General features: G+C 36.7%; 1 pseudogene; it reads right to left on the reverse strand.

The window, feature by feature from the left end:
* Positions 1 to 39,641: 39,641 nt before the first annotated feature.
* LOC140628474 (large ribosomal subunit protein uL11-like) lies at positions 39,642 to 105,565 on the reverse strand (annotated as a pseudogene).
* Positions 105,566 to 144,179: the final 38,614 nt, after the last annotated feature.

The following is a 144,179-nucleotide window of genomic DNA, read 5'->3' on the forward strand; positions in this document are numbered from 1 at the left end:
TCTAGTGCCACTGCACTTGGACCATAGTAAGCATTTCTTAAATGCTTGTCGAATGAACAAATAATAAATGTGTTTAGTTGATCACTAATGGAAAACAAGTCCAGTCATTTCCCCATCCATCCTCCTAAACATTGGTTTTAAGTCATATTGATGGCCCTTAAAAATTAAGCTGAAGTATTTTTTAGAAAGGAAAGTTGAGGATTTTTGACTTGTACTTTTCTAAAACAGACAATATCTCAAAAGCAATCTTGTAGTTACCATTCTATATACCAGAAGCATCATAAAACACCAAAGTTTAACACTTTCTCAACATTACTATTGATGTTTCCTTTATCACTGACCTCAATTTATATGTCTAATTCTTTTTTAGAAACATGGGTCTTCCAGAACATGAGAGACACCTAACTCTGGGAAAAGAACAAGGGGTGGTGGAAAGGAAGATGTGCAGGGTGTTGGGGTGACTGGGTGACAGGCACTGAGGGGGGCACTTGATGGGATGAACATGAACACTGGGTGTTATGCTATATGTTGGTAAATCAAACTCCAATAAAAATATATATACAAAAAAAGAGAAAGAAACACGGGTCTTCTTTAATAATTACATGATTGTTTTTAATTTACTGAGTAATTGCTGATGGGATGGAAATGATCCTATACACAGGCCATAGAGGACATTTAATATATGAATGGATATTCTGCATCCCCTGTTCTCCTACTATTTCTTTTGCACTTCTGTCTTTTTCCTTTTGTCATGTGTTTTAGGTACCATATAATTGGCTATCTTTAAAAATGAAGTGAAAATATAAAACAGTAACAGAGACTTCCAAATACTTACATAATCAGAAGCTTACTTTCTGGCCTAATGACCATGAGTCTCTTAGCCCTTCCTTAGGATAGGAGTTACCATTTCTCTGAGTAATTGGGCAAATTGGTACTTTGCCAATCCTGCTCAACAATTTCATTTCTTCAAAAGTCATGTAAGTGAGTGCTTCCAAAAGTAGTACAAGTCCAGAATTATAATAGTACAATTTTTGAAATTGATAATATACCTTAAAACAAAATGCAGTTTAATAAAATTTCAAAAAACATTATTACACTTGGTAGCTTATTTTTGTTCAGTGTGAATGTTTACTAACAATTTTAAAGAAGTATTTCATGAGAGATAAGAGCCTATCATCTTCTGGTCTTCTTTCATTTATATACTTACATTGATAGGTCTATTTCTTATCCCTCGATTATACTTCACAGTGTCCCATCTTTATGGCATTGCTTATACTGTTCCACCATTATCTTCAGACCATCTCACATCTCTTTCAAACACTATGTACTCTTCAAGGGATGGATTAATTTCTTTCCCCTGACTTAACAGAACTTATTAATTATAGCCTTATTTTGGCCAATTTAAATATCTTTGGGACTAGGCAGGGTAAAATTTATGAATGTTTAAAAGCACCTTAAATGACTAAACAATCACGTGCCTTAGTCTGTTCAGGCTGCCATAACAAAATATCATAGGTTGGATAACAACAGACATTTATTTTCTCACACATCTAGACTCTAGAAGTCCAAGATCAGGGTGCCAGTGTGATTGGATTCTGGTGAGATGTCTTTCATATTTGCAGATGGCTACCTTCTCATTGTGTGCTCATATATAGCCTTTCATCCATGAGAGCACGTGATGAGAGAGAGAGAGATCTCTTCCTCTTCTTATAAGGCCACCAGTCCCATGGGATTAGAATCCCACTATTATGATTTCATTTAATCTTAATCATCTCCTAAAAGTCCCATCTCCAAGTACAGTCACATTGGGAATTAAGACTTCAACATATGAATTTGGTGGGGGCAGGGGGAGCATAACTCAACCCATAGTGGTATGTCTCCGGCTTGAAAAGTAATTATGTACTGCCTAGTAATATCTTTTTTTTTCTTAAGTACATTTAAAAAACATAACTCTCATTATTTTCTCATAACAAGAAAACTTGTGTTCTTATAACTTATTAAAAATTATGTAAAATGAAGGTAAGCCAAGAAGAAAACAGTAACAATAATCCTCCTACCCAAATATATTAAGTGCTACCCATTGCTGTGTATATTTTATAAGCATTTTCAACGTATACATTTATACTTTGAAAAATAGAATTATATTTTGTGTGCTATGCATGTATTTTTTAAAAGATTTTATTTATTAATTCATAACAGACACGGGGCGGGGGGCAGCAGAGACATAGGCAGAGGGAGAAGCAGGCTCCATGGAGGGAGCCCAATGTGGGACTCGATCCCAGGTCTCCAGGATCACGCCCCAGGCCAAAGGCAGGGGCTAAACCGCTGAACCATCCAGGGATCCCTATGCATGTATTTTTAACCTGACTTTTAATTGTTTAATATTCATATACAACTTTTAAAGGGTGCATAGTATTCTGTTGCATTAATAAACCTACCTTATTGAGCAACTTACTTACATTTTATGTGAATTTATAATTATTATAAATACGAACATCCTTCTACATAGACAGAAATCCCAAAGATATTTAAATTGGCCAAAAGGTGAAGCCACTAATAAAATGTTTGCATTTCTTCTGTGACCTGAAAGATCATGTCATTTTATCTTGTTTATCCAGAAGCAAGTTCATCTTTGCTCATTTATTCAATAATATCCTTAAGATAAATTCCTAGGAATTGAATTATTGGGATAAAGGGGATGCTTTTCTCTCCAAAACTTTTCATTAGTTTACCAAATTGATCTACAGAAAGAAATGGCCAATATCTACTAACACCAGTAGTATAGAAAGTGTATATCCCACCAATTCTAAAATTATTATTTAAAATATTTGGCAATTTAGTAGGCAAAAATATATTTTCTTATTTTAATTTTCATGTATTGATTACTAATATATTTAATACTTTTTTTCTATCCTTTTGGGAGTTCATATATATCGTTTGGAATTTCCCTGCTCATATCCTTTGCTTATTCTTTTAAAAATTGGCATGTTTCTCCTTTACTTTTTGCTTTGTTGTACATCAAATAATTTTTTGACTTGCTACTGGTATTTTTACTGAGCATTTTTGGGGAACTAAAGACTTCCGTTCCTAAATAAAAGGTGAAGCCACTAATAAAATGTTTGCATTTCTTCTGTGACCTGAAAGATCATGTCATTTTATCTTGTTTATGCAGAAGCAAGTTCATCTACAGAGATTCTAGTTTAAAAAAGGTGAATATTGAGAGTCTCACTGCACCATGTCTTCAATTATGTAACAAACTCAAATTATTTAATTATAAATCCTACTTCTTATCATAAAAAATATTTTCCACTGAATTTGCTAGCATTGTTTAGAAACTGATTAATGACAGCATCTCACTGGAAGCCTTTAGGTATTCCTAGTGGAGAAAAATGCAAATTCTTACAAAAAACACATCTTAATAGTACTGAATTTGTGAGGTAAGAAAATGTGAATTTATTTTGTATTTAAACTAATAGATATTTTTATTAAAATGGAATTACAAATTGCAGGTAAAACAAAAGTAACTTAGTGGTCTTTAGTCACTCAATTTATAAAACAGCTCAATAATATTTCCATATGTTCAAACATTTTAGTCTGGCACTTAAGACTGATAACAGTATTTAGTTGATCCATGTAATATAGCCTTTAATAAGTTGTCCTTAACACACTGAGGATAATCTTCCCAGGTTAATCACAAACATAAAAATATTCCGTGATTGACAAGTACTTAGGAACTATTATAATCTGTCCACAAAAATAATGGTACACACTAAAGTTTGTGATTGGTAAGAACTCTAAATCTGCTATAAATAGATTTGAATACTTATTCTAGTATGCCCATAACCTTATTAGCTATATGATTACACATCTTCCTTCTCTCTGCAGGCCTCAGGTTTCTCAGGTATAAAATTAGTTGAGTTTAGTGATCACTATGGTGGTTAGTTTGATGTGTCAACTTACCTAGGCTATAGTACCTATTTAATAAAAAATTAGTCTCAATGTTGCTCTGAATTTTTTTTGTAGATGTGGCTAACATCTATAATTAATTGATTTTAAATAAAAAATTATCCTCAATAATGTAAGTAGGCCTCATCTAAATCAGTTGAAGTCCTTAAAAATAAAAGCTAGATTTCTCAGAGAAGAAGAAATTCTCCTTCAAGACTGCAGCATCAACTTCAGCCTGAATTTTTAAACTCAGGCCTGACTTACAGAGTTTGGATGTGCAAAACCCTACAATCACATGAGCCAATTTCTTTTAGAGAAATCATTTAAATAAAGTGCTCGCCTTCCTTCCTTCTCTATCCTATATATATATATATCCTATATCCTACATATATCATATATCATGTATATAAACATATATGTGTATATATCATATGTATCACATACATCTATATGTATATATACATATATAATCTGAACATATATATGATGTATCTTATTTGTTCTGTTTCTCTTTGTATATAGATATCCTACATATATTCAATATAAACACACACACATATACCCATATATGCATGTGTGTTTGTATCTTATTGGTTCCATTTCTTAGGAGAACCTTGAATAATATAATCACTAGTATCACTTTTAGTTCAAGTATTCCATGATTCTATCAAAATAAATTAAGAAGCCCATCATAGCTACTTGCTTATGGGAGATACATAATTAAAAAGTCACTTCTCATTAGTCCACCAAGCTAGAAAATATATACTAAATGGGGTTACTTTTCTAGAGAGAAAAAATGTCTGTGTATAAAAAGAGAATTTTTATGTGTATGGAGAGATAGAGACAGAAACAGAGACAGAGACTATGTTACATAACTTAAAAAATTATTTATTGCATTTTTATTTTTTAATGTAAATTTGGTTCTGAAGGGAGATGTCAAAGTGACAGTGCTGGATACTAAAGTTCTCTATCAGTGGCTATCTAGTGAGGTAAGGGAAGATAGTGCCCATTTCTCATGCAAGGCACTGCACAGTTATAGATCTCTAAATACTTAAACTGCTTCTGAAAAATGATGCATGAGTCACTGTTGAGTACAGAGTATCTGATTCAATATTCATATACTAATAATGTTATTGAATGTGGCCAAATTCACATTCTCATAAAAGATGTATTAACTATGTTAATTTGGATCATGTACACAAACATATAATCATCAATTTAGCAATGAAATCAGCAACATAGAATAGTACAATAGTCAATATGAGAGTACATAATGCACTCAGATAATAAGTAAATTCCTCTCTGCAGCCTTTACACATAATTGAAGAGAATGACTGGGAGACTCCTCTGTTAGAGGACTTCTTATTTTTTGTTAACGAAGTTGTTAAAGATAGCCAAAGACTACCAAGAACACAACAGTGGCCTAAATTAGGTTTATTGGGTTTGCTGCAAGACGGGAAAATGCACACCAGGAGGACATTGGGTGTCTCTATAAAGGAGGGAGTTATGGAAGATGACTTAGGGGATTTTGAAGGCTGAAGTTAGTAATAGGGTGGTCTTGGCAGGAATTGGACCAAATCTGTAAACTGAGAAGTACTTGAAACAGCAAACTTATCTAGAACACACACATCTGTGCATAATTACAGTTCTTCATGTTAAATCAATTTATCTGCTGTCTTAGAAAATATGGGTCTGAAGGAGCTGGTGTTAAAACTCCACTAGTTTGTGATTTTGATTTGGTTTGGCACAGTTTTTTGAGTCAATGTGTGTTTTTTCAGGAGTGGTTTCTCTTTTATTTCTCAGTTCCCTCTCACTGCCTAACTGTCAGCAATACTATTTTTCATTTTAATGCCACCCCCTTCCACATACACCTTCTGGTCATTCTTCTACCTAAGGTGAAAGATAGACCATTATCTTCTGGGGACTTGATCAATCCAGATCTCTAACACTATTTGATGAGTTTTGATGCTGTAGTATGTTTTTGATGGTAGTTGTTTTGAACTCTATAGGTGCAAGGCCTTCTTATTCTTTGTGTTGGATGATCAATTGTTATATCATCAGGCATGACAGCAGCAGCAAAACAGCATTAAAACTCCAGAGTTCATTGCATCTCAGTGAACTGAGTCACTGCAACACAGACAAACACTAAGATAAGAAGTATTATATGGGAGAGGAGGGGGAAATGAGTGGGAAAAATTAGGGTGACAAAACATGAGAGACTCCTGACTCTGGGAAATGAATAAGGGGTAGTCAAAGGAGAGGTGGGGGGGGGAATGGAGTGACTGGGTGATGGGCACTGAGGGGGCACTTGATGGGATGAGTATTAGTATTAGGTGTTATACTATAGGCTGACAAATTGAACTTCAATTAAAATATATATTTTAAAGCTACAATCCTAGACCTCCAAATATAGGCCCTGAAAATATGTCCAGAATCAATTTGAATAGATAAAAAAGTAGCTTTCCCCCCCCTTTTATTTGGATATATATTGCTCAAATCTCCCATCCAAATCTCCAGAATTACTACGTCTGAATAAAATCTGTTAAGCTGAAATGGGTGACGGGCATAGTGAGATAAAGTCTTCAGTTATGGAATGAATAAGTCATGGGAATAAAAGGCACAGCATAGGGAATATAATCAATGATATTATAATAGTGTTGTATGGAGACAGATGATAGCTATAGTTGTGGTGAGCATAGCATAACGTACAGAATTATTGACTTACTGTGTTGTACACCTGACATTAATGTAACATTGTGTATAAACTATACTTCAATTTAAAACAAAAATCTGTAGGCTTGTAGGAAGGGGAAGATGGCAGTGGAGTAGCAGGACCCTAGGCTCGTCTCATCCCAGGAACACAACTAGATAACTATAAAATCATTCTAAATACCCTAGAAACCAACTTGAAGACTGACAAAACAAACTCCACAACTAAAGGAAAAGAAGAGGCCATATGGAAGAAGGTAGATTGTGTGGAGTTGGAGTTTAGGAGAGAAACAGATTGTGGATGCTGTGAAGTGGAGGAAGCAGTGGTCCCAGGAAAAGGCAAAAGAGAGTAGAATACACACAGAGGAACACACAAGAACATTTCCCCAAATACATCGGCTTGGAAAATGAGAGGAGTTGATTTTCCTGAATTCTTGCAACCAGCAGGGCTTAAAACCTGGACTTTTAAGGACATCAAAGCACTGCTTTGCTCCTGGAGAGAAGGTAAGCAAACAATTCTGGGGAAAACAGCATGAGAATATCAATCTGAAGAATGCTTGGGGCACAACAGATGGAAGATTATTCACTCTTATCAGAGTGCTTCCTTGAAGGCAGCATTTATGAAGACAACTCTCCAAAGACTAAAGAGTTGGCTGGTGCCATTTCTCTCCTCTGACCTGCAGCATAAACACAAAACCACCTGTGGGAAACAACACAGCACTTACATTGGCTGTCTAACTTGATATACTAAGCTCTATACCCTGCACTCTGGTGAGCCTGCCCTACTCAGTCAAGCTTGTCTCAGTTCCAATGTAATGGGTATCTCCCCTAGAAGACCAGCAGAAATCTCTGCCAACCAGAGAGTTCTGCTGGCTTTAGTTTAAGTGGAAGTAGTATCATGACTGATTTACAAGCAAATAAGAGTACACCAAGTTAAAACTAGCCACATTCTGGCCAAGAACCAAACACTGCCAAGAGGAAGCAAGTGGATCCTCTTCAGATGACTGACCTGAAGGATAGAACAGCCAAAACACAACAGCAGAGCACACACAGCAGACATCAGAGATAGTCCCTAAAAAGTCTAGCCCTCAGCACTACATGACTTCATCTTCATAAAGCTATTACTTTCAGGTACAGGAAACATAACAGGATTCTCTAACACAGAGAAATAGAGACTTAGACAAAATTCCAAGATGTAGGTATCATCCCAAATGAAAAAACACAATGAAGCCACCACGAGAGATCTAAGTGAAACAGATGTAAGTAACATGCCTGATGGAGAATTTAAAGCAACAGTCATAAGGTTGTTCACTGGGCTTGAGAAAAGGATAGAAAAAAACATCAGGGATATCTTACCACAGACATAAAAGACAAGAGAAAATCAATCAGAAATAATGTTATAAATGAGAGAGGAAACAGGATTGATGCAATGAACGGAAAGCTGGAAGAAACGGGGAAGAATAAGTGACCTAGAAGACAAAAAGAAAGGAAAATAATAAAGCTAAACAAAAGACAGAAAGAAGAATGATAGAATATGATAATAGACTTAGGGAATTAAGTGGCTCCATCAAACATAATAGCATTCATATTATAGGAGTGCTCAGAAGGAGAAGAGAGACCAAAGGGAAAAAAAAACGTATTTGAAGAAATAACAGCTGAAAGCTTCCCTAATCTGGGGAAGGAAACAGATATCCAGATCCAAGAGACACAGAGAACCCCCATCAAAATCAATAAAAGCAGGTCAACACCAAGACATATTGTAATTAAATTTATAAAATAAAATGATAAAGAACAAATCTTGAAAGCAGCAAAACAAAACAAATCCTTAACTTAGAAGGGAAAACCCATAATAAGGGAGCTGCAAATCTGTCACAGAAATGTGGCAAGCCAAGAGAGAGTGGCATGATATATTCCAAGTGCTGAATGGGAAAATCTGCAGCCAATAATACTCTATCCAGCAGGACTATCATTGAAAATAAAAAAAAAAAGATAAAGAGTTTCCCAGACAAACAAAAACTAAACGAGTTCCTGAGCACTAACCCAGCCATACATGAAATATTAAAGAGGACTTTTTGAATGCAAAAGAAAGTGTAAAAGTGACAAAGGCAAGAAAGGATCAGAGAAAATCTCCAGAAACAATGACAAAAGAAGTAAAAGATGGCACTAAATTCATATCTATCAATAATTACTCTGAATACAAATGGGTTGAATACTCTAATCAAAAGACAGAGTGACAGAATGGATAAAAAATAAGACCCATCTCTGTGCTGCCTACAAGAGACAAACTTTACCTAAACACATCTATAGATTGAAAGTTTGGGGATGGAGAAACATTCATCAAACAAATGGATGTCAAAAGAAAGCCAAGGTAGCAATATTTTATCAGACAAACTAGATTTTAAATCAAAGACTATAACAAGAAGTGAAAAAGAGCACTATAATATAATAAAGGGGTGTATCCAACAAGAAGATCTAACAATTATAAATATTTATGTCCTCGACCTGAGAGCATCCAAATACATAAACCAAAAAGAAACATAAAGGAACTCATTGATAATAATACAATAATGGTAGGAGACATTAACAACCCACTTACAGCAATGGACAGATAATTTAAGCAGAAAATTAGCAATGAAAAATCACTTTGAATGACACATTGGACCAAATAGTTGTAACAGATATATTCAGAATATTCCACCCAAAAACAGCAGAATGCACATGCTGTTCAAGTGCACATGGAACATTCTCCACTATAGATCACATATTATTTCACAAATCAGGCCTCATCAAATCCAAAATGATGGAAATCATACCATGTACTTTTTCTGATGACAGCACTATGAAACTAGGAGTCAACCACAAGAAAAAATTTGGTAAGACCATAAATTCAGGGAGGTTAAATAACATGTTACTAAACAATAAATGGGTCACCCAGGAAATTAAAGAAGAAATAAAAAATACAAGGAAACAAAAGAAAATGAAAACATGATGGTCCAAAAATTTGGGGATGAAGCAAAAGCAGCATTAAGAGAAGTATATAACCACATAGACCTACGCTAAGAGGCATGAAAAATTAAAAATAAACAACCTAACTTTATACCAGAAGGAGCTAGAAAAAGAACAACAAACAAAGCCTAAAGCCAAGCAGAGAAATAGTAAAGATTAGAACAGAAAGAAGTAATATCAAAACAAACAAACAAAAACAATAGAACGGATCAAAGAAATCAGGACCTGCTTCTTTGAAAAAATTAATAAAACTGATTCAGCCCTAAGTAGATTTATCAAAAAGAAGACAGAAAGGATCCAAATAAATGAAACCACAAATGAGAGAGGATAAATAACAATCAATACCACAGAAATACAAATAATTATATGAATATTATGAAAAAGTATCTGCCAATAAATGGGACAACCTGGAAGAGATGGATTAATTCCTAGAAATATATAAACTACAAAAACTGAGACAGGAAAAAACAGAAAACTTGAACAGACCAATAACCAGCAAAGAAATTGAATCAGTAATTTAAACACTCCCCAAATGACAGAAGTCCATGGGCACATGGCTTCCCAGGGGAATTCTACCAAACATTTATAGAAGAATTAATACTTATTCTCGAACTATTACAAAAAATAGAAAACGAAAGAAAATATACAAGTCATTCTATGAAGTTAGTATTACCCCGATACCAAAACAAGATAAAGACTCCACTAAAAAAAGGAGAACATAGGCCAATATTCCTGATGAACATGGATACAGAAGTTCTCAATAAAATACCAACATACTGAATCCATCAACACAGTAAAAAACATTCATCACAGTCAAGTAGGATTTATTCCTGAGTTGCAAGGGAGGTTCAATATTCACAAATTAATCAGTGTGATACACCACATTAACAAAAGAAAGGATAAGAACCATATAATCCTCTCAATGATTAAAAAAAAACACATTTGACAATGTACAACATCCATTCATTATAGAAACCCTCAAAGCAGGCTTAAAAGGAACATACCTCAACATAATAAAGGCCATATAGGAAAAACCTACAGCTAATATTATCCTCAAGAAGGGGAAAATTGAGATATTTTCCTCTAAGACAGAGATATCCACTCTCACTGCTGTTATTTCACATAGTCCTGAAAGTCCTCACACCACCAATCAGACAATAAAAAGAAATGAAAGACATCCAAATAGGCAAGGAAGAAAGTCAAACTTTCACTATTTGCAGATGACATGATATTCTAGATAGAAAACCCAAAAGACTACCAATAAACTGAAAGAACTGATAACTGAATTCGGTAAAATCACATGATACAAAATCAACATACAGAAATCTTTTGCATTACTATGTGCCAATAATGAAGCAGCAGAAAGAGAAATTAAGGAATTAATTCCATTTACAATTGCACCAAAAACCATATGGTACCTAGGAATGAACCAATGAAATGAAAGACCTGTGCTCTGAAGACTATAAAACACTAATGAATTTGAAGATGTCATAAAGAAATGAAATGACAGTCTATGCTTATGGATTGGAAGAATGAATATCATTAAAATGTCTATACTATTCAGAGTAATATATGCATCTAATGCAATCCTAATCAAAATATCAACAGTATTTTTCATGGAACTAGAACAAAGTTTCCTAAAACTTGTTAGGAACCACAAAAGGCCCTGAAATGCAAAAGCAACCTTGAAAAACAAAACAAAACACAAAGCCTGGAGGCATCACAATTCTGGACTTCTAGTTATATTACATAGCTGTATTGATCAAAACAGTATGGTAGTGGCACAAAAACAGACCGATAGATCACTGGAACAGAATAGAAAATCCAGAAATGAGCCTACAACTACATAGTCAATTAATATTCCACAAAGTAGGAAAGAATATTCAATGAAAAAAAATCTCTTCAACAAAGGATGTTGTGCTAACTGGACAGTAACATGCAAAAGAATGATACTGGCCTACTTTCTTAAACCATACACAAAAATAAATTCAAAGTGGATGAAAGACCTAAATGTGAGACAAGAAATCATTAAAATTCTAGCAGAGAATACAGGCAGTAACCTCTTTGACACTGGGCAAGGCAACTCCTTTCTAGATATATCCCCTGAGGCAAAAATAAACTATTGAGATTTCATCAAATAAAAAGCTTATTCACAGCAAAGGAAATGATTAACAAAACTAAATGGCAGTATTCAGAATGAGACAATATATTTGCGAATGACATATGATAAAGGGTTAGTCTCCAAAATATATTTTAAAAATTGTCAAACAACACCCAAAAAACAAATAGTCCAGTTAAAAATAGGAAGAAGACTGAATAGACATTTCCCCAAAGAAGACATCCAGATGACCAACATACACATGAAGAGATGCTCCAGATCACTTATTCTCATGGAAATGCAAGTCAAAATTGCAATTAGATATCACCTCTCATGTGTCAGAATGGCTAAAATCAACAACACAAGAAAGTTCAGGTGTTGATGAAGATGTGGAGAAAGAGGAACACGCTTGCACTGTCAGTGGGAATGTAAAGTGATGCAGCCCCACTGTAAGATAGATAGTATGGAGGTTCCCTAGCAAGTTAAAAATAGAACTACCTTACAATCCAGCAATTGCACTCCTAGGTATGTAGCCAAATAATATAAAAAATGCTAATTCAAAGGGATATATGCACCCTGATGTTTATAGAACCATCATCTGTATTATCCAAATTATGAAAACAGCCCAAGTGTCCATTGACTAATGAATGGATAAAGAAGTGGCATATAAATACAATGGAATATTATTCAGCCATAAAAAATGGATCTTGCTATTTGGAACAATATGGATGGAGCTAGTATTATGCTAAGTGAAATAAGTCAGAAACTGATGGTTACCAGAAGGGATGTGGGTGGAGTTTGGATTAAATAGGTGATGAAGATTAAGGAGTGCACTTATTGTGATGACCACCGGGTGTGGTATGGAAGTATTGGATCACTATATTGTATGCTGAAACTAATATTACACTGTACGTTAAGTAATCAAAACTTAAAACTTTTTTTTAAAGATTTTATTTATTTGTTCATGAGAGATACACAGAGAGAGAGAGGCAGAGACACAGGCAGAGGGAGAAGCAGGCTCCATGCAGGGAGCCCTACGTGGGACTCGATCCCCGGTCTCCAGGATCACACCCTGGGCTGCAGGCGGCGCTAAACCGCTACGCCACCAGGGCTGCCCCCCACCTTTTTTTTTAACTTAAAACTTTTTTTAAAAAATTAAAAATCTGTGTTGCTAAATTAAGAAATATCATATTTGAAAAGAGGAAAACCAACTATGGAATTTAAGAAATTTCTGGGTGGGGCCGCCTGGGTGGCTCAGCAGTTGAGCCTCTGCCTTTGGCTCAGGGCATGATCCTGGAGTCCCGGGATCGAGTCCCACATCTGGCTTCCTGCATAGAGCCTGCTTCTCCCTCTGCCTCTCCCTCTGCCTGTCTCTCTGCCTCTCTCTCTCTCTCTCTGTCTCTCATGAATAAATAATCCTTTTTTTAAAAAACCAGAAATTTCTGGGTGAAAATTCTGGAGCATCCAGTATTTATTTCAATACCAGTTTTCATTTTTTGTTTTTGTTGTTTTTCTGTATGTGTGTGATCCAAGTGTCACCCAGTATTATATTAGAGGGTCTAACAATATTGGAACAATTTAAATGTTATAAAACAAAATTTGTAGAAGAAAACAGTAAATGCAGACTCTGGGGTTTTCTAGACCTTGCTTACTAGCTATGTGAACTTGGGCAAGTTTTTCTAGTTCTTTAGAAACCATGTCTATGTCTCAGTTTCCTCATCTATACAATGGAAAGATACACTGTGCCTACCTTAAAGCATTGTTATGGGGTTAAAAGAGTTTGTAAAGTACTTTGTTCTGTGAGTGGTACAAGTAAGCACATTAGGAATACTTGTTAGTTTTTTTAAAGAATACACTAAATATGTTGTTTTGTTATAAATCTTTTCCATCAGATATCTAAGGATAAAAAAAATAATTGAGAACCAGTGGTTCCCAATTTTAATGACTATTATAATTACTCAAGAAGATTTTTAAATCTTACTAAACATCAAATCAGACCTACTAAATAAGAATCTCTGGGAGTGGAGCTTAACAATCTACATTTTAAACAAGCATCTCAGTTGGTCCCATCATCTGCAAGCATTATAGTACAGCCTTGTTTGGAAAAAGGTATCCATATTAAGATTATATCACAAATACCTAGATTTCTGAATATCATGATAGGTTCCCTCATTAATTAAAGATGAACTCAAAGTTATATAAGCAAAAAGATATAAACAAAGTTATTTATAAAACTAAAAGCAAAAATGGTGCCTTTAAAAGAAAAGGTACATACTATGTTATATCATAAGCATAACACTAACTTAATTTTCACACATTCATTCCATAGATATTTATTAAGTGCTTACTATGTGTTAGGAATTGTGTTAATCTCAACAAATTCATTGGAGATTAAGATAGAACATAGTTCCAGCCTCACAGAACTCACCCACAGTGATAGCTATGAATAATGATGATTCCTACCTGTTATGGTTCATTTTATGTGTCAGTATGAATGGACTAAGGAATGCCCAGAAAATGGGTAAAACATTATTTTGGGGTATGTCTGTGAGGATGCCTCCAGAAGAAACTAATTAGCCTTTCAATCTGTAGACCGAGAATATCACTTTCACCAATAAGAGTGGGCATCATCCAATGTTTTCAGGACCTGAATAGAACAAAAATGTAGAAGAAGGGAGAATTTCTTCTTTTGCTTTAGCTGGACCATCCATCTCTTGTCCTCAGAAATTAGAGCTTCTGCTTCTCAGGCCTTCTGGTTTAAACTGTGACTTACACCATCAGCCCCCTGTTCTTGGGCTTCCAGACTCATATTTGGATTTACATCATTGGCTCTCTTGGTTTTCAGGCCTTTAGGATTGGATTGGAACTGCACCATTGACTTTCCTGGGCCTCCAGCTTGCAGATGACGAATCATGGGGCTTCTCAGCCTCCATAATCATGTGAGCCGATCTCTCATAATAAATCTGTCTGTATATCTGTATATATCCTATTAGTTCTGTTTCTCTGGAGAGCCCTAATATATTACCATCTAGTAGGAATATCATGAATAAATATGATTAAAAGTATTATATGAAAGCATTTTCAACATTTGTATAAGCTGTATCTTGCTCAGTAAGCACATTTTTCTTTTCCTGAAGTATTCCCTAAAACCTCATAATCTACATGTCATTGATTTCAGCCACTCCTAAGTTAAACAATAAAATGCTATAAAAGGTATATATTTAAAACAAACAAACAAAATGTTGTCCTTTACTTATCTGATCTCTTCCACATTCCTTTCTTGAGTCCTTTCAAGGGTATTATATACATATACTTGCATTTATATTTCTGTGCATATATTCCTCTGACATAAGAGTAATATACATATTATTCTGTACTCCTTTTATTCCACTAATACTACATCTTGGCAATTCTGTCTTTCAGTTCTGACAGATATGCTTTGTTTTTTTACTGATATTGTCATAGTATCATATTATATGAATGCACAAAAATTCAGTAAACAATTTTCTAATAAAAACATTTAATTTTTTTCTATTTTATTTTTACTTTTTTTTTTTAAAGATTTTATTTATTTATTCATAAGGGACACAGAGGGAGGGAGAGGCAGAGACACAGGCAGAGGGAGAAGCAAGCTCCATGGAGGAAGCCTGACGTGGGACTCCATTCCGGGTCTCTAGGATCATGCCCCGGGATGATGGTGGTGCTAAACTGCTGAGCCACCGGGGCTGCCCAATTTTTTTTCTATTTTAAATAATGATACAAGGAGGAGAGGAGGGGCAAGATGGCGGAAGAGTAGGGTCCCCAAATCACCTGTCCCCACCAAATTACCTAGATAACCTTCAAATCATCCTGAAAATCTACGAATTCGGCCTGAGATTTAAAGAGAGAACAGCACAAATGCTACAGTGAAGAGTTCGCGCTTTTATCAAGGTAGGAAGATGGAGAAAAAAAGAAATAAAGAAACAAAAGGCATCTGAGGGGGAGGGGCCCCCGAGGAGCCGGGCTGAGGCTGGGGCGAGTGTCCCCAGGACAGGAGAGCCCCGTCCCGGAGACGCAGGAGCTGCACCAATTTTCCCGGACGGAAAGGCGCCCACAGGGAGTTAGAGCAGGACCCCAGGAAGGCGGGGGATGTCCTCAGGCTCCCTGGGACACTAACAGACACCTGCACGCCGGGAGAGTGCGCCGAGCTCCCTAAGGGCTGCAGCGTGCACGGCGGGACCCGGGAGCAGCTCGGAGGGGCTCGGGCGGCGGCTCCACGGAGGGGGCTGTGCAGCCGGGAGTGCAAGTCCAACAGCGCAGGCCCCGGAGCACAGGGCACTGGGACACAGCCCAGGATCCAGCCTCCCCCCGGAACAGGCAGAGGCCAGGAGGGCCCAGGACAGCAAGGACCTCCTGCCCCGAGCTGAGCAGATCAGCGGCCCTGCCCCGGAGCCTCCAGATCCTGCAGACTGAGAGCTCCTTAGTTACTGCGTGGGCTGAATCCAGGTTTCCAGAGCTGCCACAGCCACTGGGGTTGTTCCTCCTACGGCCTCACTGGGTAAACAACCCCCACTGAGCCCTGCACAGGCAGGGGGCAGAGCAGCTCCCCCAAGTGCTAACACCTGAAAATCAGCACAACAGGCCCCTCCCCCAGAAGACCAGCTAGACCGACAAGTTCCACGGGAAGTCAAGGGACTTAAAGTACACAGAATCAGAAGATACTCCACCGTGTTCTTTTTTTTTTTTTTTGATTTCTGATTGCTTCCCCCACCCTTTTTTGTCACCTTTCTTTCTTTTTCTTTCTCTTTTTCTTCTCTTTTTTCCCTTTATTCTTCATTTTTTCTTTTTCTCTTTTCTTTCCTTTTCTTTCTCTCTTTTTATCCTTTTCCCAATACAACTTGTTTTTGGCCACTCTGCACTGAGCAAAATGACTAGAAGGGAAACCTCACCTCAAAAGAAAGAATCAGAAACAGTCCTCTCACCCACAGAGTTACAAAATCTGGATTACAATTCAATGTCAGAAAGCCAATTCAGAAGCATATTATACAGCTACTGGTGGCTCTAGAAAAAAGCATAAAGGACTCAAGAGACTTCATGACTGCAGAATTTAGATCCAATCAGGCATAAATTAAAAATCAATTGAATGAGATGCAATCCAAACTAGAAGTCCTAACGACGAGGGTTAATGAGGTGGAAGAACCAGTGAGTGACATAGAAGACAAGTTGATAGCAAAGAGGGAAACTGAGGAAAAAAGAGACAATTAAAAGACCATGAAGACAGATTAAGGGAAATAAACGACGGCCTGAGGAAGAAAAACCTACGTTTAATTGGGGTTCCCGAGGGTGCCAAAGGGATAGAGGGCCAGAATATGTATTTGAACAAATCCTAGCTGAAAACTTTCCTAATCTGGGAAGGGAAACAGGCATTCAGATCCAGGAAATAGAGAGATCCCCCCCAAAATCAATAAAAACCGTTCAACACGTCGACATTTAATAGTGAAGCTTGCAAATTCCAAAGATAAATAGAAGATCCTTAAAGCAGCAAGAGACAAGAAATCCCTGACTTTTATGGGGAGGAGTATTAGGGTAACAGCAGACCTCTCCACAGAGACATGGCAGGCCAGAAAGGGCTGGAAGGATATATTCAGGGTCCTAAATGAGAAGAACATGCAAACAAGAATACTTTATCCAGCAAGACTCTCATTCAAAATGGAAATAGAGATAAAAAGCTTCCAAGACAGGCAGGAACTGAAAGAATATGTGACCTCCAAACCAGCTCTGCAAGAAATTTTAAGGGGGGCTCTTAAAATTCCCCTTTAAGAAGTTCAATGCAACAATCCACAAAAACAGAGACTGAATAGATATCATGATGACACTAAACTCATATCTGTCAATAGTAACTCTGAACGTTAACGGACTTAATGACCCCATCAAAAGGCGCAGGGTATCAGACTGGATAAAAAAGCAGGACCCATCTATATGCTGTCTACAAGAGACTCATTTTAGACAGAAGGACACCTACAACCTGAAAATAAAAGGTTGGAGGACCATTTACCATTCAAATGGTCCTCAAAAGAAAGCATGGGTAGCCATCCTTATATCAGATAAACTAAAATTTACCCCGAAGACTGTAGTGAGAGATGAAGAGGGACACTATATCATACTTAAAGGATCTATCAAACAAGAGGACTTAACAATCTTCAATAGATATGCCCCGAATGTGGGAGCTGCCAAATATTTAAACCAATTAATAACCAAAGTGAATAAATACTTAGATAATAATACACTTATACTTGGTGACTTCAATCTAGTTCTTTCTACCCTCAATAGGTCTTCTAAGCACAACATCTCCAAAGAAATGAGAGCTTTAAATGATACCCTGGACCAGATGGATTTCACAGATATCTACAGAACTTTACATCCAAACTCAACTGAATACACATTCTTCTCAAGTGCACATGGAACTTTCTCCAGAATAGACCACATACTGGATCACAAATCGGGTCTGAACCGATACCAAAGATTGGGATCGTCCCCTGCATATTCTCAGACCATAATGCCTTGAAATTAGAACTAAATCACAACAAGAAGTTTGGAAGGACCTCAAACACGTGGAGGTTTAGGACCATCCTGCTAAAAGATGAAAGGGTCAACCAGGAAATTAAGGAAGAATTAAAAAGATTCATGGAAACTAATGAGAATGAAGACACAACCATTCAAAATCTTTGGGCTGCAGCAAAAGCAGTCCTAAGGGGGAAATACATCGCAATACAAGCATCCATTCAAAAACTGGAAAGAACTCAAATACAAAAGCTAACCTTACACCTAAAGGAGCTAGAGAAAAAACAGCAGATGGACCCCACGCCCAGCAGAAGAAGAGAGTTAATTAAAATTCGAGCAGAACTCAATGAAATCGAGACCAGAAGAACTGTGGAACAGATCAACAAAACCAGAAGTTGGTTCTTTGAAAGAAATAATAAGATAGATAAACCATTAGCCAGCCTTAATAAAAAGAAGAGAGAGGAGACTCAAATTAATAAAATCATGAATGAGAAAGGAGAGATCACTACCAACACCATGGAAATACAAACGATTTTAAAAACATATTATGAACAGCTATATGCCAATAAATTAGGTAATCTATAAGAAATGGATGCATTCCTGGAAAGCCACAAACTACCAAAACTGGAATTGGAAGAAAGAGAAAACCTGAACGGGCCAATAACCAGGGAGGAAATTGAAGCAGTCATCAAAAACCTCCCAAGGCACAAAAGTCCAGAGCCAGATGGCTTCCCTGGGGAATTCTATCAAACGTTTAAAGAAGAAATCGTACCTATTCTACTAAAGCTGTTTGTAAAGATAGAAAGAGATGGAGTACTTCCAAATTCGTTCTATGAGGCCAGCATCACCTTAATTCCAAAACCAGACAAAGACCCCACCAAAAAGGAGAATTATAGACCAATATCCCTGATGAACATGGATGCAAAAATTCTCAACAAGATACTAGCCAATAGGATCCAACAGCACATTAAGAAAATTATTCACCATGACCAAGTAGGATTTACCCCGGGACACAAGGCTGGTTCAACACTCGTAAAACACTCAGTGTGATTCATCATATCAGCAAGAGAAAAACCAAGAACCATATGATCCTCTCACTAGATGCAGAGAAAGCATTTGACAAAATACAGCATCCATTCCTGATCAAAACTCTTCAGAGTGTAGGGATAGAGTGAACATTCCTCGACATCTTAAAAGCCATCTACGAACAGCCCACAGCAAATATCATTCTCAATGGGGTAGCACTGGGAGCCTTTCCCCTAAGATCAGGAACAAGACAGGGATGTCCACTCTCACCACTGCTATTTAACATAGTACTGGAAGTCCTAGTCTCAGCAATCAGACAACAAAAAGACATTAAAGGCATTCAAATTGGCAAAGAAGACGTCAAACTCTCCCTCTTCACCGATGACATGATACTCTACATAGAAAACCCAAAAGCCTCCACCCAAAGATTGCTAGAACTCATACAGCAATTTGTTTGCATGGCAGGATACAAAATCTATGCCCAGAAATCAATGGCATTTCTATACACTAACAATGAGACTGAAGAAAGAGAAATTAAGTAGTCAATCCCATTTACAATTGCACCCAAAAGCATAAGATACCTAGGAATAAACCTAACCAAAGAGGTAAAGGATCTATACCCTAAAAACTACAGAACACTTCTGAAAGAAATTGAGGAAGACACAAAGAGATGGAAAAATATTCCATGCTCATGGATTGGCAGAATTAATATTGTGGAAATGTCAATGTTACCCAGGGCAATTTACACGTTTAATGCAATCCCTATCAAAATACCATGGACTTTCTTCAGAGAGTTAGAACAAATTATTTTAACATTTGTGTGGAATCAGAAAAGATCTTGAATAGCCAGGGGAATTTTAAAAAGAAAACCATATCTGGGGGCATCACAATGCCAAATTTCAAGTTGTACTACAAAGCTGTGGTCATCAAGACAGTGTGGTACTGGCACAAAAAAAGACTCACAGATCAATGGAACAGAATTGAGAACCCAGAAGTGGACCCTGACCTTTATGGTCAACTAATATTTGATAAAGGAGGAAGGACTATCCATTGGAAGAAAGACAGTCTCTTCAATAAATGGTGCTGGGAAAATTGGACATCCACATGCAGAAGAATGAAACTAGACCACTCTCTTTCACCATACACAAAGATAAACTCAAAATGGATGAAAGATCTAAATGTGAGACAAGATTCCATCAAAATCCTAGAGGAGAACACAGGCAACACCCTTTTTGAACTCGGCCACAGTAACTTCTTGCAAGATACATCCATGAAGGCAAAAGAAACAAAAGCAAAAATGAACTATTGGGACTTCATCAAGATAAGAAGCTTTTGCACAGCAAAGGATACAGTCAACAAAACTAAAAGATCACCTACAGAATGGGAGAAGATATTTCCAAATGACATATCAGATAAAGGGCTAGTTTCCAAGATCTATAAAGAACTTATTCAACTCAACACCAAAGAAACAAACAATCCAATCACGAAATGGGTAAAAGACATGAACAGAAATCTCACAGAGGAAGATATAGACATGGCCAACAAGCACATGAGAAAATGCTCTGCATCACTTGCCATCAGGGAAATACAAATCAAAACCACAATGAGATACCACCTCATACCAGTGAGAATGGGGAAAATTAACAAGCAGGAAACCACAAATGTTGGAGAGGATGCGCAGTAAAGGGAACCCTCTTACACTGTTGGTGGGAATGTGAAGTGATGCAGCCACTCTGGAAAACTGTGTGGAGGTTCCTCAAAGAGTTAAAAATAGACCTGCCCTACGACCCAGCAATTGCACTCTTGGGGATTTACCGCAAAGATTCAGATGCAATGAAATGCCAGGACACCTGCACCCCGATGTTTCTAGCAGCAATGTCCACAATAGCCAAACTGTGGAAGGAGCCTCAGTGTCCATCGAAAGATGAATGGATAAAGAAGATGTGGTTTATGTATACAATGGAATATTACTCAGCCATTAGAAACGACAAATACCCACCATTTGCTTCAACGTGGTTGGAACTGGAGGGTATTATGCTGAGTGAAGTAAGTCAATTCGGAGAAGGGCAAACAGTGTATGTTCTCATTCATTTTGGGAATATAAATAATAGTGAAAGGAAAATAAGGGAAGGGAGAAGAAATGTGTGGGAAATATCAGAAAGGGAGACAGAACATAAAGACTCCTAACTCTGGGAATGGAACTAGGGAAGGTGGAAGGGGAGGAGGGCGGGGGTGGGGGTGAGTGTGTGACGGGCACTGAGGGGGACACTTGACCAGATGAGCACTGGTTGTTATTCTGTATGTTGGTAAATTGAACACCAATAAAAAATTATTTTATTAAAAAATAATGATACAAGGAATATCTTAGTGTATATATGTACAAATATGCATGAGGAACAAATTCTTCAAAGTAGAATTACTGTTTTAAAGGATATCTGCCTTTGAAATTAGGATACAAATTGTAAAATGACTTTTAAAAAATTCATACCAATTTATCCTTCTATGACATATGTGAGTGTCATACACTGTTGCTATGATAATCTGAAGGTGAAAGTTTCTCTTTGAAGTTTGAATTTGCATTTATTTGTAATGAATGAAGTTGAGCATATTTTCACATCTTTATTTTCTTTTTTAATTGTTTTATGGTTTTAGCTTTTTAATTTTTTTGTGTATTTTTTATTGGAGTTAGATTTGCCAACATATAGTATAACACCCAGTGCTCATCCCATCAAGTGTCCCCCTCAGTACCCATTACCCATTCAACCTAACCCCCGGCCAACTCCCCTTCCACTCCCCCTTGTTCTTTTCCCAGAGTTAGGAGTCTCTCATGTTTTGTCTCCCTCTCTGATATTTCCCACTCATTTTTGCTCCTTTCCCTTATAATCCCTTCACTATTTTTTATATTTCCTGTATGATGAAACCATGTAATGTTTGTCCTTCTCCTATCGACTTACTTCACTCAGCGTAATACCCTCCAGCTCGGGATCCCTGGGTGACGCAGCGGTTTGGCACCTGCCTTTGGCCCAGGGCGCGATCCTGGAAACCCGGGATCGAATCCCACATTGGGCTCCCAGTGCATGGAGCTTGCTTCTCCCTCTGCCTATGTCTCTGCCTCTCTCTCTTTCTCTCTCTGTGACTATCATAAATAAATAAAAATTAAAAAAAATTAAAAAAATACCCTCCAGCTCTATCCACATCAAAACAAATGGGGGTTATTCATCCTTTCTAATGGTTGAGTAATCTTCCATTGTATATATAGACCACATCTTCTTTACCCATTCATCTTTCGATGGACACCACGGCTCCTTCCATAGTTTGGCTATTGTGGACATTGTGGCTATAAACATTGGGGTGCAGTTGTCTTGGTCTTTCACTGCATCTGTATCTTTATGTAAATCCCCAGCAGTGCAATTGCTGGGTCATAGGGCAGTTCTATTTTTAACTCTTTGAGGAACCTCCACACAGTATTCCAGAGGGGCTGCACCAGTTCACATTCCCACCAACAAAGCAAGAGGGTTCCCCTTTTTCCACATCCTCTCCAACATTTGTTGTTTCTTGTCTTGTTAATTTTCCCCATTCTCACTGGTGTGAGGTGGTATCCCATTGTGGTTTTGATTTATACTTCCCTGATGGCAAGTGATGCAGAGAGCATTTCCTCATGTGCTTGTTGACCATGTGTATGCCTTCTTTGGTTAAATTTCTGCTCATGTCTTTTGCCCATTTCATGATTGGATTGTTTGTTTCTTGGGTGTTGAGTTTAATAAGTTCTGCATAGATCTTGGATACTAGCCCTTTGTCTATATGTCATTTGCAAATATCTTCTCCCATTCTGTAGGTTGTCCTTTACTTTTGTTGACGGTTTCTTTTGCTGTGCAGAAGCTTTTTATCTTGATGAAGTCCCAAGAGTTCATTTTTGCTTTTCTTTCCCTTGCCTTCACAGATGTATCTTGCAAGAAGTTGCTGTGGCCAAGTTCAAAAGCCTGTGTTCTTCTCTAGGATTTTGATAGTTTCTTGTCTCACATCTTTAAAAGACATTTTTATCCTTTTCTGTGGAGTGTGCCTTCATGATTTTTACCTATTTTCTATCAGATTGTTGTTCTTTTTCGTACTGATTTGTTCTGTATATATTACTGAAAAATTCCCTTTTTCATATGTCACACATATTTCATTGCCAGTACATTATTTACATTATAGTTTATTTTGATGTTTTATCTTATAGAAAAAAATTATTGTATCCATTCAAATATGCATGTTTCATTTCCTGTAGTTTCTGTATTCCTTGTCAGGTTTTCCAAGTCCTTCCCTGTACCAAGACTATTTTTTGAACTATGTCATACTTTCTCCTCGTGCTTTTATGGCTTCATTTTAATGTTTAATTTTTTAATCTATCAATTTGCAATTTCACCTTTATTGCATATTAAATTTCCATATGTACTTGGGTCTATTTCTGGCTTCTCTATTCTGTTCCATTAATCTGTCTCTTGAGATTTATGTGTATCTCATTCTATAATTACCATAACTATGTAATACATGCTAGTATCTGGTAGTGCTAAGCTCCCTTCATTCTCTTTTTGAGAATTTTCTTAGCTCTTCTTACACATTTAATTCAACATATATAATTTTGAGTCAGCACATCTCATTTCAAAAAACTCTTGATAGAGTGTTGACATTTTTAAAATATTGAGTTTAATTAGCCAAGAATATGTGTCCTCCCCTTAACTCTTCTATTAAATCTGTCTATGGCAAAGTGACTAACAAAGCTTTATTGAGATGCAGATCTAGGCTCTTGAGTAGGCTCCGTCACTAGGTAAATGACTGATTCTCAGACAGAAACCAGTGCAGTGCTATGTGTATTTCTTATTTGGACTATAACAACATTTTATCTATTTTTTTAAAGATTATATTTATTTATTCATGAGAGAAAAACAGAGAGAGAAGTAGAGACACAGGCAGAGGGAGAAGCAGACTCCATAAAGGTAGCCTGATGTGGGACTTGATCCTGTATCATGGGATCATGCCCTGAGCCAAAGGCAGACACTCAACCGCTGAGCCACCCAGGCATTCCACTATAGCAAAATTTTAAATCATAGACTTGTTAAATTTGTGTATTTTGTCCATAGAAAACTTAGTTATACATTTTCCTTTTTATCTAGGAAAGCTACTGAATCATACATACGGTAAATCATAATCATGCAATATATCCAGTGAAACTATATATATATATATATCCAGTGAAACAACCCACATTGCTTGTGATGTATAACATTATTTCAAATTTGATTGTCAAATACCACCAATACAGGCCCCTCACATTAGCTTTATAGGTGTCTCTACTATTAATTAGTATTAATTACTATTAATTGTTAATGTATTGTATACAGTTAATGAATTACATTCACAATAGGTGAACAAATGATGTGTTGGCTGGCTTTTTCTTTGGCCTTAATGCTCAAATTGACATTGTAGTCATTGCAACACATGGCTCCATTTTTATGGCTATTGTCGTACAGGTAGCAGCATATGAAACAGTTGCCATAATCTATTTTACCTTCCTTGTCCATCTGTTAGAGCACACACTATCACAATATGCTGTGGGAATAAATCTGCCCCAAATGTACTCTTGTCATATTGAGAATGTTTTTTCTATATTTTTCAAATCACATGATGTCCTTTGACTTGTTTCTGAGAAAACACACATGGTATTTGTCCAGAATGTTCTCCATACTTCTGTCACATTTTGCATTTTAAAATGCAAACAGAATCAAGACTTTCCCTCTTTAAAACTCTTCATTTCTTTCGCTTTCTCATCCTGACAAATTCCAAATTTCTTATTATGGATTACCAGGTCCTTCAAGATGGGGCCTCTACTTGCTATTCTAGCCTCATTTTTTTTTTTACCACTCCAGCTATGCAGACTACTTTCAGTTCCTTAATTTACTGTGACCTTACTCACTTCCAGTGTAGTGTTAGTAGGTGGGGATGGGTATGTAGGAGAGGAAGGCCCTGATTTGTTGCATTTGATAATTTCTGCATACTACTCCCACAACAGCCTATTTCAAGCTACTAATGGTTTAATATTTGGCTTGCAATATTCTTCCAGTGCAATATTGTTTCTCTGCTTAGAATATTCCTCTTAGCCCCAGGGCACGTGGGTGGCTCAGTTAAGCATCTGACTCTTGATTTCCACGTAGGTCAGGATCTCAGTGTTGTGAGATAGAGCCCCATCATTCAGATTTCAGTTTTGATATCATTTATATTCCTTCAGGAAGTCATCTCTACTGTTTCAGGGGTGGGTGAGAGGCCTATTCTATGGTTTCTTATAATACCTTCACTCCTGTTCATGGCCTTTATGATCTCATGCAGCAACTCTGTACTTATTCTTCTGTGTCCCTCAGTTGCTGGAAAGCTTAGTGGAGGCAGGAATTACTAATATTGCTAGCATCTTATACAGAGCTCCTATTATATATTTGGTCAGTAAATACTTGTTCAATTAACTGGTGAGGATTTGTTCTTATTTCTTTTTATTTTCTTAAATTTGTGCCATTTCATTATACTATAACAGAAATCTGTAATAGTCATGAAATGGAATCTAATATTTTAATTGTTAAAAAGTTAATATAACAATCATATTATCAAAAAATAAGTATGTTTTCATTACAAATAAAAAACATGGTCAAAGGTGCATTAAAACTTATTTTAGGATGGCAGCCCGGGTGGCTCAGCAGTTTAGCGCCACCTTCAGCCCAGGGCACGATCCTGGAGAACTGGGATCGAGTCCCACATTGGCTCCCTGCATGGAGCCTGCTTTTCGCTCTGCCTGTCTCTGTCTCTACCCCCCCACCCCCGCCGTCTCTCATGAATAAATAAATTAAATCTTAAAAAAAAAAAAAACTTATTTTAGGAGTAAGTGTATCTCAGGTGCTAAATATTCTAGTTAATGTTAACAGGTTATCCTGACGTTTCTGTTCAATATGAGTACTAAGTACATAATTGGTGCTTGAGAAATCTGTGGTGAATTGAATTAAATTACTAAAACTGCAGAACCATACCTCTCATTGCTTCTTTGTTTTTCTTGCCAGCATCCTCACTTTCATTATTGTGCACCACCCATTTTATTGCTATTGCACGAGCCTATCTGCTAGATAAAAAATATATAGCAACTATGGAGCTTAAGGAATCAGGTGCAGAATACAGGAAGTCAGGTCCTTGCAACCTCCAGAAGGCCCTGTATAGGGCCAGCATGGTTGCCAAAGTGCTGGAGACCCTGTGGGAGAAGTTAACCCTGAACCCTCTGTTCATCTGTTTAAGGAGCATTGGAGAGTATTGGGACCCTTGTAGGTGGAGAAGTGAAGGTCTCAAGCATTTTTATTCTTCTATGAGTTTTTTTTTTTAATCTTCAGCCCATTTTTTTTTATATTTTTATTTATTTATGATAGTCACAGAGAGAGAGAGAGAGAGAGGGGCAGAGACACAGGCAGAGGGAGAAGCAGGCTCCATGCCAGGAGCCCGACGTGGGATTCGATCCCGGGTCTCCAGGATCACGCCCCGGGCCAAAGGCAGGCGCCAAACCGCTGGGCCACCCAGGGATCCCTTTCTATGAGTTTTTAAGTCCCTTGGTCAAGTGTGGCCAGTAGCGAGGTCTGCTTTGTATAGATCTGCTTCCAAGTCCCTGAGGCAGCCACAAGCCAGCATTGAATAGGAATTAGTATTCAATTATCATATTGTTTCACTTACATGGGAATATAAGAAATAATGAAAGGTATCATAAGAGAAAGGAGGGGAACTGAGTGAGAAAAATTAGAGAGGAAAACAAACTAAGAGAGACTGGGAAATGAACAAAGGGTTGTGGAAGGGGAGGGGGGCAGGGTGTTGGGGTAACTGGGTGACGGGCACTGAGGGGGGCACTTGATGGGATGAGCACTGGGTGTTATACTATATGTTGGCAAATCAAACTTCAATAAAAACAATTAAAAAAAACAAAGAATTAATATTCAGTGACTTAAATCTTTTAAGCTTACTGTTACCTGGTGTGTGGCCCCAAGCAGGAATTCTAATGGCACTGATTCTAAGGGCAGATCACAGCTATTCAACTGAACCTCATTTTCTACCCTCTTTTGCTGTCTCAAGAAATCTAATAACAGGAAAAAATAAATCTAATAGCAAGATGCCATAAAAAACAACACAAGGTTCTGAGCTTGCCCCTTTACTTACCATAAACCTATTGTGTGGTGCATTAATATAATTGGGCTTTCTTACACTGTACTCACTTCTCCTATTCTAAGGGACATAGAATACATAAAGTAGCAAAGACAAAAAACAATATGGGGGTTAGATGGAAGGAAATAAAAGAAAAAAAACAAGCACTGGAGAGTTAAATAGTAGGTTCATGAAAATAATAATCATTTATATAATTAATCTTTATTTTTTAAAGAAAAGTAAAACCTTCATTTTACATAGGTAATCTTAGTAACTTCAGTGAAGGGGAAAAAGGCGATTAATGGTTCAGTATTCTAGGTATAAGTACCTGGTAGTAAAAGTTGTTTTTCTTTGTTTGTTTTTTCTTTTTGCTTTAAGAATGAAGCAGAGAAAAGAAAACCAAAATGAAGATATAAAAAAAATAAAAGATGGGTTTTATTTGGCCTTTAAAGGCAACATTCCATGTCCAACTTTCCTGAAGCCTCAGCTTCAGAGTCAGTTATATCTGATGAAAAATAGATACCTTGGTCCCTAATAAAATTCTCAATCATTAGAATCACAGAAAACCTAACTAGATTAGAAATTTATTGTCAGAAAAAGCTAGCCTTTTTTAAAGTGACTTTATGTCTACTTTTGAGTCAATTATTCCAAAATGCAAGAATATTTTGTGCCAAAACAAACAGCCTGTGAAAGAGAAGAAAACATCTTAATTATTTTGAAATAAAAAATTTCAAATTAATTGGAAAGAAAGTGCTACTTCTTTCAGGTTATTTTTATTTAAGATTATTTCTTTATGTAGCAGATAGAATTTTGAAGGCTAGGTTTTAAAGTGCTACCGTCTTCGAACCTGAAAATCTGCTTTTAGGAACTGACGTAACTTTACATCTTTATTTTATACAAATCTTCCTTCTCTAATCTCAAGCAGAAGTTGCTTGGATTTCTTTTTTCTTTTGAAAAAGCTCATAATCACTGACATTTAGCTACCATGCTATTTGAAGGAAGTAATATTTCCCAAATTACCTTGGAAAATTCTATGGTTATAATTTTAAAAATGTAATAACTTTATACAGGGTTTGAGTTAATGCTTGACTTTGAGGTTTAAATACACTGTTCCGGTTTGTAATTCCCTGATGGCAAGTGATGCAGAGCATTTTCTCATGTACTTGTTGGCCATGTCTAGGTCATCCTCTGTGAAATTTCTGTACATGTCTTTTGCCCATTTCATGATTGGATTGTTTGTTTCTTTACTGTTGAAATTAATAAGTTATTTGTAGATCTTGGGTACTAGCTCTTTATCTGATAGATCATTTGCAAATATCTTCTCCCATTCTGTAGGTTGTCTTTTAGGCTTGTGGAATGTTTCTTTTGTCCTGCAGAAGCTTTTTATCTTTTTTTTTCTTAGATGAGCCATTTCTTCTTATTTTAATTTTTTAAATTTTTTCATGGAGTTCAATTAGCGAACATATAGCATGACACCCAGTGCTCATCCCATCAAGTGCCCCCCTCAGTGCCTGTCAGTCAGTCACCCCCACCCGCCACCCACCTCCCTTTCCACCACCCCTTGTTCGGTTCCCAGAGTTAGGAGCCTCTCATGTTCTGTCTCCCTTTCTGATATTTCCTACTCAATTTTACTCCTTTCCCCTTTATTCCCTTTCACTATTTTTTATATTCCCCAAAGGAATGAGACCATATAATGTTTGTCCTTCTCTGATTGACTTATTTCACTCAGCATAATACCCTACAGTTCCATCCACATCGAAGAAAATGGTGGGCATTTGTCGTTTCTAATGGATGAGTAATATTCCATTGTATACATAGACCACATCTTCTTCATCCATTTATCGATATCGATGGACACCGAGGCTCCTTCCATAGTTTGGCTATTGTGGACAATGCTGCTAGAAACATCGGGGTGCAGGTGTCCCCGATGTTTCAAAGCATCTGTATCTTTGGGGTAAATCCCCAGCAGTGCAATTGCTGGGTCATAGGGTAGATCAATTTTTAACTCTTTAAGGAACCTCCACACAATTTTCCAGAGTGGCTGCACCAGTTCACATTCTCACCAACAGCGTAAGAGCATTCCCCTTTCTCCACATCCTCTCCAACATTTGTGGTTTCCTGTCTTGTGAATTTTTCCCATTCTCACTGGTGTGAGGTGGTATCTCATTGTGGGTTTGATTTGTATTTCCCTGACAGCAAGTGATGCAGAGCATTTTCTCATGTGCTTGTTGGCCATGTCTATGTCTTCCTTTGTGAGATTTCTGTTCATGACTTTTGACCATTACATGATTGGATTGTTTGTTTCTTTGCTGTTGAGTTTAATAAGTTCTTTATAGATCTTGGATGCTAGGCCTTTATCTGATACATCATTTGTAAATATCTTCTCCCATTCTGTAGGTTCTCTTTGAGTTTTGTTGACTATTACTTTTGCTGTGCAGAAGCTTTTTATCTCGATGAAATCCCAATAGTACATTTTTGCTTTTGTTTCTCTTGCCTTCATGGATGTATCTTGCAAGAAGTTGCTGTGGCCAAGTTCCAAAAGGGTGTTGCCTGTGTTCTCCTCTGGAATTTTGATGGAATCTTGTCTCACATTTAGATCTTTCATCCATTTTGAATTTATCTTTGTGTATGGTGTAAGAGAATGGTCCAGTTTCATTCTTCTGCATGTGGATGTCCACTTTCCCAGCATCATTTATTGAAAAGACTGTCTTTCTTCCAGTGGATAGTCTTTCCTGCTTTGTCAAATATTAGTTGATCATAAAGTTGAGGGTCCACTTCTGGATTCTCTATTCTATTCCATTGACCTATGTGTCTGTTTTTCTGCCAGTACCACAGTGTCTTGATGACCACAGCTTTGTAGTACAACCTGAAATCTGGCATTGTATGCCCCCAGTTATGGTTTTCCTTTTTAATATTCCCCTGGCTATTCAGTGTCTTTTCGGATTCCACACAATTTTTAAGATAATTTGTTCCAAATCACTGAAGAAAGTCCATGGTATGTTGATAGGGATTGCATTAAATGTGTATATTGCCCTAGGTAGCATTGACATTTTCACAGTATTAATTCTTGCAGTCCATGAGCAAGGAATATTTTTCCATCTCTTTGTGTCTTCCTCAATTTCTTTCAGAGGCGTTCTGAAGTTTTTAGGGTATAGATCATTTACCTCTTTGGTTAGGTTTATTGCTAGGTATCTTCTGCTTTTGGGTGCAATTGTAAATGGGATTGACTCCTTAATTTATCTTTCTTCAGTCTCATTGTTAGTGTATAGAAATGCCACTGATTTCTGGGCACTGATTTTGTATCCTGCCACGCTGCCGAATTGCTGTATGAGTTCTAGCAATCTTTGGGTGGAATCTTTTGGGTTTTCTATGTAGAGTATCATGTCATCGGTGAAGAGGGAGAGTTTGACTTCTTCTTTGCCAATTTGAATGCCTTTTATTTCTTTTTGTTGTCTGATTGCTGAGGCTAGGACTTCTAGTACTATGTTGAATAGCAGTGGTGAGAGTGGACATCCCTGTCTTGTTCCTGATCTTAGGGGAAAGGCTCTCAGTGTTTCCCCGTTGAGAATGATATTTGCTGAGGTGTTTTCATAGATTGTTTTTAAGATGCTGAAGAATGTTCCCTCTATCCCTACACTCTGAAGAGTTTTGATCAGGAATGGATGCTGTATTTTGTCAAATGCTTCCTCTGCATCTATTGAGAGGATCCTATGGTTTTTGTTTTTTCCCTTGCTGATATGATGAATCACATTGATTGCTTTATGAGTGTTGAACCAGCCTTGCCTCCCAGGGATAAATTCCACTTGGTCATGGAGAATAATCTTCTTAATGTATTGTTGGATCCTATTGGCTCCTATCTTGTTGAAAATTTCTGCATCCATATTCACCAGGGATATTGGTCTATAATTCTCCTTTTTGGTGGGGTCTTTGGTTTAGGAATTTAGGTGATGCTGGCCTCATAGAACGAGTTTGGAAATATTCCATCTCTTTCTATCTTCCTGAACAGCTTTAGTAGAACAGGTATGTTTTCTTCTTTAAACATTTGATAGCATTCCCCTGGGAAGCCATCTGGCCCTGGACTTTTGTGTCTTGGGAGGTTTTGGATGACTGCTTCAATTTCCTCCCTGGTTGTTGGCCTGTTCAGGTTTTCTATTTCTTCCTGTTCCAGTTTGGGTAGTTTGTGGTTTTCCAGAAATGGGTCCGCTTCTTCTAGATTGCCTAATTTATTGGCGTATAACTGTTCATAATATGTTTTTAAAATCGTTTGTATTTCCTTGGTGTTGGTGGTGATCTCTCCTTTCTCATTCATGATTGTATTCATTTGAGTATTTTCTCTCTTCTTTTTATCAAGGCTGGCTAATGGTTTATCTATCTTATTAATTCTTTCAAAGAACCAACACCTGGTTTTGTTAATCAGTTCCACCGTTCTTCTGGTCTCGATTTCATTGAGTTCTGCTCAAATCTTTATTAGTTCTCTTCTTCTGCTGGGTGTAGGATCTATTTGCTGTTTTTTTTCTCCAGCTGCTTTAGATGAAAGGTTAGCTTTATATTTGAATCCTTTCCAGTTTTTGGATGGATGCTTGTATTACAATACATTTCCCCCTCAGGACTGCTTTTGCTGTATCCCAAAGATTTTGAATAGTTGTATCTTAATTCTCATTAGTTTCCATGAATCTTTTTAATTCTTCCTTAATTTCTTGGTTGACCCTTTCATCTTTTAGCAGGATGGTCCTTAACCTCCACGTGTTTGAGGTCCTTCCAAACTTTTTGTTGTGATTTAGTTCTAATTTCAAGGCATTATGGTCTGAGAATATGCAGGGGACGATCCCAATCTTTTGGTATTGGTTAAGACCTGATTTGTGACCCAGCATGTGGTCTAATCTGGGGAAAGTTCCATGTGCACTTGAGAGGAATGTGTATTCAGTAGCATTTGTATGTAAAGTTCTGTAAATATCTGTGAAATCCATCTGGTCCAGTGTATATTTAAAGCTCTTGTTTCTTTGGAGATGTTGTGCTTAGAAGACCTGTTGATTGTAGATAGTGCTATATTCAAGTCACTAAGTATAAGTGTATTATTATCTAAGTATTTCTTCACTTTGGTTATTAATTGATTGATATACTTGGTAGCTCCCACATTCAGGGCATAAATATTCATGATTGTTAGGTCCTCTTTTTGGATAGATCCTTTAAGTATGATATAGTGTTCCTCTTCATCTCTTACTACAGTCTTTGGTATAAACTTTAGTTTATCTGATAAAGGATGGCTACCCCTGCTTTCTTATGAGGGCCATTTGAATGGTAAATGGTTCTCCAACCTTTTATTTTCAGGCTGTAGGTGTCCTTCTGTCTAAAATGAGTCTCTTGTAGACAGCAAATAGATGGGTCTTGCTTTTTTATCCAGTCTGAAACCCTGTCCCTTTGGTGGGGTCATTAAGCCCATTCACGGTCAGAGTTACTATTCAAAGATGTGAATTTGGTGTCATGATACCTATTTAGTCTCTGTTTTTGTGGATTGTTTCCTTGGACTTCCTCCTTCTTTTATAGGGTCCCCTTTAATATTTCTTCCAAATCTGGTTTTGTGGTCACATAGTCTTTCAGTTTCTGCCTATCTTAGAAGTTTTTTATCTCTCTTTCTATTCTGAATGAGAGCCTTGCTGGTAGAGTATTCTTGCCTGCGGGTTTTTCTCATTTAGAACCCTGAATATATCCTGCCAGTTTTTCTGGCTGCCAGGTCTCTGTGGAGAGGTCTGCTGTTAATCTAATATTTCTCCCCATAAAAGTTAGAGATTTCTTGTCTCTTGGGGCTTTAAGGATCTTCTCTTTATCTTTGAAATTTGCAAGCTTCACTATTAAATGTCGAGGTGTTCAGCGGTTTTTATTGATTGGGGGGTGGGTCTCTGTATTTCCTGGATCTGAATGCCTGTTTCCTTTCCCAGATTAGGAAAGTTTTCAGCTATGATTTGTTCAAATACATATTCTGGACCTCTGTCCCTTTTGGTGCCCTCGGGAACTCCAATTAAATGTAGATTTTTCTTTCTGAGGCTGTTATTTATTTCCCTTATCCTATCCTCATGATCTTTTAATTGTTTTTCTCTTTTTTCATCGGTTTCCCTCTTTCTCATCAACTTGACTTCTATGTCACATGCTTGTTCTTCTACCTCATTAACCCTTGTCGTTGGGACCTCTAGTTTGGATTGCATCTCATTTAATTGATTTTTAATTTCTGCCTGTTTAGATCTAAATTCTGCAGTTATGAAGTCTCTTGAGTCCTTTATGTTTTTTTCTAGAGCCACCTGAAGCTTTATAATTGTGCTTCTGAATTGGCTTTCTGACATTGAATTGTAATCCAAATTTTGTAACTCCGTGGGAGAGAGGACTGTGCCTTTCTTTTGTGGTGAGTTTTTCCTCCTAGTTTTTGCTCAATGCAGAGTGGCCAAAAACAAGTTGTACTGGAAAAAGGGGAAAAAGAGAGTAGAGAAAAAAGAAAAGAAAAAAACATAGAAGAAAAAAATAAAAAGGGGTGGAATCAAACAGAAAGCAAAAAGCAAGAGGGAGTATCCTCTGATTCTATATTCTGTAAATCCCTGACTTCCCCTGGAACTTTCCAGTGCTGCTTGGTCAGTAACTTGCTTTTCCCCTGTCCATCTAGCTGGTCTTATGGGGGAAGGGCCTGCTGTGCTGATTCTCAGGTGTATTCACCTGGGGGAGCTGCTCAGCCCTCTGCCTGGGCACGGTTCAGTGGGAGTTGCTTATCCTGTTTATCCTGTGAGGCCACTGTGAGGCTCAGTGGGTGTTGTTTATCCTGTGAGGCCCCAGAAGGAACAACAACAGTGGCGGCGCCAGCTCTCCAACCCTGGAGTCAGCTTCTGCAGTAACTATTGCAGCTGTCTTCAGGGCCTGGATGCTCCGGGGGCAGGGGGCGCAGATCTTCACACCTCGGGCAGCCCAGCGGTAGGAGCGTCCTCGCTGTCTGTGCCTTCCCAGCCTCCGCCTGTCCCAGTGGGAGTGCCGGCTCCTGGGCTGTGTCCCCTTGCGCCCTGGGCTCTGGGGCCTAGGCTGCTGGAATCTCGCTCCCGGGGAGGTGCAGTCCCCTCCCTCGGAGCTGCACCCGAGCTGCCGCCTGAGCTGCCCCCTGTGCCCCATAGGGCGCACGCTGCAGCCCTTTAGAGAGCTCCACCGTGGTGTGTGGAGCGCTCTCCCCGGGGTGCAGGTCCTGAGTTAGTGCCCCTGGGAGCCTGAGGGCATCCCTGCCCCTCCTGGGATCCTGCTCCAACTCCTTGTGAGCGCCTTCCCATCTGGGAATATTGATGAAGCTCCTGCTTCTCTGGGCCAGGGTTTTCCTGTCCTGGGGGCACTCGCCGCCTGGCCTTAGCCCGTGTCCTCACGGGTCCCCTCCCCCTTGGATGCTTTTTATTTCTTTTATTTTTTTTTTGCGTCTTCCTACCTTGATGGAAGTGCCAACTTTTCTCACTGTAGCATTCCAGCTGTTCTTTCTTTAAATCTCAGGCCGAATTCGTAGGTTTTCAGGATGATTTGAAAGTTATCTGGGTAATTTGGTGGGGACAGGTGACTCGGGGGCCCTACTCTTCCGCCATCTTGCCCCTCCCCCCCAGAATCTTTTTATCTTGATGAAGTCCCAAGAGTTCACTTTTGTTTTTGTTTCCCTTGCCTTCATAGATGTATCTTGGAAGAAGTTACTGTGGCCAAGTTCAAAAAGGATGTTGCCTGTGTTCTCTTCTAGGATTTTGATGGAATCTTGTCTCCCATTTAGATCTTTCATCCATTTTGACTTTATCTTTGTGTGTGGTGTAAGAGAATGGTATAGTTTCATTCTTCTGCACATGGCTGTCCAATTTTCCCAGCACCATTTATTGAAGAGACTGTCGTTTTTCCTGTGGATAGTCTCTCATGCTTTGCCGGATATTTTTGACCATAGAGTTGAGGGCCGATTTCTGGGTTTTCCATTCTGCTCCATTGATCTATGAGTCTGTTTTTGTGCCAGTACCACACTATCTTGTTGATCACAGCTTTGTAGTACAACTTGAAATCCGACATTGTCATGCCCCTGGCTTTGGTTTTCTTTTGCAATACTCCCCTGGCTATTTGAGGTCTTTTCTGATTCCACAGAAATCAAAACTACAATGGGATACCACCTCACACCAGTAAGAATGGTGAAAATTAACAAAGACAGGAAACAACACATGTTGGAGAGGATGTGGAGAAAGGGGAACCCTCTTGCACTGTTGGTGGGAAAGTGAATTGGTATAGCCACTCTAGAAAACTGTGTGGAGCTTCCTCAAAGGGTTAAAAATAGAGCCATCCTACAACCCAGCAATTTCATTACTGGGTATTTACCCCAAAGATACAGAGGCAGTGAAAGACCAAGATAAGTGTACCCCAATGTTTATAGCAGCAATGTCCATAATAGCGGAACTGTGAAAGAAGGCTTGGTTTCCATCAAAAGATGAATTGATAATGGAATATTAATCAACCACTAGAAAGGATGAATACCCACCATTTGCTTCAATGTGGATGGAACTGGAGGGTATTATGCTGAGTGAAGTATGTCAATCAGAGAAGGACAAACATTACATGGTTTCATTCATCCAGGGAATATAAAAAATACTGAAAGGTATTAAAGGGGAAAGGAGATAAAATGAGTGGGAAATATCAGAGAGGGTGACAGAACATGAGAGCCTCCTAACTCTGGGTAATGAACAGAGTGTAGTGGAAGGCGAGGTGGGTGGGATGAATGGGTGATGGGAACTGAGGGGGGCACTTGATGGGATAAGCACTGGGTTTTATATGTTGGCAAACCAAACTCCAATACAAAAATAAACAAAAAAATCAAAATAAAAACACACTGTTCCATTCCATTGTTCATTTCTTTTGGAGTAATCACCTGGAAGTTTGAAGAAATTTAATTTGTAAGTCAGTGGTAATAAAATAAATGCCAGCTAACAAGGGGGGCTCTTTTTTTCTTTGGGAGATAAGGAATAGGTGAAACACAGGTGAAGGAATGTAATGTAAGGAACAATTGACAATCACCAAAACTTAAAAATTTGCAAATATAAGCTCCCTGTCCCTAAAAGATACAAGGTTGGGTGGAGTAAGAAATGAGATTTCTTAGTAATTCCAAGGGCCCTGTGTGTTAGTGCAGTTGGTGTGGGTGATTTAATCCTTACAAAGACTAGACAGATAACTGATGTTCAGTTCCTTGACCAGCATTTTAAGAGCACCACAGGCAGATAATTGCTTAAGCACTGATGGTGACCAAGAAACATTGCACTTTTTCTAATCTGTGTATTCAAATCAGTTTGGCCTATTTCGATGGTACCTAACCAAACAATAATTTTAGTCTCATTTAGTTTTTAGAAAAATAGTCACTTGGTGTAGTTACAAAATGAAATTAACAATCCATTTTAAAAGGGAAATAGATCATTTGGGGGGTTGATAATGGGATTTGCCATTGGTTGATCCCAATAAACATGGTCTGTGTGCCATCATTGAAGAACTATGAATTGATGACCCTGAATGAATCCTTGGTCTCAAGTCTAGAACCTAAAGGACAGGTGTTCGTTTCAGTGTAATAGAAGATGAATTAGAGTTTCAATTCAAATTCTACGAGTTAGTATTGTCACAGATACTAAATAATACTATCAGTCATATTAAGCTAGAGACTAACATTAGGGCAAAATGTACTAGGGCATGGTAAGAGAATATGCATTAAGGAGAAGTTCTAATTTTGAAATGAGATTGGGAGAATTATGAAAGGGCCATGAATGTCTTTTCAAAATTACTGGAAGAAAATTATTTTGCAATACCAGTGTGAATTGGGACAAGATAATTATCCTAATATTTTAAAAACTCACATTTGGCCCACCTTTATATTATATATGGAAAATTAGTACCTTGATAATTAAAAAACGTAAATATTATAATTTGAAAAGACGTTATAAAAATCTTTTGTAAGCAGAAAATTACTTATTTGTTACATTTATATGCTAGAATTTACCACTTAATAAATTACCAAACTATTTTGTTGTTTATTATCACTACAGTACTTTTTTTTTTCAAAAGTGCTGTATTATCAGGGCAGTTGTGATGTCTATACGAGGGATGACATCGAATAATTTATTATTTTTAGTAATAGTTAATCATTTTCATTATGAATCTATTTGATACACATTTTAACTTCCTACCTACTTTTCAGCTGTTAAACATAAAGAATCACAATTTGGGTACTGATATAGAAAATATAAATGATTTTCATTCATATAAAGTTTTAAGTTATGTCCAAATTCAGGATATTCTGAAAGTCACATAAAATACAATTTTTGATTCCTTCAAATGATCTGCTTAACTCAAAGCAAAAGAATTTTGCGGTAACGGTAAGATTTATTCTACATCAAGAACTACAATGCCAGCAGAATGTGAGGCAATCATATGGTTTTAATGTTTCCCTCCAATAACAGTGTTCCCAACACAGAGATATAATGTCCCTTGTGAGTATATCTATATACTCACATACATATAGAATGACAGCTGTATTTGATGGAAACTGTCCCATATCAAGATACAGTTTTCTGTTCTCAAAACTACCATAAGTGATTTTTCAGGTAAGACCCTTTGTTGCTACTTTCAGGTTATTTCAGTTTGCTTATATGTGTGAGCACATAGAATAGCAAATATTATTTAGTTACCATCCTTTGAAGAGTTGTTACTTGAATTTCATTCCCTGTAATGTTGAATTTCAACATGAGTCTAGAAGCACACTTCTGTGTGTGGGTCAACAAAAACTTGGATCCTGCTTTCTCAATAAGAAAATTTATCTAATCTGCCTAGTGCGAGAGTTCAGGGACTAATTTACAGATTTAAAAGGTCATTGCATTTACTGCATTGCATGAGGTGACAATCACAGTTTGTTTTGTCCTATCTAAATTTGATTTTATATTATCTTCACATATGGCACTTCAGCATTATCACCACTGGGCTTTTCCCATAAGAACTGTGTACTCATGTTCTACAGGTCCTGATGTGACAAGGTAGACAGAGAATGGCACTGGATAACTGATCCTGTCAAGAAAGGATGGATAGATATTAAAATGGATGCATCAATTCTTTGTTATTCAGCTGCACTCTAAAGCTACTTTCAAAATGTGGCCAGTTATTTGGTGATTTTTAGGGTAAATCTCTATGAATGGAGTAGTTTTACCTCCATCTTATATAAATATGAGTATGTGCTTCATTCTTAGTAAAATTCCATTGGCTTATCTAGATTTCTAGCAGAGTCCTGGGCTACCAACAATCATATGATGAGACAAAAAGCTCAAGGCTGAGCCAGGAGAAATTAAGTATATGTTAATAATAATCATTATTCTAATTATAGCATGGCTATTTATTATCATTGATACTTTCTATTGACAGGTGTTCTATGTGCCAAGCATTGATCTAAATCCTGTTCCAAATATAATCTCATTTAATCTTGCAATAGCTCTGTGAGTTACACTCTTATTAGCCTCATTTTACATGATAAGGAAAATGAGGATTAGTGAAGTAATTTTCCCAATGTATCTGTTTAAATGACAGAGCCAGAATTAGAACCAGACTCCAGACCCCAACTATATAGTGCTATTACCCATGGATATCCATTTTATTTCTCAGGTATCTTTTGATTATATTCCAAAGACAGAAATATTTTTAAGCTTATCTAAGTGCCTTTTTTTTTTCTTTCCATAAGCATAGATAGCTATTTCAGGAGTTGACTTTGTCTTGAAGACAGTGAGTCAAATTTTATATTCAGATAAAGGTCACTGAAGTAGTGGACATGTGCTTATGTGATAAGTTTGTCTATTGTGAATTATATACCATCCCAGACTGGTTAGGATGAGTATATTTGTTTTACGAACTGGGATGACAATGAGCAGGGGATAATTGTGCTCCAGCACTAAAAATCGATTACAGAATTTACCTGAGAATTCATGATGAAGTTTCTAAAAGATTCTATAGCATGGAGTTACATTCATATTTCCTAAATATTTTTTATTTCTTTATTTAATTGAGTATTTTATTTTATTTTTTGTCAAATGATCCTTTATTGGAATATTCTCCTTTGTGGTTCTTAACTAGCTGAACATTCCACTGCACCACTATTGATGTCATGAGGGTGGCAGCCACCAACATAGCAGCCCACAGACTGGGCAGTCTCCAGGATCTCTTTAATGATTCCAAAGAGTTCTCTGGCTAAACACTGGTGCCACATATGTTGGGCAATATTGACAATATCATAAAAAGTGACATTTCCACTGTGCTTAATATTTTTCTGCTCTTTTCTGTCTCTTGGCAGTTCCTTGAGGGATTTCATAATCATAGTAGAGGCAGAAAGTACCACTTCAATCTGGGCCTATCTATTCTGAATGATCAGTTTCACTGTAATCTTTAGACCCTTCCAATCACTGGTTGCCTTGGCAATGTCATCACCAATCTATTTTGGAGACAGACCCAACAGGCCAATCTTTGGGGCCAGGGCAGATGTGGCACCAACTTCCCCAAGGGTACACCTCAGGTATGTGACTTTGATCTTGTTTGGATTGATTTTAGGTGATAGGATGGAGATGGCTGGTGTCAGAATATCCTAAAATTGGGATGATGGAAGACAGTTGCACCTTTGCCTCTTCTAAGCCAAAAGCCAAAAGGAAAACTCTTATTTTAAAGCCATATAAAATGCATTATGCTTTATGTAATCTTTTGACATTTGGCCAACTATGTACAATACTCTCAGATCTGCCAGCTGTGTTGAAGGAGCAAAAACATTTTGTTTTCAGACAGCTTGATAAAAATTCTGAAGTTTGTGAAAAAACTGAACTTAAAAATGTAATTTTGTGAACCGTCAGAAACTGAGGTGATATTCAAAAGGGAAGAGTCCTTGATTTTACCATAATGATATCCTTCTTGTTTTTCAATAATAGATTGCCAAATTGAATTGAACATATTTTCCACTATGACTTCTAGTTAGTCTCTTTACTTTTTGCTTTAGGATCTGACAGAATAAAGAATGCTTCTCCAGTCTGGGCCAGATGATGATTTGCTGTGTGAATCACAAAAAGAAAGTTTTAGTCTCCACAGAGACTGGTTAAAGGAATTTAAACACTAAGAAATGTAATGTCTAAAACATAATTAAATGTTATGTTTAGTGTTTTATTCCCTCTACTTTACAGACAAAATCTTCACTTGCCCAAATTGCTTAGAGCTGGTGACTGAGGCAGACAGTAGGCAAGGAAGAGGTGGAAGGGTGAGGGTGGGGCTGTTGCCCTTACTCTAGGTCTTGGAACTCAGGCTCTTCAGGCTCCACCTATAGATGGAGAGTGTTCTGCCCTCTTTTATTACCTCTACCAAGGGAGAGGCTTGGAACTTAAGATGGCATGAACTTCCAATCTCTGCCAAGGGCATAATCCTATTAGACTTGTGTTTTGTGAACTGTGGATCATAACACATTGATGCCTTGTGAAATCAATTTGATGGGTTTAACCAGTATTTTAAAAACAATTTGGAATGAATTATATGGCACATTTGCAAACATCTGTTTCAATTGTGTGTCTGTGTGTCTGTGTGTATGGGGTCACAATATAAAAAGTATTTCTTACTGTTGGTAAAATGACAAGTGTGTGTTGGAGAGGATGTGGAGAAAGGGGAACCCTCCTGCACTGTTGGTGGGAATATGAACTGGTGCAGCCACTCTGGAAAACTGTGTGGAGGTTCCTCAAAGAGTTAAAAATAGATCTGCCCTACGACCTAGCAATTGCACTGCTGGGGATTTACCCCAAAGATACAGATACAGTGAAACGCCGGGATACCTGCACCCCGATGTTTATAGCAGCAATGTCCACAAGAGCCAAACTGTGGAAGGAGCCTCGGTGTCCATAGAAAGAAGAATGGATAAAGAAGATGTGGTTTATGTATACAATGGAATATTACTCAGCCATTAGAAACGACAGATACCCACCATTTGCTTTGACGTGGATGGAACTGGAGGATATTATGCTGAGTGAAGTAAGTCAATCAGAGAAGGACAAACATTATATGGTCTCATTCATTTGGGGAATATTAAAAATAGTGAAAGGGAATAAAGGGGAAAGGAGAAAAAATGAGTGGGAAATATCAGAAAGGGAGACAGAACATGAGAGACTCCTAACTCTGGGAAACGAACAAGGGGTGGTGGAAGGGGAGGTGGGTGGGGAGTGGAGGTGACTGGGTGATGGGCACTGAGGGGGGCACTTGATGGGATGAGCACTGGGTGCTATGCTATATGTTGGCAAATTGAACTCCAATAAAAAAAAAGAATTTTTTTTTTAAAAATGACAAGTGTGAAAACTACTGCATTTGATTTCTATACTAGACATACCAGTTATGTTATTCTTTTGCTTTATTTCAGAAGTAAAGGAGCCTTCCCCCACCCCCTGAGTAAATTAGAGAATTCAACAAATAAGTAGGATTTCTAAACACAGGGCTTCAAGCAGCTGGTCTGCATATATTGCTAATTCTTAATCAGTGCAGACATGCAGCTATGGTATTATGCAGTCAGCTTTGCATCTCCATAAAAAGGCATATCTTGCATAAGAAAAGCAGACATAATTGATAAATATCCTCTGTTCACATAGGAAAAAAGTAACCATGTACTAGAAGTTAAGAGATTCATATCTATGTGAAAAATTTTCACCAGTACTTACAAACAAACACCTGTAATGTGCAAAGCACAATATTGACAGGAGAAGGGGGTCAGGAGCACAAAAAAGAATGAAACCCAGACTGTATTGTCAAAGATATTTATAGTCTAGTGAGAGAGACTTGTAGAGTAATAATTCAAGGAAACAACCAATGTGGGATTGTACAAGTCCTTGGTCTATTGGCTCTCAAATCCATTTCTCATACTTCCCCTGCTCTACTCTGTATCGTGAGATGCTGACCCCTATAGGTGGCATTTCCAAGTTTCTTTTGTAAACTAGCTTTTAAATGGGTTTGAACAATGGAAGTCACTGATTAGATAATGGAGAACAGCAAGGCAAAGCCATAGTATTTATTTCCCTCTTTTTTGGTGTCCATGATTCCAGTTTCCTTTGTAGAAACCTGCCATGGTTCTAGATTCCCCTAAGTGGCTCTGACCTCTAGATTCTAGTTCTAGTTACATCTGCTTCTACCTTTAACTTTAGAGTCCAATCCTGTAGCAAAATTCTGCTTTTGTTATTTACTCAATTGCTTCATCATTCCTTGTTAGCCTCTTAGAAATCTTTCATAACCTGTGTAAAAATTTTCTACATTAAATTCCCTTTGCTTTAGGTACTTATAGTTGTTTCTGTTTTCTGGTTAGACTCTGATTAATAAAAGAGTTTAGAATGAAATATGTATTCATTATTATCATAACAATAACTGATATCAATTTAATGATTACATATGTCAGATATTATTTTAAGAACCTTTCATGTATAGACAGCTTTATTTCAAAGATGAGAAAGCTGAGGCACAAAGAGGTTACTTAACTTGGCCAAGATCATTTAACTATTAAAGCATTGCCTTGTCCTAATTTTCAATTTGGATTTCTTTTTAAACTACCCCATACTTTATCTGTAGAATTCTTCTGTTAGATGTAACCATTTTTCAAATTTATCATGCATTTTGTAAATCCCAGACTCTTTTGACACTGATGTAGTCATTCATCAATAAAAATGAACATTTACTGGGCACCAACTATATACCAAACACTGTGATAGGTGCTATAGTTGTAAAAGGTATGATAACTCTGCTCTGTTAAGCCACCCCTCTTCCAACCTGCTTTTATAAGTGTAATGTTACTGCTAAAATCAAGAATTAAAATTAAGTAAAATAGAATTCTAAATTACAATCAAGTGAAATCTAAATGACAGCTCAGAAATGATATCAGTTCACTTTTGAACTAAACTTGCATTTGGAAATATTCCTCTCTGATCCTCAAAGAAATAATTTGCAGTCTTATCCTGAAAACCAGTACTCCTTAATTTGTCCATTTGAAATAAACATACATTTTAGTACCAGGGCAAATCAGGTTTGGGAAGTAATATTTCCTTTGTAGCTAAATAATCAGTGATGCGCAACATTATGGTTGTTTCTCATTACTGTAGTTTGGGGAGCTACTTCTCAAACTTTCTCAATTAATATAAATCTATCAGCTACCAACCAAAATACCCTTTGGGTATGGATTATTCAGCTTGCATACAAGGCTACTCATATTATGAACTGAAATGTACAATCAAGCAGAATGATGTGCACACAGCTGTTTTATATTTAGTTGGCTTTCTAATGTGAGCTAATTTGTTGTAGGGATGGAGGGTATTACTAAGATTTATTTCAAGTTTAAGATGAGATAAAAATTCTATTTGAAGGTGAAACTTCAGTCTCAACTCAACTTTAACAGATATTACTTTTGTATTTCTTATTGCTAGATGGAGGAAAGTGTTTGCTATATTAGCACATATAAAGGTAATAAGACTTCACAACACCTCCTGCCTCTCTGAAACCAACATCTTAAAACCTTTACTTTCCTTTTATAATGATAAATGTGAATAAAAGCAAAAGGGATACGAATATCACTTAGACTTGAAAGTCTATGTGAAAATTAGATGGTAATTGCATAACAAAATACAGTATTCACCTTGTTCTTTGGTTTATAAGATATAAACCTAAATGCTCTGACAGAAGGTAGGGCTGTTCAATAGATATATAATGCATGGGAAGTGTTTCCATTTATGCAGGTTTTCCCCTTGGGCAAAGATGAAGCACAGAAGGGAGGAAAAAAGACCTCAAGGAGAGTAAGATGTCATCCTCTGGTTTTAGAATAAACTAGTGCTATCTCCTGAAACTATACCTCAGCAGAAAACCTTGTAAGAAGCCAATTAGCAACCAAACCATCATGCAGAACACCACACTACAACTATTAAAAGGTATGAAGTTAGTGATCCTGAATGGAACAGTACTGTATTGGTTGTAAAACCTAAGTCTACTTTGTGAGGAGTGTAACAGGGTACAGAATGTTAATTGTAACAACCACGGAAAATAGAAATGCTTAATTTTATTAATGAACATTGTTAATTTCTTGAGAAATCTAAACTTCAGAGGAATGTTGGTTTCATTTTAGAAAAATTCTAGTTGTTCTTGTTGGCTCATTATGAAGACCTGGATATTCTATTTAACTCAAAATACTAGCAGGTAGAACACATACCTATTTTCTGCTTCTAAATAGTCAAGAAGAAATGTACATTATCTGTGTTATAGAACAAGATTATATTTAAGCACTCTGCTATATTAGTGACACATTAACTAATAATATAAATATTATAATTGAGCAACTTCAAAGATAATGTTGTTTAATAATAGGAAATCATCCATACAAGTTTAAATATTAGTATAGGGCCTGAAAAAATCAAAATGCAAACAAGCTAAAGTTATAACCTCAAATTAATATTTTAAGTTCCATCATTATTATTTGATTTCTTTACTCACTTATGTTCACTGCCATCTTCACAAGGATCCTAATGGTTCTTATCTATTGAATATATATATATATATTCAATTTGTATATCTCCTTCATCTCATAGCCTGTACACTGGATCAAGCCACCTCTTGCATAGACCATCATAATATGATTCTAAACAGTACTACTGCCTTCACACTTGTTCTTGAATTTATTCTAATTCATTCTCCATTCTTTAGTCAATGTGATATTTCTAACACATACATTTAATCATATCAATTTCTCCACTCAAAACCTTCCAGTATTTCCCCTTTCACCTCAGGGTAAAGTTTAAGTTTCTTAATATAACATTTCAATTCCTGCCTGATCTGATTTTAAGTTATTATCTCTGATGTCTAAGAAGTAGATATCTTTCATAGATTAACATGGCCAATGTTTTTAGCTCTTCTCTTTAAAAGGTGGAGTCTATTTCCCCACCTTATGAATATAAGTTGGCCTTGTGACTTGCTCTGATCACAACGTCACAGAAGTCAAAGTGTGTGAGTTCTGAGCCTAGTCCTCAAGAAAATTTGCATCTTCCACTCTTGTTCTCTAAGAACCCTACCACTGCTATGTGAAGAAGCCTAGGCAAGCCATATTGAGGATGAATGACCACATGAGGAGAAATAACAAAATGTAGTATTCACCTTCTCCTTCAATTTATATCTTACCTAAATGCTCTGACAGAAGGTTGGGCTGTTCAATAGATACTTAACGCTTGGAAGGAATGTCTTTCAATGCATTAGGTGTATGTATTTTTGACCCACAAAAGTGTGAGCCAATAAATAATTTTTGTTCTAAGTCACTAAGTTTCAGGATGACTTGGTATACAGCAAAAGATAAAACTATCTTTTAATTTTGTTTTCCTTTATACACTTCAATGAGAAACATGATTTTTTGTTTCATCACAATTGTTTATCCCAACAAACAAAATCATGACTCATGTTCCACAAATTAAGTATCTCTGTAATAGTCCATGTATTTCTGAGAGTTCTATCACGTTTATTAGAGCTCACCAACACCCTTTGCTCAGAAAGGTTGTGGAGATGATTGTGACATTGGAATGTTGTTGGAGATTGCATGAAAATCCTTGATTGGGCAGGACCATTAAATAGGGAAAGAACAACACTGGCTCCCACAGCTATAACATAATTTGAGTGGGCCCAATCTCATGAAGTCACATTTAACAATAAATCACAAAATAACAGTGGGTACAGACATGAAGTGATACCTATTTCCATGGAAAAGTATTCTAACTTGTCAAGTCTTAAAGAACTTCAAGTTCTATTAGGGGTGTGCTGAGAACTCCTTTCCCTGAAAGATAGATCTTGGCATGATACCCTAGGTCTGAATTCTATTTGGAACTTCAAGAAATTGCTTTGAGCCAGTGTCTCAACTTTCAGTTACCACAAAGAATTTAATTAAGGCAGAACAGGGTCAAGTAAAGCTCCTATTCAAGGATTTCTGAGGCATTGCCTCCTTTCTGGACCCTCCAAATTTCTAAGCAGTGGTTAGTGAATCTAAATAAGTTGTAGCTATAGTCACCACTCTGAAAATCTATCAGGATCTCTTTCCTCTACCTTGACAACTGTTTTCCCCTTCAGGGGTTTTTACTTCTGATTAACATAGAATCTTAGGTACCAGGTCATATCACCTCATCTGGTTTTTCTTTACAGATAAACTTTATCTTGAGTAACTTTCTTCTAGCACCATCTGACATGAAACCATCTGACCTGGAGTCCTACTGACATATGTGAAAATTCAGCTCTGGCACTATTAACTGTGTGACCTCAGACAAACATTCAATCTCTGAGTCATTCTGTAAAATGAGTATACTACACACCTTACAGGTGTGTTGTGATCCAATGGCTTCATGTTTTCTCAGAACCTTCCTCGTATCACACAGATTTACCATCTCCATCAGCATCATCTACCTTTCCCTTCAGTCAGCCATTCAACATTTGTTGAGTGCTTACTCTTTGGTAGATACTGTTTGAGGTAAAACGGAGTAAGATTGTTGTCCTTGAGGTGGTTATGTTCTAGTAGGGGGAGACAAAAAAAATAAAATAAATGAGGAAAATATATAGTATATAGAAAATGATAAGCACTGTCAAGAAAAAAGTAAAGTAGAATAAGAAAGTTTACAAGAACCAAGGCAGGGTGGGGTTTGCAGCAATCAAGTAATGTTTCACAGAGAAGTAACATTGAGCAAAGATTTGATGAAAGTGAATGAATTAGACAAATAGATATTGAGAGAAGAAAACTCTGGGCAGAAGAAACAAGCCCCTAAGGAGATATAACATGCCTGGCATGTTCAAAGGATAGCAAAGAGGCCAGTGTGACTGGAGCTGCAATAATAAGTTGGGGAATAATATAATAGGTCAGAGAGATCATGAGGGTGATCCCTGGGTGGCGCAGTGGTTTGGCGCCTGCCTTTGGCCCAGGGCGCGATTCTGGAGACCCGGGATCGAATCCCACATCGGGCTCCCGGTGCATGGAGCCTGCTTCTCCCTCTGCCTATGTCTCTGCCTCTCTCTCTTTCTCTGTGACTATCATAAATTAAAAAAAAAGAGAGATCATGAGGACTAAATTATATAGGACCTCATTGGCTGTTGTGAACACTTTGACTTTACAGAAGACTGGTATGATCTGATTTTCACTTTTAAAAGATCATTTTTGGTTTCTTAATTTAAAACCCATCATTTGCTTCAACATGGATGGAACTGGAGGGTATTATGCTAAATGAAATCAATCAATCAGAGAAGGACAATCATCATATGGTTTCACTCATACGGGGAATTTAAAAAAGAATGAAAGGGATTATAGGGGAAAGGAGAGAAAATGAGTAGGAAAAATCAGAGAGGGTGACAGAACATGAGAGACTCCTAACTCTGGGAAATGAACAAGGGGTAGTGGAAGGGGAGGTGGGTGGGGCGATGGGGTGGCTGGGTGATGGGCACTGAGGGGGGCACTTGAAGAGATGAGCACTGGGTGTTATACTATATGTTGGCGAATCGAACTCCAATAAAAAATATAAAACTATAAAATAGACTACAGAGAAATAAGAAGGGAAGCAGCAATACCAGTTGGGAGGCTATTGCTGGTGGGGATGGTGAGGGCAAGGAGCAGGGTAGTTAAGCTGTGGATGTGATAAAAGTGGTCAAATGCCAGGTATATTTTGAATATGGAACAACAGTGTTTCCCGATGAATAAGCCGTGGAATGTGAGGGAGATGGAGGAGAAAAGATGACTCTAATGTCTCCAGACTTTTATGTAACACATCCCTCTTACATCTTCCCATTAAATCTTACTGGTTTTATGTTCTATTCAATACAAGTCTCAACATTACCAACTAACAAACGGATTAAGGAATAAATGTTATTTTAGTGTAGTTTCTGCTTTTATTATTTTAGATTGACCTTAGTTTAAGCAGCCAGAGGGTGTAAAGATGATTTACTGAACTGAGGTTTAATCGAGGATTAGAGCCTATTAAGTTACTTCCCCGGAAATCTTTTTTTTTTTTTTTTTAATGTTGCAAACCCAAGTTCTTGTGACAAGCCTGACTTCATGCCCCACCATGACAGCTTGCATTTGTTTGGACTCAGAATTATTTTGGATCTAAATTCCCTGAGGTATATAATTAGAGATTAAATCTAGATTCTTAAAAAGAGCTCAAAAGGCAAGGCCTGCTACAAGTGGTAGGAAGAGTTTATTCTCATTCACCTTATTGACTCATCTTATTGGCTTTCCAAATTAAGTAGTTTAACCTGACTTTTAAAACAGAAGCTTCCTAATTTCTTTTCCACCCCTCAGTCCAAGAAGTTGATGTTTGAAGCTCCAAAGGTTTCTAGGTATTCCGATGAAGAAAATAAAATGCTTTATACTTCAAATGCAAGAGTCAGTTATTCTTCACTGTATCAGTCCAGAAGCATGATAATAGATTTAGACCCCAAAGTTATCATTTGAGGAAATGCGTGGAAGAGTGGGATCCCTAAAGATCATAATGTTTTCAGTATTTGAAATAACACAGATAATTTGGTTTTCAGGCTTCATATTTTGACTTCAGAAAAAAATCTAGTATTTGATTAACATCTTGTTTAGGAACATGGTAGGACTAAGAAGGATTTGGCCATTGATATTTAAGATAAACCAATTAAACAGTATTCACCAGAGTCTGTGATTCCTTGATTTAAAATTTTCTATTTTAGACTCAGTCTAAAAAGATCACAACAGTATTTGAAAACTGTTTCCAAAATCACCTAAGAGAAGGTGTAGATCAACAGAAACACACCTTTTTACCTTTTATGAATCAAAATAAGATATTTTGTCTATTTACTATCTGACTACTCTTTACCTTCAGAATGTGTTTATTTTTTGTTCAGAAAACTACCTGAACCTTCATGTTTATTTGACATCAGACCTTTGGAGCACCTTTATCCTTTCTATAACAATAATTTAACAGAAGGAAATCTAACAAATAGTTATTGTTATTATGTATTATAGGGGAATTAAATTAGTATAAATATAAAGCACTTTTTCTGAAATTGACATGACCAAGCTTAGCCAGCTAAAGGCTCCAACTTCACCTTCATCTAATTTAATAAAAATTAGAAAATGATATAGTTTTTTGGCTTTTAGTGTGTAAAATCAGGAATTTTATTTTTTTTTCATTATATATAAGCTTTTTGTCCTCTTACATTTTTTATCTACTTACTTCAGACACTAGAGTATCACTATCACACAACTTTATAATAAGGTTCTTTTGGTGTATGCAGTTCTGTACCAAATTCTATGAGTATCCAAAAAAGACCCATCTAATTCCTTAAAATCTTAATATACTGCCATGAGTTGCCAGTGTATTAGCCATCTGCTAGATTATTTATTGTAGATATAACTCCATGGGAATAAACAGTTTAATAGATTTGTCTTGGTTGAGAAGAAATAAGTTGATAATTTCCTGTAGAAATATTAACATTTTGAGAACTTTGGAGCCCTTATTAAGGAACTATTGACCTAAAAAACAAACAAAAAAAGATTCTTACTTCAAGAAACATTCCCTGATACATATGGTACATGTCTTTTTTTTTTCCCCCTCAAGTCACTTCAACACTTGTGATTATAATTTATTCTGCTACTTTGTCATTGTACATCGCCTTTTGTTATCTTTCCATTTATCTTTGTGGCCATTAAAAATTGAGCAAGTTATTCACAATTTAAATTATATTTTATGATTTTCATACATTGTTCATTTGTCTTGTAACCCTACTCCATCTTTTGTGTCATGACGCGTTATAAGCTGAAGAATATCTTTCCCCTTCTAAATTTATATGTTGAAATCTTAACTCTCAGTGTCTCAGAATGTGACTACATTTGGATATATGGCCTTTAAATAGATAATTAAGTTAAAATAAAGGCATTAACGAGTTCCCTAATCTAATATGATTGATGTCCTTATAAGAAGAGGAAATTAGGACAGAAGCATGTATGGACAGATAACCATGTGAAGACACAGGAAGAAGACAATCAACAAGGCAAGGAGAGAGGCTTAGGAGAAACCAACCCTACTGACACCTTGATCTTGGACTTTTAGCCTCCAGAACTTTGATAAAATAAGTTTCTGTTGTTTAAGCCACCTAGTTTGTTGTACTTTGTTATAGAAGACTTAGCAAACTAATACAGACAACCATCTTTTTAGTAGTTTGTGTATAAAGCATAAGTATCTTATAAATATGGGTTTGGAAATCTAGTTCTTTGTGAAGTATTGAAGTATTGTAAAATCACAATGATTTTCATTCAGTTTATTCAAAGTATTTCCTTTTACACTGATCTGTTTCAGAGTTCAGTCATAAGACATTTAATTTGGTTATCAACTCTATATGTATGCCTTAATTCAGCACATATTGGTTGTGTGCTTCTGGTAGGCCAGGTTCTCTCCTAGATATTGAGGATACAGTGGTAAATGCACTAAGGCCCTCTCCTGGTGGAGGTTGCGTTCAAGTAGTGGCAATAGTTAATGGATGCCAAGTACTTCATTTCTTGTCTTTACAGAAGTAGATTTTCTACCTTAATTGCTTTAAAATAATAGGTATTTTATAATTGGTTTATATTGTTACTTTAATGTATTTTAAAATTGGAAAATTTGTAAAACCCTAAGGACTTTGAACTACTACATTTTAATGACATTTAACGGTGTATAGTATATTGTATGCAACAGTTCAGCAAATGCTTGGAAAATTATTATAATTTCTCCTTAAATTTTCTTTGGTGGGAAATGTTTGGTAGCACCATACATTTAATTTTCTATAATGTTAGCTATAATAATCACCATTTTTTACCACATTGAGTTATTACTTTATTTGGCTATTAATTATCATCTATACAAATTTCTGCCTCATATTTTTTTGTATTTACTTTATAAAACATTCAAATTCAGAGTTGATTTTAGAAATTTAAAATAAGTATTTCAGACTCTGTTGTTAACCTGCTTTCCATACAGTATGGACATCACTGGCTAAATATAGTCTGATAACATATTGTTGAAATGGAAATCTCTTGATGATATGGCAAATGTTTAGGAAACTGTCTTCTGATTTGGTGCCAAAACATGATTAATACAGTACCTGAGCTCTTCTTATGGGGAAAAAATAACCATCCTAGTAACTGACATTATTTTTATATGTTAGTTACAACTTTTTTTTTGCCACTGTCTATAGATTCCTTGTGGTTCTCCTTTGTTTAAATTCTTTTGGCTTTTATTTATTTGTTTTAGAGTGAAGTAGGCAAGGAGTTCAATGTTTGCTAAATTGATTTCCATCTGATAAACAGATATAGCAAAAATTTCATTGCATTATTTCATGCATTAATTTTTAACCATACTCGTTCTGACATAGGTCTGAATATAAAGAGAGATAATGAAGACTACATGTTCGTTGCTTTACACCTGCGTTTTAATGCTGAAAATTTTTGAAGATGATATAGACACACACTGAAAATTCAATGGATGACTTTAAAGTGCACTAACATTTCAACTGACATTTTCCTACATGATTTATACCTTGTCCAGTGGTCAGACAGTGAATCAGTCAAGCTGACTTATCCTGATTCACAAAAAGGTGAAAAGATGTGTTCTCTGTGACTCAACACCTTTCCTGGGGTGATTTTGAAAACAGTTTTAAAAGACTTACTCTAACTTTTTAAAGCTGATTCTAATGTTCAAAGCCCTGAAAACAAATAAATCAAAACAACAAAATGATAAATAATATTTGTAATATTTGGTTATTATATTTATAAAACATGATTCCCTCAAGATTGGATGCTATTTTTAAAATTCTTTACTCTTTTTTCTCTCACAATATGTATATTTTAATTTATTGTGAGAACTAGTCCAATGACCTTTTTCCTTCATAGTTTGGATATAGGCTGGGGAATTATGCACATATTTGACAATCAGGAGATATTTAGAATTCCACAAATATTACTAAAAAAATGTGTCCAGAATAGTTTGATGTTAGAAAACAGCCATTTATTCCTAGTAGGAAGTGGAAAGCAGTAAGAGAATGAAAACTCAAGTAGATTTAACTGTAAAGAAGACTTTTTTTTTAACTTAAAAATTAAAAACAATAGAATCCAGACAGCAGCTATAAATAACAAGGTCATTTTACTTAGGTGAGAAAAGCCAATTCGTTTTCTTGAAATAAGCACATATTTGCTTGTCAAGTGCCAACACTTTGGACAGTATATGGAGAAAGAAGACAAAGGCTATCCTTGCCAATAAGAACCTCCAGAGTCAGAAGTTCCATGTTTCAGGAGTGATGAAAAATGTATTTGCTATCCTGAAAGAGTATAGAGGTTCATTAGTGACAGTTCATTAGTGAAGACCATGTAAAGTCCTTATAAGTCCTTGGAAAGAAGACTATGCACACAATTGTCAAAGACCAATGGAAGAGCAAGGAAAGAACTGAGTGTTCCATTAATATCTCCTTTTTATGTCAAAGCAAAATCTGTAGAGAAAGGAAAAGGTAAAGTGGAAAAGGAAAGGAAAAAGCTCTAATTCTATAAACAACATATCTGACAGAATGGCTAAAAGCATGAAAGAAAAAAATAATTTTCTTCACATCATCTATATGAGCTCAGGATTGGAAAGGAAAGCAGTATATAGCACTTGCTTACTATAATGTGTTATGGAGCAGTTCATTGTCACAAACAAACAGCAGCAATCTACCTCCTCTTGAAAATGAAATAGAGATAGGTTAAACAGGATTCATGGTATCAAGGGATTTCAATAAACAGGTAAGTGGATTTGGATGTCTACCAGGTATCAGGTTTTTAGAGTTTAACATTTAATTTGGCAGCCTGTTGGGTTTGAAACATATTTCAGATTCAATCCATTCCTCATATTGTTAGGGAACTTCAGTTTCATTAGATATATTTAATTTTTTTTAATTAAAAAACATCAATAGTGTTTCAAATGATAAATATCAGAAAGGGAGACAGAACATGAGAGATTCCTAACTCTGGGAACCGAACAAGGGGTGGTGGAAAGGGAGGTGGGCGGGGGGTGGGAGTGACTGGGTGATGGGCACTGAGGGGGGCACTTGATGGGATGAACACTGGGTATTATGCTATATGTTGGCAAATTGAACTCCAATAAAAAAAAAACTGAGGTTGGAGATGAGGACATTTCCATAATAAAAGTATAAAATGATAAGAGTCTAAGCAACGGTTATAGAAATAGAAAGAAAAAGACTAGAGAGATGTTTAAGAGACATAATTCACAGGATTTGGAGATCAGTTTGGATTGGCAGGCAATGTGAGGGAAAGAATTAGTAAAAGATGATACAATGGATATCACTCAGTCATCCAAAAGAATGAAATCTTGCCATTCACAATTACATGGATAGAACTAGTAAGTGAAGTAAGTCAGTCAGAGAAATACAAGTACCGTATGATTTCATTCATATGTGGAATTAAGAAACAAAACAGATGAATATAAGAGGAAGAAAATAAAAATAAAATAAGATGAAAACAGAGGGAGGCAAATCATACTCTTAATCATAGAAAACAAACTGAGGGGTACTGGAAGGGAAGTGGGTGAGGGGATGGGGTAATTGAATAATGGGCATTAAGGAAGGCACTTGTTATGATGAGCACTGGGTGTTATATCCAATGGATGAATCACTAAATTCTATCCCTGAAACTAATAATACAGTATATGTTAACTAAATTGAATTTAAATTAAAAATTTAACTAAAAAAATCCTACCTCAGAGAAATGAAATAGAAAATACAGGAAGAAGAGTAAATTGTAAAGGGGAAATTCTCTATTCAATTTAAATCGTGTGAGTTTAAGTTACCTGTTAGATATCCACCTACCAGACAGTTCTATATATTAGTCTGAATGTCAAGAAAGAAATCTGAGTTGGAGATAAAGACTTGAAGACCAGCAACATGTGGTGAAAACTGAAGAGAATGTAGTGGGTTTAGCTGCAAAGAAAGAGAATAATTACTTGGGAAGGAATAACACTTAATTGGATACATTTAAAAAGAGGAAATCTGAGAGGGCGGAGTATATAGAGAAGTAAAAGGAAATCCCTCTGGTTTCTCTTAACTTTGTTAAGAGTGTCAAAGAAATAAAAATATATATATATGAAAGGTAGAGGTGGCAAATGATGCTATGATGTTAAATAAGATTCATTCACATCACATACATTTACTGAGTACAGATTATATGCCAGGTCATGTTGTAGGGATATGAGGACAGAAAGAATCCATTGGGGTCACAGATGACCTTCACTAAAGCAGATTCAGGACTTGAGGGCAGGAAAGTGAGCCAAGGAAAGAACAGTACTGAGACAGTGTTATAACAGAACAATTCTGGAACCTTGATAGACAGTCCCTCCTTGAATTGTTCTGACATGGGAGTTTTCATACTACAAACACCTAAGAAGACTGGATAAAAGATAATCAAAATTTTAAATACATGTTTAAATATCTGTTCTTCCAAGAAACAAAAGGAAATCCCTATGTACCAAAAGAAACTAAAAGGTAGATTTATAAGTACACAAAACAATACTTTGCCAGCCACGTACCATGGGCTAGGTAGAATGGGCATGGGATGCATAAACATGGAGTAAAATTTTAAAAAGATCATACTAACTAGAGGATTTGGTTTTTAATACCCACAAAAGGACTGTAAACAAGCTCTTGGCCCTACCTAAGGTGAAAGCAACACAAATGAGATGTATGTGATTCTAAAAAGACATAGAAAATCAGAATATACCAGTAAAGAAACTGAACATAATTTTTAAATACATATTCTTCTACATATAAGCACAATAATAATTATTTAAAAAAATAATGACATGGTTTTAAGTATTTTACTCAAACATTAAAGATTACTATAATATACAAACTTGTCAGGAGTTTGAAAATGAGTTCAAATCTCCAACTCAGTTTTAGAACTATTTTAACCAATAATTGCACAAGAAATGAAAATTACAGGCGATCTGACTTACAAACATAGGTACACATCTACAAAATAAAGTTGTGGCAAATGGACTTAAGCGACAAATAGTAAAAATAAGTAAATGGATAAATAAAACAAAATCATGGCCAATTAAATTTTAACACTAGTGTGTCTAGCATTTTACTATTTTTATGAACACTCCTCTATCTCCATATAACACATCTTTTTTCTCATCATATCTACCTATAAAGGTTGTTCTTTTATTTTTTTAATGTTTTTAAATATTTTATTTATTTATTCATGAAAGACACACACACAGAGAAGCAGAGACACAGGCAGAGGGAGAAGCAGGCTCCTCGCAGGGATACCAACATGTGACTCAATCGCGGAACTCTGGCATCACTCCCTCAGCGGAAGGCAGACGCTCAACCGCTGAGCCACCAGGCATCCCAAGGTTGTTCTTTTAAATAGCATATATAGTGATAGTAATTTTTTTTCTGCCAAGGTTCAGGATAAGTTATGAGTTAGAAACAAACTAGAAATGTCCCATGCAACTGACTAGCTTAATAGGAAAGACCTTTCTAGAAAGTCCTTGTTCCTTCACTAAAGTAACCTATAGGGTGTCATTTATTTTTGAAAGGGAGAATAAACTTCATTTTAAAATCATTAAAGTGTTTTTTTCCTAACAAAAAAAAAATTCCTCTATCCAGGCACCCACTAACATTTTACATTTGCAAGTGCCCAAATTAAAAAAAAAAAAATCTCAGAAAAGTGTTAAGGGATGAATATATGAATGCATATGAATATAAATTCTTATTATGTAAGAACATATGCATTTACAATACAGGAAGGCTATAATATTCTCCCAGTTTTACACTCAAGTGTGAACTACAGCAATTGTGCATATTGGAGATAGACTCCTGCTTAATGCTATAATTTAAACCTCACATGCCATCAATTGTACTGGGTTGCCAGTTTGAAGAAAAAAAATTTTTTTTCCATTCATGAAAGAAGTTAATTATGCTTCCTTGAGCACTTTCAAAATATTTGGAATGTTGTTTCACATTGTCACAATTTAGGCCCACACGTTATAAACCCTGAACTTCATAGATTGGAAACAACTCTTATTTCCAAACTCTCCAGACCTGCCCAGCAATTGAAAACAGACAATTATATATTTTCCTCTTTTGCATTTCTCCCAGACACATGCTTCTCTTTGCTCAGTTGGATAAACCATATAGAACCTCTTTTGACCAAATGAGTCAGAGCTCTTTCATCTTGTAATGGCCACTGACCAACCACAGAAAACACTATATGTGAGGTAAGGACCAAATAAATATAGCACAAGTGTTAAATGGATGAGTACATGAAAATTGTGTTGTTTTTAGTGGATAAATTTGAAAGTTTGAGGATTGGATTTTGGGAATAATTTAGATAAAATTCATTAAATGTATTGAACTATTAGAGATTAAGCTATATTTAGACTTTCAGAGTACTAGAGATCATGCCTATTTCATCTGTTTTATTTGAGGGATACATTACAAACACAAAAGCATACAGAATGAAGAATTCATTGCATTTAAAAAAACATTGAAGCCCTATTCTAGGTAAGTGTACTTTAACTTCGTTTGTAATAATAAAGAAAACTAATATGCTCAAATTTTGTTTATTTAAAAAACATTGAAAAAAATAAAAAAAATTGAAGCCTTATTCTAGATAAGTGTACTTTACTTTCATTTATAATAATAAAGAGAACTAATCTCAAATTTGTTGATAATTATAAAATTTTGCTAGCTCTTAAAGATTGTCTTCTAGTCCATTCTATTCAGACTTTACTACTTGAACTATAAAGAAAGACCACAGAATGAAATAAACCTGTTTTTTAAAGATTTGTTTTTCACTTGAGAGGTTAGAGGAGGGCTGGAGAGAGAGGGAGAGAGAGAATCCCAAGCAGACTCCCTGCTGAGTACAGAGCCAGATGCTGGACTTGATCCATGACTCTGAGATCATGACTTGAGCCAAAATCAAGAATGGATCAACTAAACCATCCAGGTGCCACAAGAAACATGTCTTAATACTTTTGCATCATCATTTACTAACTCTAGGCACATGTTTATCTGAAAATTTATTCTCACCGTATTTACATGGATGCTATGCCACTGATCTGTTCAGAATATTAATCTCATAAACTATAAATATGTAACAAAGTAGAGAGCTCATCTTAGTGTGTATTATGAATTTTTCCTCTGGTTGGAAATAGTCTCAAATAATGCTCACATATGAAAATGGAATACAGAAATTGACTACAGTCTTATGAAAAAACTTGCATTAAGGAGCACATAAACTAGGATATTTCTAAGACTGTTTAATGAAGAGGATATTGAGGTATATCTGGTTAGTATGAGCTCTGTTAAAAAGAACTTGTAATTAATAGCTATTTGTAGTAATATTTTAAGAGAGAATCTAGGATTGCAGTGTTTCACACTTCAGAACATATGTAAAGTAATTCTTACCCTGATATCTTGCTATCAGGTGTCTTTATTTTGTTTTCTTGAATCAGACTTTTTTAGAGATTTTATTTATTTATTCATGAGAGAGAGAGAGAAAGAGAGAGAGAGAGGCAGAGACACAGGCAGAGAGAGAAGCAGGCTCCATGCAGGAAGCCTGACGTGGGACTCAACCCCGGGACTCCAGGACCATGCCCTGGACCGAAGACAGGCACTAAACCGCTGAGCCATCCAGGGATTCCCTTGAATCAGATTTTATACTCGATGACTAAGTGCCACTAAGATGACAATGGTAGACTAAAATAGATGTATCCCTCTCATAAGGGCTAAAATCATCCAACTTTTGCTGGTTACTGTTCAACTGAAAGTAGTATATATGACATCATGCAGAATTCCTGGGGCTTGGTTAAGTGGATTTCAAAATAACTTTTGTCTAACCCTGTAAGGACTAATGACTTTGTTCAAACTTCTTTTTATGAGATGGATACTTTCCAAAATGTATTGCAGTCTATAAGATTATATGAAACATAATTTACTCTCCTACTAATTTCTTGGAGTTATCATTGTCAAATACATGACTACAGATGTATATTCAATCGCTAAATAACATCACAAAAGTACTTAAGCCAAGAACTCACTCTCTTGAAAAATTACTTTTATTGGACTGAATTTTGGTCATTTTCATTTTTCTCATAAAGTGAAAGAAAAGATGTTACAACAGTCTGATCTCCTGTGGGTATAGCATGACCACTTTTCCACAAAATTGATTGTTGAATTATAATCCAAAGAAGCCTTCTCCTAAGTCATTGTTTTACTTTCCAGAAAGCTTTACTGTTGGCTATAAGCCTCTTTTGATGTGTCAGCAGCATTGTGAACATATCTGCTATTTTTTAGACATCACAGCGTACCATAGTTTGTTCTTTCATTTTAACTACAACTCTTCAAATTGGAAAAAAAGTCCTATGGCTGATATGCTTACACATTGATGTACCTAAGGACTATTGAAATGTAGGTGGCTGTTCACCCCTCCACTCCTCTAACACACACACACACACACACACACACACACACACACACACACTTCTATCCCTGCCAGAGAGGTTGCAGCTTTAGTGTTTACAAGCCTTTTGAGAACTACTGACAATGAAATGATTGGTAAACTCAGAAGACTACAGAACATGCAATAATATGATATCAATTATATTTTTGTGTCTTGCCTTCTTTGGTGTCAAAGTATCCACATTTGTTTTCCTTTCTCTGTTCAGGTTTTCTCCATCCTTTCCTTATGACTTCTATTTTTTCCAGATTTTTACCTGAAAGATAGACTTTTTTTTCAACTGATTAAATTTATTCTCTATTGATGAGCCAACTAATCACAGTATAAGGGGGTGACCTGCTCTTGGCTCTTTACTGCATTCATTCCTGTTTATTGCACAATGGCTATTTTCTGTAAGAGAAATTTTCTTACAGTGCTCATTTAGATATTTTTATTTTCTGGATGTCTGTAAAGCATTCTTCTACTTTCAAACTTATTCTCTCTTGATATTGTTTATTCATTTAAAATGTCTACTGTCTGCCATCTGTCATGCATTATGCTAGGTATTGGAGATAAAAGTGAGAACAAGTTAGCTATGATTACTTCTTTCATAAAGCTTCTAATCCTGTGCAAAAGATAGAAAAATAAATATTAGCACTAAATTATAGCATTTCATGTAGCTCTCTTCCTCTCCTATGCTAACAATAAAACATGGTGCCTAAGAAGTGACAAGGAGTTGCCACACCTTTGATACAGCATCTCAGAATTAATTCTCACATTAATTTACAGGAGATTTTTGCTTTGGTTTGTTTTGGTTTTAACAGAAGTGCTAGACATGAACAACGTCTTGTGACATTTCTCATCTGCCTATACCACTTCAGAAGGCAAAATTTAATAGGATTCCCTACAATTAACAAACTGTTTTTTGGCTTCTATTTCATTTAACAGCCATAAATCTAAGAAAAATCATATGGAATTTCTATTTTGATATTGCTTCCTTCAAAATCATGTTTTGCTTTGGATTAAATGATTTGAATTTGGTTGATACATTTTAAGAAAATTAATTGCATTTATAAGTGCTCTCACTTAAAAACAAAAAGGAAAAAAAAAAACAGCCTTGAATCTAAGTTTGATATATCTCTTTGGATTAGAAAAAAGTGAATATGCACATACATAAACTCTTGCTTCTAACCTGTCTTTCTTCCTACTTCCAGTATTGCAGACATTTGTCATAGAGATATTTATTTCCAGACATACTTTTTAATGTTTGCATTTTATGCCCAAAAAGCAGCTAATAGGTTTTGAGATAATATCAGGAGATCCTTATAATAATATTCTTGAATGTATGAGTAGCTTGCTGAATTTAAAAGATAAAAAGAGTTTATAGTTCATCTCTGAAAAAAGAGAAGAAATAAAATTGATGTAACTTATGAGTGGTTTTAACATCACATATTCCTTAATTCTAGAGTCTTTCTGTCAAATCAAAAGGTAAATGGAAATACTAGCAGCTTAGTAGATGGATTACTAAGTATAAGCTTTTTGTGTAGTAATTGAACAGAATAAGTATTTATTGAACATCGGTTGCATATCTGTGGCAGAATATTGCTAGGAGCTGTGAATGATTAAGGATAAGATGATGCATTCAGATAAGCAGTGACCTGAGAGAGAAAACTAAAATTGATGAAGCATTGATATATTATCTAAATTCTGCTCAAAATCTGCAGCTTAGATTTAAAGATAACCACACTCAGGGCACCTGGGTGGCTCAGTCAAGCATCTGCCTTCAGCTCAGGTCATGATCCCAGGGTCCCTGATCAAGCCCTGCCCCAGGCTCCCTGCTCAGCAGGGAACCTGCCTCTCCCTCTCCACTACTCCTGCTTGTGCTCTTTCTCTCTCTGTGTCAAATAAATAAATAAAATATTTTTTTAAATAAAGATAACCACACTCAATTTCACCTAATTGCAATTCCCGTAATTTTAGGAGCAGTATAGTTGATGGAAAAGTAATAAACTTGGATCTAGAGACTGGGATTTCAGTTGCAACTTTCTATACTTTAATCTTGGGTAAATTATTCCAGCTCTCTGAGCTTTAGCTTCTTTGTCTTTAAAAGAGAGAAAATATAACTTGTCATGCAAACCTCGCGGGATGGCTGTGAGAATCAAAAGAATGTGGATTAGAATTTGTTATCTAAGGTTATGTCTATGAATGTAACATTTTCTTGTTCATGTATTTATTAACAAGTATATTGTGGCTACTTTGGATTATTTACTTGAGATGAAAGAAATGAAACTTTCTTATACTTGAGATGAAAGTGAAACTTTCTTATACTATTGTATAGCCTTTCCATCCCTCTTGCAAATTTGATCAAACTTGTCATATTCTGGAATCCATAATTCACTCTGCACTGTTATGTACTTTGTACTCTAAGGAAAATACCTACAAGAATGGCTTCACATTTGAATTATAGTTTCAAGTTTTCATTTTTTTTCTAATGCAAAGAAGGATGGATGTTTCAGTGTGCCAAACATGCTCATGTCTTCTAAGCATAAAGTGAATGTGTTGTATTTCTCCAAAAGTAGCAAAATGCTCTATTTTAAGAGGTTAAGCCTAGTGTTCTCTGCCTACAAGAATAAGTAAGTATTGCTACTTAATTGCTAACAAATTGTCAACTTCTGTCTCTTTTCATTCTTTATCCTGAAAAACTATGTGCAGAATTTGTTTTTCTTTATGTTTAGTGGAAGCTATAATACTGCAGCTTAGATTTAAAGATAACCACACTAAGTGTTTTGATTTGAGAGTATAATTTACCCCTGTCCCAGCCAAAGAAATAAACATTATTTGACATCTATGGTCTTCCTTTCATTATTCTTTTCCTTTTCCTGGTTCTCGCCTTCTTTTTCTTGTTGAAGTTATCTTTTCTGTAACCATCCCACTCTTTCCATGCCCCAACCACCCCATGATTTTTTCAGATTCATGTTTTATTGTGTTTACTAAATTTTCTTCCCCTCCAGTGCTTTCTACAATACATTCTTCCTTTCAAGATAAGACTTTAATTAAAATGATATTTTCTTCTGGGCAGTAGGGGTTTGCTTTGTTTTACTTGCTTTTGTTTTACCGCCTTTAAAATATGGTGGGTCAAGAACATTTAAATTAGGAAAATGAAACAATAATTTCCCCATCAATACTGTCTACCTACAATTGAGTTTTTTTCTCACCCAAATGATTCTTTCTCCTTTTTTTTTCCCATGGGAAAGGATAAAAGAAAAGAAAAAGGAAGTAGAATCAAGAAGGTGTGGTGCCAAGGGAATGCAACCTACTGCAGTAGGTTTTTTCACCATCATTCGAGCAAAGGGCCAAGACTCCCACAGAATCAATGATCTGGGATTTGTCCATTTCATTTTCAATATAATTTCATAGTTCTAAGAAGTATAAGGTGAAATGTGATCTCTGCCATAATTCCTTTCTTTCCCCGTATGCCCAAAGCTATATTGACAGTAGTTACATTGTTATATAATGTCAGTTTGTTCCCATAGGAGTGTCCTTCCTCATGCAGTGCTGCAATGCAGAACTCAACCTACCCACACAATAACTTTACAGAGCTCTTCATTTAAAGGCTACCATGAATATGACTATAGCAAGTGATGGTACAGTTTCTAATTGAGAGTTGCTTTCTGAATACATTTTTGCTATTTATTTCACTAACCAAGTGTGATCCTTCAGAGTAGGAAAAAAATTTTCATACTATTTACTATTTTGAAAAATGATTCACAGTTCATTTGCACAGTTTGTATTCTCAATAGCATCCTTTCGGAATTTACATAAGTAGAGACATGTATGTAGACATTTGAAATAGTTTGGTTTAAACTGCCTGTTGAGGGCTTTCAGAGACATAAGAGAAGCAGAAATACTTAAAAACAATGAAAGGAGTAAGCATACTTAAATGAATCAAAAATTGAATAGCTTATTTTTTCTAAAGAAAAGGAGAAAGAGGACATATCTTTAATATTTCTCCTAAGTAAACGAAGTCTTTGTTATTTGCACCCTCGAAGCACAGACAGTTGAATGTTATTTTGCTAAAATGGATTCTGGTTTAATCTATCTCACTAGCTTTTTCCCTTTCTCTTTCTTTGAAAAAAAAATACATGTTCCTTTTAAAGATATACTTTCTTTCTCTCATGTACCAGAGTAAATCCCTAGTTTGGAGGAATATTTAAATGCTGAATTTAAGTCTCTCCATCCTCATGGGTCCTGTTCCTCTGACCTATGCTAGATAACACAGCAATGACCTGAACTGAAAGTTCCAAAACCCATAGGAACTTCTCCTGGCTGTGACTTACTGTCACTGACATTTTGATGCTGATATACTGTAGATGAAATCCATAAATGCAATACTAAATTTCAGGCATTTGGATTTGTCAGTTTAATTCAAGCATCGCCTAGTTAAAACTCATCTTACTGTATTTATGCAAAAAAGAAAGGGGGAGGGCAGGGGCAAAAGACATTTTCATTTTGCAATGAGTATTATCACAGCTTTGCGGTATTATTATCAATGCATGCAGAATAGTGCAACTGTAAACAGTAAGCTGAAGTTGCAGTCTAGCAAAATAAGCCCTTCAAAGCTCATGAGCTTACTGCTATCCACCTGGTGGATTCTCTCCATCACAAAGCTGAGTGAGTCCATTAAGCTTATGTGACACAAGCTTCAAGGTACTATGGAAAGCTCTTAAAAATAAATTTAGGTTTCTAAATTAGGAGTGTACATTATGTACTGAAAACTTAAATATGTCAGTAATGCCACATATATTTGTATAATAATGATAATCACATTCAGGTTTTAAAGCAAAATACTTAAAAGTACATTTCCTTCACAATACTTTAAAAAAAAAATCAAAATCAGTATTCCAGGCTTGCTCTGAAAGAACTGAAGTGAGAGTAGCTGTCAGGGAATGGTCTATGCTTTGCAAGTGCTGTCATCAATTATATATCCTTAATCCAGCCCTTGATAGGCAGGTGAAGAAGAAATTGATTTTTGCAGATGTCTTGGTATAATGAAATACAGAATATAAAAATGTGAGCATGTATGCATATTTTCATAGATATGGGATCTTATTTATTATATTAACCAATTTAATGCAAGGAAAATACTTATAGTGCATTCATCAGAAGTACTAAAGGAGTGTTAAAAAATGAATGTGTAGACCAATGATATCATTAGACACATTGACTACTGCTCTAATTTATTACATACCTGAACCCTTTAAAAAGTAACACAGGAAGATGGCAGAGGAGTAGGGATCCTCAACTCACCTGGTCCCACCAACTTACCTAGATTACTTTCAAAACATCCTGAACACCTACAAATTTAACATGAGGTTTAAAGAGAGAACAGCTGGAATGCTATAGACAGAAGGGTTTGTGCTTCTAGCAATGTAGAAGGTGGAAAAAATAAAATAAAAAAGAATCAAGTGGGGGAGGGGCCCCACAAGGAGTCGGGCTAAGGCCAGGCAGCGAAAGCCTCCGGGACAGGAAAGCCCAGCCCCGGAGAAATGGGAACTTTAAAAAATCTGTACTGGATTCTTCCCAGATGGGAAGGCACTTAGCAGGGAAATTGGGCAGAATCGCAGGAGGGGCAGTGAAGCCTCCAGTTTCCCGGAGTCACTAATAGAGGAAGTGTGCCCAGGGGAGAGCACGTCAAGGACTGTGAGCCTATCTTAGTAAAGGGCTGGAGCGCGCTCCTGGCAGGGCATTGAGGAGAAGCCGGTAGGTCAGGCGGGAGGCTAGGGACAGAGGGGTCTGTGCCCTGCTGCCTTCAGGATCCAAGTCCCCTGGGAGTGGGATTCCAGCAGCACAGGGCCCTGGATCCTAGGGCACCAAGTGAACAAAGCCCAGGATCCTGCAATCCCTGGGACAGGTGGAGGAGGGGAGGGCACAGGACAGTGAGGGCTCTCCAGCCGCCGGGCACCCTGCAAGCTGTGCAGATCAGCGCACCTGCACCCGACTGGAAGCATCTAGGCCAGTGCAGACTGGGTGACTGCATAAGTTACTAGTTGGGAGCCGACTCCAGAGCTGGAATTCTGGCTGCCAACACTATTGTTTTTCCTCCTTGTTTCATCTTGTGCCTCTGAGAGGCGGGGCCTCTAGGGAACAGAGGCTTCATAGGATAAACAGCTCCCACTGAGCCACACACCTGGCAGGGGGCAGGGCATCTCCGCCAGGTACACACACATGAAAATCAGCACAGCAGACCCCTCCCCGAGAAGACCAGCTGGAAGAACAGGGGAAGAGCAACTTCCTCACCAAACAGCACTGGAAAGCTCCAGGGGAAGTCGAGGGATTTATAGTATATAGAACTAGAAGGTACCCCTCCTTTTTTCCCCTTTTTTCCAGTAACACGCGTTTTTATATCACACTAAAAATTTCTGATATTTCTTCTTTTTTCCCACCTTAACTACCATATTTTACCACTTCTTCATTTTTGAGTTTCTTCCTTTTTGACTTTCATATTTCTACAATTATCTGTCTTAGACATATCTTCCACTACTAGATTCCCTTTTACTCAATTTAATTTTGGGCGATATACTAGATATGGGTTTTTGTTTTGTGTTTTTTTTTTCTTCTCTGCCTTGTTTTGTTGTACAATGGAGGAAGTTAATACCTTCTAAAATATGACCAGCATGCACCCAGAACCAAGTGGAACACTATACTGGTTCATTCTGTGAGACTATATTCTCTCTTCATTCCCATTCTGGCCCCCTCTTTTATCTCATATATGTTTTGGTGGTCAATATTGGGGCTTTCTGCAAGTATTGCTGGTTTATAAAATTTTGGGACTGAGCATCTTCTAATATACAAAACTTAATACATTCAGAACAAAGAGGATCACCTCTAGGACCCCTCAGGTAGACTACAATCTCCTGCCACTTCTACTTTTTCACAACCACCATCTCCCAGTACCTCCTTTTTTATCTTCTTTTTTTCTCTTTTATCTTTTTTCCTCTTCAATTTAGCTATTTTTACACTTCCTTTTTCTTTTATTTTTCTTCTTCTTTGGGATTCTGGGCCTTTTATTATTTACTCATTTATTCTAAATTTTGCTTTTAACATTAGTGGTCCTTTTCTTTTATTTTGTTCCAATCTTTGTTTTTATATCCTGATTTCTGACCTCATCAGAATCACCTAGGGTGAAATTTCCCTAGGCCATGGTTGGTATTCTTGACTCAGCCCACTCAAACAGACACTCTGCACTGAGCAAAACGACTAGAAGGAAAAAAATCACCACAAAAGAAAGAATCAGAAATGATACTCTCTGCCACAGAGTTAGAGAATTTATATTTCAATTCAATGTCACAAAGCCAATTCAGAAGCAAAATTATAAAGCTACTGGTGGCTCTGGAAAAAAAGCATAAAGAATTCAAGCAAATTCATGACTGCAGAATTTAGATCTAATAAGGCTGAAATTAAAAATCAATTAAATGAGATGCAATCCAAACTGCAGGTCCTAACAAAAAGGGTTAATGAGGTGGAAGAAAGAATGAGCGACATAGAAGACAAGTTGATGGCAAGGAAGGAAGTTGAGGAAAAAAGAGAAAAACAATTAAGAGACATTAAGGAAAGGATAAGGGAAACAAATGATAGCCTCAGAAGGAAGAATCTACGTATAATTGCGTTCCATAAAATGCTGAGAGGGACAGAGGGCTAGAGAGCATATTTGTACAAATCATGGATGAGAAGTTCCCTAATTTGGGGAGGGGAATAGATATTCAGATCCAGGAGATAGAGAGCCCCCCCCCAAATCAATAAAAAACATTCAACAACACTACATTTAATTGTAAAATTTGCAAATTCCAAAGGTAAAGAGAAAATCCTTAAAGCCATAAGAGACAAGAGATTCTTTTTTTTAAGATTTTTTATTTATTTATTCATGAGAGATGTACACACACACACAGAGAGAGAGAGAGAGAGAGAGAGAGAGAGGCAGAGACACAGGCAGAGGGAGAAGCAGGCTCCATGCAGGGACCCCAATGTGGGACTCAATCCTGGGGCCTCAGGATCATGCCCTGGGCCTAAGGCAGGCACTAAACCACTGAGCCACCCAGGGATGCCCAAGAGACAAGAGACTCTTAACTTATATGGGGAGAAATATCAGATTAACAACAGAACTCTCCACAGAGACCTGGCGGGCCAAAAGGGGCTGGCAGAATATATTCAGGGTACTAAAGGGGAAGAATATGTAGCCAAGAATACATTATCTAGCAAGGCCCTCATTCAGAATAGGAGAGATAAAGAGCTTCAAAGATAGGCAGAAACAGAAAGAATATGTGACCACCAAAGCAGCTCTGCAAGAAATATTAAGGAGAACCCTGTAAAGAGGAAGCCCAAATAAATAATCCACAAAAACAAAGACTAAATAGATATTATGAAGACACTAAATTAATATCTTTCAATTGTTATTCTGAATGTGAATGGGCTAAATGATCCCAACAAAAGAGCAGGATTTTGGACTAGATAAAAAAATAAGACCCATCTATTTGCTGTCTACAAGAGACTCATTTTAGAGTGAAGGAAACCTACAGCCTGAAAATGAAAGGGTGGTGAAACATTTACCATTCAAATGGTCCTCAAAATAAGCTGGGGTACCAATCCTTATATCAGATAAATTAAATTTTATCCCAAAGACTGTAGTAAGAGATGAAGAGAGACACTATATCATACTTAAAGGGTCTATCCAACAAGAAGACCTAGCAATCATGAATATTTATGCCCCTAATGTGGGAGCTGCCAAGTATATCAATTAGTAACCAAAGTAAAGACATACTTAGATAATAATACACTAAGAGTAGGAGACTTCAATATGGCACTTCCACAAAGGACAGATATTCTAAGCACAACATCACCAAAGAAACAAAGGCTTTAAATGATACACTTAAAGTGATACAGTGCAGTGATACACTGCACCAGATGGATTTCACAGATATATACAAAACCTTGCATCTGAACGCAACTGGATACACATTCTTCTCAAGTGCACATGGAACTTTCCCTAAAATAAACCACATACTGGGTCACAAAAGACTCTCAACTGATACCAAAAGATTGGGATTGTCCCCTGCAAATTTTCAGATCACAACACTTTGAAACTATAACTCAATCACAAGAATAAATTTGGAAGAAACTCTAACATGTGGAGATTAATGAGCATCCTACTAAAAGACAAATGGGCCAACCACGAAATTAGAGAAGAATTAAAAAGATTCATGGAAACTAAAGTAAATGAAGATACAACCCTTCAAAGTCCTTGGGATACATCAAAAGCAGTCCTAAGAGGGAAACACATCGCAATAAAAGCGTCCCTCAAAAAATTGGAAAAAACTCAAATACACAAGCTAACCTCTCACCTAAAGGAACAGGAGAAAGAACAGCAAATAAAACATGCACCAAACAGAAGAAGAGAGGTAATAAAGATTTAAGCAGAACCCAATGAAATAGAGCCCAGAAGTACTACAAAACTGATCAACAAAACCAGAGGTTGATTCATTGAAAGAATTAATAAGATAGATAAACCGTTAGCCAGCTTTTTAATAATAAAAAGAAAAAAGACTCAAGTTAATAAAATCATGAATGAAAGAGGAGAGATCACCACCAATACCAAGGAAATATAAATGATTTTAAAAACATATTGTGAGCAGCTATATGCCAGCAAATTAGGCAATCTAGAAGAAATGGATGCATTTCTGGAAAATCACAAATTGCCAAAGCTGGAACAAGAAGAAATAGAAAACCTGAACAGGCTGATAAATAGGGTGGAAATTGAAGCAGTCATCAAAACCCCCCCAAAACACAAAAGTCCAAGGCCAGATGTCTTCTCAGAGGAATTCTATCAAACGTTTCAAAAAGAAACAATACCTATTCTACTAAAGTTGTTCTGAAGGATAGAAAGGGACGGAATACTTCCAAACTCATTTATGAGGCCACATCACCTTAATTCCAAAACCAAACAAAGACCCCACCAAAAAGAATTATAGACCAATATCCCCGATGAACACAGATGCAGAAATTGTCAACAAGATGCTAACCAATAGCATCCAACAGTATAGTAAGATTATTCCTTATGACCAAGTTGGTTTTATCCCTGGGATGCAAGAGTGGTTCAACACTCGTAAAACAATCAACCTGGTAGATCACATCAACAAGAGAAAAAACAAGAACCATATGATCCTCTCAATAGATGCAGAGAAAGCATTTGACAAAATACAGCATCCATTCCTGATCAAAACTCTTTGGAGTGTATGGGTAGAGGGAGCATTCCTCAGCATCTTAAAAGCCATCTATGAAAATTCCACAGGAAATATTATTCTCAATGGGGAAAAACTGAGAGCCTTTTGCCTAAGATCAGGAACATGACACGAATTACCACTCTCACCTGTTATTCAATATAGTAGTAGAAGCCCTAGCCTCGGCAATCAGGCAACAAAAAGAAATAAATGGCATTCAAATTGGCAAAAAAGAAGTCAAACTTTCCCTCTTCTCAGATGACATGATATTGTATGTATAAAACCCAAAAGACTCCACTCTAAGATTGGTGGAACCCATACAGCAATTCAGCAATGTGGCAGGATACAAAATCAATGCACAAAAATCAGTGGCATTTCTCTACAGTCACAATGAGACTGAAGAAAGAGAAATAAAGGAGTCAATCCCATTTACAGTTGCATCAAAAAGCCTAAGATATCTAGGAATAAACCTAACCAAAGAGATAAAGGATCTATACCCTAAAAACTACAGAATACATGTGAAAGAAATTGAGGAAGACACAAAGAGATGGAAAAATATTCCATGCTCATGGATTGGAAGAATTAATATTGTGAAAATGTCTATGCTACTGGGGCAATTTACATGTTCAATGCAATCCCTATGAAAATATCATGGACTTTGTTCAAAGAGTTGGAGCAAATCATCTTAAGATTTGTGTGGAATCAGAAAAGACCCCGAATAGCCAGGGGAATAATCAAAAAGAAAACCAGAGCCAGGGGCATCACAATGCTGGATTTTAAGTTGTCCTACAAAGCTGTGATCCCCAGTGTGGTACTGGCACATAGATCAATGGAACAGAATAGAGAACCCAGAAGTGGACCCGCAACTCTATGGTCAACTAATATTCGACAAAGCAGGAAGACTATCCACTGGAAAAAAAGACAGACTCTTCAGTAAATGGTGCTGGGAAAATTGGACAGCCACGTGCAGAAGAATGAAACTGGACCATTCTCTTACACCATACACAAAGATAAACTCAAAATGGATGAAAGATCTAAATGGGAGACAAGAATCCATCAAAATCCTAGAGGAACACAGGCCACATCCTTTTTGAACTTGGCCACAGCAACTTCTTGCAAGATACATCTATAAAGGCAAGAGAAACAAGCAAAAACGAATTATTGGGACTTCATCTAGATCAAAAGCTTCTGCACAGCGAAAGAAACAGTCAGCAAAACTAAAAGACAACCTACAGAAAGGGAAAAGATATTTGCAAATGACATATCAGATAAAGGGCTAGTATCCAAGATCTATAAAGAACTTATTAAACTCAACACCAAAGAAACAAACAATCCAATCATGAAATGGGCAAAAGACATGAGCAGAAATTTCACCAACAAAGACATAGACATGGCCAAGAAGCACATGCGAAAATGCTCTGCATCAATTACCATCAGGGAAATATAAATGAATACCACAATGAGATACCACCTCACACCAGTGAGAATGGTGAAAATTAAGAAGACAGAAAACCACAAATATTGGAGAGGATGTGGAGAAAGGGGAATCCTTCTGCACTGTTGGTGAGAATGTGAACTGGTACAGCCACTCTGGAAAACTGTGTGGAGGTTTATCAAAGAGTGAAAAATAGAGCTCCCCTACCACCCAGCAATTGCACTACTGGGGATTTATCCCAAAGATACAGATGCAGTGAAAAACCAAGACAGCTGCACCTCAATGTTTATAGCAGCAATGTCCACAATAGCCAAATTGTGGAAAGAGTCTCAGTGTTCATTGAAAGATGAATGGATAAAGAAGATGTGATATATATATATATAAAAACGACAATCATTTTATGGTTTCACTCATATATGGAATATAAAATATAGTTTAAGGAATTATAGGGGAAATGAGAGAAAATTGTGGAAAAATTAGAGAGGGTGATAAAACATGAGAGACTCCTAACTTTGTAAAGGGAACAAGGGGTAGTAGAAGGGGAGGTTGGTGGGGGGATGGGGTCACTGGGTGATGGGTACTGAGAGCAGCACTTGATGGGATGAGTACTGGTTGTTATAGTATATGTTGGCAAATCAAACTCCTATGAAAATATACATATTAATTAATTAATTAATTAATTAAAAAGTAATCCAGCTGTAGGTCCAATTTAGAAGAGCAAGGTGAGATAAAGAGTTGTTTCTTTTGCTTTCAGACAGTCTGTGTTTTAATCGACACTTGCACTTGCTTAATCTGATTTTGCCAAACTCTGAAATGTCTGGTGCTATGACTCCAACAGGAATGTTAGTTTGCAACCAAGAATGAACCTTTATTCCAAATGTCCTTTAACCTTTACCCAATTTTGATCAAAACAACCCAAGAGGAAGATGCTATTGTTATCCAGATTGATCTTAGCTTTCATAATAAACTTCATTGTCATTAATAAAAATTAAGCTTCTCAATAGACCCTAGATTGCTATGCATTTCCTTTTTGTAAGAGTTATCTTCTGAGCTTTCATCTGTTAAGTATAATTTCCTCTTTGGAACTTGACCACTAGTCCTCCAGTTGTGCATGCTTATGGAAATGAATAATTTCCTTCAGGGGAAAAATTGTTTCTTATCTTGTTATAAAAAGAGATTGACTTTTTCCCCATAACCCAGATTACCATGACAACAACAACAGTGACCTTGTCTTAAGGTCCAAGAACTGTTGAAGTGATCATACAGAATTAACTTCTCCTGGAATTTTTCAGATGTGTTTTAATGTTTTAGCCTCAAATTTCTCTCAAACCCATGATTACAATCCTGCCAAACATATATATATATATATAGTTAGTGTTCCTTATATCAGATCTACCCAAATAAAATGACCAAATTTTCCCACTGGGACAGGAGTCAAGAGAATAACAAAAAATCAGTTTGTAGGGATTTAGGCACCAAATACAATCCAGGAAATTACTTCAAACCTCACTATTGTAATGGGCTATAAATTTTCAGCAACTGAAAACCACACTGCACCAGCCAATTGGTTATAAATTTAAAATACCAGACGATGATTTCAGATAAAGAAACTGCAGCCATGGAACAGCATATTTCTAAGATCAATTGGACATTTCTTTCTTACTGGAATAGGATACACTTCTAGAAAATAATGATCTTAGAAGGCAGAACAGAGACTCTTTTTAATATCTTCCTCCTTCTCTATCTTAGAGGAATGGGATCAAAGTTAAACATTTTTGGTCTCATGGAGGTTTTATGATGAAGGCTAAAAAATAGCATTTATAATTAAAATCTTCCTGACTTTCAAATTCTTTGCATTTATGAAAAATGCATAGCATTTATATCTGCTCAATGCATTATTTTTATAGCTTATGTATTTGAGAAATTCCCATTACAACAGTTTGTACTTCTTTATATTATGCATGCACAATAGAGAAGCATTACACAAGAAAACAAAATACTTCCTGGTTATCTGGCACAAGTACAATAAATATTGATAGATTGTAACAGGTCAATAAACCAAGGTTTTAGCAATTACAAGATCAAAGAGATTCCAATGTCAAGAATACTTTTGGGGAAGTATCATGGTTTTCCTTTAAATTTTCAATCACATAGTATTTTTGTTTGTTCCTTCTTTCCTACAAAATAACTTTTAAAGAAAAGTGACATTTGGAAAAACTAAAGGGCTATTGTAGAAAGCAAAATGGAGTCTCTCATATCATGCAGGAGCCTGTGTCAAGCAATGTCACAAGTAGTCAAATGTACTGCAGCTACAAAATATCACGAGGAACAGCATCAGCTGACACCCCACAGCTAATAACAAGCAGAACTAGAAGAGGTCTGCAAGGGCCCAAGAATGGTTAAATCCTTTAAAAGGGGGAGGATTTTTGCAGCAAACTGTCAGACTCCTCAGACATGACTCCTCTGTGTCTGACCACTTAAAAAAGACAACTGCCACTGAAAGTTCTGCCCAATTGACCTCTGAACAGAACCAAGAAACTTTATGGCTTGAACATAAACAGTTAATGCCAAGAGATGACCCAGACCGGCCCCAGGCCTTATCTCAACTGTGTGTTCATAGACTGACTTCCAGTTTGGTTCAATAATTTCCTGCATTCTTCTGTTATCTTGTTTGTTGTGTGGTTTGTCTTATGTCTTGCTCTATGTGCTATGTAAGGAGCCAAGTTTAATCACATGGTCAAATTTCACTAAGTTTGAAATCCTAAACCTGCTTAATAATTATGATTAACTTTGTCATATGATTGAATAAAACTGACATTGTGGAAAGACACAAATTGTGTGTGTGTCTTCGTAGCATGCTCATGACAGCTATCTATGTCTTTCCAGATTAAATCCAACATGTAACACTTCTTTCTATAAGTTTGCAAGTAGTTATTTGTGTAGATTACCCAATATAAGTGAATTTCATACAGTAAAAAGCAAAGCAAGTGAGCTTTTACATGCTAGACATTTTCTTTATTACTTCATGCCATTTATTTAGTATTTCATTCATACTAAAAATATGATTTGTTCAATACTTAATTATCATTTTGGCATTATGTTTGACAGTAGGGATAGAGAATAAAAATTAGGTATGTACTTGTCCCAGAGAAGACCAGTCTTGTGCATGATAGAGGCTAGAGGCATGATTTGCATTAATCATTCCAAAATAATGAAATGAAGACTTTTGGGGTTCAGATTTTCCCCTGGAGAATTCAACATAGAATCATGGATCGATAACCACATTGAGAAATTCGTTAATAAGTAAAATGTTCTCAATACTTGATTTTAAAATTTGAAAAAACAAAACAAAACAAAACAGAATGAGCCCCATACAACCTGAGTAAATTCTCTGAGCAAAGAGCAACTACTGTCGGTACTGATCGATCTAATCACCAAGATTACAGAAGATCCCAAGAGAAAGGGGAGATGTGTTTTAAGTGAGATTTTGCTAAGTAAGAATTACCTGAGGCCCTGTGGGGGGCTTCCTTGAAGAGCTTTTTTCTCCATACAGAGGTATTTGATACACCTTTCCTCAAATAAATTTTATTATCTATTTGAACCCTCCAGGTGGTGACATCAGTTGCAAAGAATATAGAAATTCAACCACACATTTTTTAATGCAATTTCTATTTTTCCAATCTGATGTACACTGAGTGTAGTTACACATTTGGGGAAGTACTGCCACTGAATGAAGTGTGGTAGAGCCTTTATAGAGTGCTTATCTGGCACTATTCAAAAAAAAAAAATGGAAGCTCTGCTCAACTCTATAAAGGCAATCTAACCTTGCCTGTAGTAGCACATGTCTTCTTTAGAGGATGTACAAGCCTTGCATTGTAGGGAATTATGGGAAAATGTGGATTTCTGCTAAGAGGCTGTTACCATTCAAATTTCTACTTGTCAAAGTAATTTTGGTGCATGAGGAGTTGTATTATGATTTGTAAACCAGGTACATAGAATTTTTTAAATGTAAAACAAAAGCTTGATATTCCTTTTAAGATTGTGTGAGGGTAAAAATAAAAAGATTAAAAAGGTTAGACTTAGTGAGATGTTTCCAGCCCAGGGGGAAATAGTATTATCAGTTAAGATATAAAAAGCTATCAAATTCATTTTATCTAAAAAATGGTGTCAAATTCAGTATATGTATTCGAGGATAAATCATAATTCAGGGATTTTGATGAATTCACTATGTTACTAAATGATTTTTTTTTCCTGCTGCTGTTTTACTTTATAAGCTTTCTGTTTGCCTCTTTTGTTTGTCTGTTTCTTCCCAGGGCTAGCACTGATAGTCAGCTGGAACACACCTATGTCATCATACAGGTTTTTAAAACTTTGAAATACTTTATACCAGCTGCTGCCTGCACCACCCATGTGTCATGCCACTACCACCAAGTCTCTATACCCTCCTTCCACAACTCCTATTCTCCTTAGGACTCTGCAACTAAAGAGGTAGGGTCTGGCAAAGTCAGGGTTGGGAATGTTACTCCAGGATCCTTTCTCAGTGCTATTTCTGGCTTCTGTTCAGATGAATTGGTATCTGTGTTTTCCCAGTTAAATATTTTTGAGCCCCTCATTTTCCTACATCTCCAGATTTAAAAGAGATGGATCCAGGTGTACCTGAATGGCTCAGTTAGTTAAGCATCTCACTCTTGATTTCAGCTCAGGTCATGATTTCAGGATCCTGACATTTAGCCCTGTGTCTGGCTCTACACTGAACATGGAGCCTGTTTAAGATTCTCTCTCTCTTTCTGCCCTTCTTTGTGCTCTCTCTCTCTTTCTTTCTCTCTCTCTTTCTCAAATAGATAGATAAAAATAAATAAAAGAGGTTGATCCAAAGATGGCCCCAAGAAATATTTATTTTTAGACCTTTCAGTTTCTTCCCCTGCCTCCCAGCTTATCTACCCAAGCTCCAACATTCCACCTAGCAAAACATACCTGTCTTATGCTCAAATATCTGACTCATTCACTTGGCATATAGTGATATTGGTGGATAATATTTGAATGTGTGTGTATGGGGGTGATCCATCTCACTTAGCCATCCATCTATCAATGGACACTTAGGTTCCTTCCATATATTGGCTATTGTAAATAATGCCACAATAAATATAGGAGTGCATATACCTTTTTTAATTGGTGTTTTTTGTTTTCTTTGTGTAAATAACCAGTACTGAAATTAGTGTATCATATGGTATTTCTATTTTTAATTCTTTTTAATTTAAATTCAATTAGCCAACATATAGTACATTATTACTCTCAGATTCCGTGCCCTTCTTAATGCCCATCACCCAATTACACGATTCCCCCATCCACCTCCCCTCCATTAAACCTCAGTGTATTTCCTATAGTTAAGAGCCTCTCACCATTTTTCTCTCTCTCTGATGACTTCCCATTCAGTTTTGCCTCCCTTCCTCTATGATCCTCTACTGCTTCCTGTATTCCAAATATGAGTGAAACCATATGATAATTGTCTTTCTCTGATTGACTTATTTCACTTAGCATAATATGCTCCACGTCCATCCACATCAATGCAAATGGTAGGTATTCATCCTTTCTGATGGCTAAGTAATATTTCATTGCATGTATGTATATACCACATCTTCTTTATCTATTCATCTGCCAATGGACATCTCAACTCTTTCCACAGTTTGGACACTCCAGCCATAGACATTGGGGTGCAGGTGCCCCTTTGGATGAATATATTTGTGTCTTTGGGGTAAATACTGATTAGTACAATTGTTGCATCATAGAAGAGGTCTACTTTTAACTTCTTGAGGAACCTCCATGCGATTTTCCAGAGTGGCTGTACCAGCTTGCATTTCCACCAACAATATAAAAGGGTCCCCCTTTCTCCATATCCTTGCCAACATCTGTTACTTCCTGACTTGTTAATTTTAGCCATTTTGACTGGTGGGAGGTGGTATCTCATTGTGGTTTTGATTTTTATTTCCCTGATGCCAAGTGATGTTGAGCATTTTTTTTCATGTTTCTGTTGGCCATCTGTATGTCTTCTTTGAAGAAATGTCTCTTCATGTCTTTTGCCCATTTCATGATTGGATTGTTTCTTTGCTGTTGAGTTTAATAAGTTCTTTATAGATCTTGGATACTAGCCCTTTATCTGATATATCATTTGCAAATATCTTCTCCCATTCTGTAGGTTGCCTTTTAGTTTTGTTGACTGTTTCCTTTGCTATGAAAAGGCTTTTTCTCTTGATGAAGTCCTAATAGTTCATTTTTGCTTTTGTTTCCCGTGCCTTTAGAGACGTGTCTAGCAAGATGTTGCTGTGGCCAAAGTCAAAGAGGTTGCTGTTTGTTTTAACAGGATCTTGAAGGATTCCTGTCTCACATTTTAGTCTTCCATCCATTTTGAATTTATTTTTGTGTATGATGTAAAAAAAATGGTCCAGTTTTATTCTTTTGCATGTGGCTGTCTTATTTTCCCAACAATATTGGTTGAAGAGACTGTATTTTTTCCATTGGATAGTCTTTCCTGCTTTATTTATTTATTTATTTATTTATTTATTTATTTATTTATGATAGTCACACAGAGAGAGAGAGAGAGGCAGAGACACAGGCAGAGGGAGAAGCAGGCTCCATGCACCAGGAGCCCGACGTGGGACTCGATCCCAGGTCTCCAGGATCGCGCCCTGGGCCCAAGGCAGGCGCCAAACCGCTGCGCCACCCAGGGATCCCTCTTTCCTGCTTTGTTAAAGATTAGGTAACTATATTGTTGTGGTCCATTTCTGGGTTCTCTCTACTGTTCCATTGATCTATGTGTCTGTTTTTGTGCCAGCACCATACTGTCTTGACGATCACAGCTTTGTAATATAGCTTGAAATCAGGCCTTCGATGCCATCAGCTTTGGTTTTCTTTTTCAACATTGCTTTGGCTATTTAGTGTCTTTTCTGGTTCCATACAAATTTTAGGATTATTTGTTCCAGCTCTGTGAAAATTGTTGATGGTATTTTGATAGGGATTGCATTGAATGTGTAGAGTGCTCTGCAAAGCATAGACATTTTCACAACATTTATTCTTCCAATCCATGAGCATGGAATGTTTTTTCATCTCTTTGTGTCTTCCTCAATTTCTTTTATAAGTGTTCTGTAGTACAGATACTTTACCTCTTCGGTCAGCTTTATTCCGAGGTATCTTATGGTTTCGGTGCAATTGTAAATGGGATCAATTCCTTAATTTCTCTTTCTTTTGTCTCATGTTTAGTGTAAAGAAACACAACTGATTTCTCTGCTTTGATTTTATATCCTGCCACGTTGCTGAATTCCTGTATGAGTTCTAGAAACTTTTACTTGGCGTCTTTGGGGTTTTCCACATAAAGTATCATGTCATCTGCCAAGAGTGAGAGTTTAACTTTTTCTTTGACAATTTGAATGCCTTTTATTTCTTTTTGTTGTCTCATTGCTGAGGCTAGAGCTTTTATTACTATGTTGAAAAACAGTGTTGAGTGTGGGCATCCCTGTCATGTTCCTGAGCTTAAAGGAAAAGCTCTAAGTTTTCCCCCATTGAGAATGGTACCTTCTGTGGGATTTTTGTAGATGGCTTTTATTATGTAGAGGTATGTTCCCTGTATCCTTTAGACCATGGAGAGGTTTAATCAAGAAAGGATGCTGTATTTTGTCAATTTTTTTCTGCATTAATTGAGAGGATCATATGGTTCTTGTCCTTTCTTTTATTAATGTGATGTATCACATTGATTGATTTGTGAATGTTGAACCACTCCTGCAGCACAAGAATAAATCCCACTTAGTCATGGTGAATAATCATTTTAATGTACTGTTGGATCCTATTGGGTAGTACCTTGATTAGAATTTTGGCATCTATGTTATCAGGAATATTGGTGTATAATTCTCCTTTTTTGATGGGTTCTTTGGTTTTGGGATCAAGGTAATGCAGGCCTCATAGAGCAAGTTTGGAAGTTTTCCTTCCATTTCTATTTTTGAAACAGCTGCAGAATAATAGGTATTAGTTCTTAAAGTGTTTGGCAGAATTTCCCTGGGAAACCATCTGTCCCTAGACCCTTGTTTGTCAGGAGATTTTTGATTACTGATTCAATTTTCTTGCTGGTTATGGGTCTGTTCAAGTTTTAAATTTATTCTTATTTCAGTTTTGGTATTTATAGGTTTCCAGGAACACATCCATTTCTTCCAGATTACCTAATCAGTCAACATATAAATTAGGGAAGTTCTCAGCTATTATTTGTTCCCTAATCTGAGGAAGGAAACAGGCATTCAAGTCCAGGAGGTAGAGAGGACACTTCCCAAAATCAATAAAAATAGATCAACACCCCAACATTTAATAGTGAAGCTTGCAAATTTCAGAGACAAAGAGAAAATCCTGAAAGCAGCTCAAGCAAGAGGTTCTTAAACTACAATGGTAGAAACATTAGGTTGGAGATAGACCTATCCACAGATACCTCCAGGCCAGAAAGGTCTTACATGATATATTCAAGGTAGTCAATGAGAAAAACATGCAGCCAGGAATGCTTTACCCAACAGGGCTGTCATTTAGAATGGAAGGAGAGATACAGAGCTTTCAGGACACACACCTCTTTCTCTTTCTTCTTCCTCAGGTTTCCCCCCAAATTCTAATATTCTTTCATTTTATGGCATCACTGATTTCTCAAAGCCTCTCCTTATGTTCCATTAGTTGTTTTTCTCTATTTTCTTCAGCTTCCTTCCTTTCCATCAACTTTTCTTCTATGTCACTTATTTTATCTTCTGCCTTCTTTAACCTAGCTGTTAGAGCATCCAATTTAGACTGCATCTCAGTTAGAGCATTTTAATTGGGCCTGATTAGATTTCATTCCTACACTGAGAAATTCACTAGTGACTTCTATGCTTTTTCAAGCCCAGGTAGTAACTTTATAATTGTTATCCTAAATTCCAACTCTCTGACACCTTACTTATATCCATATTGATTAGATCTGTGCCAGAGAGTATTATGTCTGGTTCCTCATTTTGTTGTGAATTCCTCCTTATAGTCCTTTTGACCACAGAAGAATGGATGAACCAATGAACAAAATAAAAAATATCAACCATGACTCAAGTGAAATACACACTAAACAAACCCAAAGAGATCAGAAACTAAAAAGGAAAAAAAAAAAAGATGAAGGGAAGAAAAATATAATCTCCCAGGTGGATAAAACAGGGTGATGTACTTGATCCTGGATGTATTTTAGTCTGCTAGAAGACACGAAATTCCAAAATTTTAAAGAGAGCAAAACATATGTACATACAAAAATAAAATTGGATATATTGAAAGAAAGCCAAAAATGAAGAGTATATATATATAATGTAAATGTAAATAATAAAAGTTTAAAAAATACTTAAAAACAAAGAGTTGGTAAAATAAGAAACTTGTTGAAAAGGAAATAAAAGAAGAAAAAATTTTAAACTAAAAGATAAAGGAATTTTGAGAAAAATACTCACATTCTATATATTGTTTTTCCCTAGCCCAGGAGTTTTGCAGTCCTGTATGCTCCATAAAACTTAGTGTTCACCTGTTGTTTCAGTCTTTCTTCTGCAGGAGGTGCCTGCTGCACTGTTTCTCAGGTACCTTTGTCTGCGTGGAGTTGCACCAGCCCTTGCCAGGGTGGTGCAACCCACCCCAACCAGGGTGTGAAGTTCAGTGTGGGCCGCTACTGGTTGCTTTATGTGGCTTTTGTTCCCTGAAGGCTTTCTGCTTCTCTTAGAGAATGAAAATAAAAATGGCTATGCCTCAATCTCCAGCCCCAGAGCTGAAAGATTGTGGTCGTCTTTCTTCAGTAATCCCTTAAGGATAAGTAATCTTCATGTTTTTGTGTGCCACACTTTTGTCTGCAGACTCCTGCAATGAGTGCCCACATAGATCCTCAAAGAGGAAGGTAGATAATCGCTATATTTCTTTTTTTTTAATTTATTTTTTATTGGTGTTCAATTTACTAACATACAGAATAACCCCCAGTGCCCGTCACCCATTCACTCCCACCCCCCGCCCTCCTCCCATTCTACCACCCCTAGTTCGTTTCCCAGAGTTAGCAGTCTTTACGTTCTGTCTCCCTTTCTGATATTTCCCACACATTTCTTCCCCCTTCCCTTATATTCCCTTTCACTATCATTTATATACCCCCAATGAATGAGAACATATAATGTTTGTCCTACTCCGACTGACTTACTTCACTCAGCATAATACCCTCCAGTTCCATCCACGTTGAAGCAAATGGTGGGTATTTGTCATTTCTAATAGCTGAGTAATATTCAATTGTATACATAAACCACATCTTCTTTATCCATTCATCTTTTGTTGGACACCGAGGCTCCTTCCACAGTTTGGCTATTGTGGCCATTGCTGCTATAAACATCGGGGTGCAGGTGTCCCGGCGTTTCATTGCATTTGTATCTTTGGGGTAAATCCCCAACAGTGCAATTGCTGGGTCGTAGGGCAGGTATATTTTCAACTGTTTGAGGAACCTCCACACAGTTTTCCAGAGTGGCTGCACCAGTTCACATTCCCACCAACAGTGTAAGAGGGTTCCCTTTTCTCCGCATCCTCTCCAACATTTGTTGTTTCCTGCCTTGTTAATTTACCCCATTCTCACTGGTGTGAGGTGGTATCTCATGGTGGTTTTGATTTGTATTTCCCTGATGGCAAGTGATGCAGAGCATTTTCTCATATGCATGTTGGCCATGTCTATATCTTCCTCTGTGAGATTTCTCTTCATGTCTTTTGCCCATTTCATGATTGGATTGTTTGTTTCTTTGGTGTTGAGTTGAATAAGTTCTTTATAGATCTTGGAAACTAGCCCTTTATCTGATATGTCATTTGGAAATATCTTCTCCCATTCTGTAGGTTGTCTTTGAGTTTTGTTGACTGTATCCTTTGGTATGCAAAAGCTTCTTATCTTGATGAAGTCCCAATAGTTCATTTTTGCTTTTGTTTCTTTTGCCTTCGTGGATGTATCTTGCAAGAAGTTACTGTGGCTGAGTTCAAAAAGGGTGTTGCCTGTGTTCTTCTCTAGGATTTTGATGGAATCTTGTCTCACATTTAGATCTTTCATCCATTTTGAGTTTATCTTTGTGTATGGTGAGAGTGGTCTAGTTTCATTCTTCTGTATGTGGATGTCCAATTTTCCCAGCACCATTTATTGAAGAGACTGTCTTTCTTCTAATGGATAGTCTTTCCTCCTTTATCGAATATTAGTTGACCATAAAGTTCAGGGTCCACTTCTGTGTTCTCTATTCTGTTCCACTGATCTATCTGTCTGTTTTTGTGCCAGTACCACACTGTCTTGATGACCACAGCTTTGTAGTACAACCTGAAATCTGGCATTGTGATGCCCCCAGAATTTTTTAAAATTCCCCTGGCTATTCGGGGTCTTTTCTGATTCCACACAAATCTTAAAATAATTTTTTCTAACTCTCTGAAGAAAGTCCATGGTATTTTGATAGGGATTGCATTAAACGTGTATATTGCCCTGGGTAACATTGACATTTTCACAATATTAATTCTGCCAATCCATGAGCATGGATATTTTTCCATCTCTTTGTGTCTTCCTCAATTTCTTTCAGAAGTGTTCTATAGTTTTGAGGGTATAGATCCTTTACATCTTTGGTTAGGTTTATTCCTAGGTATCTTATGCTTTTGGGTGCAATTGTCAATGGGATTGACTCCTTAATTTCTCTTTCTTCAGTCTCATTGTTAGTGTATAGAAATGCCACTGATTTCTGGGCATTGATTTTGTATCCTGCCACGCTACCGAATTGATGTATGAGTTCTAGCAATCTTGGGGTGGAGACTTTTGGGTTTTCTACGTAGAGTATTATGTCATCAGCGAAGAGGGAGAGTTTGACTTCTTCTTTGCCAGTTTGAATGCCTTTAATGTCTTTTTGTTGTCTGATTGCTGAGGCTAGGACTTCCAGTACTATGTTGAATAGCAGTGGTGAGAATGGACATCCCTGTCTTGTTCCTGATCTTAGGGGAAAGGCTCCCAGTGCTTCCCCACTGAGAATGATATTTGCTGTGGGCTTTTCATAGATGGCTTTTATGATGTCGAGGAATGTTCCCTCTATCCCTACACTCTGAAGAGTTTTGATCAGAAATGGATGGTGTATTTTGTCAAATGCTTTCTCTGCATCTAATGAGAGGATCATATGGTTCTTGGTTTTTCTCTTGCTGATATGATCAATCACATTGATTGTTTTACGGGTGTTGAACCAGCCTTGTGTCCCGGGGATAAATCCTACTTGGTCATGGTGAATAATTTTCTTAATGAACTGTTGGATCCTATTGGCCAGTATCTTGTTGAGAATTTTTGCATCCATGTTCATCAGGGATATTGGTCTGTAATTCTCCTTTTTGGTGGGGTCTTTGTCTGGTTTTGGAATTAAGGTGATGCTGGCCTCATAGAACGAATTTGGAAGTACTCCATCTCTTTCTATCTTTCCAAACAGCTTTAGGAGAATAGGTATGGTTTCTTCTTTAAACGTTTGATAAAATTCCCCTGGGAAGCCATCTGGCCCTGGATTTTTGTGTCTTGGGAGGTTTTTGATGACTGCTTCAATTTCCTCCCTGGTTATTGGCCTGTTCAGGTTTTCTATTTCTTCCTGTTCCAGTTTTGGTAGTTTGTGGCTTTCCAGGAATGCTTACATTTCTTCTAGATTGCCTAATTTATTGGCGTATAGCTGTTCATAATATGTTTTTAAAATCGTTTGTATTTCCTTGGTGTTGGTAGTGATCTCTCCTTTCTCATTCATGATTTTATTAATTTGAGTCTTCTCTCTCTTCTTTTTAATAAGGCTGGCTAATGGTTTATCTGTCTTATTAATTCTTTCAAAGAACAAACTCCTGGTTCTGTTGATCTGTTCCACAGTTCTTCTGGTCTCGATTTCGTTGAGTTCTGCTTGAATCTTTATTAAATTCTTTCTTCTCCTGGGTGTAGGATCTATTTGCTGTTTTTTCTCTAGCTCCTTTATGTGTAAGGTTAGCTTTTGTATTTGAGTTCTTTCCAGTTTTTGAATGGATGCTTGTATTGCGATGTATTTCCCCCTTAGGACTGCTTTTGCTGCATCCCAAAGATTTTGAACGGTTGTATCTTCATTCTCATTAGTTTTCATGAATGTTTTTAATTCTTCCTTAATTTCCTGGTTGACCCTTTCATCTTTTAGCAGGATGGTCCTTAACCTCCACGTGTTTGAGGTCCTTCCAAACTTCTTGTTGTGATTTAGTTCTAATTTCAAGGCATTATGGTCTGAGAATATGCAGGGGACGATCCCAATCTTTTGGTATTGGTTCAGACCCGATTTGTGACCCAATATCTGGTCTATTCTGGAGAAAGTTCCATGTGCACTTGAGAAGAATGTGTATTCAGTTGAGTTTGGATGTAAAGTTCTGTAGATATCTCTGAAATCCATCTGGTCCAGTGTATCATTTACAGCTCTCGTTTCATTGGTGATGTTGTGCTTAGAAGACCTATCGAGTATAGAAAGAGCTAGATTGAAGTCACCAAGTATAAGTGTATTATTATCTAAGTATTTCTTCACTTTGGTTAATAATTGATTTATATATTTGGCAGTTCCCACATTCGGGGCATATATATTGAGGATTGTTAAGTCCTCTTGTTGAATAGATCCTTTAAGTATGATATAGTGTCCCTCTTCATCTCTCACTACAGTCTTTGGGGTAAATTTTAGTTTATCTGATATAAGGATGGCTACCCCTGCTTTCTTTTGAGGACCATTCGAATGGTAAATGGTTCTCCAACCTTTTATTTTCAGGCTGTAGGTGTCTTTCTGTCTAAAATGAGTCTCTTGTAGACAACAATTATATTGGTCCTGCTTTTTTATCCAGTCTGAAACCCTGCGCCTTTTGATGGGGTCATTAAGCCCGTTCACATTCTCAGTTACTATTGAGAGATATGAGTTTAGTGTCATCATGATATCTATTCAGTCTTTGCTTTTGTGGATTGTTCCACTGAACTTCTTCTTAAAGGGGAATTTTAAGACTCCCCCTTAAAATTTCTTGCAGAGCTGGTTTGGAGGTCACATATTCTTTTAGTTGCTGCCTGTCTTGGAAGCTCTTTATCTCTCCTTCCATTTTGAATGAGAGCCTTGCTGGATAAAGTATTCTTGGTTGCATGTTCTTCTCATTTAGGACCCTGAATATATCCTGCCAGCCCTTTCTGGCCTGCCAGGTCTCTGTGGAGAGGTCTGCTGTTACCCTAATACTCCTCCCCATAAAAGTCAGGGCTTTCTTGTCTCTTGCTGCTTTAATGATCTTCTCTTTATCTTTGGAATTTGCAAGCTTCACTATTAAATGTCGACGTGTTGAACGGTTTTTATTGATTTTAGGGGGGGATCTCTCTATTTCCTGGATCTGAATGCCTGTTTCCCTTCCCAGATTAGGAAAGTTTTCAGCTAGAATTTGTTCAAGTACATATTCTGGCCCTCTGGCCCTTTCGGCACCCTCGGGAACACCAATTAAACGTAGGTTTTTCTTCCTCAGGCTGTCGTTTATTTGCCTTAATCTATCTTCATGGTCTTTTAATTGTTTGTCTCTTTTTTCCTCAGTTTCCCTCTTTGGTATCAACTTGTCTTCTATGTCACTCACTCGTTCTTCCACCTTGTTAACCCTCGTCGTTTGGACTTCTAGTTTGGATTGCATCTCATTCAGTTGATTTTTAATTTCTGCCTGATTAGCTCTAAATTCTGCAGTCATGAAGTCTCTTGAGTCCTTTATGCTTTTTTCTAGAGCCACCAGTAGCTGTATAATAGTGCTTCTGAATTGGCTTTCTGACATTGAATTGTAATCCAGATCTTGTAACTCTGTGGGAGAGAGGACTGTTTCTGATTCTTTCTTTTGAGGTGAGGTTTTCCTTCTAGTCATTTTGCTCAGTGCAGAGTGGCCAAAAGCAAGTTGTATTGGGAAAAGGAGAAAAAGAGAGGAGAGAAAGAAGGAAAGAAAAGTGAAAGAGAAAAAAAAGGAAGAAAAAAACGAAAAAAAAAGAAGAAAAAGAGAAAGAAAAAGAAAGGAGAAAAAAGGGGGGTGGGGGAAGGGTACAAATCAAAAAGCAAAACAAAACACAACAAAACAAAACAAACAAAAACAAAAACAAAAACAAAAAAGAACCACGGGGGAGTATCTTCTGATTCTGTGTACTTTAAGTCCCTTGGCTTCCCCTGGAAGTTGTCCGTCTAGCTGGTCTTCTGGGAGAGTGGCCTGTTGTGCTGATTTTCAGGTGTTAGCACTTGGGGGAGCTGCTGTGCCCCTGCCTGGTGCAGGGCTTAGTGGGGGTTGTTTACCCCGTGAGGCCCCAGGAGGAACGACCGCAGTGGTGGGGCCAGCTCTGGAAACTTGGATTCAGCTCTGGCAGGAACTCCGTCTGCAGGGCCTGGAGGCTCCGGGGCGGGGCCGCTGATCTGCTCAGCTCGGGGCAGGAGCGTCCTTGCTGTCCTGGGCCCTCCCGGCCTCTGCCTGTCCCAGGGGGAGACCGGATCCTGGGCTGTGTCCCGGCCCCCTGTGCTCCGGAGCCTGCGCTGTTGGATTCGCGCTCCCGGCAGCGCAGCCCCCTCCGCGGAGCCGCCGCCCGAGCCCCCCCGATCTGCTCCTGGAACCGCGCAGCCCCCTCCGCACGGAGCCTCTTCCTCTGCCTGAGCCCCTCCGAGGTGCTCCGGGTCCCGCTGTGCGCGCTGCAGCCCTTAGGGAGCTCGGCGCACTCTCCTGGGCGCGCAGTTGCTCTGTTACTGTCCCAGGGAACCCGAGGGCATCCTCGCCCTTCTGGGTCCTGCTCCAACTCCCTGCGAGCCCCTTTCCACCCGGGAAGGTTGGTGCAGCTCCTGCGTCTCCGGGACGGGGCTCTCCTGTCCTGGGACACACACCCCCAGCCTTAGCCCGGCTCCTCGTGGGGCCCCTCCCCCTTGGATGCCTTTTGTTTCTTTATTTCTTTTTTCCCGTCTTCCTACCTTGATAGAAGCACAAACTCTTCTCACTGTAGCATTCCAGGTGTTCTCTCTTTAAATCTCAGGCCGAATTGATAGATTTTCAGGATAATTTGAAGGTTTTCTAGGTAATTTGGTGGAGACAGGTGATTTGGAGACCCTACTCTTCCGCCATCTCGCCCCTCCTCCTAATCGCTACATTTCTGTACTTTGCAGGGCCCTTGCAAGAGACCAGTCGCCCAATCATGCTGTGGTTTATGGTTCAGGTGAACTAAGCTAAAAGCCCCCTCCCAGGCTGGCAACTCTCCCTGGTTTCCCCTCTCCAATGCTTGGGAACTCTGCAGGCTCAGTAACCCCTGTTCTTTCTGTGACCCCCTAGAGATCCTGAGACCACACTGTTTCACTTAGGATTCTGTCCCACTTCACCACCTAAGCCACTTTTCAGTCAGGGACATCTCTCACTGGAGCAGATTTCTAAAGGTTCTAATATTGGGCTCTGGGACTACACCACTTTCTGGTAGCCTACTTACAGAGGCCTCCTTCCCCTGCCAATCATCTCCTTAAATATATCCCCTCATATTCATTTCTCCACATCTCTTATTACCTTCCAAAAAGTGGTTGCTTTTCTATTTGCAGAATTCAGTATTTCTTTTCTTACACCTCGGGTTAAATCCCTAGGTGTTCAAAATGATTTGATAGTTATCTATCTAAATTCAGGGGACCAGATGAACTGAAGTCCCTGACCCTTGTGGCATCTTGCCTCCTACTTTTAATTTTTTAATATTGTTTGCCACAGTGGCTGCACCAATTTGCATTCCCACCAAAAGTACATGATGGTTCCCTTTTCTCCACATCCTCACCAACACGTGTTATTATCTTTTTGATACTAGCCATTCTGATTGGTGTAAAGTGATACCTCATTGTGGTTTTGATTTACATTTCCTAGATGATGAGTGATGCTGAGCATCTTTTCATGTTTTTTGTTGGCTATTTGAATGTCTTCTTTGGAAAAGTGTCCATTCAGGTCTTCTGCCCATTTATTAATCAGATTATTTGTGGGGTTTTTGGTGTTATTTAAGTTCTTTATTTTAGATCACAATACCTTATTAGATATATAATTTGTAATTATCTTCTCCCATTCAGTAGACTGTCAGTTTGTTTTGTTGATGGCTTCCTTCATTGTGCAAAAGCTTTTTATTTTGGTGTAGTTCCAATAGCTTATTTTTGCTTTTGTTTCCCTTGCCTGAGGAGACATATCTATAAAAATGTTGCTAAGGCCTATGTCAAAGAGATTACTGCCTATATTTTCTCTAACAACATCTTGACTATTTTTAGTGATGAGAAACTTTCTTCCTCATAAAGTAACCCATTTTGTCATTGGACATATTTGATTACTAAAAAAAAATTAAATTATTCTTTATGTGAAGCATAGAGAGGCATATGGTAAACTAAAATCCTTCAATGAAATGTATACACGTGTGTGTATATAATGCATATATATATTATATATGCTATATAATAGAATGAAAAAGTATAGATATATTTACATATTTCTTTCTATATGAAAATATATTGTATTTATTCATGAGAGACACAGAGAGAGAGAGGCAGAGAAATAGGCAGAGGGAGAAGCAGGTTCCCCATGGGAACCCCAGTGTGGGACTTGATCCCAGGACCGCAGGATCACTCCCTGAGCCAAAAGCAGATGCTCAACCACTGAGCCACCCAGGCATTCCTATTTACATATTTCTTATGTCTCCTCTTTACCAGATTAAACATCACAAGTATTTTCAGCTATTTCTTATGTGAATTTTATATAAAATATTATTCAATGTGTCCACAATTAGTTCTTAAGATGTTCACTTGTTTTTTTTTTAAGGCTATATAGTCAAATAAGTTTGTGAGACATTGGATTAAATATCTTTCCTGAAGGATTTTTATGATTCTTTGAAAAGTTCATATGCATTATGTATCAGCAGTTATCGAACTAGACTCCAATTCCTCTGATTCTCAGTACAGGCACTTCCTATGCATCCATTAAATCCTTGTTCTTCCTAAACTAAGTGAGATAAAGAGGGAAGATGGGAGGGAGAGAAAGAGGTTTTGAAGTTAAATCAGAGCCATTAGGATATGGCTCTCTCAGGTTAGTTTTGACAAGACAGTTTGTAAGTGAGGTGTGTAAGATTGACAAATGTTTGAGAAGGTCAATTCATAAGTGTTTCTGGGAGTGTGTCCAAAGCAGAACAGACATGTTCAGGCATTTGGAGTCATGGACAATAGTATGGAAACCAGTCTAGACCTAAAAAGCATCTTCAGGATCTCTTTATGATTCATCTCATTTTAAATCACACCCAATATTACTTCATACAAAATGTGATTACTAGAATGTGGGTGTAACAGCCTCTGAACTTTACTTAAACTGAACTTGGAGAAAAACTGGAACCATCATAATTGGTGTTACCAATTTGACCAAACACATTTCCAGTGTATGACTTGAGAATTTCAGAAACTACTGTATGAGAACTTGACTTTTTGGTCCAACAAAGAAGCTTAAATATTTGGAGCTTCAGTTTTACCTCCACAAGCTAAAGTGGAGTTCCTCATGGCATTTGAATCTAATCTTATGTTGATGAAGCCCTGAAATTTGAGTTCATGACTATACAAGTTTGAGTACCTACCAATGGAGAGAAATACCTGTTTGTCATATGTACAACAAAGGGAGCCACCACTATTAAGAGAATATTACAAATGACAGCAGATTTCAGATTTTAAACATAATTCACTGGTGGAAATGCTCATGACTGACCAAGAAGGTGGTCATCAAAGAGTTTGGGAGTTGTGTATTTTGAACAAATTGTTTCACCATACAGCAATGGTGTTATATATATGGGCAGCTCACACTAAACGTCAGATGGGGCTGCCTCATGGCTTCTTGGCCCTCCTTCTGCTTAACTTCCAACTTTGCTTTAGCCATTGCTTGTAAATGTATGTGTTATGGACGTGTTAATTGGACAAATGAAAACTTTCCATTGAAGGATGATGTTGATAAAAAATTGATTTGGTTGGAGAAAGGAAAAAAATCATGATAAAAATGATTAAAAATTCTAAAGGAATTCTAGGAGGAACTACTTGCCAAATCAAGGGAGGAGAAAGTAGGGAGACAACAGCTACTCCTATAATTATCAGTACCATTGACATGATGGCCACCTACAGTGGCAAATTGGCCAACTTTATTTATTAGCAAGCTTTAAGAAACAAACTGATTAAACTTAAGTGTAATGCCTGCTTATCTGGTAAATAGGGAGTCGCTGCTGGTCCCTATTTAATAGCAGTCTTCAGAGGACAAACACCTCTCTGATGATGAGTAGATTCCTGTCATTGATCAGGAATAGATAGAAAGGCATGGTTCAAACTTTTATCTTGATGGCATGGGTTTTTTTACAAGTCAGTGAATCAGTGTAAGATGACACACTGTTGGGATTAGAGGAATTTCTCACCTCTCTGGAAGATTTGGTTCCTTTCAAGTTACACTTTTCTGCTTCTACTGGCTTGAAATATGAAGGATAAGAAGAAATTAACAAGGAAAAAATTGGGTGTTCATGTCATTAGGGGGTAACATCCTACTTATAGAGTATATACTGCATTTGCTCAGATGAAAGGCTAATTAAAGGAAAAATTAACTCCTTGAAAAATTGTCTTGTGGGTGCCCATTCAATATCATTCATGGATTATTCATTAGCAATCATCTCCATTATCATCAACATCACCACTACCTCTAAGTATGAGAATAAAATACACAGTCTAGGAATGTTGACAAAATTATCTACATGTTCTCTTTTCAGACACTTGCTACAGCCTTTAAGAAAATGTTGTTAGGAACCACTGTTCTATAGACTAAGTTTGCCATGGTGTAGTCTATCACCCGCATCATTTCTTAATGGAGGATTTCCTAAGAAGGGGATTATTGTAAACTGTGGGACAGTAGGGCATTTCTCCTTTTTGTCTGTTATTATACTGAGGAAGCATATTTCACTATGCATCTTAGCATGTTAGAAATATATTCCTTTATATTCCTCTTTTAAACTGTGTAACTACCCCTTGCTGAACAAAAGTTACATCATTCTGGAGACTGAAGCAGCTTCTCTACCACCTACTGTGTGATGGTGAGCAAAGCAGTTTACATGTCTCTGCTTAGGTTCCTTAGTTTATACAAGTGGCTATTAAGCATATTCTGGAGAGACCTTATAAAACTTAATCATTTTTCTTATTTTATAAAAAGAAGAAGACCCAGAGAACTGTGAACTGCCCAACATCACATAGCTTTTTAGTGAGAGAGCTGGACTTAGAACTCAGGTCTGTCTTCCATTCATCATACTTCTTCTTGGAGAACTTAGGTGTATAATGCAAAGAAAACCTTATATGTGAGAGACCACAGTTTTGAGTTCTAGATGTAATACTTATTAGTTATGTGAACTTAGACATCTACTAAACCTTTCTGAACCTCCCTTTCTTCGTTTGTTAAATGAGGATAGTAATGCTTGTCCAACAACCCCTTTTAGGGTCTTTTTAAGGATCAAAAGAAGAGAACATACAAAAGGCTACTTTGCACACTAGAAAGTAAACTTCAAACATGTGACATTGCTGTTATAAACTGCATTTTGAAAAATAAGGAAATTGAAGCTCCGCAATGTTGAATAACTTACCTAAGTTCACTGTGTCATTTTCTGTCTAAGAAGATATCTGAACTTAAAGCTCATTTCCCTTTCCTTTAAACTCTGCACTCTTCCCTGTGTCTGGAAACACAAAGTATCATATGCTATTTTTTTACAAATTAATCTTTAATTAAGCACTACCTAGAGTGTTACAATATGGTAATAAATGTATATTATTTTATAATGAACTCTATTCCCAAATCCTCACCTTGTTAAAACTGAGCAAGAAAAAAAATTAGCCATAATATGTAAGCTAGTATATTGGAAAAGATAATTAAGACTTTGTTAAAAGTTCGATTTTGACCTTCAACTTAAAAAGGGGGAAAACATCTCTCAAAGTCATTATGCAGCTTAAAAGCTAAGAATTTTCTCCTCCTATTGTATCTAGGGTTGATAATATTGACCTTGGATATCTCTCCTAATAAAATGCAACAATTGTCCCACAGGGAAAGGAGAACTGATGACAAGTCAATTGACCCACACCTCAGGTCAGCATCTTTAGGTGCTCAAGTAGGATGTATGGCATCATCCCAACTTTTCATTATTTTTCTTCCCTTATATCTTGCCAACTTCATCTTCTTCAGAATCAATCATCATTGTAGTTATTTTCAATCTCATCCTCTCATCACTGATAAGATTTATTGAGTATTTACTACATCCCCAGAATAATAATGTGCATTCTTTCGTTCAAACCTTACAATAGCCCCAAGCCGTAACTATTATAATTATCTCAAGTTTTTAAGAGCAAACACTGTGTACCTCACACATCTTTGTATCCTTCAGTGTGTTTGCAAATGCAGACCACTTGTATTTTCTCTTCTGTAAAATAGAGATAACAATAGGTCACTCCTAATGTTGGTAGAAAGATTATATGAAACAGCATAAAGCATTAACACCATGTCTGGCACATAGTGCACCCTCAATAAATAATATTTATTACTTAGATTGAATCAGAACACATGTTTATTATGTAGAGTAACCTCTAAAATCAGAAATTTAAAAATTTCTTAGCCAGTTTGATCTCCTACTGGCAACCTTGTGACATGACAGACTCAGAAGATGTTGCTTCATAGGTTGTCTATTCCTTTCCAGAAACTTTTTGAACTCAAGCTAAACTTTACACTCTTTATTCTCCATGGTACTAATGCAATTGTCTGAAAAAGTTTCAATTGTAAATGCGTTACCTATTATAAAATTATACTTAGTAACACAAAAAGATTTTTAAATATTAATTTAAGTATTAATTTAAAATAAGCATGTCCCCAATATATATGTAGGTGGGACATACATATTAAATGTATATAAATGTATATGCATGTGTATAAATGTATATAAGTATATATCAAGTGTATAGTAAATGTATACATCCTGCATCTTCTAGAACCCTGTGACCATGACAAGGCCACAGCAGAGCTAGCTCTAGAGCTTCCTTCCATTTCCTTGTAAAACCATGAGGTTTTCTAACTAGCTCCCAAACTGAGCATGTTAGAGAATCCTGCTCATTCATATTTCAATCAGAGAGTATAATCTTAATAATAATTTAGCTTAACATTTACTGAGGGGTTTACTGTGGGCCAGTCTCTACCACTCTCCATGTATCCATTCATGTAATCCTGATAATAACCCCAGGAGTTAGGTTCTCTTCATTTAGTAAACATTAAGCTTTAACTCTTTAACAGGCACTATTCAAAGCATTTGGTAAATAGTGAACAAAACAAATATTCCTTGTCTAGCTTGCATTCTAGTGGTGGAAGAAAAATAATGTCTCCAATTTGTAAGTATAGAAACTGAGGTACAGAGAGGTTAGGCATATTTCTTAAGTCACAGAGAGCAAGTATTGGGTCTGTGATTTGAACCCAATATTCCACCCCCAATATTTGTGTTCTTAACCACTACACAGCAATTGATTTAAAAAGAAGTCTTGGATGCCTAGGTGGCTCAGCGGTTTGGTGCCTGCCTTCAGCCCAGGGCGTGATCCTGGAGACCCAGGATCAAGTCCCACGTCAGGCTCCCTGCATAAAGCCTGCTTCTCTCTCTCTCTGCCTGTGTCTCTACCTCTCTCTCTGTATCTATCATTAATAAAATAAATAAATAAAATCTTTAAAAAATAAATAAATAAAAAAATTAAAAAAATAAAAAGAAGTCTCATTGGTGGTATTATCCAAAAGAACTTATAGTCTGCAATCACTGAGGCAAATCCTGGTTCTGAGTATAAATTCATATTCTAACCTTGTATGTAATGCATAAAGAACTCATTTTAAATTCCTTCAGTTGAAAAATGTTGACTTTGAGATCTAATGCCATTTGGCTTGAATGAGGCAGGGTAATCCCAAACTCCAAGTATTTTTAGACACGTGTATATTACTTGTATGCCACAAATGCTCACTAATGAATGTAGTAAGTTTGAAAATGTACTATGTCTGATTTACTGTTCAAGAGGATTGGAAAACAGGTTCTCATAAAACTAAATCTGACCAAGGTTTATAGAAGCAGGAAAGAAGAACAAGGAAACGTGTGTCTTCTCCCCCTATCTCTACAAACATGGTTACTTTTCTCTACAGCTTGCTTATTCAACAACAATGTAATCTGGGCTGGTCCCCAGGGAACAGTATCCAAAAATGAATTGTGCTAGAGCACATTTCTTTCTTTTTTTTTTGTTACATTTATTTTATATATCTCCTAAACAACTATATGCTTATGTTTTGTTTAATTGAAAGGAAAAAATATCCTGAAATAATGTATGAAAAAATAAGACAACAAACCAAGACATTAAACTTACAGCTGGATCTATTGTTTGGATTTACCTTGAGCTTTTAGATTATTTGAATGATTTAAACTTAAATTTGAAGCTAATTTCCATGACTCAAAAAGCAGTTGAGTCTACTGGTATCCTCAAAAAAGTGGGTTTTGAACTAGACTTAAAGAGTCTGAACAGTATCATAGGCCCTTTTGAGTCCTAGGCTTGCCCATATTGAGATATTTCAAATGCAATAGTTATAAGGTAATGTTATGAAAACATTTCCCTAAGATTGCAAACAGCGAGTTTCTCAAAAGCTGGGACCTCCAACTTCTTCATTGTTATAACCACTGTATGCCACATGGTTTCTGGCATATAGTATGCTCTCAGTAAATGTCTGTTAGTTGAATGTCTTAGTACGTATTTTTGATGCCTTAAGGATGAATGAATGGAATTTTTTAGGGGTTCTATATCTGTAGGAGCTTTTTATTCTGTTTCTACAATACTCTTGAAAAAAGGTAAGGGAGTATTTATAAACTCTGTCAGACTTACCAATAGGTAAAGTAACTTTTGCTCCAAAGAATCTGAGTTCTGTTTAAAGTGTAGATGCAGAATAACTCCAAGGCAAAGCTTCTGGAAAAAACACAACGTGAATCACAGGAAAGAGAAGTTAAAAGAAAACCAAGATAGTATATTATATGCACAATGTTCCTACAGTAATCTTGAAATAGTTCCCTTCTGAGGTACAAGCAACTTCCATCCTTTCCTCTAGTCTAGGGTTAAAAAAGCTTTCAGAGATAGTTTGTGAGAAGCATGGGGCTATGCATGGCTGGTCTTTATTCCTCCTTCACATACAGTATCCAAGATCAAGGCACCAGCAGGATTGCCTTCTGGATAGGACCCTCTTCCTACTCCATAGCTAGCACTTCTTCTCTGTGTATTCACATGGTGGAAAGAGCAAGAGATCTCTCTGTAGCCTCTTTCATTAAAGCATTAATCCCATTCACTAGGGCTCTGCCCTCATGACCTTAGCACCTTTCAAAGGCCCTCTTCACTTTGGGGATTAGGATTTCAACATAAATTTTGGAAATACACAAACATTTAGACTATAGCAGCAAGTTGTTGGTATAACACAAAAATCAATATATCCTAATGGCCTCCAAAAATCAGTTGACTTTGGAAAGTTATCCAATGCTATGAGGACTCCTTTGCCACCAGGAGAGGGGTGGCAGCTGCAGAAACAATAATATTTTGCCAGTGTGAGAGGAGGGCCTTTAGCCAGTGTTCTTCTTTAAACCCATTCATAATCCTCTTCCACAACATATTACTTAGTTGCCTGAGCTATTGCCAAACATAATTACTTTCTCTCCTCAGTACACAGAATATGCTATTCTCCTACCATTAAAACACCAAGAACCTCTACTTTTTATCCAAACCAAACTTCCCCTTTTGCCTTAAATTTCTTTTGGAGATTTACCTCCTATAGCAAGCCTTCTCAGCTTGCCCTATGCAGATGGTCACTTCCTCCTTCCAAACTTTCATTTTCTTCCCTATGGATTATAGGGCACTGATAAATGTTTATCTGGACAACTGCACAAATATCACACAAACACACTCACATATGTCCACATGTTCGTGTGTTTTTAGACTCATTGCTTTTGATGGACTATATTCTAAGGTATTTCAGAAATTCCTCTTTGGCTAGTAGTGGCTACTATATTTGCATTGCCATTCACATTGGCTAAGAGTTTGAAAAAGAATGTATTTCTCCAGACATAAGCTTGAAAAAAAATCAGCCAAGAAATTGTGTCTTCCCACTCTCATTCGTTATTTTTATTTTTATTTTATTTCTCATAAAACAACACTCCCTAAATCCACATCACTTTCCACATATTCCCTAAAAATGCCATTATGCTTAAAGAGCTATTCATTTCTTTTCTTGCCTCATGATTCTTGACAGTGATATCAGACATTATCTTTTTAAGACAGAAACAATTGTGGCAAGAAAGCTGCTATCTGCTCAGATCTAACTCACTGACTAAACCGACATACATATATATGTATACATGTGCACATTCATATACCCACCCATATATGTTTGTGATTGAAAAAAAACAATGTGTTTAGAAATGAACATTTTATTGCACTGTTCTGAGACATGAAAACATATTTAGGTTTGAGCATTAAAGTTCTACATTTTTCTGGCAAAATTTTGTATGTAGAAATAAATATATTGTTTAATGTAAATAGTTATAAATCTAATACACACAGAAGCTAAATTCATGGACATATTTTCTATTCTTTATTTAAACCCCTGTATTACCAGGGATTTGGTGCTGTGGTGGAACTCTTAAGGATGATAGCTGCAAAGACAACAATAATTCTGCCAAACTGACAGGAGGCCCTTCAGCCGTTGTGCCTCCTTGAACTCATTCACATTTTATTATGAACCCCTGTGGCAGAATTTGAACAAACCAACAACAGTGACATGATTTCAAAAAAAAAAAAAAAAGACAATACAAAAACTCGAATATCTTAGAGAGTGAAATTGAGTATTTGCCACATTCAGTAGGGATTCATGAGCAGTATGCATGTCATCAAATATACTATGTATGTTATTTCCTATGAAACACAAATCCTACCTTAAAGATATCAGTTATATGTCTCTTAATTGCTTCTATTTAGAAAGCAAGCGATTATGTTGAATTCCATTATAAGATTTCTATTAGGCCCAAACAAAAATGAATAGAAATACCTGACTCCTTGGGCTAACAATATTTGCTGCTGAGTTTATCTCTGGTTATCATCAGAGTAATTTTTTGATCTTTAGAATTTTTCAGAAGAATGTATCAAATTCATTTTCTACTATTGGCCTAACTACATTATGGAAATTTGAACATAGAGAGTAGAAATATCACATGCTAAATCAATCTTCTTGGATAATTTAATATTTATTCATGTTTTGGATATTTGGCATTGAGTCAGATTTTAATATAGTGCACACACTTTTATTTCCTCAGCCCGAAGCAATGAATTTTAGGTTCATTCACTTCAAATGTTTCACACACACACATGCTCTAACACACGCATACCCAATAATCATTTCAGACTGTATCCTTTCAATCTTCTATGGGCAGATCCACAGATTTTATGGTATTGTGGACATCATTAGGTTTGGTCATTTACAGATAACTAAATGACAGAAAAGATGTGTGGTTGTCCTTAGCAACTACTGCATCACATGCTATTTGTGTTATCTGTGAGCTGCAGAGCATCACGTTGTTTTTAAGAAATATAAACATGTACATATAGTACACCCAATGATAGTTTTCAGCTAATTACAGCTTCTACAACAATTATAACATAAAAAGTGGTGCACATATTCCTTTTGCTTTACTTTCCTGTTTATCATGCAGATATCTTCAAAATGTAACACTTTCTTTTGTCTTGTTTTTAAGAAACAACCTCACTGAATAATGTTTTTATGGAAAGAATAAGAGGCAGTGGAGCATTAGATTTGATTGCAATAGCAGGCTGTTTAAAATAACAATAATTGCTTCAGTAAATAATTGAAAGACTTCCCATTATAGAAATATGGCTTTTGGATTATTTTCTCTCCAATTTCATGATGTACATTTTAATTTTTTTCTTCTTTAAAAGTCATAGCACAGTATTTGTTATAAGGGGATGTTGAAACAGAAACATAGATTTTAACCCTAGGTATTATGAACACAACCAAATGTTTGTAAAATTGTATAGGCCAAACAAGAGTTATTTCATTCAAATTTAGCTAATTAAACTTTTAATAGTCTCACTTCTGAAAATTGTTTTAAGTATTTACACTCTATAGGTTAACTGATCTACCTGTCCTTCAGAAAGGCGATTATCAAAAGGAGTTGATTTTTAAAACTTCAGATATTCCTGAAAACATTAGGCATTTCTCATTTTAAAAATAAATAATATTTTTCAAAATTTTCTGTAAAACAATGACTGCACCTGACTTTCTTTCTTTCTTTCTTTCTTTCTTTCGTTCTTTCGTTCTTTCGTTCTTTCGTTCTTTCTTTCTTTTTCTTTCTTTTTCTTTCGTGGGGATACATTGATGAAGACTCGTAACTTAAAAAATTTCTCTCCATTGACAAGTTGTATCATCATAGGGTCATTCACAAATACTATGTTTCTCCTCCTTCTGTTACATGGTAGAATTGGATTATATATTCTTCATCCTTTGAGTTTAGTTAGAGCCATATGATTTACTTTGGCAAATAAAATATGAGCAGAAAGGACATGGGTTACTTAATGAATGAAGCCTTAAGGGATGGTGCTCACTTGGCTATTTTACCATTTTATGCCTTCTCAGCAGTTGTGCAAACACATATGGAGACAGCTTTCATCAGTTCAGACTTCTGAGTTACTACTCTGAGCACAGCCCCACATTCAACTAAAATTTTGAGGGTTTTAAGTTATTACAACATCATCTAGCACAACTTCATGAATATAAAGATGAAAAAGAAAAACCATAAGGCTTCTGAAATTTAATCACTGCAGAGGAGGTTAGATTGTTTTTGTTCCACATTTGGGTTGCAAAGTTGAGGATAGGGTCACGTTTTTCCCCTCAGGAACCTTGTGGTAAATTACAAAAATTGCCTCATCCCTCCTTTTATCTATGTCTTTTGCCATGTTATTTTTCAGTCTTCTACTCTGGCTCTGAGTTTAGCCATATGACCTCTTTTGTATGCTAGCAAACATGAAACAAGAAGTCTTAAAAACTGATTACACTATTGAGTGCAATATTGAGTGCATTCTCTTTTCTTTCTCTTTCATTGCCTTCCATTTCATAACCTACTCATAAGTGAGATATGTGTAAAAAGGATAATCAAGTTGCCCTCATCATCCCAACCAAGGTCAGCTTAAATGAGGAGACAGTCAGCCAAATCCCAGACATGTGAGAGAACCCAATCAAGATCAACAAAACTCTTAGAATGTCACCCGAGGCACATGAGCAATAAACACTTGCCAAAGAGGTTTTGTGGATTGTTTGTCGCAGAACATTATCGTGGATTTAGATAACTAATATATCCTCCTAACTTCTTATCTTCACTCTCCATAGTTCCTTCTGAAACATCATTCTCTGGATAACTCCATATTTGCTGTTTCTTGAAAAGTTTCCCTTCCTCCTCTCTCATGAAAAACAACTTCCTTGGTAGATTCATGATACAAGTTACCTTTTACAAACTGGTGGTACTTAGTCTTTATTTTTCTAGCATGTTTTGTTCTATTATCTAGACATTGGCTTTTCTAGCTACCCTCCCTGTCTAAACACTAGATGAAAAAAGTCTCTATTCAACTTGTGTCTGTGTGTGTGTGTGTGTGTGTGTGTGTGTGTGTAGAGAACACAAATTTTGGGAGATTCCTTACATGCAAAAGTGATCCAAACCGTATGCTTCTCATTGATCAATTAATCTTCTCTCTGCTAATCTAAGACAACTGCCTCAGTGGGAGAATTAATCCTATAAATTTTATACTTCACCTAACACTGTGGTGACTCTTATTTTTCCTTGCCCTACAACTGAAGGTAGGTTAAGTAAGGCAAGATACTGCCAGCAGACAAAAGGGATCTGAAATTTCAGTAACTTATTTTCCAATTTGTTTACAAACTGTTTTCTTATAATTGCACTAAAGTGATTTAGTTGGTTGAGTTTACATGTAAAAAGAAAAAAAAATTCCAAAACCAATTATAAGCTAAAATACTAAGATCTAGGGTACAACAGAATAAATTATTTTACAGATTTCTTAAGGCTCCCTAAATCAACTATGGTATTATTAGGTATTAAATCTCTCCCTTGTCTAAAAAACATGTGTCTAAAAAATGTGTGAGTCAAGAATCCATCAGAATCCTAGATGAAACACAGGCAACACCCTTTTTGAACCTGTCCACAGCAACTTCTTTCAAGATACATCCATAAAGGCAAGGGAAACAAAAGCAAAAATGAACTATTGGGACTCCATCAAGATAAAAAGCTTCTGCACAGCAAAAGAAACAGTCAACAAAACTCAAAGACAACCTAGAGAATGGGAGAAGATATTTGCAAATGACATATCAGATAAAGGGCTAGTATCCAAGATCTATAAATAACTTATTAAACTCAACAGCAAAGAAACAAACAATCCAATCATGAAATGGGCAAAAGAAATGAACAGAAATCTCACAGAGGAAGACATAGACATGGCCAACAAGCACATGAGAAAATGCTCTGCATCATTGGCCATCAGGGAAATATAAATCAATACCACAATGAGATACCACCTCACACCAGTGAGAATGGGGAAAATTAACAAGGCAGGAAACACCAAATGTTGGAGGAGATGTGGAGAAAGGGGAACCCTCTTGCACAGTTGGTGGGAATGTGAATTGGTGCAGCCACTCTGGAAAACTGTGTAGAGGTTCCTCAGAGAGTTAAAAATAGATCTGCCCTATGACCCAGCAATTGCTGCTGGGGATTGACCCCAAAGATACAGATGCAGTGAAACGCTGGAACACCTGCACCCCAATGTTTCTAGCAGCAATGTCCATAATAGCTAAACTGTGGAAGGAGCCTCAGTGTCCATCAAAAGATGAATGGATAAAGAAGATGTGGTTTATGTATTCAATGGAATATTACTCAGCCATTAGAAATGACAAATACCCACTATTTGCTTCAGCGTGGTTGGAACTGGAGGGTATTATGCTGAGTGAAGTAAGTCAATCGGAGAAGGACAAACATTATATGGTCTCATTCATTTGGGGAATATAAAAGTTAGTGAAAGGGAATAAAGGGGAAAGGAGAGAAAATGAGTGAAAATATCATTGAGGGTGACAAAACATGAGAGACACCTAACTCTGGGAGACAAACAAGGAGTAGTGGAAAGGAATGTGGGCAGGGGGTTGGGGTGACTGGGTGATGGGCACTGAGGGGAGCACTTGGCAGGATGAGCACTGGGTGTTATGCTATATGTAAAAAAAAAAAAGAAAAAATGTTGAATGTTGAAAATTATGTTGAATCAATAATACTTCTGCCAATCAGAGACCACCACCACATTAATACTTTTTGAAGGTTTATAATGTCTTTCAAGAACATGAACATGCTTTTCCTTTTCTCCTTCATTCTGTCTTTCCCCATCTTGAAAGTATTGATCTATCTATCTTTCCATTAAGTGTGTATATAAGCTACTGGCCAATGTGGTTACTATAAAAGTAATTTTAGCCATTTTGTGCCACCTTTAGGGTAACATTACAAAAGTCCAAACTTAAAAACACAAATCCAAACCTCTAATTGGACAAAGAGGCTGGAGTTTTGCTTCTCTTATACTATTAGGGAGCAAACAGAATTTCATCAAAGTGTCTTATTCTGCTTATATATATATATATTTTTTTAAATTATTTATTTATTTGAGAGAGAGAGAGAGAGAGAGAGAGAGAGAGAGAGAGAGAGAGCCAGCAGTAGAAGGGGCAGAGTGAGAGAGAGAGAATCCCAAACAGAGCCCAATGCAGGGCTCCATCTCACAACCCTGAGATCATGACCTGAGCTGAAACTAGGAGTCCAATGCTCAACTGACTGAGCCACCCAAGCAGTCCTTGCTTGTATTTCTGCTTCAAATGTATTTAACAGGTATATAGATAGTTTTGCATAATATACAAAGTATAATATTTTGCCTGACAATAATCTGTCATTATTCCTTGTAAATCCACTATCAGAGGAAATCACAATTTTGTAGCTCTGTTAAATATTTTGCATATTTTCATAGTAAATCAGCACTTAGTTATTTAACACAGGTGTTTCTATAATTGTACTACTTTAGGAAAATTCAATACTTAATGGCCCTCAAGCACTTCCACCTGTCGAGTGTATTGGTCCATTATTAGTACACTGAGTGAATTTATAAAATGTGTAAAATGTTAACTGATTAAAGACTAGGTTTTGCTTATTCTAATTCTGGTTAGATTTTTCTTGTCACTCCATGTTAAGCACATTTTAACACCCTGGGGGAAAAAATGAAGTTGTTAATGATATATTTAGCAAGAAATACAGATGTTATACATTCAAATTAAGACCTTGAATTTAAGGAACAAATAGTTTTCTCTGTTATACACCTAATTTTGAAGAGAAATGAAGCAATATAGAAAGCCAGTGACTATTGCAGGAATACAGCTCTATGCTATACTGTTCTAAACCATGCTGAGATGATTGGTCATCGCAAAGTGTTAAATGATTTTCAAAATCATTCAAAAAGCATTTTGTGCTATGAGAAAATGCAAGGTCCTTGCCCCCTTAAAAACTTTATCATTTAGTTTGGAATGCAAAATATGGGAGGGATGCCTGGGTGGCTCAGCGGTTGAGTGTCTGCCTTCAGCTCAAGGTGTGATCCTGGAGTTCCGGGATTGAGTCCCACATTGGGCTCCCTGCATGGAGCCTGCCTCTCCATCTGCCTTTGTCTCTGCCCCTCTCTCTCTGTGTCTCTCATGAATAAATAAATAAAATCTTTTTTAAAAACCTAATATGGGAAACAATTAGTGAACAAGTAGTTGCTAAAGCTTCACAAATGAGGTGAAACTGAAAGTTAACTTTAGAAAACTTTAACAAAAGAAAGATGATCTCAAAGTTGCAGGGAAGAGCAATTACTACTAGCAAAGCCTTGAAGGAAAGAGTAAACATGAAGGAGGCCTTGAAAATAATAGCTTGAGAGATTGGGAAAATGGGCTACTGTCTTTGCTGTATTAGAAATTTTGATTGTAGTAATTTTATTACCATTTATTACTAAGGATTTTAAAATTTCCATTATAAGTTCTTGCCTCATGACTGACATATTTTTTTAGTTTTTTAGGTTTTTTTAAATTTAATTTTAATTAGCCAACATATAGTACATCATTAGTCTCAAATGTAGTGTTCAACAATTTATTGGTTGCACATAATACCCAGTGCTCATCATATCATGTGACCTCCTCAATATCCGTCATCCAATTACACCATCCCCCACCCACTGCCCCTCTAGTAAACCTCAGTATATTTCCTATAGTTAAGAGTCTTTCATAGTTTTTCTCCCTCTCTGATGACTTCTCACTCAGTTTTGCCTCCCTTCCCCTGTACTGTTACCTATATTCCACATATGAGTGAAACCATATGATTGTCTTTCTCTGATTGATTTATTTTACTCAGCATAATTTAGAGATTTTTTTAATTCCTGAAAATATCAATGTGCTTTCTTTTTTTGTTATTGATCCAATTTAATATCATTATCATCAGAAATTAATCTGCATGTAATCCATTCACTGAAAATTTCGGTAGCTTCTTTATATTTAATATGTACTCAGTTTTCATGAATGTATTGTTAAGAAGAAAGGCATACCTTCTAACTGTTGAGTGCAGATTACAGGAATATATATCTATCTATCTGCATATATACTTCCATTAAATTAAATGTATTATTTATGTTATCCAAATATTTTTAATAATTTTATTAAACTTTATCTCATTGACACATCAGTTGAGAGAAGTGTTGAAATCTTGCACTAAAATGATGGTTTTGTGTATTTTTCCCTGAAGTTCTCTCCATTTTGACTTTATAAATCTTGAAGCTATGTTATTAGCTACATGCATATAATCTCCTTGTCATCGTGTAGTGACTCTCTTCACCTCTAATATTTTCTTAAACTATCATTTGTCCAGTACTAATATATCCATGCCATTTTCATTATGTATATATGTAATAATTTTCTGGCATGTATTTTTCAATTCCTTTACCTTTTTCTCTTTTAAATTTTTTTTATTGAAGTTTGATTTGCCAACATATAGTATAACACCCGGTGCTCATTCCATCAAGTGCACCCCTCAGTGCCCATCACCCAGTCACCCCATTCCCCTGCCAACCTCCCCTTCCACTATCCTTTGTTCGTTTCTCAGAGTTAGGAGTCTCTCATGTTTTGTCACCCTCTCTAATTTTTCCCATTCATTTCCCTCCTTTCCCTTATAATCCCTTTCACTATTTACTTTTTTCCTAAATTTTTTATTTGATTATTTAACTCTCAATGTTATATTAGTTTTAGGTGTACAACTGAGTGATTTGGCAAGTTTACACATTTTGCTGTGTTCACAAGTGTAGTTACTGTTGTGCGTGCTGCGGCAACACGATCAGGGTCCTGAGGATAAGGGGATGAGGAAAATAAAAGTAAAGAGATGGGGACAGGAGGGACACAGTGGATGATGTCCAAGCAGTGCCTGCTGTATTCAAGGTTTTACAACATTTTATAGCATGAGCAAAACAAAGCCAAGAAGGTGTTTATTTGTAGCAGGTTTGTGAAACCCTCCAAAGTTCCCTTTTCTCAGCATGCAAGACAGACTCACAGGTGCCAGAAGACCTTGGTAAATAGATAAGGATAATAATCTTGTTGTTCCAGATGTGCATACTTCAAAGGAATATTAGGTATGGTAAACAGACCAGCAAGGACAGACAGACCCTTATTTACATTTATGACCAGGTCAGAATAAGTTGTATCTATTGTGTTATGTGGGTGATCACGTACAAGCGAGCCTTGAGAATCATTGCTCAAGCCCTTTCTCAAGCGTCTACCAACTATTCACCCTTTAGGCTTCTGAGCCTTCTGAGTGAATGAGGGATGCAAGTCCGGGCCTGGTTTGGTTCAGTTACTCCAGCTAGTTCGTGGTCGCCCACATTTCCCCCTTTTTTTGTTTTAAGATTGAGGAAATGTAATTGAGCATCCGTGTTGAATCTGTGCTGTCTTGCTTTGGCCTGAACCACACACCATGCAAAGAATGAAATAATCACAATAGTAAATATGATTATAAACATCCAGAATGAATATCTTAATAGGTTGCCTGGATTAAATCCATGCAGGCCATCCAAGATATGAGCCACCATTTCAGCCGGGTTTGTCATACCTATCTGAGAATGACTGATAATGGAAATTTCCTTTTGCAACTTTAACAAATCAAGACTTATATTACTATGAAACCATATTCCTTGTAGATGTTTTCTAACTTGTCCCCATGTTACATTAGTGGCTTTCATAGGGGTGACACATATATGCTGAAACCCGCCATGGCAAACCAAGGACATCTGGGTTTTTAACAGGGATAGTTGATTCCCTAGAAATTCTACTGCCTCTTCAAGCCCATCAAGACGACTGAGAACCTTTTGATCTACACACTCCTGAGTAGACAGCGCATAAGAGATGTTTTTTGCCAAGTGGTTAACGTATTGTGCTGTTTGTATACCCTGGGATAAGGCCACAGAGGCTGCAGCTGCAGTAGCTATAAGAGTAACCAAGGCAGTGATACCAGCCATCAACAGCCCAAGGAAGCGTTTCAATCTTTTCAATTGTAGCTGCATTTCCACAGCAAACTAATAACCATAATTAGCATACCAAGGGCCTTCAATCTCAACAGGTAATAAATAGTAAATAAGGCGGTTGCATAGTCAAAAAGATAGTGACAGGACCTGTTTGAGGTGAGGGCAAGTGCACAGGCAAACAATTGGTTAATACACAATTTTTACATTCTAGTTCAAATAACATATCAGCTCCATTATTTTGCATAAAGGAAAAATTTGTCATCCCATATCACACCACCAATAGGAATGGCCTAGGCACACAGGCCCGTATAGTAAGATTAGTCCTTTGTGTTTGTGCAGCCGTTCTTAGCCATATGCATCTTGGCCGGTCCCATAGCGGCGACCAATTTCCAGAGTTCTGCGTGGTACATTTCTCCGACGGTGGAAAAAACTCCTCTGGGTATAGTCACATTATGCATTGGTCGATCAGGTGGATATGCAATATAGCGCAGAGGCTCCTTTCTTGTTATTCTTGACCAGTCCATGATAAAAATTCAGGGATGTCGTGAGGAGAGATGACCAAAGGTGTCTTCTGAAGGCACTGCATCCAAATAGGACCTGGAATAGCATAGGTTACATTTTGAGGACAATTGGGGTACCCGGGAGGGTGCCTACCTTGTTGAGGGTAACTGGGAGGAGTGTCATCAGTGACCTCATAAACGATCCACCTTTCTAGCATTATGTCAAGTTGGGATGGAGGGTTTTTATTCTTTTCCATTTCTGAGAGATATGTCACTATGTGAAGTACTGGCTGAACTACCAAGCAACCATTAACTGGTTTTTGGTTACATAGTGGCAATTGGAAACACATGGATACCTGAGCTGCCAGGCCCGTCCAATTGATAGAATGGTTTGCAACCTCCATGCCATCAGAACTACTCCCTCCAAAATATTCTGTCATATTGGTGTGTATCTGGGGAGTAGGATCATCCCAAGTAACCGGCCTTATAGTAGGTGGGTCAGGTAGATAGGCCCAATATACAGCTGCTTCGCCAACAGGAGGGGTTGTAATAGCTAATACAGTAAGAAGGATGATAAGTAAGGACTCATTAGGCTGTGTCTGTTCAGCCAGACTTAGCGCTTGATTGATCAGTTTCTTTTTTTTTTAATTCTTTTTCTTTATTTATTATTTGATAGTCACAGAGAGAGAGAGAGAGAGAGAGAGAGAGGCAGAGACACAGGCAGAGGGAGAAGCAGGCTCCATGCACCGAGAGCCCGACGTGGGATTCGATCCCGGGTCTCCAGGATCGCGCCCTGGGCCAAAGTCAGGCGCCAAACCGCTGCGCCACCCAGGGATCCCTTGATTGATCAGTTTCCTTATCCGGGCCCAACGGTATGACGGGAGAGGTCTCTTTCTTCTTTTTTGTGGGCGAGTTATCGTCAGGCTGGCTAGTCTCCGGCGTAGGGGCAAGGAGTCGACACCATCGTTCCGGGAGCCATCGCGCGGTGTCCTCATCCTGGGGGAAAATACAGACAAACCCACGCCCCTTGCGAAGGACGGGGTCGGGGCCCTTCCAAATGCCAGTCAGTGGATCTTTCCACCTAGCGTAAGGGATAGGAGAAAAATCCGGATGCCAAAACCGTTCAGCTGCCGTCCGTCCTGTATCATCAACATTCAAAAAATTTAAAACATAAAGAGTTAGAGTTAAATGCATATGGGAACAGTATTTCACTGTTCCCTGTAGTATCTCCCCATCTTTTAATTTTTTAAGGTAAGATTTGAGAGTACTGTTAGCTCATTCAACTATGGCTTGACCTTGTGAGTTGTAGGGAATTCCTGTAGAGTGCTTAATTTGAAAGGTAGCACAAAGGTTCTGGAAAGTTTTGGAGCTATAAACTGAGCCATTATCAGTTTTTATGGCCTTAGGGGTTCCCATTTGGGAGAAGGCTGAAAATAAATGATTTTGAACATCAGTAAAGGCTTCTCCAGAATGTGCAGTAGCATGGATATACCCAGAGAAAGTATCAATAGAGATATGTATATATTTTAAGTGGCCGAAAGCATGAAAGAGGGTAATATCCATTTGCCAAAGATGATGAAGCATCAATCCTCTGGGATTAACTGAATAAGTAAGAACAGGATGGTGGATTAGACAGGCCGGACAGTGTTTTACTATTTGACAGGCCTCTTCTCTAGTGATGCGAAACGCTATGAAGAGCTGAGGCATTTTGATGAAAACTAGCATGACCCTGCGTGGCCAATTGTTTGTTGTTTGCGTTTGTTATATAAGTGTGAGTAATGGTGTCAGCAATGTGGTTGCCTTCAGAGAGGGGACCAGGCAAATTAGTATGAGCCCATATATGGGATATAAAAATAGGAACTTGCCTGGCCTGTAATATTTGCTGAATACTAGAGAATAAGTGATATAGTTCCTCATCATTTGTGAGTATATAAGCGCGGGCAAGGCTGGAACAGCTCGAGCACATGGAGACTGTCAGTGAATAGATTGCAGGGTTCAGGAAACATTTGCAAAGCCAGTTGGACAGCCTTTAGTTCAGCTCTCTGTACTGTCTTAGTGGGATAATGATTTTGATAAGTTGTTTTAGCGTTAGAAGATTCCTTGTAAATTTCAATGTGCCCTGTTTTATTAGCATCAACAAATATAGTGACGGCGTAAGCCAGAGGTTCTGTTGCTATAATTGTAGAACTGAAGACAGACGTGGTAGAAAGATATTGCAAAAGTCTGTCTGCGGGAAGATGATATTTAAGTTGTCCTGGATAACAGGACAAGGCTATTTGCCAATTTAAATTTATACTAAGTAAAGCTTGTACCTTATCTGCGGTTAATTAGTTTTGGCCGTTGAGCCGACCTTCCGGCAGTCAATGGCTCTGCCCAGATGGTCTCGCTTTTCGTGGTTTACGGCTGCCCCTGTACACCTGACTCCTTTTTGGACAAAACCGCTGCTCTTATCAAGAGCAGACTAACAAATTAAGGAAATGTTTGAACAGAAAGTAGACTTTTATTTTTTTATTTATTTTTATTTTTTTTTCAGAAAGTAGACTTTTAATCTTATACTCTCGTACTTTAAAATCCATTTACTTTTATATTAGTCTGTTTTGACCATATCTAAAATTTCTTTTCAAGGATTTCCCTTCATAACACTTTTACACCTATTTTTGTATTTGGAATTTGTTTTAAGCCATTTCTTTTTCAGTCAGTCTCATTTGGGACAAAATTACTCTTTTTTTTTTGAACAAAATTATATTCCCATTCCTTACATTTTTCTTACATAGCTTCTTTTTTACATATAGTTGTTTTTTTTAATTTTTTTTATCAGTCATCAGTTTTATTTTAGCAGAGTTTTTTTGTTTTGTTTTGTTTTTTTTTTGTTTTGTTTTTTTTTTTAGGAACCTTAGTGTCCAGTGAAAACTAAGGAGTAACCGATTTTTGAACATCAGAACTTTTTAGATGGCAAATTTATGAAACAGTTAAGCACAAAGCATGTTCACCAACGTTTTAGTACTTTTCCTTGTTTGGAAAAGACCTAGATGTCCGATGAATTTAATTTTATTTATCATCAACGTGTGACTAAGGTTTTAGGTAACCAAGGACTTTGAAAGGTATCTTAACAATTACTTATGAAAACTTGTAAACAGACAATTATCAATTTAGTCAGTTTTTTTTTTACTAACGGATTGCAAAAAGATAACAGAGCTTATGTGACCTTTAGTAAACCTCAATAGAATAAAAGTTTTAGGTTTAGTAGTGATAATTTTCAAGACCTGTTTACTATGTTTTATTTGGATCCACTTAAAGTTAATCAATTTGCTCCCCATCGTTAATTTTTATCTGAGACACTGGTGGGGGAATCTGGAGGGGGCAGTGTTAAGTAATTGGTGGTGATGGTGACTCAATCACCGAATTATTATTTTCTTTTTGTTCCTCTGAAGAGGTCTGAACATCATTTTCAGGGAAGGATTCATGAGAGGCTATAGAGATTAATTCGAAAGTGTGTTGTGGATCTAGTCTCTCTTATTTCCTCCCAAATATGCATGGTGCCTGGAGGACAGGCCATAGGACCACGTTTTTTAAGTTGATTTTTAATTTCCTGTCCTACCCTTTGCCAGGCATCCAAACTGACAGTCCCTTCTTTGGAAACCAGGGACACAAGTCTGATACAGTACAAAAGAATTGTTGTAAGGCCTTTTTAGAGACCTTGGACCCTTCTCACTTCATAAGGGCCTGCAAAGCGGTCATAAAGAAGACCTGTTCCATAGATTTCGACTGTACCATATTTTTTACTCCTGTAGTGGCCCTAAGTAACTGGGCTCCCCTTACCTGGTTGTCAGCGACGACTTACCTATATGTGCACCTCTCTTGCATGTGCTCAGGTCCCTGTTTGGGCGCCACTTGTTGCGCGTGCTGCGGCAACATGATCAGGGTCCTGAGGATAAGGGGATGAGGAAAATAAATGAAAAGTAAAAAGAGATGGGGACAGGAGGGACACAGTGGATGATGTCCAAGCAGTGCCAGCTGTATTCAAGGTTTTACAACATTTTATAGCATGAGCAAAACAAAGCCAAGAAGGTGTTTATTTGTAGCAGGTTTGTGAAACCCTCCAAAGTTCCTTTTCTCAGCATGCAAGACAGACTCACAGGTGCCAGAAGACCTTGGTAAATAGATAAGGATAATAATCTTGTTGTTCCAGATGTGCATACTTCAAAGGAATATTAGGTATGGTAAACAGACCAGCAAGGACAGACAGACCCTTATTTACATTTATGACCAGGTCAGAATAAGTCGTATCTATTGTGTTATGTGGGCGATCATGTACAAGCGAGCCTTGAGAACCATTGCTCAAGCCCTTTCTCAAGCGTCTACCAACTATTCACCCTTTAGGCTCCTGAGCCTTTTGAGTGAATGAGGGATGCAAGTCTGGGCCTGGTTTGGTTCAGTTACTCCAGCTAGTTCGTGGTCGCCCACAAGTTACCATCTGTCCCATTTTGCTGCTATTACAATATCATTGGCTTTATTCCTTATGTTGTTCCTTTTATTCTCATGACTTTTTGTTCCATAACTGGAAGTCTGTCTCCCTTTCATCTGCACCCATTTTGCCCAATTCCCAACCTCTTTCATCTCTGGCAAACATCCATTTGTTCTCGGTATTCATAGGTCTGATACTGCTTTTTGGTTTTTTTATTCTTTTTAATTAGACTTCAATTATGAGTAGAATCATATGGTATTTGTCTTTCTCAGTCTGACTTATTTCACTTAGCATAATACCCTCTAGATCCATCCATGTTGTATTAAATGGCACAATCTCATCCTTTTTGTGGCTGCATAATATTCCATTGTGTATATGTAGCACATTTTCCTTGTTTACTTGACTATTGATAGGCACTTGGGGTGCATCCATCTGCTATTTTAACTAATGCTGCAATAAACATAGGGATGCATATATCTTTTCAAAGTAGTGTTTTTGTTTTCTTTGGATAAATACCCAGTGGTGGAATTATTGCATCCTATAGTGTTTCTATTTGTAATTTTTTGAGGAAACCCCATACTATTTTCCACACTGTCTGTCCCAATTTACATTCTCACAAACAGTGTATGAGGGTTCCTTTTTTGCCACATCCTTGCCAAAATTTGTTATTTCTTGTTGTTGTCTGCTTGTGGGGTTTTTTTCCCATTCTAACTGGTATAAGTTGATATCTTACTGTGTTTTGGATTTGCATTTCCTTAATGGTTAGTGATGTTGAACATCTTTTCATGTTCTGTACATCTTCTTTTGTAAAAATGTCTATTCATGTCTTCTGCCCATTTTTAAATCAGATTGTTTAATTTTTTGGTATTGAATTGTAAAAGCTCTATACATTTTGGATATTAAGCCCTATCTGATATATAATTTGCAAATATCTTCTCCCATGTAGTAGTAGGTTGTCTTTGTGTTTTGTTGGTTGTTTCCTCTGCCATGCAAAAGCTTTTTAGTTTGGTTTAGTCCCAATAGTTTATTTTAGCTTTTGTTTCCCTTGCCTCAGGAAACATATCTACAAATACGTCACTATTGCCAATGTCAAGAAAAATTACTGCCTGTACTCTTTTCTAGGATTTTTATAGTTTTAGGTCTCACATTTAGGTCTTTAATCCACTTTGGGCTTATTTTTGTATATAGTGTTGGAAAGTAGTCCAATTTTATTCTTTTTCATGTAGTCGACCAGTTTCCATAACAATTTGTTTAAGAAACTATCTTTTCCTCATTGTATATTCTTGCCTCTTTTGTCATAGATTAATAGACCATATAACTGTGGGTTTATACCTTGCATCTTTATTCTGTTTCATTAATATATGTATCTATTTTTGCTCCAGTACCATACTGTTTTGATTACTATGGCCTTGGAGTATATCTTGAAATCTGGAATTCTGATAACTCCAGCTTATTCTTTCTTAGGGTGGTTTTGGCTATTCAGGGTCTTCTGTGGTTCCATAAAAATTTATGTGTTTCTTGTCCCATTTTGTAAAAATACTCTTCATATTTTGATAGAGATTGCATTGAATCTATACATTGCTTTGGATAATATGGACATTTTAACAATATTCTTCCAATTCATGAGCATAGACCATCTTTCCATTTGTTTATGTCTTCAGTTTCATTCATCAGTACTTTATAGTTTTCAGAATAATGGTCTTTCATCTTTTTGGTTAAGTTTATTCCTATTTTATTTTTTGGTACAATTATAAATGGTATTTTTAATTTATTTTTCTACTGCATCATTATTAATGTATAGAAATGCTTCTGATTTATGGGTAGTAATTTTTATCATGCCACTTTACTGAATTTGTTATTTATAGTAATATATAAGTAATAAACTAGTTTTTTTGCTGAAGTATTTAGGGTTTTCTATTTACAATATCATGTCATCTGCAGATAGTGATGATTTAACTTATTTACCAATATAGATTTTTTTTTCTTTTTCTAGTCTGTCTACTGTATTTAGGACTTCCAGTACCATGTTGAATACAAATGATGAGAGTGGATATACTTGTCTTATTTCTGACTTTAGAGGGAAAAATCTGTTTTTTCCCCATACTTATGGTGTTAACTGTGGGTGTTCCATATATAACTTTTATTAGTTCAGATATGTTCTCTGTAATCCCACGTGGTTGAGAGATTTTATCATGAATGGATATTGAATCTTGTCAAATGCTTTTTCTGCAACTATTGAGATGATCATATGATTTTTATCCTTCATTTGGTTGAATTGTGTATGATGTTGATTGATTTGCAAATATTAAACCATCCTTGCATCCCTGGAACATATTCTATCTGATCGTGGGAAATGACCTTTTTGAAGTATTGTTTTGTGGTTTACTAATATTTTGTTGAGGATTTTGTTGTTGTTGTTGTTGTTGTTGTTGTTGTTGAGGATTTTTGCATATCTGTACATTAGATATATTGGCCTGGAGTTTTATTTTCTTTTTCTTTCTTTCTTCCTTCCTTCCCTTCTTCCTTCCTTCCTTCCTTCCTTCCTTCCTTCCTTCCTTCCTTCCTTCCTTCCTTCCTTCCTTCCTTCCTTCCTTCCTTTTCATGTCTTTGGTTCTGTTATCAAGGTAATGCTGGTCTTACAGAATGTATTCAGAAACTTTTGTTCGTCTTCTATTTTTTGAAATAGTTTAGGAGAATAGGCATTAACTTTTTCTTAAATATCTGGTAGAATTCCCCGATGAACCCATCTGGTTCAATATTTTTACTTTCAAAATTTCCATGTTTTTATGCATTAGGCATAATATATGATAGAATTTGATTATTATTTTTTGACAAGTCTGACAATTTTACTCTTTTAATGAGTGAGTTTAATTCAGTAACATTTATTGTGAATCACTAAGATATTTGAACTGGAACTTGCATCTAGAATCTTTGTATTTTCCCTTTCTCCTGATAAATTTTTTTGTGTTATATAACACAAATATATATATACATATATATATAAATTAAATTTCGACTGCCAGCATTTAGTATAACACCCAGTGCTCATCCCATCAAGTGCACTTTCAGTGGCCATCACCCAGTAACCCCAACCCCCAATGGCCTCCCATGACACTACCCTTTGTTCGTTTCCCAGACATAGGAGACTCTCATGTTTTGTCACCCTCTTTAATTTTTCCCACTCATTTTCCCTCATTTCTCATATAATCCCTTTCACTATTCCTAATATTCCTCGTATGAGTGAAACCATAAGATGATTCTCCATTATCTGATTGATGTACTGCACTCAGCATGATACCCAGTTCCATCCATGTTGAAACAAATAGTGGGTATTCGTTATTTCTAATGGCTAATATTCCATTGTATATATATTCTACATCTTCTTTATCCATTCATCTGTCAAAGACATTGAGGCTCCTTCCATAGTTTGTCTACTGTGGACATAGCTAATATAAACACTGGAGTGGAGGTGTCCCGGTGTTTTGCTGCATCTGTATCTTTGGGGTAAATACTCAGTAGTACAATTGCTAGGTCATAGGGTGGCCCTATTTTTAACTATGTGAGGAACCTCCACGCTATTTTCTGAAGTGGCTGTACCAGTTCACATTCCCACCAACACTGCAAGAGAGTTCCCCTTTCTTCACATCCTCTCCAACATTTGGTGTTTCCTATCTTCATAATTTTCGCTGGTGTGAGGTGGTTTTGATTTGTATTTTCCTGATGGCAAGTGATGCAGAGGATTTTATCATGTGCCTAATGGCCATGTGTATGTCTTCTTTGGTGAAATTTCAGTACATATCATTTGCCCATTTCATTACTGGATTCTTTGTTCCTTGGGTGTTGAGTTTAATAAGTCCATTATAGATCTTGGATATTAGCTCTTTATCTGATAGGTCATTTGCAAATATCTTCTCCCATTCTGTAGGTTGTCTTTTAGTTTTGTTGACTGTTCCTTTTGCTGTGCAGAAGCTTTTTATCTTGATGAAGTCCCAATAGTTCATTTTTGCTTTTGTTTGTCTTGCCTTCACGGATGAATCTTGCAAGAAGTTACTGTGGCCAAGTTCAAAATGTGTGTTGCCTGTGTTCTCCTCTAGGATTTTGATGGATTCTTGTCTCACATTTAGATATTTCATCCATTTTGAGTTTATTTTAGTGTATGGTATAAGAGAATTGTCTAGTTTCATTCTTTTGCATGTGGATATCCAATTATTCCAGCACCATTTATTGAAGAGACTGTCCTTTTTCCAGTGGATGGTATTTCCTGCTTTGTCGAATATTAGTTGACCATAGAGTTGAGGGCCCATTAATGGGTTCTCTATTCTGTTCCATTGATCTATGTGTCAGTTTTTGTGCCAGTACAACGTTGTTTTGATGATCACAGCTTTGTAGTACAGCTTGAAATTGGCACAGTGATGCCCTGGGCTTTGGATTTCTTTTTCAGTATCACCTGGCTATTCAGGGTCTTTTCTGATTCCACACAAATCTTAAGATTACTTATATCAACTGTGTGAAGAAAGTCCATGGTATTTTGATAGGGATTGCAATGAATGTGTAAATTGCCCAGGGTAACATAGACATGTTCACAATACAATTTTTTCTAATCCATGAGCATAGAATATTTTTTCATCTCTGTGTCTTCCTCAATTTCTTTCAGAAGTGTTCCATAGATTTTAGGTTATAGATTCTTTACCTCTTTGGTTAGGTTTATTCCTAGATATCTTAGGCTTTTTGGTGCAATTGGAAATGGTAATGACATCTTAATTTCTCTTTCTTCAGTCACATTATTAGTCTATAGAAATGCTACTGAATTTTGTACATTGATTCTGTATCTTGACACATTGCTGAATTGCTGTATGAATTCTAGCAATCTTGGAGTGGAGCTTTTGGGTTTAATACATTACAATATTATGTCATGTGTGAAGAGGGAGGGTTTGACTTCTTCTTTGCCAATGTGAATGCCTTGTATTTCTTTTTGTTTTCTGATTACTGAGGCTAGGACTTCTATTACTACAATGAATAACAGTTTTGAGAGTGACATCCCTTTCTTGTACCTGATAGTGATGGAAAGACTCTCGTTTTTCACAGAGAATGACATTCACTGTCAGCTTTTCATAGATGCCTTTTAAGATATTGAGAAATGTTCCCTCTATCCCTACACTGTGAAGAGTTTTGATCAGAAATGGATGCTGTATTATGTCAAATGCTTTCTCTGGGTCTATTGAGACGATCATATGGTTCTTGTTTTTTCTCTTGTTGATGTGATCTATCATGTTGAATATTTTATGAACATTGAACCAATCTTGCATTCCAGGGATAAATCCCACTTGGTCATGGTGAATTATCTTCTTAATGTATTGTTGGATTCTATTGGCTAGTATCTTGTTGAGAATTTTTGCATCCATGTTCATCAGGGATATTGGTATATAATTCTCTTTATAGGTGGATTCTTTGTCTAGTTTTGGAGTTAGGGTGATGCTGGCCTCATAAAATGAGTTTGGAACTATCCTTTCCCTTTCTATCCTTCAGAACAGCTTTAGTAGTATAAGTATTATTTCCTCTTTAAATGTTTGATAGAATTCCCAGGGAAGCCATCTGGCCCTGGACTTTTGTGTCTTGGGAGGTTTTTGATGACTGCTTCTATTTCTTCACTGGTTATTGGCCTGTTCAGGTTTTCTATTTCTTCCTGTTCCAGTTTTGCTAATTTGTGGTTTTCCAGAAATGCATCCATTTCTTCTAGATTACCTAATTTATTGGTGTATAGCTGCTCATAATTAATATGTTTTTAAAATATTTTTTATTTCCTTGGTAATGATTGTGATCTTTCCTCTTTCATTCATGATTTTATTAACATGAGTCTTTTCTTTTTTTCTTTTTAATGAGGTTGGCTAATGGTTTATCTATCTTATTAAGTCTTTCAAAGAACCAACTCCTGGTTTTGTTGAACTGTTATATCTCTATTTCACCGATCTCTATTTCACTGAGTTCTGCTCAAATCTTTATTATCTCTCTTCTTCTGCCGGGTGTAGGTTTTACTTGCTGTTCTTTCTCCAGTTCCTTTAGGTGTGAGGTTAGCTTGTGTATTTTAGTTTGTTTCAATTTTTTGAGGGAAGCTTTATTTCCATCTTAAGACCGCTTTTGCTGTATCACAAAGATTTTGAACAGTTGAATCTTCATTTTCATTAGTTTCCATGAATCATTTAAAATCTTCTCTAATTTCCTGGTTGGCCCATTCATCTTTTAGAAGGATGCTCTTTAACCTCCATGTGTTAGAGTTTCTTCCAAATCTCTTCCTGTGATTACTTTCTAGATTCAAAGTATTGTGATCTGAAAATATGCAGGGGACAATCCCCATCTTTTGGTATTGGTTGAGACCTGATTTGTGACCCAGTATGTGTTTTATTCTGGAGAAAGTTCCATGTGCACTTGAAAAGAATATGTATTCAGTTGCATTTGGATGGAAAGTTCTGTATGTATGTGAAATCCATCTGGTCTAGTGTATGATTCAAGGTCCCTGTTTCTTTAGTTATGTTCCGCCTAGAAGATAAATCATTTGCAGAAAGTGTCATGTGAAGTCTCCTACTTTTAGTATATTATTATCTAAGTATCACTTTACTTTGGCTATTAATTGATTGACATACTTGGTAGCACCTGCAGTAGGGGCATAAATATTCATGATTGTTAGGTGTTCTTGTTCCATAGACCCTTTAAGTATGATATACCATCCTTCTTCATCACTTAGTACAGTCTTTAATAAATGTTAATATATCTGATATAAGGATGGCTACCCCTGCTTTCTTTTGTGGACCATTTGAATGGTAAATGTTTCTCCAACCTTTCATTTTCAGGCTGTAGGTGTTCTTATGTCTAAAATGAGTCTTTTGTAGACAGCAAATAGATAGGTCTTGCTTTTTTATCCAGTCCAAAACCCTGCATCTTTTGATGGGATTATTTAGTCCATTCATGTTCAAAGTAACTATTGAAAGATATGAATTTAGTATCATTGTAATACATATTTAGTCCCTATTTTTGTGAATTATTTCTTTGGGCTTCCTTTTTCTTTTACAGAGTTCCCCTTAATATTTCTTGCAGAGCTGCTTTGGTGGTCACATATTCTTCCAGTTTCTGCCTATCTTGGAAGCTCTCTATCTCTCCTATTCTGAATGACAACTTCCTTGATAAAGTATTCTTGGTTGCATGTTCTTTTCATTTAGTACCCTGACTATATCCTGCCAGCCCTTTCTGGCCTGCCAGGTCTCTCTGGAAAGGCATGCTGTTCATCCAAAATTTCTCCCCATATAAGTTAAGCATCTCTTTTCTCTTCCTGCTTTACAGATATTCTCTTTATATTTGGAATTTGCAAGTTTCACTATTGAATATCAAGGTGTTGAATGGTTTTTATTGATTTGAGTTGGGACCTCTCAATCTCCTGGATCTCAGTGCCTGTTTACTTCGCCAAATTAAGGAGATTCTCAGCTATGATTTTTTTCACATATACTTTCAGTCCCTCTCTCTTGGCATCTTCTGAAACCCCAGTTATACGTAGATTCTTCCTTCTCATGCTATGATTTATTTCCCTTAGCCTTTCCTCATGGTCTCTTAATTGTTTTTCTCTTTTTCCTCAGCTTCCTTTCTTGCCATCAACTTGTCTTCTATGTTCTCACTCTTTCTTTAACCTCATTAAACCTCAACATTAGGACCTCTAGTTTGGATTGCATCTCATTTAATTGATTTTTAATTTTGGCCTGATTAGATCTAAATTGTATAGTAATGAAGTCTCTTTTTTTGTGTGTGTGTGTTAAATGCAACTGATGCTTTATTTTCATATTCATGGATTTAAGACATGAACTTCCGAGCATGTGCATCCCAGAAGGTATATACAATTTCCTTGGTGCTGACAGTGGCCCTGAGTTTCAATCACCAACTGACACCATATTTAGAGGGGCTTTAAGAACACCGGTTACACAACAAATGGTAGCAAGCATTTTCCAGGAAATAATCTTCCTCCATAGTTTTGTGTTTGCTGATCAAACTGGACCTGTGAGATCTGACATTTAAAGTCTCTAGAATCCTTTATGCTTTTTTCCAGAGCTACAAGTAGCTATATAATTGTGCTTCTGAATTGGCTTTCTGACATCAAATTCAAATCCATATTCTGTAACTCTGTGGCAGATAGTACTATTTCTGATTTTTCTTTTGTGTCAAATTCTTCCTTCTAGTCATTTTGTTCCATGCAGAATAGCTGTATGAGCAGGGTGAATCAAGAATATCAACCACAACCTAAGTAAATTGCACCCTAGATAATTTTGATGAGGTTAGAGACCAGAATTTGAAAAAAAATATCAGAACAGGAGGAGGAGCAATATGGCGGAAGAGTAGGGTCTCCAAATCACCTGTCCCCACCAAATTACCTAGATAACCTTCAAATCATCCTGAAAATCTACAAATTCGGCCTGAGATTTAAAGAGACAACAGCTGGAATGCTACAGTGAGAAGAGTTCCCGCTTCTATCAAGGCAGGAAGACGGGGGAAAATGAAATAAAGAAACAAAAGGCATCCAAGGGGGAGGGGCACCGCGAGGAGCCTGGTTAAGGCAGGGCGAGTGCCCCCAAGACAGGAAAGCCCCCTCCCAGAGATGCAGGAGCTTCTCCAATCTTCCCGGGCGGAAAGGCGCGCAGGGAGTTAGAGCAGGACCACAGGAGGGCGGGATGCCCTCAGGCTCCCTGGGACACTAATAGACACCTGCGCCCCGGGAAGAGTGCGCTGAGCTCCCTAAAGGGCTGCAGCATGCACGGCTGGACCCAGGACCAGGTCGGAGGGGCTCGGGCGGCAGCTCCGCAGAGAGGGGGCTGCGCACCCCGGGAGCAGCTCGGAGGCGGCTCCGGCAGAGGAAGGGGCTCCGTGCAGAGGGGGCTGCACTGCTCCAGGAGCAGCTCAGAGAGGCTCAGTGGGCAGCTCCACGAAGAGGCAGCCGTGTGGCCGGGAGCCCGAGTCCAGCAGCGCAGTTCCGGGAGCACTGCGCGCCAGGACACAGCCCAGGATCCGGCCTCCCCCTGGGACAGGCAGAGGCCAGGAAGGCCCAGAACAGCAAGGACGCTCCTGCTGGAGCTGAGCAGATCAGCGGCCCAGCCCCTGGAACATCCAGGCCCCTGCAGACGGAGAGCTCCATAGTTACTGCGGGAGCTGAATCCAGGGCTCCAGAGCTGGCTGCCGCCACTGGGGTTGTTCTTCCTGGGGCCTCACGAGGTAAACAACCCCCAAGGAGCCTTGCACCCCGCGGGGGGCAGAGCAGCTCCCCCAAGTGCTAACACCTAAAAATCAGCACAGCAGGCCCCTCCCCCAGAAGACCAGCTAGACGTACAAGTTCCAGGGGAAGTCAAGGGACTTAAAGTATACAGAATCAGAAGATACTCCCTGTGGTTTTTTTGTTTGTTTGCTTGTTTGTTTTTGATTTCTGTTTGCTTCCCCCACACTTTTTTTTTCCTTTCTTTCTTTTTCTTTCTCTTTTTCTTCTCTTTTTTCTTTTTTCTTTTTCTCTTTTATTTCCTTCTTTCTCTCCTCTCTTTTTTTCTCCTTTTCCCAATACAACTTGTTTTTGGCCACTCTGCACCAAGCAAAATGACTAGAAGGAAAACCTCACCTCAAAAGAAAGAATCATAAACAGTCCTCTTTCCACAGAGTTACAAAATTTGGATTACAATTCAATGTCAGAAGGCCAATTCAGGAGGACTATTATAAAGCTACTGGTGGCTCTAGAAAAAAGCATAAAGGACTCAAGAGACTTCAGGACTGCAGAATTTAATTCTAATCAGGCAGAAATTAAAAATCAATTGAATGAGATGCAATCCAAACTAGAAGTCCTAAGGACGAGGGTTAGTGAGGTGGAAGAATGAGTGAGTGACATAGAAGGCAGGTTGATGGCAAGGAGGGAAACTGAGGAAAAAAGAGAAAAACAATTAAGAGACCATGAAGATAGATCAAAGGAAATAAACGACAGCCTGAGGAAGAAAAACCTACGTTTAATTGGGGTTCCCGAAGGCGCCGAAAGGGCCAGAAGGCCAGAATATGTCTTTGAACAAATCATAGCTGAAAACTCTCTTAATCTGGGAAGGGAAACAGGCATTCAGATCCAGGAAATAGAGAGATCCCCACCCCTAAAATCAATAAAAACCGTTCAAAATCTCCACATCTAATAGTTAAGCTTGCAAATTCCAAAGAAAAAGAGAAGATCCTTAAAGCAGCAAGAGACAAGAAATCCCTGACTTTTATGGGGAAGAGTATTAGGGTAACAGAAGACCTCTCCACAGAGACCTGGCAGGCCAGAAAGTGCTGGAAGGATATATTCAGAGTCCTAAATAAGAAGAACATGCCCCCAAGAATACTTTATCCAGCAAGGCTCTTATTCAAAATGGAAGGAGAGATAAAGAGCTTCCAAGACAGGCTGGAACTGAAAGAATATGTGACCTCCAAACCAGCTCTGCAAGAAATTTTAAGGGGGACTCTTAAAATTCCCCTTTAAGAAGAAGTTCAGTGGAATAATCCACAAAAACAAGGACTGAATAGATATCATGATGACACTAAAATCATATCTGTCAATAGTAACTCTGAATGGGAACGGGCTTAATGACCCCATCAAAAGGCGCAGGGTTTCAGACTGGATAAAAGAGCAGGACCCATCTATTTGCTGTCTACAAGAGACTCATTTTAGACAGAAGGACACCTACAGCCTGAAAATAAAAGGTTAGAGAAACATTTACCATTCAAATGGTCCTCAAAAGAAAGCAGGGGTAGCCATCCTTATATCAGATAAACTAAAATTTACCCCGAAGACTGTAGTGAGAGATGAAGAGGGACACTATATCATACTTAAAGGATCTATCCAACAAGAGGACCTAAAAATCATGACTATTTATGCTCCGAATGCGGGTGCTGCCAAGTATATGAATCAATTGATAACGAAATTTAAGACATACTTAGATAATAATACACTTATACTTGGAGACGTGACACAGCACTTTCTGCAATTGATACATCTTCTAAGCACATCTCCAAAAACACAAGAGCTTTAAATGATACACTGGACCAGATGGATTTCACAGATATCTACAGAACTTTACATCCAAACTCAACTGAATATACATTCTTCTCAAGTGCACATGGAACTTTCTCCAGAATAGACCACATACTGGGTCACAAATCGGGTCTGAACCGATACCAAAAGATTGGGATCGTCCCCTGCATATTCTCAGACCATAATGCCTTGAAATTAGAACTAAAGCACAACAAGAAGTTTGGAAGGACTTCAAACACGTGGAGGTAAGGACCATCTTGCTGAAAGATGAAAGGGTCAAACAGGAAATTAAGGAAGAATTAAAAAGATTCATGGAAACTAATGAGAATCAATATGCAACCGTTCAAAATCTTTGGGATGCAGCAAAAGCAGTCCTAAGGGGGAAATACATTGCAATACAGCAAGCATCCATTAGAAATTACAAATACCCACCATTTGCTTCAACGTGGATGGAACTGGAGGGTATTATGCTGAGTGAGGTAAGTCATTTGGAGGACAAACATTATATGGTCTCATTCATTTGGGGAATATAAATAATAGTGAAAGGGAATAGAAGGGAAGGGAGAAGAAATGTGTGGGAAATATCAGAAAGGAAGACAGAACGTAAAGACTGCTAACTCTGGGAAACGAACTAGGGGTGGTAGAAGGGGAGGAGGACGGGTGGTGGGAGTGAATGAGTGATGGGCACTGGGGGTTATTCTGTATGTTGGTAAATTGAACACCAATAGAAAACAAATTTAAAAAAAAAGTAAGTTATCTATTTAAGTTGGTGGGACCAGGTGAGTTGAAAACTCCTACTCTTCTCTATCTTGCCCTGCCCCCTCCTAATAAACTTTAAAAGTAATAAAGTAAATCAATAGCAAAATTTCAAGGGTATTAAAATATAATAAACCCTAATCACTGCCTTCTGACTTTCACAATAATGTTTTTCATTACTTTAGTTCTCTTTTCTTCAATATCACACATTGAGTATTATTTTTATCATTATTATTATCATTTCATAAGGTTACCAGTTTATATACCTATATATCAGTATTTTCTGTGCCTTTCATTTACTTTTATCTATCACACATTACTTCTATGTTATATCCTTCTCCCTGAAGACATTCTTTAGATGTTTTTTTTTGTTTATAGTCTTTTGGTGAGGAGTGCTTTCATTTTTGGTTTATTTCAAAATAGTGTTTTTCTATCATTTTTATTGAGAAATAGTTTTCTGGATACACAGTCATAGATAGATAGTTATTTTCTTTCTTCAGTTTTAAGATTTTATTCCACTCTCCTGGATTTATTTATTATACTTAAGATACTTACTATTACTGCTATTTTCACTCTTTTGTAAATGATAGTTTTTCCTTCAGATTTTTGTAAAATCTTTTGGCCTTTGATATTCTGCAGGTGCACTACAATAACATTAAAGTGTGGGTTTTTTTTTCAATTATGCTTGGTACCTATTGGATCTTGTATCTGTGGTTTCATTTTTTAAAATGATTTCTAGAATGTTTTTATCCATTTTATCCATTTAGAGTTTTTGTTTGTTCTATTATATTTTCTGGTATGGTTATTTATATTACACTTTCTCATTCTAACCTACATGTCTAAAATCTCTGGGCTCACTCTGGATAATATCATCTCAGTTACTATTTTTTTTCCATAAGTTGTTTATTTTTAGCAGTATACCCTATCCAGTGAATTTTTAATTTAACTATTTGTCATTTCTAAATGTTATATTTGGTAATTCATCAAATGTTTCCATTTTTATCATCATTCATTGTTTGTTCATTGGTATTGGACCTTTCATATTGTTAAACATTTCATATGTAAGTATTTACAACACATAAACTTTTTGAGGGTCTAAATTTGTTATCTCTAAAGGAAATAATAAGTTAGGGATTTTAAGACCATTCAAACTGCCCTTCAAATGTAAATACTATGCCAAAAAGTTATCAATTGTGGAAGAGGTAAGGAAATAAAGCATAAGAGTTTTTCTTAAGGAACTTACAAGATCATAGTCTCCAGTCAGCCAAGAGATAACTACAAGAAAGGACAGTCAGTAAGCATTGAAAATATTTAACATTATACCTATGTCTAAAACCATAAGGTGGATTACTAAGAAAGAGCACAATGAAAATTATATATGTCCAGATAGTGATAAAAAAATAAAACTAAAGAAACCAAAAGAACAAAGAATGTAGTTTCAAGGGGTAGAACTGATTCACCGATTGCCTTATCTGTAACAGCAAAGAATGAAAGAATATCATTTAAAAATTGCAAGGCAAGCAATAGAACACAGTGGTGTACCAACTGGCATGAATGTGAATAGTAGGAGTGGTCCATTTATGTCCGTACAGGAAGGAATAGTATATCACTGACATAGTTTAGAATTTCTAGTACATGATAATAGTGACACAGATAAATTGTTTTGTTATTATTATTTTTTTTTAATTTTTATTTATTTATGATAGTCACACAGAGAGAGAGAGGCAGAGACACAAGCAGAGGGAGAAGCAGACTCCATGCACCGGGAGCCCGACGTGGGATTCGATCCCGGGTCTCCAGGATCGCGCCCTGGGCCAAAGGCAGGCGCCAAACCGCTGCGCCACCCAGGGATCCCTGTTTTGTTATTTTTTAAACATTCCTTATAGACAATGTACTCACTTATTTCTGTACCTAAGATGGACCAGTCTGAATAGTCCCTCTTGATATGCCACCAATAGCACTATAAGCATACCAAACACTACATTAGTAAACACCAAAAAATTAATATTATTGAGTAAAATTGGTGTTGAGAAGAAAAATAAGAATCAGGAGATATGCTAATTTCATTTTTGCTTTTAATTAAAAACTAAAAGAGTTTGAAGAAATAGAGAACCAAGGTATTACTTAAACCCAGGATAATAATAATTGCTTGAACAAAAATACAAAATTTTCTGTTTCCAAGGATTTATAAAAAAAAAAGATAAGCTGATGACATTGTAAAATACTTAAAAGCAAAAAAGATATAAAATAATATGATGTTATAACCTATCTGTTATATCACTACATGTAAGTTGGCTAAATTTACAAATAAAAGGAGAAATGTTTTCTGATTTTATTAAAAAAGTAAACCCAACTCAATTTTTATACAAGAAAAACCCATCATAGTGATTAAGAAAAATTGAAAATAAAAGGGTGAACAAATTCATCCCAGGAACAGGTGAACAAAAAGAAAGCATAGATAATGATCTTAATATTAGACAAGATGACATTCAGTTTCAGTTGAGATGTGAAAATGGAATTCAATACTGTGTAGAGATTAGAAGAAAATCACTTGATAGCTAAGAAATAAAGATAACTAAAACCATGTATTTTAGATATTTATGCTGAATGAGAATTATAGTATTACCTAGAAAATATATCTGGGCCAAGTGGAAAAGTAACTTTGAACAATTACAGGACTGCATCAAGTTCTTATCTCTTCCTTCTTTCTTTTTCCAAATATTTATTGAGTACCAACTATGTGTCAAGCACTGTTTTAGCCACTTGGAAATCAGCAGTAAATAACACAAATGAAAATCATGGCTTTTACAAATCTGCATTCTAGTAAAACAGACTTTCAATAAGGACTTCCAATAAAATACTTCCAAAATGTTTACTTTAAATAAAGTGAAAGATAGGAATATTTCAAGAATAGATTTAAGAATCAAGGACAAAAACAAAGCAGGACACTATGACAAAAGAATGCAGATGACATTGCAATTTTAAATAGGGTAGCCAGAGAAGACCTTGTCCGGAAGGTAACATTTGAACAAATGCCTAAGAAAGTAAAAAACAAAATCAGCCAAACAGATGTCTCAAGGAAGAGTGTTGAAAGGCAGAGAGAATAGTAGATGCAGTCTCTAAGATGGATAAATGTCTGGCAAATGTGAAAACAAGTAAGAAGGCCGGTATGGCTGAAATTGAGGGAATCAGGGGAAGTACAGAGGGAGATGAAGTCAGGGAAATAATGAAATTTGTGCAGCATAATCTGCACGGCCTGATAAGCCATTAAAAGGACATTGGCTTTTACTTTGAGTGAGATAGGCAGCCATTAGAGGGCCTTAATGAAAGAAGTGACTTAATCTCTTGCTTATAAGAAGGAGAGAAAAAGAGGGAGAAAGAATCAAATTGGTAAAGAGAAAGAGCATAATTAAGTGCCTGTTATAATACACTTAACGCCAGTTTGCATTTTTCTACCTCATTAATAAAGTTATTGTAGTATCTTTATAATACATAGAGTACAATATTTGTAAAATGTTTGTGCTATGATGAATTAAGTTTACAACTACTGAAAATTAAATGTAACATTGTAGAAAAAGTATCAAGCTTAGGAGTGCATCAAAATCACATAGAGAGCATGTTAAAACAGATTTTTTTGGCTCTACCTGCTGAGTTTCTGATTTAGTCCTGCTGAGATAGAACCTAAGAATGTACATTTTTAACAAGTTCCTAGGTGACGTCTGTGCTGCTGGTTTAGAGCTTGAACTTTGAGGTCTACTGGTCTAGAACACATAATACACATGAGTATTGCAGAAATGATCTGAGAATTATTGGCATTTTTAGTAATCCTTCTGAGAAAATAGTCTTGTGTATTGACCTCTAGTACTTAGAACCTCCGAAGTCTTACTTTCTCATGACTCACATCTGAAAATAAAATGATTGGGTCCTTTCTGTGTTTATCTACCACATATAAATCAAAAAGTAAATTAGAAAGTCATAAACTTTCTTTTTATAAAAACTCACTTATTTTTTTTAACTCTTAAAGTTCTAATATTAAATTTTTGGAAGAAGTCAAAATATTTTACTATCATGCCAAATGCATTCATACTAGAAAATACATAAACCAGCTAATTATTATTAAACCTATTTAGTTATTGTGACTCTGAATCTTGCAATTTTTAAATGATATTATTTCACTCTTAGCTATTACAGATATGGCAATTAGTGAATCAGTTCTGCCTCTTGACTCTACATTCTTTCTGCTCCCTTGATTGCTCTTAGTTTTATTATTTTATCATTATTTATATATCTGTATAATTTTCATTTTGCTCTTTCTTAGTAATTTGCCCTATGGTTGTAGACTTAGGTATACTGTTAAATAATTTCAATGCTTGCTGACTGTCCTTTCTTATAGTTATTTATTGGCTGATTGGAGGTTATTATCTTGCAAGTTCCTTAAGAAAAGCTCCTATGTTTCATTTTCTGACTTTACTCTCAGACATTTATTAATAGGATGTCATTTTTATCATAATTGTTTTATATCTTTTCTGAAGACCAAATCTACAATAAGGGTTTATATGGTATGTCATCTGGACAGTGACTTTTTTTTAGTTTGTTTTTACTACTTATTATCTTTTTTAGAATAAAATGTGTAAGAAACCAAATAAACTTTTTCAAAGGGCTATTGTGATCTTGAAGATGATATGCCTGGAAATAGTTGGCTATTACTGGAATATTAACCATACTAAGTAGGATTGATGTGCTATGATTTTTCAGTCCAAGAATCTTTTGTAATATTCTTTGCTATAAAGATAAATGGGAAAAATATTTGATATTCCTAAATTTTTAAGGATTTGTTATTGTCAAGGTACATTCTTTAGTTTTATTTTTTCTATTTCTTTTTTTTTTATTTTTTCTATTTCTTTTTTTAAATTTCTTTAGTTTTTTGCCTTTATAGATTTTTTACTTAACCAGTGAGATTTTGCATGTTAATTTGGTATTTTAAAGATCTGCAAGAAAGTGACAAGCAGGACACAGGCCAACGAAATTAATGTGGGAAAAGGGGGAATACTTTGTAGCAGTCTTAAAAGTTTTGCAAGCTTAACAATTTCTTCCTGAAAGAAATGTTGGGAATTGACCCATCATGCCCTGAAAAGGAAAGGCTAAGAATATCTAGTCACACATCTATTTGTTTTCTAAATCACAAAGTAAACATAAGACAAAATAAGTCATTTAAACTCAAAATATGTGATCTATTAAATCTATCAATTTGAAGAAACATGGTTTCTGGATGGAAATACCTCGTGATTGTGTTTGAAGTGAAAGAGGAGACAGATAATTGAGCTTAGATTATTCCAAACCACTTTATTTTTAAATGGTGATTTTGGGAATTTTTTTTTATTTTTTTATTGGAGTTTGATTTGCCAACATACAGCATAACACCAACTGTTCATCCCATCAAGTGCCCCCCGGATGCCCATCACCCATTCACCACAACACCCTGCCCACCGCCCTTTTCACGAACCTTTGATTCTTTCACAGAAATAGGTGTCTTTCATGTTCTGTTGCCATCATTGATAATTCCCACTCATTTTCTCTTCTTCCCCTTTATTCCATTTCACTATTTCATATATTCCCCAAATGAATGAGACCATATAATGTTTGTCCTTCTCTGATTGACTTACTTCACTCAGCATAATACCCTCCAGTTCCATCCACATTGAAGCAAATGGTGGGTATTTGTCATTTCTAATGGCTGAGCAATACTACATTGTATACATATAGCACATCTTCTTTATCCACTCGTCTCTCGAAGGACACCGAGGCTCCTTCCACAGTTTGGCTATTGTGGACATTGCTGCTATAAACATAGGAGTGCAGGAGTCCTGCCATTTCACTGCATCTGTATCTTTGGGGGAAATCCCCAGCAGTGCAATTGATGGGTCATAGGGCAGTTTTATTTTTAACTCTTTGAGGAACCTCCACACAGTTTTCCAGAGTGGCTGTACAGTTCACATTCCCACCAACGGTGGAAGAGGGTTACCCTTTCTCCACATCCTCTCCAACATTTGTTGTCTCTTGTCTTGTTAATTTTCCCCATTCTCACTGATGTGAGGTGGTAACTCATTGTGGTTTTGATTTATATTTCCCTGATGGCAAGTGATGCAGAGCATTTTCTCATGTGCTTGTTGGCCATGTCTATGTCTTCTTCTATGAAATTTCTGTTCACGTCATTTGCCCATTTTATAATTGGATTGTGTTATTCTTTCATAAGTTTTTTATACATCTTGGATACTAGCCCTTTATCTGCTAGGTCATTTGCAAATATCTTCTCCCATTCTGTAGGTTGTCTTTTACTTTTGTTGAATGTTTCTTTTGTCCTGCAGAAGCTTTTTATCTTAAGTCCCAACAATTCATTTTTGCTTCTGTTTCTCTTGCCTTCATAGACGTATCTTGCAAGAAGTTTCTGTGGCCAAGTTCAAAAAGGATGTGGCCTATGTTTCCTCTAGGATTTTGATGGATTCTTGTTTCAGATTTAGATCTTTTATCCATTTTGAGTTTATCTTTATGTATGGGGTAAGAGAACGGTCTAGTTTCACTCTTCTGTATATGGCTGTCCAATTTTCCCAGCACCACTTATTGAAAAGACTGTCTTTTTTCCAGTGGATAGTCTTTCCTGTTTTGTCGAATATTAGTTGACCATAATGTAGAGGGTCCACTTCTGGATTCTCTATTCTGTTCCATTGATCTATGTGTCTGTTTTTGTAGCAGCATTACACTATCTTGATGATCACAACTTTGTAGTACAACTTGAAATCCGGCATTGTGATGTCCCCGGCTCTGGTTTTCTTTTTCAATATTCCCCTGGCTATTCAGGGTCTTTTCTGAACCACACAAATCTTTTTTTTTTCTTAATTTTTATTTATTTATGATAGTCACAGAGAGAGGGAGAGAGAGAAGCAGAGACACAGGCAGAGGGAGAAGCAGGCTCCATGCACCAGGAGCCCGATGTGGGATTCAATCCTGCGTCTCCAGGATCGTGCCCAGGGCCAAAGGCAGGCGCCAAACCGCTGTGCCATCCAGGGATCCCTGAACCACACAAATCTTAAGATGATTTGTTACAACTCTCTGAAGAAAGTCCATGGTATTTTGATAGGGATTGCATTAATTGTGTAAATTGCCCTGGGTAAACTTGACATTGTCACAATATTAATTCTTCCAATCCATGAGCATGGAATATTTGTCCATTTCTTTGTGTCTTCCTCAATTTTCTTCAGAAGTGTTCTGCAGTTTTTAAGGTGTAGATCCTTTGCCTCTTTGGTTAGGTTTATTCCTAAGTATCTTATGCTTTTGGGTGCAATTGTAAATGGGATTGACTCCTGAATTTCTCTTTCTTCAGTCTCATTGTTAGTGGAGAGAAATGCCACTGATTTCTAGGCATTGATTTTGTATCCTGCCACACTGCCAAATTGCTGTATGAGTTCTAGAAATCTTGGGGTGGAGTCCTTTGGGTTTTCTATGTACAGTACCATGTCATCTGCGAAGAGGGAGAGTTTGACTTATTCTTTGCCAATTTGAATGCCTTTTATTTCTTTTTGTTTTCCGATTGCTAAGGCTAAGAATGCTAGTACTATGTTGAATAGCAGTGGTGAGAGTGGACATCCCTGTCTTGTTCCTGATCTTAGGGGAAAGGCTCCCAGTGTTTCCCCACTGAGAATGATATTTGCTGTGGGCTTTTCGTAGATGGCTTTTAAGATGTTGAGGAATGTTCCCTCTATCCCTCCACTCTGAAGAGTTTTGATCAGGAATGGATGCTGTATTTGGTCAAATGCTTTCTCTGAATCTATTGAAAAGCTCCTATGGTTCTTGGTTTTTCTCTTGTTTATATGTTCTATCATGTTGATTGCTCTACAAATGTTGAACCAGACTTGCATTTTGGGGATAAATCCCACTTGGTCATGGTGAATAATCTTAATGTACTGTTGGATCCTATTCGCTCGTATCTTGTTAGTGTTTGCATCTCTGTTCATCAGAGATATTTGGTCTATAATTCTTTTTTGGCAGGGTCTTTGTCTGGTTTTGGAATTAAGGTGATGCTGGCCTCATAAAACCAGTTTGGAAGTATTCTATCTCTTTCTATCTTTCGGGAAAAGCTTTAATAGATTAGGTATGGTTTCTTCTTTAAACGTTTAATAGAATTCCCCAGGGAAGCCATCTGGCACTGGAGTTTTGTGTCTTGGGAGGTTTTTGATGACTGCTTCAATTTCCTCCTTGGTTATTGGCCTGTTCAGGTTTTCTATTTCTTCCTGTTCCAGTTTTGGTAGTTTGTGGTTTTCCAGAAATGCGTCCATTTCTTCCAGATTGCCTAATTTATTGGTGTAGAGCTGCTCATAATATGTTTTTTAAACCATTTGTATTTCCTTGGTATTGGTTGTGATCTCTCCTTTTTCATTCATGATTTTATTAATTTGAGTCTTTTCTCTTTTGTTTTTAATAAGGCTGGCTACTGGTTTATCTATTATTAATTATTTCAAAGAACCAGCTTCTGGTTTTGTTGATCTGTTCTACAGTTCTTCTGGTCTCTATTTCATTGAGTTCTTCTCGAATCTTTATTAACTCTCTTCTTCTGCTGGGTGTAAGTTTTATTTGCTGTTCTTTTTCCAGTTCCTTTAGGTGAGAGGCTAGCTTGTGTATTTGAGTTTTTTCCAATTTTTTGAGAGATGCTTGTTTTGCAATGTATTTCCTTCTTAGGACTGCTTTTGCTGCATCCTAAAGATTTTGAATGGTTGTATCTTCATTCTCATTAGTTTCCATGAATCTTTTTAGTTCCTTTCTAATATCCTGGTTGACCCTCTCATCTTTTAGCAGGATGTTCTTAAACTAAACATGTTTGAATTTCTTCCAAATTTCTTCTTGTAATTGAGTTCAAGTTTCAAGGCATTATGGTCTGAAAATACGCCGGAGACAATCCCTGTCTTTTGGTGTTGTTTGAGACCTGATTTGTGTCCCAGCATGTGGTCTATTCTGGAGAAAGTTCCATGTGCACTTGAGAAGAATGTGTATTCAGTTTTTTGGATGTAAGGTTCTATAAGTATCTGTAAAATGCATCTGGTCCAGTGTATCATTTAAAGCTCTTGTTTCTTTGGAGATTTTATGCTTATTAACTATCATTTGCATAAAGTGCCATGTTAAAGTCTCCCAGTATCAGTGTATTATTATCTAAGTATGTTTTTACTTTGGTTATTAATTGATTGATATACTTGTTAGGGGCATAAAATATTCATGATTGTTACATCTTCTTGTTGAATAGATTTTTAAAATATGATGCAGTGTCCCTCTTCATCTTTTAGTACAGTCTTTGGGATAAACGTTAATTTATCTGATATGATGATTGCTGCCCCTGCTTTCTTTTGAGGACCATTTGAATGGTAAATGGTTCTCCACCCTTTCATTTTTAGTCTGGAGGTGTCCTTAGGTCCAAAATGAGTCTTGTAGTCAGCAAATAGATGGGTCTTGCTTTTTTATCCAGTCTGAAACCCTGCATCTTTTGATGGGATCATTAAGCCCATTCACATTCAGAGTACTATTGAAAGATATGAATTTATTTTTTTGAAAGATATGAATTTAGTGTCATCATAATACCCATTCAGTCCCTGTCTTTGCGGATTATTTCTTTGGGCGTCCTCTGTGTTTTACAGCATCCACCTTAATATTTCTTGCAGAGCTGGTTTGGTGGTACAGATTCTTTCAGTTTCTGTCTACCTTGGAAGCTCCTTATCTCTCCTTGTATTCTGAATGAGAGCCTTGCTGGTTAGAGTATTCTTGGCTGCATGTTCTTCTCATGTAGTCCCCCTAATATATTCTGCCAACCCTTTCTGGCCTGCCAGGTCTCTGTGGAGAGGTCTGCAGTTAATTTAATAGTTCTCTTCATGTAAGTTAGAGATCTCTTGTCTCTTACTGCTTTAAGGATTTTCTATTTATCTTTGAAATTTGCAAGTTTCACTATTAAATATCGAGGTGTTGAATGGTTTTTATTGATTTTAGGGGAGGACCTTTCTATTTCCTGAATCTGAATACCTATTACCTTCCCCAAATTAGGGAAGTTCTAAGGTATGATTTGTTCAAATATGCTTTCTGTCCCTCTGTCCCTCTCTGCGCCCTCTGGAACTCCAATTAAACATAGATTTTTCCTTCTGACACTGTCATTTATTTCCCTTAACCTTTCCTCATGGTCTTTTAATTGTTTTTCTCTTTTTTCCTCAGCTTTCTTCCTTGCCCTCATCTTGACTTCTATTTCACTCATTCTTTCTTCTCCCTCATTAACCCTTGTCGTTAGACCTCCAGTTTGGATTGCATCTCATGTAATTGATTTTGAATTTTGGCCTGATTAGATATAAATTTTCAGTCTTATAGTCTCTTGAAACCTTTATGCTTTTTTCCACAGCTACCAATCGCTTTACAGTTGTGCGTCTGAATTGGCTTTCTGACATTGAATTGTAATCCAAATTCTATAACTCTGTGGGAGAGAGGACTGTTTTTGATTCTTTCTTTTGTGGTGAGTTCTTCTTTCTTTCCTTTTGCTCAGTGCAGAGTGGCTAAAATGAGTTGTCCTGGAAAAAGGAAGCAAATAAATAAAAATTTAAAAAAATAGTGGAGAGGTATTCTCTGTTTCCTTATACTGTATATCCCTCGAATTCCCCTGGAAGTTTCCAGCGCTGCTCAGCCAAGAACTTGCTCTTCTCCTGTCCTTCCAGGTGGTCTTCTGGGGAAGGGCCCCATCATGCTGATTCTCAGCTGTGTGCACCTTGTGGAGCTGCCCTGCCCGTTGCCAGGTCCAGGGTTCCATGGGAGCTGTTTATCCTGTGTGGCCCCTTTTCCCTGGCATCCCCACTCTGTCCCAGGCACAGAGTGACACCAGGAGGAACAACAACACTGGTGTCGGCCAGCTCTCCAGCCCGTTTTCAGCCCCTGCAGTAACTACCACAGCCTCCCAGTCCACGCTGGCCTGGGTGATTCAGAGGCAGGAGGTGCTGATCTGCACAGCTTGGGACAGTCCTCACTGTCCTGTGCCCTCCCTGCCTCTGCCTGTCCTGGCGGGAGTGCAGGATCGCCAGCCCTATCCCCCAGCGCACTGGGATCTGGGGCCTGTGTTCCTGGAATCATATTCCCTGGGCCGTGGTTTCCAAAGGCAGCAGGGCACAGCCCCCTCCACCTGGAGCCTCCGCCTGAGCTTCTCCCGAGGCCCCGCCGGGCACACTCCATCCCTTTACCGAGCTCGGCCCATATTCTGTGGCATGCTTTAACCCAGTGAGCACTTCCTCTATTAGTGACTCTGGGAACCTAGAGGCTCCACTGCTCCTCTTGCAGTTCTTCCCAATTTCCCTGCTGAGCACCTTTCTGTCTGGGAAGAATCTGTTGTGGATTTTTAAACTTCCTGCTTCTCCAGGACTGGGCTTTCCTGTACCAGAGGCTTTCACTTTCCGTCCTTAGCCCGGTCCTTGTGGGGCAGGGGGGTCCTCCCCCACTTGATTCTTTTTTATTTTTTTTCTGCCTTCCTACCTTGTTAGAAGTGTGAACTTTTCTTTCTGTAGTGTTCCAGCTGTTTTCTCTTTAAATCTCAGGTCGAATTCGTAGATGTTCAGGATGATTTGAAATTTATCTAGTTACCCCCTGTGGTAACTTGGTGGGGACAGGTAACTTGGGGACCCTACTCCTCCACCATCTTGCCCCGCCCCCTGGGAAGTTTTATAAAATCTTTTGTTTGCCTGAGGAACATTCACTAAGCAGAGGTACAGATAATGACATGCTTCTATTTTAACTCTTGGTCTTTTTATTTGCAAATTTACCTTTGAATGTCAGAAAGTATATTGATTCTTTTAAATATGTAGTTTCCTCAACATAAACGAAGATAATTTTAAACTGTCCATATTTGCTCTATTTTACAGGTAAAGTTATTACAGCATATGAACACTTTAGATGTTACTCATTGCTAATGAGAATTTTTTATTTTGTATTTAGGTAATTTTTGTAATTTCTAGTAAAGCTAGGTATATATCTGAGAAGATTTGTAATCTTAATAAATATGAGCCTAACTATTAAAATCTGAAATTTTTCCATGTATCTGGGCAGAAACTATTAAAGCTAAATATCATCTTTGTTCTTTACATTTTCCCTATATCTTACACATAGTAAGCACCAACCAATAAAAGATTGTGGAAAGAATGAATGCAAGTTATTCAACAAATTCAAGTACTTAATGTATAAACCTTACTTAATACAATGGTGCTGTTGCTTTCTAAGATTATTATTATTTATTATTTATGTGAGGGTTGTAGTTCAGGCAGGAAGACATTTTACCAACATTTGTGCATTGTGCAATATGTGTGCTTCAGAAATATTAACTTCTTTAATCCACCTCACCACGTGAGGTCACTAGCATTTTCTCCATTTTGCAGATGAGGAAACTGAGGAACAAAGATTAGGAACATTGCTAATGACAGATAAAATCAAAATACATCTAGCTTCAGAGAATATGGTGTGAGCCATTTAGGTACCCTGATTTCTTTCACATTCTAATATGTCCTTTTATTGTGCAGGCCAGAGTGAGGACATTGAGAATGCAAAGTAGGTGAGCCCTATTGTGGATAGCACGAGATTAAAATGTAGCTAGTAAAATCATTCTTTCTAACTTGGAGATGGGGTCAAGAACTTTTGGGAGACTACATACCCTAAGACTTATTCAAGGAGAGAGAATAAGGTAGGTGGGAAAATTCATACAGAGGACAGAATGATGAGAGTACTTCCAGAACAATGGAAGTAGCAGAAGAAGGCCCTTCACTTTTCCACTAATAACAATATCATCATCATCATCATCATCATCATCAATCATCATTTATTTTGGAAAAGAAGATGTATGCCAACAGAACTCTGACCCTTTTAAAAAATCTTCTACAGAAGTCTCACCTAGCATTTTCTACTTAATTTCACTCTTAAAAAATGGGTCATATGACCACATCTGGATGGAAGGCTATAAGACATAAAGGGAGTTCTAGATGGGATTACGATCAATCAACACTCTATAAAAAAAAATCACAACGAAAACAAACTTTATGTGTGGAGATTTCATTGCAGTATTGTTCATAATAGCAAAGATTGGAAATAACCTACATATCCAATGATAATGAAAAAATATGTAAATCATGGTGTATTCAAACAATGGAAAATAAGCAATCACTAAAGTATTTATGAAGATAAATGTTGGGACACCTGGGTCGCTCAGCAGCTAAGCATCTGCCTTCAGCTCAGGGCATGATCCTGGAGTACCAGGATCAAGTCCCATATTGGGCTCCCTGCATGGAGCTTGTTTCTCCCTCTCTATGTCTCCCCCCGCCTCATGAATAAATAAATAACATCTTTAGAAAAAAAGATAAATGTTATAGAAAATGCTTATAATAGTAAATGAAATAAAGCAGTATACACTGCAGTACAAGATGTTAGCAGATCTCCTTAAGATACTAGGAAAATATGTGATTTTCAAGATTTTACTCATACTAGTCAATATTTTCCAAGATTTTTACAATGATTGTTAATGTTTTTCATAATAAGTGTATTAACTAGTAGACTTTCAAAATTAAAATTTGAAAGCATTAAAAAAAAAAAAACAACTCTGGCTATACCAAAAGGTGGAAAAAAAGATTTATTGGATGGATACTGTGCCCTCACAAAAGCAAAGGAAGAATAGGGAAACCAAGCCTCAAAAAAAAAAAAGGAACCAGGACAGTTCTAAATATGTCAATTTTAGTTATTCTAGCACCTTCTCACCAGGATACTTTTCTCTGACCTCTTAGATCCAATTGTCTTAATTTCTATGTGTCACCACTCAAAAAGCAAATTTTCAGGGACAAAACTCTAATAAGCCTACCTTGGGTTGCAAACTAACCCTACAGTCAGGGTAACAGAGTTCTATCGATAACAACTCTATTTGAATTATGTGGAATAGGGAATGGGCTATTTTCCAAAGGAAAAGATTATGGTCAGATAAAACAGCATGTGTAATACCAGAAGAAAAAAAATGTTGCTTTTTAAACATTTTACTCAGTAATACTCCAATTTGTGACAACACAGAGAAAAATTGACCACATTTTGGGATTCCAAGGATGGTCAGTGACACAATGGAGGAGACCAGGAATTGGGTAACTGTCTTTCATAGAAGGTACACTACTGATTTAAGATCGTAACACTCAAAGGGGAGTGCTGAATTCAGACATTAAATGGGCTGAAACTAATATCCAAGGAGGTTTAATCTGGAGGATAAGCCTCATAGCTTCAGCTTTTGAGCAGTGCAAAATTTAGAGCCAGATGGTGGCTATATTACAGATCTGAATGGCACAAGAAAGATTCATTACCTAGGGAAATACTGCAAAGAAGGAAAGAGGATGAACAATATGTGAGTGCCCTTTGTGAACCACACATTGGACTAAGAACTTGATGTGTATGATCCTGTTTTATCCTGACAACTCTGTAAAGTAAGACATTCCTTTTTCTAATTGAAAAAACAGTTCAGAAAAAGTAAATCACTTACCCAGATTGTATACTAATGAGTGGTAATGCTGGGATTCAAACTCAGATTTAGGACGTTGAGACCCAACTAAGAAAATTGGATTCAAGCCAGAGTTCTAGTTCTATTCAGTTCAGTAACTAAGAGTGATTGAATTCCTAGGAATTTGACCCATGTTAATATAAGAGGGATCTAAAAATTTCATCCAAGCCAAAAAAAGACACCAAACAGAGTAGGAAAAGCCTACTCACTGGTAGAAGAGTATAGCCAATTCTACTTCCTGGCTTTGGTCCATATCTACTCAGTTTGAGAAAAATAGAAATCATTGGTGCCAGGACTTAATGACTACAGGTATGCAGAAATCAACTAAAATCCAAGGTATTAAGAATGTTCAATTATCTTGAAAGAACAGTGTATGTACTAAAATATTAGGAGAATTGGACAAGTCCAAAAAGAAAAAAAGAAAACAGGAACAAAGCTCAAATTACACTAAGCTGCATTACAATCTACAGCTGCATTACAAAGTACACCAGAAGTTTAAAATAACATCAAAATTTAGCAACTTAAATTAATAATGTACATAGTCTTTTTGAGTCAAAAATCTGTAAGTGCTTTAATCAGTTCTTTTTGGCTCAAGATCTCTCATGAGGTTCAAGTCAAGATGTCACTGTGCCTGTAGTCATGGAAAGTCTTTACTGGGCCTGGAAGATTCATTCCAAAGTTGGTTAATTCACATGTCTGATTTTATGGGAAAGGCAAAAGTATGGAGACAGCAAAAAGATCTGTACTTTCTAGAGGTTCCAGGAGAGAGAAGGAAAGATGAATAGGTGAAGCATAGGATATGTACAGGACAGTGAAATGATTCTATGTGATACTATAATAGTGGATAAATGTCATTATACATTTGTCAAAACTTATTGAATGTACAACACAAATAGCAAACCCTAATGTAGATTATGGGTTTTAGTTAATAGTGTGTCAATATTGGCCATCAACTATGAAGAAATGTACAATACTAATGCAAGATATTAATAATATTGGAAACTGAGGGGGTTGAGGGGCATATGAGAAATCTACTTTTTTTCTCAATTATTCTGCAAACCTAAAACTGCTAAAGAAATGATCTTCTAAGGGCACCTGAGTGGTTGAGTCAAAAAAGTGTCTTCCTACATCTCACATCATGATCTAGGGTTCCAGGGATCAATCTCCACGTTGGGCTCCCTGCTCAGAGGGGATTCTGCTCATCACTTTGCCCCTCTCCCCATTCATGCTCATTTTCTATACTCTTCTCTATAAAATAAATTTTAAAATCTTTTTAAAAATGAAATGATTTGTTAATTTCAAATAAAATAATTAGCAATATTTATTTGTTTATATTTTTAACAATTTATTTATTTATTTATTTGAAAGAGAGAGCATAAACAGAAAAATTTATATTTTTGGGTTTGTCTGCCAACTATTTGCCTACAGTTTATTTATTTTTATTTTGAAATGTGTTATACATACAATAAGATATATATAAAATATATATATATATATATTTACATATATAACAAAATTAAATCCATGTATACAGTACCCAATTTAAAGATTAAATATTTCAGTGCCTTTAAAGTTAGTTGCATGACCTCCACATCACAGCACTGATTTTTCTTTTTTTTTTTTTTAAGTTTTATTTTTTTTATTTATGATAGTCACAGAGAGAGAGAGAGAGAGAGACAGAGACACAGGCAGAGAAGCAGGCTCCATGCACCGGGAGCCTGACGTGGGACTCGATCTCGGGTCTCCAGGATCGCACCCTGGGCCAAAGGCAGGCGCCAAACCGCTATGCCACCCAGGGATCCCAGCACTGATTTTTCCTTCAGAAAAAGCACTATCCCAAATTTTATGCTTGTTCTTCCTTTGTTTTCATCTATACGTTAAAACCATAACTCTATCTCCAAATAATGTTACTTTCTTTTGGAAAGTTGTTGTTTATTAAAATGAAAAATTCTATTGACTCAGTGATCTCATGACTAGAAATATTCCTCAAAATGTTTAATCTGCATTTAAGGTGGTCAATCCTATATCTGACCTTTTTTAAAAAAAGATTTTGTTTATTCATGAAAGACACATTGAGAGAGAGGCAGAGATGTAGACAGAGGGAGAAGCAGCCTTCCTTGCAGGGAATTGATGCAGGACTCAATTCCGGGACTCTGGAATCATACCCTGAGCTAAAGGTAGATGCTCAACTGCTAAGCCACCCAGGCATCCCATATCTGACCATTTTTTTAAAAGATTTTATTTATTTATTCATGAGAGACATACACAGAGAGAGGCAGAGACATGGGCAGAGAGAGAAGCAGGCTTCATGTAGGAAGCCTGATGTGGGACTCAATCCTGGGGCCCCAGGATCACATCCTGGGCCTAAGGCAGGTGCTCAACCACTAAGCCACCCAGGCATCCCCCATATCTGACCATTTTTAAAGTTATATTTCCCTTTTGTAAATGAATGGTTAATCTTCAGAGTGATACTTTGAAATTTTGTATATATCTATTCCCCAATGGCTTTACACTCATTGATGATCTTTGCCTGAATTGATTATTAAATTGTTAGATGTAAAATGGTGACTAAGTTTGTCATTCCTTCTATGCTGATTAGCTGTCATTGTCTCTAAAACAAAGCTTTCTTACCCTCTCTTTTTGAGTATCATTATAGACTTCTGGATTATCTTTTATTTAATACATTACAATGTATTACCATGCTCAAAATGCTCCATATATAGCCAGTGTGAGCCTTTTTTTTATACACTTCCATTATTCTTTGAATACTTCCTTGCTTTCTAGCATAACACATTGTTCTTATATAGGTTTATCCTGTGCTTTATCTGCTCCAGACCGGCAACTGGTTATTTTTACAAGGAGATCCATTTTCTTTTATGGAGAATGGTATTTAGAAACCAAGATCTGGGTACTGGGTGCTCATTACTACTAGGGTCACTTTGCTTCTAGGATCTAGTTGACAGTCCAGAGAAATATAGTCTTTAAGAAATCATGAGTCATACTAGTACTCAAATGCAAATATAACAATAAGAGCTCTGCATTTTCTCCCATTGCCTATTTATATCTCATTAGAGGACAATATTCAATGATTGATTTTGCCATAAAAAATGACTGGAAGACTTTCTAAGTCATGGGACTTCTGAAATTTTTAACCATAATAAAGAAAGAACTTTCTTCTGAATAAATATTAATAAGGTAGTGGAATTGAGTTGTTTTTTGTATTATAGCAACAAGTCATGCTTGTTTAATGTACTAGTTACACACAAATTATATATCTAATTGATCTAATTGATTAGATAGATCTAATCATTATTTCCATATTGTTTTCTACACATATGCCTGGGAACCTGTATTAATGTAGTTTTAACATCTCATAAAAAGAAGGGAAATAAAAAATAGTTTTAAAAGTTACTACTTTCAAGTGTTATTACAACTCTTTGGTTTGTATACAACAGAATACAACCTTCCTAAAATTTTAGTTAAATAGTATAATTAACCTGCATGTTTATTTTTTCGTGATATAATTATGAACTCTTTTGTTGTTGTTTTTGTTTGTTGGGGCAGAATTAATAAGATATTCTGGAAATTTTCTGTTGGCTTTTAAAAGGAAACTTCCAAGTTTTAGAACAAAGTCTAAAGATTTGTAAGTATCAGAAAATTCAATCAGACAAAAAGAGTATTTAGATGTTTCAACTACAATATAAAAAAAAGACAAATGGAACTACACAACAAAATGAAAGACCTTTTTTGATCAGCAAAGACAGAACAGTTCATCAGGAGATTCAACTACAAAGCATGAAAGAGGTAGCCATTATAAGGAGGATATTTTCATGAAATAAAAAGTATTAGAAACCATAGTCTCAAACATATGATGATAATTAGTTAAATAAAAGCATATATTGTGAGATTTTTTGTATTTACATATGAAATGACAGTAAAATTTGTTTACAGTGGAGACATGCTTCACAAAACATTACTTGGACAATCTTTTTATTATTTTACTAAACATATCAATTTATTTGTTATGAGGCAATCAGGAAAATAAATTTAGTATAGTCCAGGTTTTTTTAGTCACCTTAAGAATGAAAGTGATTTATTGGACTGATCATTCAGTGATAAACAAATATGTAAATTATCCAGCTTGTGATCACAGACAGAGAAGCAGTAAAAGTAAGATAGTGCAATTATCAGGACACCTGGGTGGCTCAGCCATTGAGCATCTGCCTTTGGCTCAGGGCGTGATCCTGGGGTCCCAGAAGAGAGTCCCACATTGGGCTTCCTGCATGGAGCCTGCTTCTCCCTCTGTCTATGTCTCTGCCTCTCTCTCTCTCTCTCTGTGTCTCTCATGAATAAATAAATAAAATATTTTTTAAAAAGATAGTAGAATTATCTTATTGTCAAGGTTTAGTACCACATTCTACTGAAGGAAGCTCCAGGTAATAGCTGCTTCTTTCTTAAACTTATCTAGAAATCCCCTCCTGTATTGTTTTCCAAATTTCAATTCAAACAGAGAAGGAGAAGTAGAACAGATAAGAGAAAGGAAAGAGAAAAAAAGGAAGAAACTAGATAGAATGATTTGTAGGCTGTAGAAGTTAGAAAAATAGATCCTAATGGTCATAAGTATATTTATGTTTTATATTTTCATATGACACTTCTTAATCTTAACTTTTGATACCTCTACCTTAACTGAATCTTGCATTTAAAAAATAATATGCTGTTCTTTCCTCCTTTAACCTAAACTGTGTATTAAGTAACCAGCAAAATATCTAGGATGATACATTAACATTTTGCTAATAGATACATTTAGGAAAAATATGTCTTCTTAAGAGCTTAATTAAATCTACAGAGAAAAATATACATGTAAGTAAGTTTACAAGAGCCTTCCTTTAGAATATATATATATATATATGCATATATGCATACAAATACTCTTGCTCATTGAAATAAGCATCTATTCTTTTTTGAAGTTAACACATAACAATTCACTATGAATAATGAACATGAAGCTCATTAGGATAAAGAATTGGCAACATTTTTCATTGGAGTAATTGTGAAGCACATCTACAACCTATCCTATACATAGAAAGAAATCACACAGGTGCACATCCTTTTAAATACTCGACACTTCTGCATCCTGTTTAGGGGAGCTTTCTTTGTCCAGTAAGTAGATGATATTGGATAATAAATGATGATAGAATTTTTCCCAAAGTAAAAGATCAAGTGATGCTTACAGGATCCTGGTTCATGGTGATAGAATTGTCTTTCATTTCTCCTTATTGCCTCTTGATTCTTAGGCTTTATTAAAAGCTTCATGAAGTCAGAGCTAAAACTTCATTAGGGTATCCTGTGGCAGTAAGCAAGATTATGAAATTTTCTCTTTAGATAGATAAAGTTTCATGGAATGTTTAGGGAACATTTAAACAGATATTCACAGGCATGTTCCCTGATAAAATTTGTTCAGGACTCTCATGGAAAAGAAAAAAAAATCTACATTTAGGGCTTGGATTTGACTGATAGAAAGAGGTGTGATATGATGCAAGGCAGGTATTAAAAGGGAACAGCAAGAACTTTATGAGCAATTTACCACAACTGAGGAAGATGTCTGACAAGTGGGCCAGATTCAAACTATAACCTCATTGCTTTTCTATTTCAGAATTTTCTTTGATTTTTTTTCTTGTACAAAGAAAGTTTAGTTTATTTTTCCATACAAATTTTAGAGTCAGCTTCTTTAATTCCAGATTAAAGTAATAATCTGTTAGTATTCTTATTGGGACACATTATATTTATACATTTTCTTGGAGTGAATTTATATATATATATATATATATATGTAACATTGAATTATTCTACATAGGAACATAGCAGGCTTAATCATGTGTCCTTATATTCTTTTTGGTGTTTAAAAGTTTTCTCTAATACTACTGAACAGTACACTTAAAAATGGGTCAGGTTGGGATCCCTGGGTGGCTTAGCGGTTTAGCACCTGCCTTCAGCCCAGGGCATGATCCTGGCGTTCTGAGATCGAGTCCCACATCAGGCTTCCTGCGTGGAGCCTGCTTATCCCTCTGCCTATGTCTCTGCCTCTCTCTCTCTCTCATGAATAAATAAATAAAATATTTTTTTTAAAAAATGGGTCAGGTAGTGAAATAAGCCAAACAAAGAAAGACATGTGAAGTCAGACAAAGAAAAACAAAGACAAATTCATTTACATGTGGAACATAAAAAAAAAAAATTGAACTCATAGATACAGAGAACAGAATGGTGATTGCTAGAGGCAAGGGGTGGAGGGTAGGCAAAATGGATGAAATAAATCAAGAGTCATAATTTCCAGTTATAAGATAAGTAAGTCCTGGAGATGTACAGTAATTTTTTTAAAAAAGGTTAAGATGGGAAATTTTATGTGTTCATTACCACAATTAAAAGTAAAAAAGAAAAAAAATGAGGTTATGGGTAATAATATGTAATTAAGGAAGTAAACAATTCTGCTTTGTCTAGAAAAATAAACTAGATTTACTTTTAAAAATTATCTTTATATAGGTATTATAGAAGTTTATTCTTAAATATTTATAATAGTGTTTTTTGGAATAGACATTTTAATTAGGTGTGGGGGGAGATATATATATATCTCATACATATATATACATATATATATCATACATCAATATTTACTTTACTTTAATGAACTCTTGATTGATTAAAGTAGTGTTCTCAGTTTATTCTCCTATATTTATCAGTTCCACAATTATATCATTTACGAAGAATGATAGTAATTTTTTCTTTTATCCAATTTTTATACTTGAGTTTCCCTTATATTATCACATTAGCTATTGTCTGTAGTAAAGTGTTAAGTAATAGTGGGGATAGTGGACATGCCAAACTTCTTGCCCATTTGATTGATAATGATGGTTGCGTTTCCCTCATGATATTGAATTTTGAGCTGAGATAAATATAGTTAATCATGTTAAAAAGCATTGATTTATCTTATTGAGTTTTTAAAATTGAAACTTATCTTTGAATTTTGTTAAATACATTTTCAGCATCTATGGAGAAAAGCATATAATTTTTTCCTTTAATCAATTAATATAATTACTTATTTGAATATGTTTCCAAATAGTAAAACATCCTTGATTCCTACAATAAATCTCATTGTTCTGGACCCATGTTTCTTAAAATGTACTGCTGGATTCTGCTTGGTAATATTTTGTTTAGGAATTTTCAGTATGTTTTATTATGGTATAACCAATAAAACATACTATTCATTCCTTTAAAGTGTACAATTCAGTGAT

This window comes from Canis lupus, chromosome X (assembly GCF_048164855.1).
Source record: "Canis lupus baileyi chromosome X, mCanLup2.hap1, whole genome shotgun sequence".
NCBI lineage: Eukaryota > Metazoa > Chordata > Mammalia > Carnivora > Canidae > Canis > Canis lupus.